This window comes from Carassius auratus, chromosome 35, assembly GCF_003368295.1.
Source record: "Carassius auratus strain Wakin chromosome 35, ASM336829v1, whole genome shotgun sequence".
Classification (NCBI taxonomy): domain Eukaryota; kingdom Metazoa; phylum Chordata; class Actinopteri; order Cypriniformes; family Cyprinidae; genus Carassius; species Carassius auratus.
Genome location: NC_039277.1, coordinates 11,311,161 through 11,431,507, shown reverse-complemented (window position 1 = coordinate 11,431,507; position 120,347 = coordinate 11,311,161). Strand labels below are relative to the sequence as shown.

At 38.5% G+C, this 120,347-nt stretch overlaps 1 protein-coding gene and 1 long non-coding RNA gene across 5 annotated transcripts; both read left to right on the top strand.

Moving 5' to 3' along the window:
- The first annotated feature begins 18,142 nt into the window (after positions 1-18,142).
- LOC113054386 (roundabout homolog 2-like) lies at positions 18,143-107,688 on the top strand. 2 transcript variants are annotated; one of them, XM_026219913.1, is made up of 7 exons: positions 18,143-18,695; positions 86,948-87,274; positions 102,726-102,883; positions 103,608-103,728; positions 103,819-103,957; positions 104,839-104,966; positions 106,235-107,688. In XM_026219913.1, exons 1-7 carry the CDS (start codon positions 18,539-18,541, stop codon positions 106,381-106,383), a joined length of 1,179 nt encoding a protein of 392 aa, XP_026075698.1. In that variant the 5' UTR covers positions 18,143-18,538; the 3' UTR covers positions 106,384-107,688. The 2 variants fall into 2 exon arrangements, with proteins under 2 accessions (XP_026075698.1, XP_026075699.1); XM_026219914.1 differs by lacking the exon at positions 18,143-18,695 and adding an exon at positions 74,255-74,829 and having other exon boundaries at positions 106,235-106,434.
- LOC113054387 (uncharacterized) lies at positions 26,265-29,799 on the top strand. 3 transcript variants are annotated; one of them, XR_003277373.1, is made up of 3 exons: positions 26,265-26,646; positions 28,857-28,935; positions 29,226-29,799. It is a non-coding gene; the product is annotated as an uncharacterized LOC113054387 (long non-coding RNA). The 3 variants fall into 3 exon arrangements; XR_003277372.1 differs by lacking the exon at positions 26,265-26,646 and adding an exon at positions 26,710-27,144; XR_003277374.1 differs by lacking the exon at positions 26,265-26,646 and adding an exon at positions 27,887-27,921.
- Positions 107,689-120,347: the final 12,659 nt, after the last annotated feature.

Sequence of the window (120,347 nt, the reverse complement as noted above, 5' to 3'; positions counted from 1 at the left end):
ACACGGCTATGTTGTTCTTATGTCTGTACTGGAATCACAAGTATAACATTAAAGTAGACAAATAAAAACTTTAATCTGCACTTTATACAGATTTTTAGGTGGCTTTGTTGTGTTAAAGTGTTGTGTGAGGGGTCAGAGATGGCCGCTGTTGCCCTCATTATCCCGTTATCCCCTCACCTCAGTGGACCTCTTCATTTGCAAATAAAATAAGATTGAGTGAAAACATTGGGGAGAAAATCACTTCATCTCCATTGATTTCTCTATGAACAGCACTTCAAAAGCTGGGGGATTTACAAGGCAGCTTTTCATGCACAAGTAGTCTCATAAAAGCAAATTAAGGACCCTGAAGCAAACAAAAACATTTGTTTTGGAGGTTTTGAAGCCCAAATGAGCACTTAGTGAAGCATATCCATTTTTTCAGATTAATTATTAATTTCATTACTCTCTCTTTGATGCACAATCAGTGCTAATAACTTTCAGTCAGAATGAATAACTGTGAAGGGAGACTCAATAAAGGCATCAAGATGGTGATGAGTTTGATAAATGAGTCGACTGAGTAGTCTACTCTAGTTTGTATCGATGTAGTTGGTGAGTGATGAACCGGACTGATGGTGGCGTGGGCTGGAGGAGGGCCAAGGATGGTCAGTTCTCTGGTCCTCTGTGGCCCAGGTGTGGAGCAGCTGCTTCCTTTGGATGGATCCGCGAGGTCCGGCCCCTGACCCCAGCACTGTCCGTCGTTCAATACACCATTACCCCCAGCAGCTGCACTGACCTCAGGTCTCTCACATGCCTCGGTCACTTCTCATTGCGGCAGGGGGTTTGCAGAACACATGGCAGATTTGACAACGCATGCAAGCAGATTGTGGTTTATTTGGCTATAACTTCATTTACTGGAAAGTAGCAATTGATTGGGCTGATTAATAATTTCATATTGGCCACTTTAAGATCATTGTGTAATGAATATTTGACAATAGCATGCACATTCTGACGTAAATATTATCATAAAAAAATATTATTCAAACCTTTTATTATAGTCTATTTGAAATAATGTTATATAATGTAATAATAAAGTACATAGAATTGTATGTATATTTCATCATTTATAATTGTGTACAATGTTTTTTATTAAAATGAATATTATTTTAAATTAATGTAATGTGTAAAATTATTAATATACAAATACAATGTTCAAAATACAATTATTTAATTAAATATTTTAAAATGTTATAAAAATGATATTTTTTTATTTTAGTTCATTTCAAATAAATAATTGTACACAATTACATTCATACATGTTATAGCTGTATCAAATTATTTATTTGTAATTCTTTTAAGTAATAATTATATAATGTGTATAATTGATGATTTTATACTGTATTTATTTAAAATACAATTAATTTTAAAATCTATACTTTTATGTGTTCTGGTAAGTTTGTATTGAATGTGTATGTTTGTATTTTAGCAACCATTTTGCCAGTGTACTCTCTAGATAACAGAACTAGTTGATGCACTAGTTATTGAAAGACTCAGTTTTTTTGCTTGTTCTTGTCTATGAGGTCAGAGTCTTTACAGGACTGATCCAGTTCACTTTCACAAACAGTAAGTCATGTGTGCGTGAAATCCAAATACACGAGCACAGGTATCATTGTTGTTTTCAATAAGAATTTCAACCTCTGAATTTTCCACCGAGGCCGTAGCATGTGATTGAGGCGAATGAAATCCATCACATCATGCCGTGTAAGACATTGGCCCTCTAAATCTCTGCACAGTGATTCATTCAGTCGACACCTTTCAGCTGCCTCATAATGAGAACGCTCTGCATGAGGAAATTGGCTCACTTGCTGTCCCGTGACTTTGTGCGCTCTTGATTGATTACCACAATAGAAGCTCAAGAGGATACATGGTGAATGTGTGTCTTATCTCTCCCTGCTGAAGGTGTTCAGTTTTTGTCTATTGCTGGACACAGTTGGATCAGTTAGGATTACTTTATTACTAGGCTTGATTCAAGTTTATGTTGTGAGGGTACAGACATTCAGTGTAGCGGCTTCATAAAATCAGTGATCCAGAACCAAAGTTAACCTAGATAATGTCATTGTTCATAGGTTGCTGTTTCAAAGCTCAGGAGACTTAAAGTTATTGCAAGAAACATAACTCAATTTAAAATTATAAAATTTTTATGAATGATAAATTTTTGGTCATTCAGTAAGAGCGTGGAGCTGTAAAATCAGTGTGGATGGTAGGGAATCTGGATGCACAATCATTTTGGTTATAGACACATGATCAAAAGTTGCCATTTAACAGGCAAAACTGAGCTCAGTTGAGTCTGAGTCAAGTTGAGATGCTTCAGTCTTAAGATATCAAAAGTTGCTCATTCTTTTCTTGAAAATCATAATTAATGAATCACATTGTATTGCAGGTGTCATTTTGAGGGGTCGTTGTCCTGGGGTGAAGACTCTGTGGCATGACATTTTCCAGCAGGGTTAAAGGTCTGCAGCCAAATGTCAGCACGCAGGGGACTGGGCAGATGGCCAGCAACACTTTCTATCCACCTCTTTGGTAATAGGCATCCCTTTATCCCAAAACAGACATTCTTTAAGATTCACTTAACTGGGGCATTTTGAGTCCAGTACAAACTATTTAAATCCTCGTAACACCTCTTAGATGACAAATAAGTTGAAATTCAGATGGTCTGTCACACTTTTTCTTATTTAATATTGGTTACGGACAGACCGTGGCAGGGAAACGATCTTTTGAGCACATGACTATGATTATGTCCTGGTCCACTGGGGCTCGCAGACACTAACTCATATACAGGGTGGAGAGGATGAGCGGATGATAGAGTGATGAGAGAGAGCGAGGCAGAGAGGCACGTGTGTGGATACGGTAGCCCTGCTGTGAGTTTAATTAAAAGGGTCTGGAAACAGAGGGGTTGCAGTGGGGCCCATCGGGGCTCTTCCTTTCCCCCTGCCTATGATTAATGGCACGCACTGATGACCCTTCAGAATATCAACATTTTCTGTAAACACTACATCCAACGTAACTTTTATTTGTTATGCCTTTATTTTAAGGAAAGACGGCCTTATGATTTTGGCAATTAAAAGGCTAAAAATGCACCGAAATAGGATCAGAATAATATAGAGACTTAAGCCAGTAAAATACTACCTAGCAACCATTTGGCAATGCCCTAGCAATAACAGCATCGTTGATGATAGGTAAGCGTCACAGATTTTAGATGCATGTTTCTTTTGGAGATTTAAAATGTACTTTTGTCACCATATTGATTTTAGAACCTTATACTTATGTTCTGTTGTTATTTTCACAACAATATTATCTGTAGTCGTGTTATCGGCTGCTGATGTGTAAAGTGGCATGTGGACCTGCTTTGGAGGGCTTGCTCGCATTTGCAAAGAAAGGTCAGGGAGCACTTGTGTGGCATTTTGGTCTCATTCACAGTCCGATCCCGCCCTGGTTCAAAGGGATATAATTGCATTCATCAGATATGATGGTGCTTTTGTTGATTAGAAAAGTCAAAGTTTGTTTGGGTTGAAATAATTTAGCAAGCAAGGCAGCCATATCTAGAAATAATATCAAGGGATTGCATTATTAAGCCTTTTGTTTAGCTATGAATTTTGAAATGAGAAACTGACTAGAGGCACCAGGTGGAATTGCAACAGTAATTTTTCCCTAAAGGTTTGTCCAGCACTTTCACCACACGTCACCATTAAGAGAAATGACTTTTCTGTTCACGTCTATGTGTTTTTCAAAGCAGGGTTTTTAAAATGTGAAAATCTTTTCACATTTTTAAAATGTCTTTACTCTCCCTTCTGATCAATTTAATGCATCCACGCTAAATAAAAGTATTAATTTCTTTCATAAAAAATAAAGAAATACTTACGGTGTATATCAGCCCTAAAAATAATTTTGTTTGTAAAAAATTTTGTATACTTTACTTTTTTTTACCTCTAGCATTGCTTTGTTGGTCTTTTGTTGTTCCCTGGACCCAAATTTGAAACTCTTGCTCCAGAGTTTACATTATTTGTCTGAATATGTGCTTATTGAGTGTGTGTGTGTGTGTGTGTGTAATGGGTGGAGTTCGAATGAGAATGAGAGTGAGAAAAACAAAAGAGTCTATGCGCCTTACAGCAACAAAACCTGAATGTCGTTTTGAATTCAAAATCAGCTAATTAATTTCCAAGAGACTCATCACACGCTGCCACTTACAACAGTAAGCTTCCATGGATACTGCATAACTTTCAGTCTTCACTCCCAACCTCTAGTGCATGGAACTTAAAGGTGAACTTTTTACCATCTTACCAAGTCAAAACCCTCGACCAAGTCATCATCCGAGCACTTAACCAACTAAATTATGTATTCATCTCGAGGAATTCTCCTGGAATGTCATCTTCCAGAAAGGGTCACAGAATTCCATTTCTTGCTTCTGGAACTCTTTTCCCCAGTGTTGGCACGTCCCTCATTAGCATGGCCCCTTCATTAGTCTGGGGGTCTGGGCTGCTCTTTGTTCTTTGGTCCCCACTCTGGATGATGCCAAGCAACCTCGTCCATCAGTCTGTCATTGGTTGATGCTCTTGGGGACCGGACCTTACCAGCCCATGCATATTCAGCTGATACCCCACAAGCCCCCTTAAAGCAGGACAAATTTGCCCTAGGTAAAGGAAACGGTGCCATATCAACCCCCCAGATATTAAAATGCACTAATAAAGACCACATGGATTCCCCTCAGTAATGTGTCCCATGAGAACAACCGGGTAATTAAAGACCTTCCGCCTTATACGAACACATATCATTCATCCCAGAGTGGACATGCTCATACATAGAAATTACATGTTACAGGACTGTTGTAAGTTTAACTAACTACACAACACTTTCCAGTGAGAGAACATTGTAGTTGCTGTTTTTGAAGCACTAATTCACCCTGCGCTCCAAGGACAATCTGAATTGGTTTTGTCCTTTTGGAGATCTGACTATATGGAGGGATATGTTTTTATTTGAATTGCAAGGAGTGCAAATGAAGGACAAGGCCTTAATAAAGCCTCTTATTAGAAAAAAGAATGGCAGTAATGAATTGGATAAGGTAGAGCCCTCTCTACATTTGGTATTCCAGCACTGCTTTTGTTATTGTTAGACAGGAGCAAATTGATACAAATAGAGGACAAAGGAAATGCACAGAGCATCGTGACTGAAATGCCATGTAGCTTTTTCCAAGTGTTTGGAAATGGCCAGCGGAAAAACTGAAAGATAACACTGGAGGAGGGAGCAAACACAATATGTGTTTCAAGGAAACTTTTAATTGTGTTTGGCAAATATAAGCTTGTTTGTGTATGCAGGAGCACATAGGTCGGCTCTGTACACTTCAGGCCTCTTTAGAAAGTTGACTGTGCGTCTAATTGTGACAAGGATGTGATGATTATGCGAATGAAAAGATATGAACCTAATTACAAGGCTCTCTTCCTTTTGTGAGAGTGGGTTTGGGAATAAGCTTTGTGTTTGGAGGACAACAAGGTCCTCTGGGATGCAGCACTCACCCTTGTTGTGTTCTTATTCTGTAATCGGTTTGACAGCCTTTGTGTGTGTGTGTATGTGTGTTGTGAAAAGAAGACATTAAACATAGTCTATTTATCAGATGAAAACTTACAAAAGAGAAGTGTAAAGTTCTCAGAACGATAACAGTAAGGGTAATTTTAGAAAAACTTAAAAAACTATATATATATATATATATATATATATATATATATATATATATATATATATGTGTGTGTGTGTGTGTGTGTGTGTGTGTGTGTGTGTGTGTGTGTGTGAATAGGCCTTAAAGCAATTTTTTGTCCTGCCTGTTAACTCATTAAACAAGAATATATTAAAATGCGATAACAACACAGGAATGATATCTTTTTCCAGCTGAGGAAAGGTAAAAAATTATGAAAGCCAGTCAAAATCCATGTGATTTTAAATAGCTTGTATATATATTTTCCTTTTGATAAATTTAATTTAAAATGAATAAAAAAGGCAGTTCTTCTATGATGAGAATTAAAATGTAATTTCGATATTCTTTGCAGGGGAAATTGTACAAGTCCAAGTTGTCTGGGTCATTTAACTGTCCGTTATACAGGAAATGATCATAGGATCATAGGATCCCTCATAACTGTGAGTTAAAGTCAGTAATATTCTCAAAATATCAGATAATTGGAGCTTTTATGACAAGGTAAGGAAGGTTCAGGTTACCTCAAATATATATATAAAATATTAAAATATCATAAATTATACTTATCACTCGTGATACTTAAGTACTTTTTCCCTTGAAATACAACTGAAAGTGTGTATACATTCTTAATGTCTTATTGTATAATATAAAAAAAGGTTTATACATTTTCATTTTATGCATATGAGATATACTGTAGGTAAAATTTGCAACAAAAAAAAAAACAAATTCTTGATGGTTACAGCAATTGAAATTTTGCTGAAAATAGTATAAAGTATTTTAAACCATATGAAACAGAATATAAAGTGTACTTGGCACAGAATTTTAAAGGAATGTTTCATTTTCTTCATAATAGACACTCTTATATGCCATTGACCTGTATATTGATTTTGAGATAATTTTTGTCTGCCTTTGATGCTTGTCCTCAGAACCAAATTTTATCCTGGAACCTAGATTTTTCCTGTTCTCTTGCAGTAAAGCAGTCTTCAACAAAACAGTTCCTCATATCTGTAAGAAATATCATTATAGCCCTGTCATTTCCTCTGAAAGTCGTTAGCCTCTTCCTTGGCGCTGTTTCCTAATAGCTTCAATGTGAGAGATCTGAGGGAAGAGCCTTGGCAGGTCTCAGTCTGTACCTGGAGGATGTCAGCGGGTGATGGAGCCCTACCACGCGGCCTCTTCATTTGTTTAACTAATAAAAGAGCCTCTTGCTTCCCCTATAATTGCCCCCAAACATCAGCAGGCTGGGGTCCAGAGGGGTCGGTGGGTTTGAGGAGGATAAGCCACATTTGAGAGGTTTGTTAAGCATCTTGTACCCTTAGGAGACTGAGAGTGGACAGAGAGAGAATGAGAGTGAGCTGAAACAAAAAAAAAAAGGGAAGCCTGGCTAGACAGCATGCACTAAATATGCTTTTATTTGGTCAATGTTTTCCATTTAAAGGTAATTTTTAATTTGATTTTTGTTTTTTATTAAGAAATTGAAAAATTATATTCACAAATTCACACATTTAATTTATATATTATAATGTTTGTTTTATTTTAGCTCTATTTTATTAGTTTAAGAGTTTATTAGATTTTAATGTTTTTGTCTTGACTATGTATTATGTTCCTTTTTTTTTTTTGCTTAAAAAACATAAAGGAAAAATAACTATTATTCTTTCTTTTTATTTTGTACACCAGGCACTAGTATTTATTTAATTGTTTATTTGATGTGTGAAACTAAATTAAACTCAGAGCAAAGAAATATGGGCTAAAAACCCGAAGAGCACAAACAGTTTACCGGAATCACTGGAAGGCTTTTCATTGTCTGCAGAGCAACTTTTAATTTTCCAGCATGTGATCACCGTGGACACAGTTAACCAAGCGAGCACTTTTGCATTTGCATCTGGGAAAGAGGGAATTGAAAAAATAAGCAAATTAAATTGAGTCAGAGAGACTGAAGACAGGCAAACCTCATTGTCCTGTCCGTTAATCATTCACTCACCCCTCTGGCTTTAATAAATGGTTATAAAAGAGTATAAAAGAACAATTTGGCCGGCCCAGCTGTGAATAGCCAGCCCATCAGATACACAATAGTTGAGTGACGGCCACTGTGATTTACCGTGTGATCTCGGAAACACCCCCTTCTACCTCAGCCTTTTGTTTAACTCGTCCGGTGATGAGACTTTCTTCACTTGGCCAGATGGGCAAATCCATAATGCAGAAGAAGGGTTTAGGAGAGCCCCCCTCCTCCTTTCCCCCATCTCTTCATCTTTTTCTCAGCATACCCCATTCGAGCTTCACAAACTGGCCCATTACGGACCCGTGGGGGCTCCCTCTCGTCTAATTAAGCGCAGCTTTGCTAGCGCTCTGCACAATGGGTTAGCAACCCCACTGAAGCTCCAGCACCTGGGGATGCTACCTGTTACTCTACCCCTCCCGCCAGCCCGGCGGAGGGGACACAGCTGTTGGGGACGGGCCCCTGGCCAGAGCTGACTGGTGATGCATGGTGTTCCGATTACATTGTGCATACACTGTTTTTCTAACTGACCCGATGGGTGGTTTGATGTCTCTGTGTAAAGTGAACAATAGACAGACGTGGTCATCAACAATGTAGCTATGGATCTAATGCTGTCATAGTTATACACTCTCGGCATTTGGAATTGGGATTTATATAAGTAGAGGAATTTCTATGATGGTTTGCATGTGAACTTGTAACATAATTGTTTTATGGTGTTTCTCCAACTTTGGGCACTTTAATGTTCAAGGAGTTATTTAGTTAGTTTATTTATTTGCCTTCATATCTTTTTTGAGTTTTATTTTTGCTAATTTTTGTTACCAAATGTCTTTACTTTTCACTATACAAATCTATTGTTCACATAACAATAAAAAAGTAAAATATTAATTATAGGATCAATATTCTACATTGCACTGATTACAACAAATACTTAAATAAATAAATAAAATAAAACCATCTACATTTTTTCGTCTTTTTTTAATTAAAGAGGGGGTGAAATGCTAGTTTTCACTCAATATCCTGTTAATCTTGAGTACCTATAGAGTAGTACTGCATCCTTCATAACTCCAAAAAGTCTTTATTTTTATTATATTTATAAGAGAAAGATAGTCTGTACCGATTTTTTCCGGAAAAACACGAGCGCCTAGAGGCGTGGCGTGTGGGCGGAGCTAAAGAATCACGAGCGCCAGTAGGCTTTTGAGTTGGGAGCGTCTGGAAGCTGTGACACAGATCCAGAGGCTGAAATTTAACAAGAGCAGCATCAGCAAAGGCGTCTCTATGTGGTATGTACTGAAACTGTATATATTTGCTTAGCGGTTTTGGAAAATGACTAAGTTCCACTTTATGTCTTCTTTTTTTTTTTTTTTTTTTTTTTAAGCTGTACATGTGGAAAGTGCAGTTTGATGACATCGCATGTTGTTTACTTGATGTGCTTATGCGCTGATAGCTAAGTTAACAACACAGAGATATTTGAAGCAGTTTTCACTGCATGCGGTTCCAACACACGATCGTGACCCTTTTTCGTTGGGACTGCATTATCCTTAAGAAATAAACGATGTGCAAACCCGGCGTCAAACTGGGCCTTGTTTGTCAAACAAGCATCTTCGAAATGCAGGGAACAAACAAAAACACTTGCACAACTCCGTTGATGCTCTGTAAAAATAAACTCCATCCACTGGTCCCTTAATGCTGTTTCTCTTTTGGTAATCTGTGCAGGGTTGTCTTGCCCTGGCAACCAAAAACGCACTTCTTTTGTGACTTTTCGCGACGCTCTCGCTCTGATCAGGCTGTGCTCAGCCTCTCAGTGCTCTGTTCTACGGGAGCGCGCGCTCTTCCGGCAGAAGTGCCTTTAGGACCCATATAAGGAAATTCCGCTCCATCTAACGTCACACAGAGCCATACTCGAAAAAAACTTTCCAAAACTTGTGACAAACCGGAAGAGGTTTTTTGGAACAAAAATACTCCTTCAAACGTACAACTTAATTTTTGAAACTCTGTCCATGTTTAGCATGGGAATCCAACTCTTTAACAGTGTAAAAAACTTAGTATGCATGAAATAGCATTTCACCCCCCCTTTAATAAAATATGACATATTGTGTCCCTTATATTAAAGCATCATTTCCACATTTGCGAACCACCAGTTTTTTCGTGGAATCAGTATTTTGTCACTTAATTAACTCAACAAAACACTCACAAAAAGGAGATGAAAGTCAATCAAGTGATGAAAGAAAAATCAAGGAAACTTTTATTTTTTTATGTGAATATTTTTTTATGTCTACTGTCATGAAGCTGTTTTTGATTATACAAAAAGTGAAAATCTTATTTAATTGTGTATATTTATCATAGACTGTATAAAAACATGGATGTAGTGTTCGTGACATCACTCGTAATTTTCTGAAGAGCGTTTTTATTGTAGCTGAAAGTGGGCTGAGCGGGCTATCGCCATCTTGGCAGCGATAACCGTGCATCACTCCCGGATCATCAAAAACGGCCAAAAGGCAGGGGCTGGTTGGTGAAGCCACGCCCACCTAGCTCGACGGCAGTGTCAGCAGCAACAATCCACCTGTCATTCAAGTAGCCACGCCCTTAATTATGCAGAATTTTAAGGCTTAATATAATTTAAATGGATGAATAATAAAAAAAAATTCACTCCCCACACAGTTGTCATGAGGGCCAAAATTAGCTATGTAGACCAAAAAAAAAAATTCTTGACCAGCCTGTATACGTTTTTTTTTTTTTTTTTTTTTGCTGTAAATGGCATTTTAACATGGGGAGTTTGCGGGATTGAATCTCTTTTGCAGCCAGCCTCCAGTGGCCATTTGTTGAATTACGTTTTAAGTCACTTCCGTGTTGGCTTCACGAGAGAGAGTGGAAGGTTGCAGCTTGTTATTTATGCTACATATACAGCTAGCTATTACTGTAGCTCATTAGCCTTAGTAAGAAACAATGGAGTTAGACATTTTATTCAAAAATAGTTTTTAAATGTCCTTTCCATCACAAGATTTGTGATGTCATGGAAATGTTCTAGACTTTCAGAAAAGTGACAGAATTCTACTGTGTCGAATGTGTTTTCACTGTTTGACATTGTATGTAGACAAATTAACCCAATGAAAGTTTCCATGGTGTGTTTTAAGAGTTTATTTTCAAAAAGTGCCTATGGTTGAACAAACACCCTTCTATTTCAGTGAGATTGATGGACATGCATTTAAACTCTCTTTTAAAACAGATCTCATTTTATGCTGACTTTCCAGTTCTCTGAATGAAATTGATCATCACCGCAGACTTACAAACACAACAAACGAGATGGAATCTCTCACATGTGTGGAAGTGCTTTGTCAGGAATTGCTCAATGGCAACAGCCGTTCCATCGGCAAATTGCCTCGCAAATAAGTCGAAATTCTTCACAGAGATACTTGATCAGACTAACATTGATTTTCCACAAGGTTAATTCACCGAGGTCTGTCCTTGCAGAAAGGCATTTTTCCCGAAGCAAAGCCAATCACTGGACTCCTTTTCCCTTTTACTTTAGAGTAAAAACAAATAGTTCATCTTTCCTCAACAGTCAATACAGAGCCCTCTTCTGTCACACCAGCCTTGAATGAGATGAACTCTCCTCGGTTCGAACCGAGATCCACTGATTGTAAGAGATCAAGGGGCTTTGCTTTGCTAAGTACCTGTAAGGCTTTCAAAATTGTGAATGCTTAAACAGAATAACCCGCTCAATCCAGAGCTAGTTATTTGCTGATTTAAACTCTAATCTTCTGACACAGACATGAGCCAGACATGGTCTGTAGGTTTTTTGAATTAGCACCTCATTTTAGATGGGGGTGCTGCTCTATGCATATTTAAATGGGTGTTTAGCATTTTCACAAATGAGCTTTTATAGAAAAAAGAAGGGAATTAAAATAAAATGAGGGATTGAGGCATGAAAAATGAATGATAATGCAAATGTCTGAAAGGCATGAATTATGGGGGCGTGTTTTCCAAGCTAATATCCATGGGGTTACGGCTAATTGTGCCATTGTTGTGCGATTATGTTGAGTTTGCCTTACGTTTATGGAGAGTTAACTCTGTTGACTGAGGGACAGGGTTTGTTTGAGCTCTCTGCACCTTTGCCCTCTGTGTCCCCCAGACCACCTAGTGGCGAATAGTCCCTTGGTACCCCAACATATTGCTTCTGTCACCCCAAACTGACTCCTTACTTAACGTCCACAAAAGAGGAAATCAGGCTATGTTACTCTAGTTAGAGAAACTCTACTGTGATAATGTTTGTGGAGAAATGCAATATATAAGCAAAAAATATATATATTTTTGACTGTTTATGTTGTTTTTGATAAAACAAGGTCTATGTTTTCATGTTACGTAAGTTTTATCTCAGCATTTAATTAATACCAGCAGTTTTGGCACTAGAGAAAAAAATAAAGAGCATGCTGGTAAAATAAATCGTAAATATGTTGTTAAGGTGAGGTCACATTTAACATTCTTCAATGAATTTTCATCAGAGAAATCTACTAATTTTAACAGGAATCCACGTGATTGAGAATTTTACAAGAGGGTCAAAGAATGCCCTACTTTGGTATTCTATTAATAGTAGACTATTTTTTTTAATTTTTTGCTAAATTTCTATAACTTGAAATAGGTTCACTTTAATATTAATGCATTATATTTTCTGTAACTGATGTCTTAATTATTTTTGTATGTTTAATAAATCCCTTATGTCTGAAATTATGTGAACTCTTTAGAGAGCATTTTCTCAAAAGTTTTTATGACTGCAATCATTTAAATAATTATATCTCATCTATAGTTTGGATTAGAAACATGACTATTATATCACTAGAAATATTTGTATTCAGTGCACAAACAGCTCAGAATTATGAAGCAGGATACATATGTGCTTGTCAACACAACTGCATAATTTTGAAGGGTATTTAGAAGCAGAGAAACTGGGGAAGAACCTTTCCATGGTGAAGCATTCCCTCTCGAGAGACAATGAACGTTCTGCCCAAGCTGGACTGAGGAGGAAAGGACCAATTATATCTCTTGGCATATGGGCAGAGCAGCCTAATGATGAGGAAGACCAAATGCTTAGCCATCAAAGGTCAGAACCTGTTTGTGCCAGAGCCAAACGACGCCCAATTACAAAAAAGGATTTTACCCTGCTGGAGCTTTTGCATCCAGCTGTGGACCTGGTGGCTGCATCTGAATTCTGGGCTCCCCGAGATCACCAATCTGTCAGATTGTCCCACTGCACACAAAACCAGGGACAGCACGTCATCCAAACCTCATGACAGATCTGTAACATAAGCATCCCAGCAGAGAGCTATACCAGACCCGGGCACAGCTGCTTCAGACAGTTCTGGCACAGCTTGACACACTGGCGGTGATCTTTATTATCTTAGCCGGAGGTTTTTTGAGAGAATATGTCCCCAACGTCCACACCCCAGACCGACCAGACACATCTCTATATCTTTCACTATGTCCAGGATGGCATGTGTCAGCTTGCTGTGTGTGTGCACAAGCTCACATGTCAACATACCCACTGATTATTCTGCTCTTAAATCATGTGTAGAAACTTCTGTTTTGCCACATGAATTATTTTGTATCTTCCCATTTAGAAGAGAGATATATGCTGAATGTAATCTGAATGTAATGCAGATGTTCGCCACCTTGGTGAGGTAGTTGATCCGACTATTTTTGCATTTCAAATGGATGTTTACGTTCTTATTTGGGATGTCAGTTAAGAATGAAAATGTATGACTGTTGTTTGAGAAATAAATAATTTAGCGGACAGCTACATACATATTCAAACATTTTATTATGTTAGCCTTATGTTACACCTTAAAGCTGCAGTAGGTAACTTTTGTAAAAATATATTTGTTAAACCTGTCATTATGTCCTGACAGTAGAATATGAGACAGATAATCTGTGAAAAAATCAAGCTCCTCTGGCTCCTCCCAGTGGTCCTATTGCCATTTGCAGAAATACATCGCTCCCGTTAAGAAACAACCAATCAGAGCTGCGGTCCGTAACTTTGTTTGTGTTCAAAATGTAGAAAAATGTATATAATAAGCGAGTACACCATGAATCCATTTTCCAAACCGTGTTTTTAGCTTGTCCTGAATCACTAGGGTGCACCTATAATAAGTGTTTATATTCAGACTATTTTAGATTGCTTCAGGGAAACCGCAGCGGAGTAACCCAGTACCTTTGTGATTCTTCATAGACATAAACAGAGAGAAGTAGTTCCAGCTACAATGTTCTTCCGCAAGACACAAGCAGTTCTGTTTATTAACCGCTAGAGCGTAAAAAGTTACCGACTGCAGCTTTAAATTAGAGAAAATTATAGTAATGTTAATAGTAATATACTAGTCCACGTACTTGTTCTCTCAAATAGCTTCACAGCTTATACTGACTGAACACCCCGATATATACTGTATATATAGTTTAATTTGATAGTTTAATCTGATATCTTGTAATTATTTTAATTTAAATTGTTAGTTCAATTGGCAGCCCTAGTTCTTAGACTTTCAATTAAAACTATGACAATGAACAGCAGCAGCAGTAGAGGTCAATGGGATCAATCGGGAACACAAAAACACAAATGAAAATCTCAGGCAGCTGACATCACAAAGAACAAGTTTAATAGTATTTTAAGAAAACAAAGCCTGCAATTCCTTTCTGCTCTTCCGGCAGTGTAAGATTTTTATCAATTAGGTGCTGTTCCATGTGTCTTTTAATTGAGTCAGACTGACTGCTCTGGAGTCTTTGGAGAGAGTGGAAGAATCTGTGGTAATGAGTCTTCGATTGTGACGGTGTTGAGCAGGTAAAGGGAAAATGGTATTGTTGCCATCTTGAGCGCATTATCGATTTCTCTCACAGAGCTCTCTAGTCATGATGTGACTGTTAGGGGCCATTTCTAAAGGGTTGTATAGGATTCCTGATAGAGAGAGAGCAGAGCCTGGTAAATGGCATTAAATAAGGTTCTATTGTCTGCAGTGATGTGTTGGCTGCAATGATGAGCGAACCCTGTGTTAGTCTGGATGTTGCGTTCATTAATACATATTCTGAGGATAACCCAGACAATATTTTTTTCAGATATTGATGTTTTGGACCTTGAATTCTCTAGTATGTACTTTGCATTCCTATTTCTAAAGATATACACTAAATAGCCAAAAGTATGTGTGTCCACCTATTTGAATTCAGGTTAACTGGAACATGGCAGCTACTTTTTGTTATAGACAAGACTTTGCACCTATTTAGTGATAAATAGAGTTATAATACTTATTCTGTGAGGTGTCGGAATAGTTTTCACTCTGTAGTTTGAGTCTTTATAGAGTTCAGAAACTTTTAAAGTCATTTGCCTGTTACGTCATTTTTTCGGGTAGATTGGAGCAACAATTCACTTTTTATTGGAGTTCCTCTAAAATGTGGCACTGAAACATATATTAGTACCCTTGATAGAGAAATAACTCGCCATACTGGGGTCCACAGAGCACAAGATCTGATCATAACACGATCATTATGCTCTCCCGAACCAAAGCACTTTATTTCTGATGATTTTTTATTATTCATGTTTTATGCTCCATATAAATTGTTCAGCACTGTTTGCTGTTGAAATTATTAAAAGTGTCTGTTTTGAATCGTAAACGTAAGATTTCATTCATTTGTCATAAGTCAGGTTTGGTTGTTTGTTGAATGGCTGTGCACATCAGCAGCATGTTAATAGGATGAAACGTTAAGTGATGATCATGCAAGCTGCACATATCTTTTGACTTCACACAAAGCTTTAAAGTTTGACATTGCAAAAGAATGACTAATGTATTGGTTTCATGCTTCTCGGAGAATTAGGTTATGGATAGCTAGTCATTTCCATAGCAACCACATTCAGTGCATATCACATCTATTGACAAGCCGATGAGCTATTTGTGGTGCATTCAGAGGAAACTGCTGTGTAAGTGAATGGCTGTTTTCAGGATCAAAGTTCATTGAAGAGTGACATTCTTCTCATAGCATCTTTACATTTATTCCTATAGGAAAGAACTACAAATGAGATCTAATTTTCTCCCAGACAGCAATGAAATAAAAAAAAAGGGAAAACAAATAGACACTTTGCATTCAGGTTTTTTTTTTCTTAGAAAAAGATCTGAACAAGTAATCTTAGAGAAGTGTCAATTATGCTTCACACTGTGCATAAATTTAGCAAAAAGGCGTAATCCATTATCAGTTCAATATAAACTCAGTCATTTCTCATCAATGTCATTGTAGGTCACTTTGAATTAATGCTTCAAATATATATTATATACTTGTATGAACCACAATTGAGAATTGAGAAGCTTGATTCCCAATCTACTGTAGTTGTCTAATAAATCTGGCATTGTATATTAAAAAAATATTGTCTGCTCTTTGACATTGCTTTTGTTCTTTTTTTTTTTGTAATTTGCTTTGGATAAAAGAGTCTGCTTAGTGCATAAATGTAAATATTTTTATCCAGAGTATATGATTGCGAAAGTCATTCAGCACCATGAACTATATCAAAGTACCATGGTATTACCATCTGATACCCTCACTGTGCAGTACTAGAAGTCTATGAAATCCCCCTACTCTGTTAAGATTGGCCTTTGGCACAACTACCCCATGAATACAAAACATCACTGACAGAAACGGGGGCTGGGCTGAAAACTTCCTCTCCGAATGTGCTTGATGGGGGTGGTCATGCTAACTTTGTCCCGCGGATGCATCCCTTTGTCTCGTGATGAACAGGGGAAGGGCCGCACTAATGGGCAGCACACTGATCCTGTCGAGCTGTATCCATAGCACATGAGTCCAGTGAGACCGCATTCACAGACATACATGCATGCACACGCAACAATCCCAGCGCCCTCCTGCTGAGTGTTGTGTGGACATGCACAAAAGCTTTTTCTCACAGGAATGACACTGTTCAGTCCTGTGCATATGGTGATGGGCACAAGAAAACAGATGGAGGAAATAGATGTTCTTTTTTTCTGTGTCCTTTTTTTAAGTATGTGGATGAAACACCATTTGATTCTCAATCTGATGGTTGCTTACAAAGGAGGCATCTGCCGTTTTTAAAGATCAAGAAGACGGAAAAATGCAAACTGTACATATTTTTAACTGTAAAAGTGGACCTTGTCTGTGCATAAGTCAACACATGTTATGGTGGCTGTGAGGGCCTTCTGTTGTGTGTGGTTACATTATATATATAATGTTTATGCAACTTTTTTATTAATTTTATTTATTTGTATTTTATGCAACGTTTAATGGTTTTCTATACAGTATTGGTTTTTATATTTGTATTTATTTTATTTTAGATTTTAAGTGTGTATTTAAAATATTTTTTTTACATTTTTTTTTTTTAGTACTATATTATTATTAATAGCATTGTTTTTCAGTTTGTATTTTTGGAACTTTATTATTATGTTTTATTTTTCTAATTGTATTTTTGTTATTATGCAGTTTTTTATAATTGTGTATACAATACTAATACAACTACTATTACTAGGCATAATCATTGTCAATAAAAAATACATTATACATAGTATGGTTTATTTTATTTCATTTTTATTGGCAAAAAGCAGATATAAAACAGTGATTAAAATTGTTCTGTATTCTACCTAACAGATGAAATAACCTCTATCGTTTATAAAACTGCACACATTTTTCAACCGTTTTATAATTTTTTTTATTCCAAGTGTGAATTGCACAACAAGCTGCACCACTTTGGGTATCATTCATGAAATGTATGCTTTAGAAACAAGTATAATACTTGCAGTTAGAGGTTTGTTCAAATATCTAACCCTAAGTATTGAGCAAGCACTCGTCACAACAATTCGACTGAAGAAATTGCCACAGATTGGATTCATAAAGCTGGCAACGGAATAAAATAAACCGTTACCCAGCATAACACTTCAGAAAAAAAAATCCCCTTTTAGGATTTCCAACACACAGCTGAGCCCTCTGAGATTTCTCTAAAGTGGAATTTGTGGAAAAAGTCTATTACTATAGGAGCACATCACAGTGTGAGATCACAGTGGGCTGCTTGTTGTGGAAAGACAATGTAGCAGTAATTGACACGTCAGTTTTCGCCAGATTGCCAGACGGCTGGAGTTTCTGCTGCATCATGTTTGTTTGTTTGCATCTGTCTCTGCAGGAACACACTCACATGTGTGCATACAGATCCACTGGCTGGACAGTGTATCATCCTGTTTATGTTTGCCTCCAGGGATGATTATTAATCCAATAATTAAACATTTATTGCCAACAGCACCTGCTCTCCTTTCTTTCGGTGACCCTTGGGGACTCAATCACACCATCACGGGAAGCCAGAGGATAGGAAGAGGGGAGGGAGGGCTGAGGGAGGAGGGAGAGCGAGAATGAGAAAGCGATAGTAGGAGGGGTGGGGAAAAAGAGCAGCGATTCGGGAGGGTCATCAGACAGCCAGATTCTTTCACACCAGCGAGGTGTTATTGTGCAGAAGGACAAACGTGTGTGAAGTTATGTGACTCCAGAACAAAGGACAGAAGAGCAGGACGAATTTAACACGTTCCACAAGAGAAGAACAACAGAAGGATGAAAGAGGGGCGCCCCCCTTCATCCAGACATCCCTCCTGGAGCTGACAACTAATGAGAAAAGTTCTTCTTCTGCCTGAATGGACTTTTATTGTAATTTCCCTACAACATCTGATTGTTTCCAATAGGACTGGATTGAGGAAATGAGACTTTGAGTGAGGAACTCTAACATCTTCTTAGAACGAGAGGACTGTCAAACCCGTTACAGGAGAGACAGAAGAGCACATAAAAAGAAAGCAGAGATGCTGCGCTACCTGATAAAGACGCTTCTACAGATGAATCTGTTCACCGATACCATCCGGGATGCCACCAACGGAACCGATCTGTTCTTCAACATCTCCTCTATCCCATCATTCAACTCGTCTCTGCTGGACTGGGCTAACTTCACTGGTCTCAATGGTAAGGGCTATCTTTCTTCTTTTCGTTGTTTTAATGTAGAGTTAAAAGAGTCTAGTTATGATAATGGCAACACTTTACAATAAGGAGAACTGTAGTGGTAACCTGCAGTTATTATGTACAGAGATACTTCTACCTGATTTAAAGTAGTTTTGGTGATATAAATTCGTTTTTAGGTTGATTTAGCAATATTCATATTTTTGATATAAATACATTTATATTTATATGTATTCATGTACGTATTTATATGTGTGCCAAATTGTATTAATATATATTCAAACATTAAGCAATGTTGAAATAAATCTATTAAATGTTAAAATGTTTTAACGGACACCTGCCAAAATTAAATAAATGGTAGGAAAGTTTTGTTTATTAGTAGTTTTATGTTAAATAGAGCCTTATTGTAAATTTAAAAATAAGTTTTTATAAATATAAAATATAAATATTAAATATAACTTTCAGTCCGAGATTGATGTATTATGTATCACTGTGCATCTGAGATCTTACGTTTCAGATCTTACGTGTATCAGATGAGTAGCTTTTTTAATTACTGTAGGTATAAGAAACAGTTATCAAATTATATCATGTTTTATTTTAGAATGAATGTGCTTGCTAGTTTCTGAGATACTAGAATTGATCTTCCACTTTTGGAGTGAATTTGATTTCAATAGACCTACAGCATATTACACAAGAAAGTTATCAGGTAAGAATTTGGGCTTGAAATGAATGATTTGATTCATTGAATTTGTCTGAAGGTTTCATGGTCTTTAGTTTCTCAACCACAATCAGTCAAACATATTCAGTGTGGCTCAATATTGATGGGATGATTAACTTGTTGTTCTAATCAATTGACCATGGGTCCAGCTGAAGATCTGCACAGAATATTTAATAAGAAGAATATTGAATCCCTCAAATTGTTCTGACCAGCTGTGCCTTGACGATCTGATTTGAAAAGTCCTGTTGAAATGTAGTTATCCCTTATAGAAGCTTTATATACATGAATGATGTGGTGAATCTGTATGGGTGCATTTCCTCCTTTGTCACAGAGTGTGAGAGTGTCTTTAAGCAGTGTGTGTAATGGGAATCTCCCACTGTGGAGTTCTGTTCAGTGAAGGTAATGACAGAGAGCTGTGTGAGTATGTGTTAAGGTAATTAGGAGGAGCTTTGATGCCCGTTTAATGAGCTTTCACGATGCATGTGGCAGTGTTGAGATCAATAGCACATACTTCCTAAACACACGTCTCCATTCATTCTTATCACGCTTAGGTTATTTTCTCAATCTCTCAAACTCTCTTTCTGTGCTGAAGCTCAGCTGACAGACTGACTCACTCACTTACTGTCTTCTCACATGCTGTCTGTTCCATCAGCTCTCATTCTCATGCCTGTCTTTTGTTAAGAAAACCTTTCCTTTCCTTTCCTTTCCTTTCCTTTCCTTTCCTTTCCTTTCCTTTCCTTTCCTTTCCTTTCCTTTCCTTTCCTTTCCTTTCCTTTCCTTTCCTTCCTTGATTCATAAGTAATTCTTCTTTCTTTCTTTCTTTCATCCATCCATCCATCCATCCATCCCCCCTTCCTTCCTTTCTTTTCATCCATTCATCCATCCATCCATCATTTCTTTCCATCCATCCATCAATCCATCCATCCTTTCTTTCATCCATCCATCCATCCATCCATCCATCCTCCCTTCCTTCCTTTCTTTTCATCCATCCATCCATCCTTTCTTTCTTTCTTTCTTTCTTTCTTTCTTTCTTTCTTTCTTTCTTTCTTTCTTTCTTTCTTTCTTTCTTTCTTTCTTTCGTTCCATCCATCCATCCATCCATCATCCATCCTTCCTTCCTTTCTTTTCATTACCTTCATCTATCCATTCTTTCTTTCTCTCTCTCTTTCTTTCCATCCATCCATCCATCCATCATTATCCTTCCTTTAGTCACTCTGTTCCTTTTTTCCCCCTTCATTCTTTTATTTACTTCTTTTCATCATTCTTTCCTTCCTTCGACCATGTTTTCTTCCTTCATCTTCCCAGCTTTAATTTTTTTTTTCATTTCCACCCCTCTCACTTCCATGTTGTCTGTGTGTCTCTTTCACTCCTCTTCACATGCTGATGGTTAACTTTATGTGCTCTAGACTGCTTGCTCTGTGTCAGGTTACAGTTTCATTCACAGTTGCTATGTGGATGAGAGAGTTAGAAAGAGAGAGGAGTGACATCATTCCCATGAGATGGAGGTAAATTTGCTTTTGAAATGTACCTTTGAAAAGAAGCTTATCACAGCTTGTGTTATCTGATTTAGTGAGCAATGATAATACTGCTCCCTCTTTGTGTGTGTGTGTGTGAGAGGGAGTTTGGATGCTACATGATCAAAACCAATACGTCCCCTGTCCTTTTCCCCAAACACTGCCAACACTGCACTGATTGAAAGCACAAAACACACTTGAACACACTGCCCAGCTCTGGGCAGCACCTTCCCATCTGCTGACAGATATGAATTTGAATTTTGCATCATGCTGTGTCTGTTTGGCCTCCTGTGTTTTATGAGCTTATTGAGATCTTTCTGAATATGCTGTCATTGTGTAAATACATTTTGCACTAAATTCCCTAGCATTTTCAGTATTGATTTTGACTAGAATTTTTATAATTTTCCTAAAACTAATATAGTTCTTGATCTAATAGCTTCAGGAAATGCTTTGGGCTAATGTGCGAGTATCTAGGTACTTGTGTGTATGTGTGTGTGTGTGTATGTGATTATGAGTAAATCAAAAGATTAGACCTGATACTGCACTTCTGTCTTTGTATGTTTCCTGTCTGTGTTGATCACCAGTGAGTTTGTCCACTGCGTTCACCAATACGATGAGCTGATTTCTATGAAATGAGTACTGAGCCGGCTGCCGGCCCTCTCACCTAATCGAAGACAGGGAAAATCAATAGTGCCTGATAACTAATCCAGGAAGTAATGGTGAATTCAGAGATCCAGTGTCTATAGGACTCTTGTGATAATGCATAGCTGACCAATGTGTCTGCATCTGGATTTTTTTGCACAGAATGGTATGTTTTATGAATAAGGTGTTAAAAAGTTGTTGTATTTCCCTCACCTTATGAACCTTTCACTCCCTTTGTGCATGTCCATTCATTTTCTAGACATGTCTGAAAAAAAAACTGTTGTTATGTATTGTATGCAATAAAAAATGCTAAATAAACAATTGTTTTTAATGCAATTTTTCAAATGCATAATGCATCGCTAAACAGTGTGACTTTCTTTTTAGTTGAAGATGAAACAACTTCATTTATGTTTTCTGTTGCACCATTTCAATTGTCATATTTGGTGCTTTTGAATGCAAAAGTGTCCTTTGTGTTTTAGTCCCAGCTCTATCTGGAATGATAGTCCAGACCCTTTGATTCGGTTTGTGTAAAGTTTTCGGTTTTTCAGAATGGTAATTGACCCTTTTTCGTTGACAATCCAGCCTCTCATGACATCTTATTTCAGTGACTAATCTGACAATGAGCATAAATTCATGAATCTACAATGAACAGTGACAGCAATTGAGTTTTGCCATATGAGGAAGCGCATTGCACCTGAGGCCGTGGTTGCAAGGTTTCCAATGGATTCCTGTGCTTTCACATCAATGCAGCTTCCTATTGTGCTTTGAATGGGTCTGATATACACATTTTAATGAGGCCACTCGATTTCAATGTGTGTCAAAGGCAGTGACAGTCTGTCCTCTCACTTTATATATCTCTATTAGTTTGTTCGCAAACGTACTGTATATCTAAGGGAGTATAATTTAGCAGGTTTGATTCAGTCAGAGCCGAGTCAGCACTTCCATAATGCGCTTTTCTTTAGTATATATACATCATTTTGTATTTACACTTTATAAAGTCATTTCATGTAGCTGTGTCTACACGATGATGCAGCACAGAAGAGCTGTATTTTTCTTCATTTTCCTTTTCTATTTTTGCCAATTATTAATCCATATCACAGTAGGGGGCTGATCCCATGTTCTCTAATTGGCTGTGTTATTGTTGAGGGTAACGGGGCCGTGTTTTAATCCCGCTGTGATAATGTATGTGTTTCTGTGCTCAGAGAGGTCAAGTGGGCTCAGCCCGCTCTCATTTCACGGGTCTTTTAGTCCCTCCGGGCTTAAATAAGGCATCTTTAGGGCTACAAACCTCCTACATTTATCATGCCTTAGTGCTAGTTCTTCTTCATTCATGTCCAGATTTGCCAACATTCTGATGTGTGAATGAATAACTGGGATAAAAGAAGAGTCAAAAAATGCTTTTAGACAAATCCTTCAGAAATATATCAGTCACCATACAGTATATTCCACCATAAAACCAAAGTTATTATATTGTACAGTAAAACTACTACTCATTTGTCATGGCATGGTGCATGTCCATTTTTATTCATTAAAAAAAAGCAAGGTATTTGTATACAAATACTATCACTGTAGCAGTAGTTTTTACCAAATTCCATAGTTAGTGCAGTAAAACTATGCCAGATTGATATTCTCACAAAAAAAAAATTGCCACTAGATGAAATAAGAAAATGAAAACAACAACAACAACAACAACATGGTGCATTTTTGTAAAGGAGGTTTATGTATAAATATGTTTTGAAGTTGTTAATCCAATTTTTCATTCACATTAGTAAATTGTTAACAAATCAACAGGAACCAATTTACCGTTGTAAATTATGAAAGGGAATGACCCAGTTACAGTACTTACTCACATGTGCTAGACCCTTGTGCGAATAACAGGAATGTTCTGGATTCATAACAGTTATAAATTCCTACAGTGTTTGTTCATTAAAAGATGTTGGTGTTGAGTTTTGCATAGAACTGCCAGAGTAAAAGCAAACAAGTGGTTCATATCTACACAATCACGTTTATCCAATGCAATTGTAGAAAGATGGTTTCTAGTACACATAGAGAACATGTTTTTGTTAGTTTTAGCACTTATTTCCAGAAAGTTTTTCGCTGCGACAGGTCCATTGAACTACAGTTTATCAGCGAAATAAATCTTAACACCTCCCTCCTCAACTGTAAAAAATGCAATATAAATGGAACAGCATGGACACACATCCAGCTATGTTTATTCATAATACAACCTGGAATGCAAATCAGCCCCACATCTGTGCCCATTCCAAAGGCTTCCACCATCATTAACACACTAATCATATGAGCTGAGACACACACACACACACACACACACACACACATTTTTAATGTGACAGAGGTTAATTCCTCAACCACCCGTGATTAAATCTGACATTTTCACTGCAGCCTGAGACAGTTCAGTTGGTCAAGCTTTAGATCAGCAAAGGAAGATAAGATATTATCAGATAAAGAGACCTATCTATCTATCTATCTATCTATCTATCTATCTATCTATCTATCTATCTATCTATCTATCTATCTATCTATCTATCTATCTATCTATCTATCTATCTATCTATCTATCTATCTATCTTCTGTGGACATAATTGTATTCATAACACACCACTTCTTTTCTCCTTCCACCTAATCTATATGTCTCTCCATCTGTCTCTCCCTTTCACATTATTTCAAGCGATTTCTCTCCCCTACATCAGTCCTTCAGAGCGTCAGGCTATGAATAATATTGTGAGGAGCAGTGTGTCATGTAGTAGCAAATGACTGTCGTTTCTGCTCCTGGGCGGACAGATGAGCTCCCTCAAGCTTACGTAATCAGACACAAACTTATTCACTCTATACCCTCCACAACTCCTCCCTGTCGTTGACAAGCTAATCCGGGGTTTTTATTGCCCCTGTGGCTCCGGATGATATGCAGAGTTATGTACATATCAAAACGTGCATGGAAATCAGTCACCGACTCCATCTGCATGTGTGAAGGTGACTAGCGCAGGGAAGGCGGGTTCTCCAAAGACCTGGCAACCCAGCACATGCATATGTAAATGACTTCAAAATGACCCTTCTCAACTTCAGCAGTATGATTATAAGAAGGGTATTGCAGATATGTACTTGAAGAAGGAAATAGATGTAGATAACCATATTTAATTAAGCACCCCCATGTTTAATATACGTGCCATATGATTTAAATTTAATTAATGCACTCCATAATTAATAACTAAAAGTAGTGGAATTGGATTTAATTTAATTAATACTTATAATGTGTGTTTGTGTGGTTCTTTATGTGTGTATAAATGCAAAATTACACACCTCAGGCATGATTGATGACAACCATCCTATACTGTCTTATAAATATTAACCTGTCAATCAACCTAGCAGTGTAGCAATGAATATTTCTGTCTATCTTTGATTATATTATACACTTTATGCTGATACCATTACATCACCTTAAATGAAAATCCCTCAAAATGTATTAGATATTTCAATTACAGCACTGTATATTGAATCAATTTATTTGTGGCAGAGTAGTTCAGCTGGGAGCCGAAATGAACGTGGTGTCATTCCTTTGGGGGAAAATCAAGTAGGCGTGAAGTCAATGAAAGTGTGGGGTTCACTGGATGACGGAGGGGTCAGGGAGAGGGGTCATGACCCCAAACCCTCCTTCTCATCGTTACATGGAACTGAGTTCATTTATTTCTCTCTGTCTGACACATGTCAATGACAGAAGTCTATTCTGCCTGCAGCTGAGCGGTCCAGTCCTTAACCCTACACATCTGCCCCTCTGTTTCTTATGCAGATGAGGATGATTCCTCTAGCCATTATGGAGAGCTTTGTGTGCATACACACAGATGTGCATAAGTTCACTCATGCAGGCACACTTACATTTGCATACATTCATGAACATTAAAATCACATGCATTTATGCGTGATAAAACTATTGTTTACAGAGCTAAATGGGTGGACATATAGAATGAGATGCATTTGCATGAACATTTCCAGTGGGCTAGTTTTTACATTTACATTACATTTCTGCATTTAGCAGACACTTTTATCCAAAGCGACTTACATTACATTCAGGCTATACGATTTTATTTTATTTTTACTAGTATGTGTGTTCTTTTTCCACTGTCTGTGCTACAGCAGACCGTACGGACAATAATCATCATGAATATTCATGCATGCACACTGATTTGCACAAGCGGTTTAACAAATTAGATGTTCTTTTTGGAAGATTAGTAGAAATAATTTGACTGTGATGAGTAAATGGCTTGTCAGATTAATGAAAGCATTGAATATTAATCTCATAACTTGTCTGAAGTTTTTTGATATATATATATTAACTTGTATCGCTAAGAGCCCACTGATTAGAGAGAGCAGACAGGATGGATGAATCTCTCTCAGTCTGTTGAGAGCCGATGCCTGCAGTGAACCTCGTCCAAGCCAATCAATGTGTATTTCACACTTAAACAATAATTAAGTTGTTAGAGGGCAGCAGTGTCAGTCCTGCTTGGGTGCTTGCACACACACACACACACACACACGCACACACACACACACACACACACACACACACACACACACACACACACACACACACACACACACACACGCGCGCACACACACACACACACACACACACACACACGCACACACACTGTATATTGTGTACACTGAAAAAAGTCTAACATTGCTGTTATTCGTTTAATGTGTATTTTGTCGTTGAAATAGCTTAAAATTATTGTGTTTTTCATTTAAACTAAACGTTTTAGTTTATATTTATGGTTGAATCCATTTTTTTTACATGGATACAATATGATTTGCAGCGGGACATTAAACTGAATTTATTCATTTGATCAAAGCAATTTTATTAAATTAAGCATGGTTTGCACATGCGCATTGCTGAGTTGGAGTTCCGCTCTCTGACCACCTGACCTGTTTATTTAAAGAATTAAAAAAAAAAACGTCCGTTACAGTTGAACTGTGTGTTAAGCGGCGGCCGCAGTAACTTACACTTCAACAGACCCCTCCAGGCTGGCTGAGAGACACAGAAGAACTACGAGCAACCCTGAAGAAGGTAAAATAATCAACTTTGTATACCCTTAATGTTTATTATTTTTTTCAATTAACGTTGGCCTTGACTCGTAATTTCAGCATTCACGCTCGATAGTATGTAATTATCACTAGGATATCACTATTATTTCTAAATGCATAATTATGCTAGACATTTTTTTTCCGCTCAATTTCTGACACTTGAAATGCAGTAGTAAATCCCCAGGTTCAAGCTTCAAACTTCATGGATGCAAACAGCGCGCTTTTCGACACCTCCCGCTTTTTTCGCGTCAGTCTGCATGACTTGTGTGAATCGTGCAGTTCTGAGAGGTTCTGATTATAATTTCACAAAGTCATCTGAAGTCATTCCATAGCTTAATCTGAGGGTCAGAATTATATTTAGATCATTAAATTACAGTTTACGGAAACTCGTCTTCCCTCTCCCTGCGGCTGTCAATCATTCTCCATTTTAAATTCAAACCGCGCGCCTCGTCCGTTACAGCAGGATCGAGCAGGATACACGGTAAAACTCTCTCCAATATGATATATTCACATTATGATGCTTGATCTGTAGATAAAGGGCCGTGGATTTGCATAAAATGATTATTTTGTTGGAGTTTTTTGCTGTTTTTAAACGACTCGCCACGGTGTGTCTGTTAGATCACACATTGCAAGAACTATGAATTGGCATCAAACCAACAATAAATGGAATTTAAAACCGTGAATAAACAAATGATCGATAAACTGTTGGACAGATATACACGAGGATTTGTGCGCTTGACATTTCTTAGCTTTTTGCCGTGAACGAATCGTTCGATTTAACCGGTTCTTCTTAGTGAACCGTTTGAACTAGTTCACCAAATCGAACTGAATCGTTTGAAACGATTCACGTCTCCAATAAGCATTAATCCACAAATGACTTAAGATGTTAACTTTTTTAATGTGGCTGACACTCCCTCTGAGTTCAAACAAACCAATATCCCGGAGTAATTCATGTACTCAAACAGTACACTGACTGAACTGCTGTGAAGAGAGAACTGAAGATGAACGCCGAGCCAGATTACAAACAAACACGCCCACTGCTGGAGCGGTTCTCTTTCTCGAGTCAAGAACCAGTTGCATCAGTTTTCCGATCAGCAGTACGTACACTGAACCGAGAATCGTTTCTGTCGGACACGTCCGATTTGATAACCGATGAGCTGATGATACTGCGCATGCATGATTCAGCGTGAAGCAGACTGACACACAGAGCGTCTGAACTGAACTGGTTCTTTTGTTATTGATTCTGACCTGGCGAAACGTAAGTTTATTTCATAACAAATACATTGCAATAAATTATGTATAGTAAGTGGATTACGATTTCTGCCCTTATGACATCTAATTTATTTACTTTATATCTTCAAGACTTAAATCCTCATGCACATTATTGCTGTTACTTTATTCCGTGTGTTGTTGCAAAACTTAATTGTAAACTTTCCATGATTATGAGGTTTTTAACTGACTAAAGTTATGATTAAGGACTTTTGATATTTGATAGACTTCTCTAATGACGTCAAAACGTTGAGCATAAAAGAACAGATGGACTGTTTTTTTTTTTTTTTTGACTTGGGTCTCTGCAGAGCAAAAGTGGGCGTTTATCACCTTGTGAGTGTTTTCAAACTGCTGGGTGTTTCTAAATCATGCAATTAAAATGATCACCCTTACCCAACCCCAGCCCTAAACCTAACATCACTATGACATTAGCCAATCAGGTATCATGGTGTAAAAACACCCTGATTTGGTAACTCCCATTACATTCCTGCACAGACCTATGCTGTTTTTTTTTTCAACCGGTTTATTGAATCAAACTGCCCAAAATACTTTTTGACTACATTTTACATGTGTTTGCATCCCTGAAACTCTGAAACTTGATTAATGGTAATGGTTACTTATGCTATCAATAGCTAAAGGTCCTATGTGATCTTTTATTTACACTCCTAATTATCTTGTGTTCAGTATTTATCAGCCATAATATTACAAGGCACAGCTATTTGTATCTGGTAATGTTAGTTTGCTACACTATTAACAGCATTTACATGTGGTAGAAATTCACCAAAATGTTAGCCAGCTTTCCTAAAATCATAAAATAAAGTATATATCTATTAATGTTAAATGTTGGGTATTCTTAATTTGTGTATGATGTTAGTAGTTAACACACTTTGATGGCTGAAACTTAAATCATGTTTTCTCTTTCAGCTTCAGGGAAGCAGCCACCAATCAGCTGTTCCTGCTGTGCAAATTATTTGGAATCTCCTGCCAGTGATCATTGCTTGTGGTAAGTTCTATTTCCAATGTCATGAGGACGTTCGTGATAATTAGGCATCGTAAAGTGTAAAATTTTCTCTCATCTGGGAAGTTGTCTACCAGATCTACTAAGTAAAACTAGATCATCACTTTTAATTTAGTCACATCCCTTGTAATGAACATTTGATTATTTTGATTTGCTAATCAAATGTTTTGTTTTGAAAGTTTAGATTGTATAAGAGCTTGGCACATTATAATCTAACATGAAATCGGGAGATTTTTCTGAAATTATAACATATTTTCTTTCTTTTTTTTGTGCAGGATAATGAGGTTGAAGAACTGGAGCGGACAACCATGGCGATCTTTATCACTGGGAAAGAGGATCCTCTCCATCCACCTAAAGACATTAAAATTGTTGTCGAAGGAAAAGAGGTCCTGAACGAGTTGCCATCGGTTGCTGGGCTCATATATACACTAAACCTAAAATATCCAAAAAGGCTACAGTTCACCTTTGAATTTGTGCAAAAGGTCCTGATGGAGCTTGATGGAATAAAGATGACCCCAAAAGTCACTAGACTGACCACCCAGCTGTACAGGGATTAATTGTATAATTGCATAATTGTTACATTTTATTGTGTTTTTACAGCCAAGACTTTAGATCCTTTTAATAAAAAGGTTGTACTAAAAAGGCTGCATTTTCACTGCAGCATTTACAAATGTGGCTGCCCAAGTTCGATGGCTACCAGGTACAAAGGTTGAATAAGGCCAAGTCTTATGAACAACTGAAGAGACTGATTGCAGTGTTTCAAGTATTTCTGCTGTCAGTCTTCATACATTTGAAGCAAATGTTCAATGTTGTGAGTTTATTGAACAATAAATGTGTTCTAAAGGAAAAGTGTTCTGAGTAGTCATTGATTAAAATTTATTGAAATCATTAATTAAATAAAATAATTAATTTAATCGGACCTATAAAAATTAGTTTGTTCCAAACTAAAATAATTAATTTAATTTAACATATACATATAAGTTTAGTTGGTTTGTTCTAATTTAAAAAAATTAGTTTGTTCCAACCTAAAATAATTAGATTGATCAACCTTTAAAAAGTGGTTTGCATGGATTTAAAATTTTCAAGTTAAACTAAATTAAATTATTTACATTGAGTCAATGTCAAATGTTTCGTGTGATTGATTACTTCAATTTTTTTAAGTTGATACAAGGTTTTTATTTTTTCAGTGTAATAATGTGTGAAAGGCTGTGCTGTGCCATTCATTGTAACATGTCTCTATTAAATCTGACTCATTATCACTCTAAGGACTACTGCAGATCTGAGATAACAGCAAGTGTAAACAACAACAGTAACCTAATCTTCACCTGCTGTGCTGCTGAAGAATTACACTTTGAGCTGTGTCACAGAGTGACAGATTAGAGTCCATGATTGAGAAATTAAATTTAGAGGATGCTGTTACGATAGTATACATTGATGGTGATGCATACTCTTAATTTTTAAAACCCTCAGCCATAAATCAAAGCAAATGACATTACAGACGTCTGCTTGTGTGTCTGAAACATCATTTAATATAATGCACAAGTTTTCAATTATAATAACAGAAATGTGTATTGAAATGTATGTTGTTTGCCACTAGTTTGCAGCTGATCTGTGGTTTCAAATTAATACATTCTGAAATAATAATAATACAGAGAAGCTTCCAAAAACTAGTGACAGGTTAACATGATATATTTGACTGTGGTGCACATTTTTTTTTCTTACTGTTTCGGTGGATTTGTTGTTGTGTTTGCTACAGGAACCCTCGCAATCACTATTGCTCATACTTAAACTTAACCCTTAACCCTAAGTATTAAACTTTGCTCTTACTTGCACTGTTTACACTGTTAACATCCCAGAACCCCATGGCAACCATCTAGCAATGCCCTAGTATCCACCTACTGTAGGAATGTCCTTACCACCACTGAAGTCTACCTTGCATTTTTTTTTGAAAATGAAAAAATGTATCTTTCCGTTATGAAATATGGAAGCTTGTTTCTGCCACTGAATTAAAAATAAAAATGTTAATTCTGAATTTTTTCTTGCAATAGCAAGTTTACATCTCGCGATTCTGAATGATTTTTTTCTCAGAATTGAGAGAAATAAACTCACTAAATTCTTAGGAATAAAATCAGAGCTATAAACTCACAATTGTGAGAAAAAAAGAAGAAAGTCAGCATTGAGAGATATAAACTCACAATTGCAAGAAAGTCTTAATTGTGTGATTTTAAAAGGTAACAATTACCTTTTTATTTTTGTATTCAGCGGCAGAAACAGGCTTATATAATGAAATGTATTTAATCTGTAATTTAAGGTGATATTTTGACTATAATGGACTGTAGTTGATTGTTTAAAGAAAGGCTGTGTTCACCTGAGGAAGATAACACTGCTGGCGGAACGCTTGATTAGTATTCAGTCTCTGTGATACTGCAGAGAACCTTTAAGATCCTCAGCGTGGAGGATTGTGGGAAAACCTTTAGCTTTACAGTATCCTCACATTGCTGTAAACCCTGACAGGGCTAGAGAGAGAGAGAGAGAGAGAGAGAGAGAGAGAGAGAATAGTACACTTCACTCAAAATGCTGGAGTGCAAATCAGGTACAGGGCAGAGGGAGCTTGAGTACCTGATTCAGAAAAGAATCTATTCATCTCAAAGCGACCAGATCCACAAACCAACAATTCAAGAGGAAAGTGCAAATAAAGTCTTCGAGTGGGTGAGAAAGAGAGGGCGGTGGCGTCAGAACGGGCAGAAGCCGGCAGAGATGCCCTCTGTGTCCCAGCATCTGATTGAAATTTAATAAGTGTATTACGATTGGCAGCTACACTCTCGGGCTGCCCTGGACATTAGCATAAAGCTATTTATTAGTCTGATTTCCCTGGCTGAGAGCGACCCCGCTCTGAATCGCACAGGGAGCACACGTTGCTATAGCAGCGGCAGAGCGGAGTGGCCAAGTGTTTGGAGAGGAACGTGCGAGAGAATCTCGACTAGTCATTTCGCCAGAAGACGCCGAAAGTAGGGTGGGAGGGATTGAAACAAGAAGGCAGGGAGGATTAAATGAAAGTTGGATTCGGGGAAAAGGTCGGATCAAACGTACTTCAGCTGCATCACCTCTGGGAGAGCTTCGATAGCTCACCTGTAAAGGCCTGGGATATTGTGTTCTAGAGCGGTTTTGAGACGCGTACAGCATACACATTTAGTTATCACTCTTAAAAAGATTCAAGAAGGTTTGATCCCATTTTTAATCTTTAAAAACCATCTACAGTGTGTCAGCTTCACTTTACCTCTCTTAAATTTACTCAACCTAATGTCACTGTTTTCCATAAAATGAAAGTAAATGGTAAGTGGAGCTGTCAAGATATAAAATAAAATAAAATAAAGATGAGATAATTGATATATATATATATATAGAGAGAGAGAGAGAGAGAGAGAGAGAGAGAGATTATGAGTGTTGTTCCATGATTATTTACCTTTAGCTGTTTCTTGGAGGTTTCAGTGGTTTCTGCAGATCAGGTAGAGGTCACAAGATTGTTCCACAACAAAATAACAAAAAAATGAGGTTCTGGGAAAGCCGCTTGTACTACGTTGGTGGCGCTCACTCACTGTTTGTAGAAGACAACACTTGATGGCACCAGAGCTCATTTATTGAAGGAGAGCATTAGCAGGACATTTGTATAATGAGGAAAACAGTCTTATAAATGTTCTTATAATTTATGTATGACCATTGAACAATATTCTTAAAACACTGTACAACTTGAAGTTTACCAGAACTTTCAGAAATATTTTCACTGTATTTAACTTAATAGGAATGTTAGGACTGTTTTGTAAAGATGTGTCTACAAAGAAATTAAAGAACATTCATAAAACGATGTTTATTTGTTCATGCTCGTACATGGAGCAGAAGTGGGTTTCTATGGTCCTGGATATCGCGACAGGTTAGGATTTTTTTATGAAGAATTATTTCAGGGGAATAATCTCTAATTCTTTCATTGTCCTGCACCTTTGAGAGTCCACATTAGCCTCCTGCTGTGGCCAATTACAGTGCTAATATCGGACATGAAGGATTCAACCCCAGCAGTCCACTGCATGGAAGACGGTTTTGCAGGTGTGTGTGTGTGTGTGTGAGATTGCAGAGAGGAGTGTGTCGCCACTGAGTACTGTGTGAACCAAAGTGCCTCTCCTCTCCTCTCCCCATGTGTAGATAGAGGGATAAGATCTGGTCTGATTCCCTCACACGTCTGTAATGAGATTTGATGGCTCAAAGCTCATCATTATTCCACTCTTAAAGTGTATTAGGTGAACTCATTCTCTCTCTGTCTGTTCATCCCTCTCTAGCTCTCTTTTTGTTCTTCAGGTCATTTTTAGTCACATTTAATTTAATGCGATTATCGTCCAGCGCAACACAGCAAAATGTGTATAATGAAATAAGTTGAGAAACTATCAGCGGAATTGAATACAATGCCATTTTTGCTGTTTAAAGCACTACTTCTTCACTTACAAGTACTTTACGAACGATCCAGAAAGTTCTAGTGTACAAAAATATGTGACTTAAATGCTAAAGGTGCGCTCACAGTTACAGTTGCTTGGCGAAATTTCCCATGCAGATCTCACTTGGTTTGAAAGCCACTTCTGTGAGCAGTGCTTCATGCATCACTACACTTTTCACAATGAATCTTTTTTTTAACCCTCAAAATGTTAACGTGACCGCATCTTAACTCCTGAATGCATTTGAAAAGAAATGTCGCGTTTTCTACAGTATATCATCTATCATATCATGTTTTTTGAGATATTTAGATTCACAGATTGAATCTAAAGGGATTCAGTGAGGTGCAAAATGAGATTTTCAGACATTGATGGATAGTGGGTAGTCAGGTATTTAGCATAACTAGCAAATATAATATTGAATACTGAATATTTACAAAGGCACTTAGCTACTTGATAACTGAATCTGGCCCATTAAATGGACTTCATTAATAAACAGCTTATGCATAGGCACTCCTTAAAAAATGTAAACTGTTTGGTTGTGTGATAAACAGTATAATTGGGTTCTGTAGCTTTAGTTTTAACCACTTGTCCAAATGGTATATTATTATTGACTTAAAACACAGATTAAAAGAGATTTGCGACCTGGCAAATTAAACTACAGGACCTTTCATTTGTAACAGGAGCAGGCCCTGAGGTGGACTCATTGCCCTTTGATTATGAGAAGGGGTTTGCGGCTTAGTTCAGTTTGGAAGCGGGGAGATCACAGTGGCCGTTGAAGTCGACTAGCTTCAGTGTGCCTAACTTAACTCATAAAACTGACTTCTACATCTAAGACACATCAACACTCAACCCAGTAGGACGTCTGCAGTGTTAAGCCCACCCTGACAGACGGTTTTTGAGCACAGGTTGCATTTGGATTCAGACTTGCTGTGGGGAGACACTGTCTTTATAAAAGGTCAGCATCTATTGATTTGAGTAAATAACTCATGATGGCGTGATCGCACCAAACATACAGCACATAACCTCAGCAAATGACAGTTCAGTAAATTCAGCCACTCAAAATAAAGGTGCTGTTGTCTTGATCTATTTGGGAACACAGTGGGAAACATATTAAGTGGTCACTACTGATAATAAAAATAGAAAGAAATGTGATCTCATTCAGGAAAAACATGGCCAAAATTACATCAAGAAAACCCATTTGATGTTTGTGAGCTATGGTGCACAGGTCAGTTCACTTAGTTTTGTTGTGGTCATGACATAATAACTCGTGGGAACGTGATAATATATCGTGGCCACAAGATATTAATTTGTGGGAACATCATAATATTTTTTGGGAACATGATATTATTATGTGGCCACGAGATCATTTTGTCGAGGTAACGATATGCTTAATTCCTCAACGAAACTCTATAGTATTTATAATTATTGTCTATTAATAAGCTGAAAAAAAAAAATGTGTTAAATTTAAACTGCATTCCAGCTAAAATTCCAGTCAGCATAATCAAAGCTTTATTGGCATGTCGGCTATTATTTACAAAAGTATTCAGAACCTTAAGTAAAGAGATCTAAAAGAAAGGGAAAAAAATATATGAATGAATTAATATTCATGAGCAAAGCCTTTGAACTGCCCCCTCCGCATTTTAAAACAAAGTTACGCCCATGTTTCTGACATTTAGAGGATGAAATTTAGTCGAGTTGCACAGTGTGCTGTATCACCGATTTTAAATATAAATATTTACTTGATGCTATGAGACTGACATGCACGCTATAGGATAAGGTAAACCGGGCAATTAACATTCCATCATTTTAAATGTATTCAGGGATTGCAGTGGATTTCATGCATATTCCTTTTGTGTATAAAGTATGAGACAATCTGCGGAGACAGCTTTGGAAAAGCTGAGGAGACGGCTTTTGTGAAAGCTCCAATTCTCGATGCGCATTTGGGGTTTAGAGTTAATATTAAACATTAAGTTACTGTTTAATTTAACATATGATTTAGTCATGAATTAGCGTCAGCATTACAGACTCCCAGTAATATGATATATCCCACCGTGTAACAGACAGGTAGACTGCAGACATGGATTCTCAGGGGTGCTTCAATAAATTCACTCTTATAATTACATGAGGGGGCTCACAGCGACTTCTGAATGTTATTCTTTAAAAAGATAAGGGGTCTCTGAATTCCTAACTACAGTCCTCCTCCCCTTCATGCTGAAGCATTTAACACAAATTACAGAGAAACAGGAGAGATAGAATGATGTACTCATCTCTCTCTTTGAGATTCAGCCACCACACCATCACTTTGCATTTAAAAGACCCAAAACTACAGCTCTGCGCATGAAAGAAAATGTCAGGGTCAGAGTTCGCCTCAGATAAAGCATCAAATCGGCCAGTGGCTGTATCATATTTCGGGGAACTTGTTGCCTAGTCCCGCTGTGGCACAGGAAGTATTATTGTAGCTTCATAAAATTATGGTTGAACTACTGATGTCACATGGACTCTTTACTGATGTCCTTTATATATTTCTGGATCTTGATCATGGTAGTGCCCTTGCTGTCTATAGGAGGGTCAAAGATCTCTCAGAATGCATCAAAAATATCTTAACTTGTGTTCCGAAGATGAACGGTCTTACTGGATTGGAACGACTTGAGGGTGAGTAATTAATGACAGAATTTTTATTTTTGGGTGAACTATCCCTTTAACTTTATTAGTGAGAGAGAGAGAGAGAGAGAGAGAGAGAGAGAGAGAGAGAGAGAGAGAGAGAGAGAGATAAAGCATTTGTGCTGAATTGACCATTGAGAAGATGTCGCCCTCTTGTGGCCAAGTTGCAAAAATATCTGATGTGAGTGAAGAGTTTGAGTCCTTGTTGTACCTGAAGATGTGCACATGAGGGCGCAGGGAGACAAATCTCTAACGTGAGCATTATAATGCATTTAAACGGACAGGGCAAGGCATTCTTTAAAATGTTGAATGGTTCATTTTAAAGTTAATATGCAAATATAATTAAATCGAATTGTAATTATTAAAAAGAAAAGGAAAAGTATAATTATGAAAATGCACCAAATAAATAGCTGATACACCAGTTAATAACAAAATTTTGCCTTTAAATGCTGTTCATTTTCACTGCTGCTCATAGAAGATATCCGTGCACAATATATTCCTCTTTATGCAGACAGATGCTCAGAGGAATTCCCTAGAGAATAATTAATTTCACATTCAGCCTTCATTAGGCTGCTTCCGACACAATGCCCTGAAGAACCATTAAAGAGGGAAAAAGCAATTTGCCCACATGGCCATCAGATGGCAACAGATTCACATCGCTAGCAGCATGTCTGGGACAATGTCATGCCAATTTCTTTATTCCATTTTTCTTTTACTTTGTGGAAGTTTAACCTATTCATACCCACTATCCATTTCGGTGAACCAGCTTTTTAATTCTTTTTTTATTTTTATTTGCTGCAACCAAATAAGCAAACGATTATATATATATCTTTATTAATCTAATATTTGATAGCTGCTAGAAAAAAATCACTTATAATAAACACCACAAAGGTTATGACCCAGTGACTTGAGGAAATACAAAAATCACTTAAAGTATGAATTACTATCAGTGATACAATTCACACATTATGAATTTTAGTTTTATTTGATAATTATTTATGGCTGCCTTTAGGGTAGAGTTAAATCTACTAAATATGCAGTGTATACATGTTAAACCCCCAAAACATTTTGTAGTAATGAATGGGAGGTTGTCTTCATCACTCAAGTGTGTTTAATACAGCTGACCAGTAGAGTGCAGCACATCTTTGTCTGTGTTTTTAATAATGAGTCATAATTAGGAACATCTTCCCAAATCTTTTCATCAATATACTATAAACATAAATAATGATTCTTGAAAGAGTTTTATTGTTTTCTATCTGTCAGTTACAAGGACACTAATGTATTTAATTTAAACAAACATGCATTAAACATGCCAATGCATTAATTAATAAGTTAATAATGTGTGTATCATTGATAGTAATTTGTAAATTATTTGATTAGGTATTTCCTTTGTATTTACTATACTAAGTGGCTAAATCATGAGTGATTGTTTTATTTGCCAGAATGTTTTAGGCAGTTACTCATCAAACTGAGATCAGTCATCATTTCCATGTTCATCCAGTTTACTTAAAGTCTACTTTTAGAGGTCCAATTTGGGCTTTGATGCTCGGCTTAGTTTGCCAATCAAAACAGAATTCTCAGTCAAAAAAGGGGTGCACAGAGAGGACAGTTAAATCAATCAATAAGATTTTTAATCTCTTCATAAGATCATACAGACCTCTTTAACCCCACAGAATAAAGTCCTACTGCAACCAATACATTTAAAGATCTGCCATGCACAGTATATCTGAAAGAGCTCCGGTCCTTTTTACTTAGACTGAATAGTACTTTTTAAGAGGAATAGAGCTTGGAGTTAGATTTTTGTCCTTGGGTTTAGCACAAAACCTGTCGAAATACAATTCTTATAATGGCCACTAACTTAAGCTCTATACAGAGTTTCAGACTGACCCTGAATGTCTCAAATGCCATTTTGTAGAATTATTGACTTTTTAAAATGAAAACGATGAACAGACGGTGAACACTGAAGCAAGAAGATGCCAGTCACTCTGCTATTATAAATTCTGATGGATGTGATTTTTGGGGCGTTGTTCCTCCGAGGAGGCGGATCTGTGTATGTGCGTGTTGATTGACAGGTGAGAGGGCGTGTTCCGGCGCGATCCCCAATGACAGCCCCGCCTCTTTTCTGGAGATCCACAATATATGGTTTACAACAAAAGCATTCTCTATAAAAGTGGATTTCAATATTTTTTTTTCTACTTCTAAAAAAGTGATAATTGTGAAATTTACTTACAATTTCTGAGTGAAAATTGTTTCTACACTGAACAAAATTATAAATGCAGCACTTTTGTTTTTGCCCCCATTTTTCATGAGCTGAACTCAAAGATCTAAGACCTTAAGTACACAAAAGGCCTATTTCTCTTAAATATTGTTCACAAATATGTCTAAATCTGTGTTGGTGAGCACGTCTCCTTTGCCGAGGTATTCCACCTCACAGGTGTGGCATATCATGTACTATCCTAAACTGAAAGAAATATGGTGTTGGATTTACTTGGAAACAAAAACATTTCTCACAGAAATCTCACATATGCATTGAAGTAGAACATTTTAAATGGAATTTTCTTGTAATATGTGCTCCAATAACCTTCTATGTATTTAAACTTTTATTTTATTTACAAGTTCTAAAAACATTATTTTACACTCTACACACATAGACACAAAAACACACATTCTTTCTCCATTTGCACGTTCAACCCTGCCTACCAAGGCATTCAAACGGTGATTGATCGGTGTGTGTGTGTGCATATTCAAATGTGTCGTTTTAAGCAAATGTATGTTTTTTGTCGCAGTTCGCTCATGCGTATGATTGCAGAATTCTGGTCTTGTTTTGTGTTCACACAGTCTGTAGATGCATGTCTGCATCTTATTCTCGTGTCAAGCCTCCCGTCTTTGACCGCTGACCTGTCTGTCTTGAGCTGTAATAGGAGAGTGTGTCTCAGATGTGAATTTCAGGCATATGTGAGAGGTGCTTGAGGAAATACAAACCATCATCGCCGTCCACACACACCCGCATTACACAGGAAAAGCAGTCTAGACTCCGTAAAGTGATACGGCAAATGGGAATAATATGCAGGGGATGAATTAATATATGATCTTCCTCGTATTCATGAAGCTAAATGTACTGCATAATGGAGACACAAGCGGTGGTGTCGAGCAAAAATCGTGATTATCTTTCTATATTCCTCTAGTCTTTGCAGAATAGATTTATACAGAATTCATTAGCATTTCATTGCTGGTTTGTTTCTATCACTGTTTATCTTTAATGTAGCCCTATTTGAGTCTCCAATTTTCTAAATGCAGCATTATTTTGTTGTTTCTTTTCCTTTTTCCTCATTGGATCTTATTGATTTTTTTTCTCCCACCACTACTGATCATGAGATCAGGTTTTCCCTGTGCAGCTGATTATGTGTGTGTTTGTGTGTGTGATGGAGAAAGAGTGCTAAGATTGTCTTAGCACTTCTGCTTTTACCTATGGTAATATTTTTAATGAGTATATTTGTATATTTGCATACTAATATGTATATTTAGTTAATAATTTATTAATGTTTTAAGTAATTATTTAAATTCTTAAAGGGACAGTCCACCTAAAAATTGTCATCATTTACTCACCCTCTCGCATTCAGACCCGGTATGACTTCCTTTATTCTTTACTATTATTTTTTTATTCTTCAGCAATTATTTTTAAGTGCTGGAATGCAGACAGGGTAAAAAGTAAATCGATTTTACAGTCTATGTTACATTTCAAATTTTAAATTAATTTGTCAAATATTTAGAATTTTAGAATTCACAGCTGAATGGCTGTCAATAAAGAAAAATACTTATTCTTGAATTGTAGTTACATAATCTACCAGCAGAGACTAACTGTACTATGTTAACTAGCTAAACCGTAACCCCTTGGCACTAACTGAGCTGTTTTTAGTTGCCAATACTGTAGACTGAGTGTTTACATTCAGCAATGATTCACTTATTTAACTGAATAAAGGATTAAATGCTAAAATTTCGAGTAGTATTCAGCTGGTCATATTATTTGACGTTTCGCAAAGCTGTTCTGGCACAGCTTTATATATGTATTGTATACATTTTTACATTTATGTATTCTCTCACCCATCTGAAATGATTTCAGTTACAAACATCATGCATTTATTAATATAAACACTTTATATATTAGAACAACTTCTGAGCATTACATCAAAACTAGCTTGTGATGTGTTGAAAGCCATTCAGTACTCAATTATTAATTAATACTATTAATAAAATAATGGAAAATATTAGTTAGTCATTTTTAATCATTTAATATCAAATTAAATATATTTCAATAAAACCGAATTATTTAAAGAGATCTATTATGCCCATTTTTACAATATGTAATGCAAGTCTCTGGTGTATCCAGAATGTGTCTGTGAAGTTTCAGCTCAAAATACCCCACAGATCTTTTATAATATCATGTCAAATTTGCCCCTTATTGGGTGTGTTAAATAACACGCTATTTTAGTGGGTGTGCCTTTCAATGCAAATGAGCTGCTGCTTCCGCCCCCTTTCCAGAAGAGGAAATTTGTTAGTAATTTTTACAACTCATGCCTCAGACTGTCCTCCAATAACAAAACTGACATGGGTGGGGCTTACCCCTACTGTGATGTCACAGGAGGGGGAAATCTGAAACATTGCATTTTCAGACACTGCTTCTGATTTATGGGAATTATAAACAACAAAATCAAAAGGAGTGGGTGAGTTTTTACCATTTATAGGCTGGTTGTTACGGATACACATCTGTGTTCAAACATCATGTAAAAGTAAATTTTGCACAACAGATCCCCTTTAAATTTGACAATTATTTTGTCCATAAATTAATAGTATTTGGCTGGTCATGTGACCTCAAAATAGCTGCCTATATAAGGGTACCTGCTCCATATTGAAAAGCAACAGCTTTTTTTAATCCACTGATTATGACTGGATTCACCATGTCAGGTGAGTGTGCATCGTTTTAAACATTATTACTCAGAAGTATTTACATGTAAACCTTTTTTCAATAAGAGAAAACATTTCTTGAGTGCACCTAATGGAAATGATTGCTAGCAATTTCACTGAAATTTCAAACCCATTTAGGCATACTCTCCTGTTCTGTCTAACACTTTTCCTGTTCCTGCCTTCTTCTTTTAGTACCCAGAGACTTGTTTTGTGAAATGTATTCAGTCATTTGTAGCACACCAAATTTCTTCACTGGTACATAACAGTGCATGCAATCAGTGCATGCTCTCTCTCTCTCTCTCTCTCTCTCTCTCTTCATGTAGCTCAGATGTGGTCATGCAGTCTTAAGGTATTAAATTATTTCAGCCTAGCAGCTGAATGGAAGTGCACAGGGAGATGACAGCATGATACACACATTTAAAAAGCTGAAATGTGTTTTTGCAAAATGGAGAGATGATGACACTGCCCTGAATGGCTACCAATGGTTGTTTATGTGTAAGATATTTCAAGATTTTTTTTACAGTTAGAATAAATCTAACTCAACTGCAAAGTCTGAACTTCTGCAAGGTTTGTTTAACACTGTGAATGGCTGGAGTTCCCTGACCAAACTGATGTTTTTCCTGTTCAGAGCTCATGGTCTTTTAACAGCTCTAGAGAGCTGGCAGAGGCTTAAATACTTTTTCCCATTGTAATGGACTACTGAGCACAGCCCAGAAAATCCATTCTGCAGTCTATTCATTTCAGCATCTGTTGCCATCACATGCACGTCCAAGATACGTTTAGTGCTTACAGAGTGCCACTCGCATGTACGTGTTCTTCCTTGAGCATGTGAAGTAAAGTACATTGTGTACAATCATTACGTAAAAAAAAAAAAAACTACTCTTAAATACACGCAGTCAGTTTTTGTGCTAATGTTTTTACATGGAAAAGGAAGTAAACAATGAAACCTAGTCTAGTCTTTTTATTGGTTTATGGTTAGTTTCCGTTCTTTCCTTCCCATGCTTCGCTGGTTACAGTGTAGACATAGTGTAAGATATGAGCTTCAGGTCACGTGTCGAGTCTCTGCTGAAATTACGTTACGTTCTTTGCAGGGTTTACATATGTATGAATGCATGTGCGTGTGTGCGACGGTGTATTCACTCACAGGCCACTGTAGAGCCCCTAATGCAATTTCACACTGAATCAGGCTTAATGTAATTAGCAGCTCTCAGTTTTTCCTAATGGATGTAATTGCCCAAATGGACAAACGGATTAAGCACTTTGCAGCAATGAGAACAAGATGCCGTTATGCCGTCTGCAAAGGAGTTTGTGTGAAAAGATTAGGACAGAATTCCTACAAATTATTGCATTCCTGAGCGAACAGACATGGACATTCCACAACCAAGATATGATACATAGCTTGTTATCCATGTGGGGGATTTGTGTCTGAGTAGATACCCGATGATGTTTCCTGGCTCTCGCTCAGGCTTAATGAGTTTGACAGGTGTTGTGCTGAACTGGGTGCAGGAAGCAGGAAGGACAGCCCTGTTCTGGGTGATTGCTGGCCTTCAGGCTTCATTTTCAGCATTTGCAGAGCAGATCTCAGATCAGTCTCTGGAGCATTAGTTTTTAACGGAATTCCCATCCTACAGGAAGCTTGATCCAACGGCCTGTGATGAATCCTGAATTCCAGGGAAATTAAAGTGTTTCTTGGTTTTTTCAAAAATGGAATGTGTTCATTGAGAGGTATTAAATTCTGTTATATATTGTCTCTCGCTATAAAGGGGTGTATGAGAATTCTGAAATAAATCAATACAGAAAACAGAAGCATGGGGGTCGCTGAAAATTAAACAAGTGCTTTAAAACATAGACTGAAGCCTGTTTGGATATGAATCCATTAGGGTTACTCTCGGCAGTTGCCTGCGAAATTGAATTCGGGTAGCGAATGGTTTGAGGACTTATTTGCGATGAAATTGAGAAGCGGTTTAATCAAGAACTGTACAGTATGTGGAATGTGAAGCATAAACAGGGCTGGAGGAAAAAGCACGGTGTGAGATTGAGGGATAAGCTTGGTGATGATTGCTAGCTCCCTTTCTCACACCCACGCATGCCATAAATTCCTGAAGAACCCCTCAGAATTGCCTTCCTGTCAACGAAATGGGGTTTGCGAAATGCAGTGTTCAAAATACCTTAATTTAGCGAGGCATTATGAGGGAATTGCCCCTGAGACTAGCGCAATGCTAATCTCGAAGCTAACCTCGGATCTCTTTTCCCAAGAGCCTAGCCCAGGCCATCATACATTTCCAACTCACACAGCATTCCTGGATCAGTTTGCTTCAGATTGAATTCTATTCATAGTCACATTAAGTCTCTGAGGACAGCCAGAAGGATTTACGCCATGCTGCTCTTGCGAATTACCTGTCCCCTTACTCAACATAATAGGGCTAGTTGAGTTTTCTAATCATTTAAGTTTAACAAAAGATAGAATAGATTTTTTGGTTACAGTGTTTGCTCAATAGCATATTCCAATGCGAGTTTAATGTGAGCTTCTGAATCGTAGCCTTTAGAAGTGAGAGGTAGAGTGCTAGTGAAGCAGAATGTCTGAGAGCAACAGAGAAACCTGCTGCTCAAGCAGTTTGAAAAGAGAATGAAATACAATAGAGGGGGAGAGTCACATCACACCACCGGAGATCCTCCATTTTCCAAAGTGTAGCAGACATCCATATCAAGCGGATCCACGTCACTTTCAGCAAACGCCTCAGGTAGAAATCGATCTCCTCTGAGGGTGAACTTTGCTCTGGAATGTTACTGTGGTTTGGATGCGGCAGACAAAGAGAGAGAGAGAGAGAGAGAGAGAGAGAGAGAGAGAGAGACGGGGAGGTGAAAAAGAAAGAAGAAACTGTCTCTAGCGCCGCTGGCAGGTTGAAGACCTCCAACTTTCTTGATTGCTAGAACTTCATGCATTGCTTTGCAGTCAGGCCTGTGGCTTGTTCTGGACCCCTGTTGTGGGTCTCTGTATCTTTTCGACTCTCTCTTTCTTTTCCCACTGGTTTAGTGTGTTCTAGTACTAGCTTTAGCCTCAGTCTAGGACCTTGATCTTCTCTGGAGATCAGTGTGTATCAGATTGCTGTGGGATATGCCAGTGTTGACATCTGACCATTTAAAGTCAATGTGAATTACCAAAATCCATTTTACTTCTATATTGTGACATATTTGTGACTGAAACTGAATACTGAGTCTGTACAAATGCAGTGTGAGACTTGATTTTATCCACTGGCAATAGATTGAATTAAATATGTGAGCATTTTTTTTTTAAATTGTTAGTAAATACAAGTTTATTCAAGCCAATTACCGGATTGCATTCAGGCTGTCCAAGTTTTTTTTTTTGTCCATAATGGTAAAAATAGATTTGTGTAACTCAGAATCAATGGAATTTCCTGGATTCCTGTTGATTTTAAAATCCATATAGAAACGATTACTATTTTCATGCCTTATATTCTCTTGATAAATTCTTTGACTGACTGTTGAATAATATCTTTGCGGGTTGTGTAATGAGCGAAAATGGTCAAAGCGGTTCATCTCAATTACAAACCCCTTCCTCTTTTACGGTAGAGCAAACCGATTCATCATCTTGTTTTATGTGGGCTAATTGCTCAAGCAGTGGTTGATAATAGAGAATGATTCTGGACATTTCCACATCACTACTTCATTTTCCTAGTGAAATCAGCTTTCTTTTCCTTTCCTTCACCAAATCAATCATCTTTCTCTCCTGCACACACGTTCACTGTTTCCCTCTCATGCTGGGACCCAGCAGGCCCGTTTGACTCCACTCAGATCTTCTGCATTAATTAAGAAGCAGAATGTCAGCAGGCACAGGAACTTGTTAGCCCAAGGAATCTGACAACAGCCAGTGCTCCAAAGAGATCTGATCTCACCATCACGAAGAAACAGAACAAACTGACACAGACTCAATCCAGAAGAACTGTGGCAATGTCTCAGAGACACTTCAAGAAACCTAACCGCAAAGCTCCCTGAAAAACAATGCGCAAGTGCACCTAGGACAAAAGCTTTTTCTAATGCGTAGTGTGGTCACACCAAATGTTGATTTCATTTAGTTTTAGTTAAGTTAAAAAGTTAATTAATAAAATCTATTTATGGCATTATTTTTGACGGCATCCTCACTTTACAGCATTTTTACACAAGTGCCTAAAACTTTGCACAGTGCTGTAGCTCTGCAGGTTTCGTGAAGCATTTTGAAGAAAATGCCACAGTTCTTCTGGACTGAGTCTGTCTCAGTCTGTTCTGTTTCTTCATGTTATTCCAGACAGACTTGATGATGGTGAGATCAGCTCTCCGTGTGGAGCACTGGCTGCTGTCAGACTCCTTGTGCAAACAAAAATCTCACTGGATTATTCTAATAGCAAAAATAATGTTTGGAAATGTAAACTGATATTTCCTACTGACTCACTACTGCAAAAGATACAAATAAGTGACTTAAAACCATTTTTTGTTGTTGAAAATACTAGTGGTCTAAGACTTTTGCACAGTACTGTGTGTGTATATATATTAGTGCTGTCATATGAATAATCACAATTAATTGCATCCCAAACAAAAGTTTTTGTTTTCATAAAATATGTGTGTGTTATGTGTATATTTATTGTGTACATATAAATACACACACACATAGTATATATTTTGAAAATATTTACATGTATTTACATGTCTATATTTATATTCATATAATTTATATTACAAACAAACCTATTTAATATATAAAAACAACATATATTTCTGAAATGTATACATGCACGTGTGTGTATTGTGAATGCAGATAGTGCTGTCCCCTATGCAGGAGAGAAATCATGCATGCCACTGTAAGTGTGTGTGTGTGTGTGTGTGTTTGTATGCAGCGAAGACCGCAGGGAACTGTGTGGTCAAGCTGCGAGAAACCTCTCTGCATGCTTATCATCTGTTGCTTATCTCTCTGCATGCTACTGAATGACTCTGACCTACAGGTGAGCCATACAGGCACTTCACGCTGGGCTCATAAATTACAGGGGCCTTGAGAGACTGCAACAAACAGAGAGTGAGAGAGAGAAAGATGGAGGTGGGGAGAAGAGGTGTGAGGGTTAAAGTCTTTGTACCTGCAGCTTCTGGGGCGCAGAGGGGGCGGTCATTTCTCTCCCTTCCTCTGTTGACAGCTAATCAACTTCCACAAATTAAGATGTATCCTCTCCGCTCCTGCGCGGCTGCTGTATTGTTATTAGCGAGGAGCGGCGGACAAAAGATAACAACCTCGGCAGTGCAGCACAACATGCTTAGCCCTGAGCTGTATCCTTGATTTAGGTGAAGGCAAAGTGTGGTGCTTTTGATTCCTGGAAACCACTGCAGATAAGAAAGAACCATAAAACATAGTTATGATGCTGCAATGACAGTGTGATTCTGTCACTACCCCCTACATAATATGAACAGAGCAATCTTTATGCTGGCTATTTCCTGTCTGAGTCTGCAAGAATTATACCAAAACAGTAAGATGCAGTATTGATTTTATCAATGCAATTACCATCATAAATGTGTTTATGCACTTGTACACATATGCATATGTGCGGATATATATATATATATATATATATATATATATATATATATATATATATATATATATATATATATATATTATTTTTTTGTTTTTTTTCATGCACTTTTTGGAAACTGTACTTATACTTTGGTGTTTCTGTCTTACATTTTTTTACCCGAAAATCTGATTAAAAATGGATGGAAACCTGTTTAAAGAAGCAGATGCACAGGTGAAATTAGTTAGCACTAGTCAGAATATTCCTACATCTAACTCAGTATTGAAAAACCTATGATTAAAGTTTGGTTTGTTACTATTGCTTTTTATTGAATATTAATGTGAATTAAAATGTCTTCTTTGGCTACATTTATTTACAAATTCTGTTACAGTGAAATTATTTAACATGAATTCATAAGATGAAATATTAACCTAATTTTAAGGAATTTTACACAAGCTATGACAAAGAAATTGGGCGGGGAACAATAATAACACCCATTTTATTTACTTCAAAAAAATTTATCATTATTTTTCTTTTAAGCTACAAACCTGTTGTTGTTGATGGTCTGTATGGCAGAAAAGCCCAGTGCTGAAAGTTTGAATTATACCTGAAATCATTCATGTAAATGATTGATTGCTTGCTTAACATATACAAAGAACAAACGCATCCTACCTCCTAGAACACCATGTCTTTGTCTCACCATAAAAACCGAATGGAGACTGTAAAAGGGTTGGTGCCGACAAAACAAGAAATATGCACCCAACAAGTGTGGTCCTCCAGGGGAAGATGTTGCAGTTAAAAACCGCCATTAGCCATTGAAGGAGCGTACGGCTACATTTTCTGAAATTACCTCTTTGTGCTTGTCGTCTCTGTTGGTGTGTGCATGTATTTCTGTATGAGCATTCTTTTGTGTGTCTATGAATTCATTGTACTACTTGGTATGTGTGTGTGTGTGTGTGTGTATATTATAACTCTGCCTTCAAGACTTCCTGGAAAATTTCCAAGGGAGCTTGGAAGTCGTAATTGTGATGTGTTCAGGTGATTTTGATTGGAAAATCGAATGGACATGTTTCATATTTCTTTCTTACCTTTATACCTCCAGACAAATGCACTTTAGTTATATATAACTTGTAAGGAATAATTGAGGATGGATTGTTTTTATTTAAAAAAAAATTATATATATATTTTAAATTACACACACACACACAGTTTAATAATCATAATTGTCATATACAGTATGTACTATTTTATTGTGTATCTTATTTTCTATATACAGTATTTAAATCAAAAGATAATAATTATATAATCCTAAACTATATATTTCCCCTAGAACCCTCTAGTTTGAAAGCTTCTGAGTTAGATAAAATAGCAGGCAAGTCCCGGGCTGTTTTTGAGGCCAAGTTCATCCCGTAGAAGCTGTAACAGACAGTGTCTACAGAAAGCACAGTAAGGTGAAACCATTACAGAAGTACCTGCAGGTGTCAGGAACACAACTGGACACAGATGCAGGTTACGGTGCAGGACCAATTTATTCAAAAACCTCAAAAGAAAAAACTTCCTCCAATGAACAAAAACAGGCCGGGAAATTAGGAAAAATGTCCAACAGAAAAAGAGACTTCAAATGTCCTTGCAAAAACACCCGGCAGGGGGCGCTCAACGGCGCGGCCGCGATGATAGCGGAGAGGGGAGGAAGCCACGAGCGAGCCAGCGACCGTGCAAAAACTCTTCTGGGAAATGCCGGTGCCCGGTCTAGGAAATGAGGGAGGGGGGAAAAAGAAAAACAAAAACAAACCAATAGCAGCAAACAGAGGCACGACAGAACACGGCTTGACAGGATCAGACAAAGTGGATACACGGGGATTGTTGCCGAACAACGATCTGGCACCGATAGGCGCGACAGACGGGAATAAATAGAGCAAGAGATGAACAGACATTGAATTCAGGTGAGCGAGGTCAAACCATTAGAAACGGAAACTGTGATAATGAGGGGGAGGGAGGAACGCCAAAGATAGGTGCAAGACGAGCGATCAAAACCAAAACAAAACACCATGTGTGCACGAAATGCAGACATATACAGAAACACACACACACACACACACACAAGAACGGGGTGATCAGACAGTGGACATGACAGTACCCCCCCTCCGACGGACGCCACCAGGCGCCGCAGGAAGGGGCTCACCTCGTCGCCGGTAGAAGTCCTCGACAAGTGTCCGATCCAAGATGTCCCGGGCCGGAACCCAGCTCCTCTCCTCTGGGCCATAGCCCTCCCAGTCCACAAGATATTGAAAGCCCCGACCCCTACGTCGGACATCTAGCAACCTCCGCACCGTATAGACCGGGGAGCCATCCACTAGACGGGGGGGAGGGGGGGTTGGGGCAGATGGAACAAGAGGGGAATAGAACACAGGTTTAACCCTGGAAACATTGAAAACAGGGTGCACCCGACCAAGCGTGGTAGGGAGCTTGAGCTGCACCGCCGCCGGACTCAGGACCTTCGTGATCCGGTATGGGCCAATGAACCTGGGTGCCAACTTGCGTGAGGCTACCCTGAGAGGCAGGTCCTTGGTTGAGAGCCATACCCTTTGACCACACACATAGCGGGGAGCAGGAGTTCGGTGACGGTCGGCCGCTGCTTTAGTCCGCCTATTAGCCTGGGCCAAGGCTGCCTTGGCCCTCTTCCAGGTGCGGCGACACCGTCGGACAAAGGCCAAAGCAGACGGGACCGCAGCCTCGGGTTCCTGTGTGGGAAACAAGGGAGGGAGGTTGATAAACGACAGAACACTGGAATGGGGACATACCTGTGGCAGAAACAGGAAGGGAGTTATGGGCGTATTCTACCCAGGACAGCTGTTGACACCAGGAGCCGGGATTGTGGGATGCCAGGCAGCGAAGAGAACGTTCCAAATCCTGGTTTGCCCGCTCGGACTGCCCGTTGGTCTGGGGATGGAATCCTGAAGACAGACTCGTAGAGGCCCCGATCTGCCGACAGAATTCCCTCCAAAACCGAGAGACAAACTGGGGACCCCTATCAGAGACCACGTTGACCGGAAGACCATGAATCCGGAATACATGATCAACCATCACCTGAGCAGTCTCTTTGGCTGAGGGGAGCTTGGGAAGGGGAATGAAATGGGCCGCCTTAGAGAAACGGTCCACCACCGTAAGAATGACGGTGTTACCCTTGGATTCCGGAAGGCCAGTGACAAAATCAAGGGCCAAATGTGACCAGGGGCGGGAAGGGATGGGCAATGGGTGGAGCAGACCAACGGGAGGCACGTTGGAAGTCTTGTTCTGAGCGCACACCGAGCAGGCAGCCACGAACTGCCTGACATCCTTGGCCATGGATGGCCACCAGAATCGCTGACGGATGGCAGCCAGCGACCTCCGGACTCCTGGATGACAGACTAGCCTGGATGAGTGACCCCACTGGATGACTTCAGAGCGCAACTTGGTGGGAACAAACAGATTACCCGCTGGGCACCCCTTCGGCACAGGCCCCTTAAGTAGGGCCTCCTCTACTCGTCTCTCGATGTCCCAAGAGAGGGATGCCACCACCACCCCTTTGGGCAAGATAGTGTCTGCTGACTCCCCTCCCCCAGGAGCCTCGAAGAGACGAGAAAGAGCATCGGGCTTAACATTCTTTGACCCGGGACTGTAAGACAGTGAGAAATTGAACCGGCCAAAGAAGAGGGCCCAGCGAGCCTGTCGAGAGGTCAGCCTCCTGGCCGAACGGACATACTCGAGGTTCTTGTGATCCGTCCAGACCAGGAAGGGCTGAGCCGCGCCCTCCAACCAGTGACGCCACTCCCCCAAAGCCAGCCTGACCGCCAACAACTCCCGATTACCTATGTCGTAATTCCGTTCTGGGGGACTCAGGCGGTGGGAGAAGAAGGCGCAGGGATGCACCTTTCCATCCTCGTGCGACCGCTGAGATAGGACCGCGCCCACTCCGACATCGGAGGCATCCACCTCAACAATGAATTGCCGTTCAGGGTCTGGAATAGACAAGACAGGAGCAGAGATAAAACGGGACTTTAATCTATCAAAGGCCTCCTGTGCCCCAGTATTCCACTTGAACGGTACCTTGGGAGAGGTGAGTGCCGTTAAAGGTGCAGCAATCTGACCAAAGTTCCGGATGAACCGCCGATAGAAGTTGGCAAACCCCAGGAACCGCTGCAGAGCTTTACGAGAGTCAGGAGCTGGCCACTCGGCAACGGCCCTTACCTTACAGGGGTCGGCTTTGATCTCCCCCGCAGAAACAACGAACCCCAGGAACGGAACCGACTGGGCATGGAAGACGCACTTCTCAGTCCTCCAGGGTGCACGAACTGCCAGGCGCTGACGACGGCGGTGAAGGCGACCCTCGATGCGCAACGCCATGTTAACCAGATCGTCAAAGTCACGTGGCAGGTCCTGAGTGGCCAACTCATCCTGGATGTCATCCTCTAGCCCAGCACGGAACATAGCTCGACAGGCCCCCTCATTCCAGTCGCAGGTCGCTGCAAGAGTCTTAAAATGAATGGCATAGTCCGTCACTGAGCGACCCGCCTGACGGAGCCGTGCTAGCTGGTCAGCCGCTTCCTGACCTCTTGCAGAGCGGTCGAACAGTCTCTCCATCTCCTGGCGGAAATCTTTAAAAGAAGCACAACAGGGAGCTTTGGTCTCCCAGACGGAGGTTCCCCAGTCTCTGGCCTTGCCGGTCAGAAGAGTCAAAACAAAAGCCACTTTGGACATCTCAAGTGCGTATGTGCGTGGCTGCAAGGCAAACACCACAGAACACTGGGACAAGAAGGCCCGGCAGGAATTGGGGTCCCCATCATAGGGTGGTGGGTTATTGCATCGGGGCTCAGGCTCATGGTGAGAAAGATGGTGAACTGCACCACCCTGAGGAGCCTCTCGTTGCAGCTCTTGGATCCGGTTGGTCAACTCAGCCACTTGGTTGGCTAAGAACTCCATCTCCCTTGTGGTATTCGTGAGTCTGGCTTCGTGTTGGCCCAAAAGAACACCCTGCTGGGTGACTGCGGTTCTGACAGAGTCTGTACCTGCTGTGTCCATCTTGGCCAGATCGTTCTGTCAGGAACACAACTGGACACAGATGCAGGTTACGGTGCAGGACCAATTTATTCAAAAACCTCAAAAGAAAAAACTTCCTCCAATGAACAAAAACAGGCCGGGAAATTAGGAAAAATGTCCAACAGAAAAAGAGACTTCAAATGTCCTTGCAAAAACACCCGGCAGGGGGCGCTCAACGGCGCGGCCGCGATGATAGCGGAGAGGGGAGGAAGCCACGAGCGAGCCAGCGACCGTGCAAAAACTCTTCTGGGAAATGCCGGTGCCCGGTCTAGGAAATGAGGGAGGGGGGAAAAAGAAAAACAAAACAAACCAATAGCAGCAAACAGAGGCACGACAGAACACGGCTTGACAGGATCAGACAAAGTGGATACACGGGGATTGTTGCCGAACAACGATCTGGCACCGATAGGCGCGACAGACGGGAATAAATAGAGCAAGAGATGAACAGACATTGAATTCAGGTGAGCGAGGTCAAACCATTAGAAACGGAAACTGTGATAATGAGGGGGAGGGAGGAACGCCAAAGATAGGTGCAAGACGAGCGATCAAAACCAAAACAAAACACCATGTGCGCACGAAATGCAGACATATACAGAAACACACACACACACACACACAAGAACGGGGTGATCAGACAGTGGACATGACAGCAGGGGCACAGGCATGTTGTATTATGTGTATGTGTGTGTATGTGTGTGAGCTGCTGACATGTTGATCTCTCCGGGCATGAAGCCCTTGAGTCTCTTAAACCCTTCCCCAGCAGTGAGACCCCTCTCCTCTGCTCTTTTCTTTCCTCGTCTCATTCTCCTCCCCTTTTGCAGGCCAGGCAGAGGTGAAATCAGTCAAGTCGAAAGACTGAACATTTCTCACAATTGCTAAATCTTCTTTGCTTCAGCAAATAGAGAAGAGCGCACGCGCGTATGTGTGTGTGTGTGTGTGTATTCACTACTCCTGCTAAGGCCTACCGCCACAGTCCACTCAGCAAACACACATCACTTGTAGACATTACCTTAGTAATGAGACACATTGCATGTTTGTGTGCATATAGGACAGTCAACATCTGGAATGCAGCAAGAGCATGTAGACAAAATATAACCTGCTGAGTTTTCAAGAGTGGAATGCACTGTAATGGTGTGTGGCCATTAGCTGGATGCTGTGTGTTATAGCTCTCAGTGCCTGCGGTACCACTCTGTATCTCCTGCTGGGTTAGACCCATCGCATTTTGGCCAAAAAAATTACATTTCAGAGTCCATCCATCTGTGTACATCCTGTCTGCACTCCTGAAAAAATAGCAGATGCATTTCCCGGCTTGTGCGGTGTTGAAAACGGCACACTTTTGTGTGTGAATATATGAGCGGATGGGGTAACACTCAGAGATTGCATGATAAATTCCTGATAACTAATGAGATGCATGACAGCCGCCGCGGAGTGAATTTAGCTTAGTTTGACAGGAGCGCTGCAATTTGAGAGGAACATGATGTCTATGGATCCCAGGCAGATGAGGCCAATTAACCCGATCTAATTAAATTGTTACATCACGCTCTGGAAATGCAGACTGTTGTTGCTGGGTGGGCCATCATCCTAAAGGTTGCTTTTGAAATACTGTCACTGTAGCATGTTTGCAGTCAGAGGGTTTATTGCTCTCTTGGGTGCTTATGGTAGTTCATTTTACTCATGTGCGGTTATAATTTGCGAGTGTTTCAAATGTGACTTCCAGCAGATACTGAGTTTTATCCAGGCGCTTGAATTGATATGCAGTAGCTAAAAATAAATCAAACCTTGAGCCAAGTACAACACGACGCGAATAGTGGAAAGATCTTAACGCAAATTGCTTAAAAGATCAGGCAAGAAGTGATGGTTATACAATATATGGCTGGTGGTGCTATGCATAAAGAATAATTGAGGGTGGATTGTTTTTTTTTATAAAAAATTGCTATATATATATACACAGCTGTTCAAAACATTGGGATCATGCAACTTTTAAACATCAGAACAGTAAAGGATCACAAACTTTATTCGTTCTTCCTCAACCAAATGTTTTCATGAGTTAATTTTTCACATACTCCTACGATCTAAATAAGTTTGTGATGGAGGTTTTTCTTCATGCACATTTCGTGCTGGCCACTCTCTCCAATTTCTCATCCTTCTCTCCTTTGAAATAGATTCTGTCCCGAGGAACGGCGAGAGGAGGAGAACCATAAAGAATGAAATATTAATTCTCTCGATGCCCATGACCTTGTGCGGTCACCAGTGCTGCATTTTATTGTAGGAAATGGGGAGATAGTGAAAGCAATAGATGTTGAATAGTTTTTCCACTTGTCCTGCGATAAATGAAATGTGTGACTCTTTGACACCTCAGTTCTGAGGCTTCAAGACACAATATTGAAGAAAGTGAAGGCTGACGATGTTTTATAAGGAATCAACATAAAGGCACTTCCTCCTTTTTATTTAATTGGATAGCTTTGGATGGAGTCCCATGTGGCGCATCTGTAAGTGTTTGTGTATGCGAGAGCATGTGTGTCACATCCGCCCTGTGAAGGACAGATGTGATCAATCGAGATTATATATTTTCATGAGTTTTGCCACATGTATACGTGATTGTGTAGTTAGTGGGTTCTTGGAGTGCTGAGCCATAGGTTCACAGACTTTTCTCCATTTGTTTCTCTCTTTCTCTCATTGTCTTTCTCTCCCCCTTCCCCCTCTATCTTCCTCTCTCATATTCCCCTGTCAGAATTGCACCTCTTTCCCCTCCTCCTCTTCTCTTCTATTTTACCTCTGGTTGTGTACAAAAAGATGAACTCCAGCCGTTTGGAGACATCATAAGGTCACCCGCAATTTAAGACACAAAATCCATACGAGCAAGTGATGGAAGCCGCGAGCTCCTCTATCTCTCAGAAGTACATCAGCTGTTTGTTCTCATTCTGTTTACACAGTGCTGCTACAAGGTAAACATTCGACTGGAATACATACACTGTCCATCGATTGCAGTGTGCAAAACTGCATTAATTTAAAGTCGGAGTTGTGTTTTGTTCTTGTGTGGTTTTCAGTCCAAGTTTGCTATCCTTGCGGTTGTGTTATTGCATTGTTATACAAGTAGATTGGGGCTAGTTGTTTACTCTTATAAAAGAAGTGAGTATAAAGTGTTTTACTCCATAAAGAATTGACTGATAAAGCATATTTCATTGCACACACACATACCATTTGGTATTGAGGCATGTTGTTACACTATATGGGTTGTCACAGAAAGAATCTTTTGTAGACCTTTCAGTTAAATGTTTACTATAAAAATAATTCATGAAACAGCAAACTATTAAACTGCAACACAGCTAGCCTGATGCTATTTCATCTTGTATTTAGGTGTATGTACAATATTTTCTATTTTCTTTTCTGTCTAGTCAAATGCTCGTTACAATGTGTCCCCCTCCCACTGTCACCCTCGCTAATAATGCTAATAATGGTTCCTGTTGTGTTTAAAGCTTATTTGCTAGTAAAATGGGATAGCTCTGCAATATGACAAAGCTACAAACTTCCTGTTCCAGTAGGAAATGTCTAACACTTGTTGAGCATTTCCTGCTGTTAAAGCCTTGCGAAACAGCTTGGCAGCTACAAACTTCCTGTTCCAGTAGGAAATGTCTAACACTTGTTGACCTTTTCCTGCTGTTAAAGCCTTGCGAAACAGCTTAGCATCTTCATGTAGAGCAGACAAATTCCATTTCATTCCACGGCCTTTTCTTTGTTTACTTCTAGCTGTTAGCAATGCTTCCCTCATTAGTGTAGCAGTTAGCCTTGTGGTAATTCAGCAGCACTGAGCAAATGATCTGTTGCAGTTTAATCTACTTTTTTGTTTATCAAGACTGTTTTTTCCAGACATTGTTCCTGTTTCTGTCTGATCTCAGCAGTAATTAGCAGATTTCTGGCTGGTTTCAGATGAGTACCAGTGCAGGCAGGCAGACGATGTGCCCGTGTGGGGTGGCAGTGTGCCTGGCGTGGCCTGCTTGGGGGAGAAAGCCACTCTCTGATGTTTATTTTTGCTTTTTTGAAGCTTGCATTAGGTTTGTTTAACGTTGCAGGATGGTTGAAAGGTGGGCAGCGTAGTTTGATGAGCCGCAGCACATCAAATTAGCATCAGAAGCAATCCGCGATCAGGAGAGACAGCGCTGATGTGTTGGTGTGTCTCGGAGTGAAACACAAACACACATACATACTCGTGCTCACATTAATGTGCTTGACAGGTCTTTTAGACTTTCACACTGTGCACAGCTCAATCTGAGGCAATCTGAGCAGGCCAAATCTCTGCACTTGCTGAGAACAAACAGATTTCATAATCTTTTCTCGTTTTGTTAGACATATTGCTTGTGTGAGCGATGTTTTGAAACCACTGAGAATATTCTCTCATATTTATAACTTATCAATACATGCTCTTGTTTACAATCTACTTCATCTACTATTTGACATAACTTAGTTTATTTTATTATCTATTTAATGTGTGCTTAGAGGCATTTACAATGGATGTTTGTCATAGTGGAAGCTATATTTAATTTGACTTGAATGAAAACGAGGCTGTGTGAAATAGACTTAAGGTCCCTGTTCACATCTAATATTCACATGTTTCTTCAGGCAGTTTCAGGCAGTTATATCACTGTTTTTTTAATTAAGACATTTTTGTTTTAGTTATGTGAAGGCTAAAAGTGTATCGTAAACTTTTTACTATGCCTTCATTATTTATTTTTTCATCTGTTTTGTATAGATTTATTGTTACCCTTGGGAGAGTCAGACTTTCAGTCATAAATTATAAAAATTCATAATAAAAATGAATTATTACGTTTTTAAAACATAATAATGATCTAATAAAAAAACTGAAGCACAATATTTGACATTTACATGATCTTTATTTATTTATTTACTCAAAAATATGGTTGTTTCACCATTTACCCAAAATGCACTTCTTTACCAAGGAGATAATGCCGATATCAAAGATACTAAAAATTAAGGTAAATATCACTTATAATCACAATATTTGTCTTTGCCTCATTCCCAGTCAGATTTTTAAATGTCATTTCCATCACAGAACGTTATTAAACACAATACAGAATGTGAGACATGGTGAAAATGGTTTGAATTTGCGTTGAATGTTGGTTGCGAGGGCATAAGCAGTCCTACCCTCAAGTCTCTTCGGTGTGGAGTTATGAAAAGTGAAAAAGTAATAATATTGTTTACAACGTTATTGGCTTTAGCAATTACTGTATTAAATGGGTCATACTACGCCTAACAGCCTCATTATCATGTGTAATTGTGGTGCTGGAGGATTTGATATTTACTTGTTTTTCTTGGACTCGACTTGACTTTAATATAGTGGTGTAACTAAGAACGGTTCGATTGTTTCTCTGGCGCAGTTGCTTTTGCATTCTAAACTGTCATTTGGGATGCACTGTAGCGATCGCGAGAGCAGTTTATCTAAGAAGTGGAAAGATTATGCAGGGGAAAATCTGTATTTCTCTCTCTCTCTCTCTTTCCTGAATCATCACATTCTGTGCCTGGAGGGGGCAGAGGAGCAGAGAAACAGTGAATGAGATAATTGTCACTCTTAATTGAACCCCAAGAGCATTTAAAACCCTGAAGACGATTGGAATCAAATAGTAAAGTTTCCTGTTGGTTTTGTCGGCAGCCCTTTAACGCTCCCTGGATGTTGCGTGTCATGGTTTCGCTGAGCAGGTGCTGTTTCCAACACTTCTCTCTCTCTCTCGTTTCTCTCTGTCAGAAGGATTCTCCCCTCTCTCCACCTCCATTCTTCTCTGAACAACAAGTGCACCTAGTCTTGGCGCATACAGCTTTTTTCTTCCTCCACTTTTATTCTTACTCTCTTTCTCTTTCTTTGTCTCCCCTCCCCCTTGTTCCTGCTTTTCTCTCCTTTGGTCTCAAGCTTAATTAGGGAGATGCCTGCCTGATCAATAGGACTCCCTCTCGGGAGAGTGTGCAGCTACGGCCGTGGTGTGTATATGGGGGATGTACTGTAGATTGGAAAGAGGGCAGGGACAATGCACCATAGGGACAGACAACAAGCCAGTGTGCAGTGGTTTCTCTTTGTAATCTACCCACTCAGAAGTAATACACACATGCACAAACACACTCGCTGTGCTATTTTCTCCAAGCATCCCGCCTGCAAATGATCGCCATAATTTGGAGCTCTCTGCTGAGGCCAGGTGCAGAATGCAAAGCGAACGGAAGATGCATCATGTGACAGCAGCAAGAGATTCACCGAGTTCATTTTACAGCACTCTGCAGGTATCTCACACTACAGCTGCCTTCACAAAGACCTGCTGGACAGGAGCTACAGAGTGTGTGTATGAGAGAAAATACATTCACATACAATGTCATTGAAGCCCAGCAGATGTATAGACTTTGATCGCAACCTGAGAAAATGACTGTGCTGCACAAAATCAGTATCTTTCCTTTTTGTCTTTGATGGTAAGAATATCTAAACACTCAGAGAATACAGGGCTGCCAACACCGGTACAACGTTTTTTATAGAGTTTTTTTAGTATTGATGCTCAATTTTTTTTATGCTCTTTATTTGGAAATGGAAAATCTTCCTTTTGCATGTCCAAACTTATTTTATTTTATTTTTTTATTAGAATGGATGCTTTGGCCAAAGCAGCTGAATTAAACGGAGATTAATTCATTAATGATTAATGAAATGTTTTTAAAATAGAAAACCCTTTAAAAGTTTGAAGTCAGTTAATTTTTTTTAAAACAAATTAATATTTTATTCAGGAAGGGCACATTAAAATGATCAAAAGTGAAAGTTAAGGCATTTATTATAAGAATTTTTATTTCAAGTAAATGCTGTTCTTTTGAACTTTATTTTCTAAGAAGAGTCAGAGTTTCCACAAGAATATTAACCAATGATTTTAGAATTGATAGTAATAAGTTTCTGGAGCACCGATCAGCATATTAGAATGATTTTTAAAGGATCACGTGACACTGAAGACTGAAGTAATGGCTGCTAAAAATTCATCTTTTCCATTGCAGTAATAAATTAAACTTTAAATTGTATCAAAATAGAATAGGGTTCTTTTAAATTGTAATAATGTTTCACAATATTACTATTTTAAGTGTATTTTAGATCAAATAAAACAGCTTGGTGAGCATAAGAAACTTTATCTTACCTTTCCCAAACTTTTGAAGAAAACTGTGTAAACCAAATCTTCTGGAGTCATGTAATAGCTTTTTGTGAGACCAAAATCATTGTTTGAGATTAGACAATTAGGGAAGTCTTTTAAGTCACTTATTAAATAACCACCTAACAACCACCCAAAACACCATAGCAACACCTTGACAGCCATCCAGAACTTTTTTGCACAGGCAAATATTCATATATATATATTTTTTAATGGTCTCCGGTAAAGAAAAACGTTCTTGTAAATTTAAATGACATGAAAAAGCAGAGAGGAGAAGTGAACAAATGCAGCTAATTTGTTCCATTGGCTAGAGAGTGAAATCTGTTTGCTAACAGTGCGGGGGTCCGCAGTCCGAGCTGGCAGGAACGTAAAGCTCGTTCTGGATGGATGCCGTTTCCTGCTCGCTTTCTCTCATTCGCTTGGACTTTCCAGCCCAACCATCCCTCCTCTCCATTCCTAAAATCTGGCTCTGAAAACACACACACACACACACACAAACAAGATCTGCTGTTTGCACTGGACTCTAATAAAAGTCAATGGACACTGATGCAAAAAATTGCCACTATTAGCGAGCGAGCAAGAGAGGCATTGTTTATCATTTGCAGCTTGTCTGATTAGTGCCAAGTATGCTAATAAATATTAACTGGGCATTTTAAGACTGTTTGCTGGAAGCCCAGCGGACATGAGCTTCTGCTCTCCTCATAGGCTCCAGAGATCCAATCAGTCCCAGCTGTCTTATTAAGCACCTAATATAACCGAAGCAGCTTAGTTTGTTAGGTGTGCCTCACCAGAGGAAGAAGGGTATTTTTGCAGTTATCTCTCTCTCTTGTCCCCCCCTCCACGTCCCTGTTCTCTGGCTGATAATTAAGGACTCATGGAGGAAAACAGGTTTTACTGGGTTATGGGTTGACTCAGGTGTTTTTGTTTTATTTTTAACTGATTCGTCTCCTGTGCATGTCTCTCTGTATATGTTCAATGCTGATATCTGTATATGTGTGTGTGCATAGCGAGTTCCTTTGTCTCCGCACGCAGTAAATCCTCTAAGGACTGATTACCTAATTTCCCCACAGCAGTACGACAGGAGATTGTGTGTGCACGTTTGTGTGGTGGTGGGATATTGTTTGTGGTATTCATGAGTTACGTATAACTGTGCCAGGAGTATGCATTGCCAGAATTCCTCGCTTTTAGCGACTGTTGCTGGAAACCTCTAGGGTTCGAAGGGGAAATGAGAATAACACAATAATTAAGGATTTTATCTTAATTTGTTCCTTAACCTTTTCACTTAAACGCAGCAGGGATGAATCAAGCTGTCCCTCACAAATCAGCTGAACTTCATAATGCTGTTTTTTTTTTTAGCAGAATCTGTATTCTCTCCTAAATCTGTCTGTTAGATAGATAAGATCTCAGCTAGCATGATTATATTTGTTGATTTTTGAGCATGATCATCTGGGAAGCAGACATACTATGCAATAATTGCTACCTTGCGGCGGTGTGAGAATCATTAGAATTTGTCGCTGTTTAAAATTTGGAGAAAAGCTGTTTGAAAGCAGTTTTGTGTTTTAAGCCAGACCTGTCAAATGGAGTGTGTCCTTGTTTTTATGAGTGACAATGAGGAATTAAGGTAATGACAGCTTTAATCCGCTCTTCAATATTTAACTTTGAAGATGATTACACACGCGGCTCTGTCATAATATTTAAATACATCTGTATTCACATTTTGTTGCAGCGCAGTTGTAGCAAAGCAACAGTTAGCGCACCTATTTCCATCCTTTGAGTCGAGATTGTCCTGAAGTATGCATTTGTTAGTAGATTGGCGAGTGTGTCCATCTCTTGTGTTTAGAATGCAAAAAATCTCTTTTATTGACAGCTGCATTTGGATCTGATTTGACTAATGATGCTTGCGGCTAAGATAAACCATTGGAACAACACTGTTTCATCTGATGAATACTAACTCACTAACTTCACACTAAACAAATCTGTAAAATAAAACAGCACAGGTTGAGTTGTTTTCTGAACTCTTAAATTCAGCATGCAATCAGATTGAATTTGCAAATTCCATCATTTATTTCGAAAATATCTATATAATGCTTTAAATGTAAATTGTCATTTTCTGAATTTGTATAGCTGTATAATTTTTGTATGTATGTATGTGTGTGTGTGTGTGTGTGTGTGTGTGTGTGTGTGTGTGTGTGTGTGTATATATATATATATATATATATATATATATATGCGGCATGGCATAGACTTACACTTGATGTGAATAACAGTACTAAAATGTTTGTTACCACAGTAAACATATGGTTAAATGTACACAGATACAAACTGGCTGTGTTAAAATAAAATTGGCTCTCATTTGCTGTAAAAACCCACTCTTCCTCTTCTGGAAAACAACAGTTGCCATTTATTAGCCCAGTTGCACATTTAAATGTGCTCTCTAATGTAGAATTACTTCCCTTTATGAATGTGTATGGTATTCAAACATAATAATGGCCTCAGTGCAAAGCCACATGACTTACTACTCAAAGAGAAGTGGCTCTAGGCATTCAGAAGCAAAGCCTAGCTGCATTATTTAAATGGCTGTATATAGGGAATAACGTTTATTCAGGAAGGCTGTAAGAGTGTTGCAGATTGATCTCAGAGTTGAACTGGCAACATAAAAGAGAGAATTGCATGAGGACATTGATTCAATCAAGAAAATCCATTAAGGCCATCAACATCTTTACCTTAGGGAAATCGAGTGTATGAATGCAATCAAAGCAAAGTTGTTGTTTTTTTTAGTTTCCTATAAAAATAAAAAAATTAAAATTCCAGAGAAATTCTCAGAGTGCCTTTTAAATTAGCTTTTTGTTGTTCAGAAAGGTCCAAGTGAAGGAAGTTCTTGTTTCTGTTAATATGAGGTGATTCAGTTCACCTTTTTTAAAAATGATTTCCATATAAAGAGGTGCCTGTGCAAGTCTGCTGTTCACAGAGCAGGGGTCGAAGGTCAGGAATGGCTAGCTGAGCAAAAGTGGAGGGGGTTAAACCGAGACAGCTGCAAGTGTGATATCTGTGTTTTGAGCGGAAGCTTGAGTGATTGACAGGAGCAGAGACAAAAGCAGTCTGTGTGAGGCACGTGTCATGTGACGGAAGGCTTCTGTACGTGTGTGCGTCCACGGTCCAAACTCGACTCCGCAGTGCAGAAGGATTCATGAGTATTCAGCAGCCATGGGAAAAATAATATGCAGTCTGCTCAATTTGGCTGGGATTTAGGGAACATGCAAATGAGCTCGTTAGGCGAGGGCTTTGTTTGTTGTTTATTCGTGTGGGTGGGACAGACGCATGTAATTTGTAACCCGGCGCATCACCAGCTACCCAGATGGACTAATAGGTTTGGTGACCGTCATACAAAAATAAAAAGAGCATGTTAGTGTGTGTGTGTGTGAGATAATACGTGTGTTTTAATATGAGAGACAGTGACTGGCAGTGTACAGCTGGCCTCAGGCCTTTATCTAAGAAGAAGACACAAGGGTGAAGAGATGGACAGACAGCTGGGTATCTCAGCTATCCAGTGCAAACATAGCACTTCCCATGTGTGGATAGGTCAGTCTAAACGCTGATCCATGCGACCTGACATTACACCACGCAGCTTTCTCTCGCCCTCCCTGTGTGTCCGTTGTCCCTCTATGTGGCTTTCATGGCTAGCAAATGTGTGTTTGAAAACAATTCCAAACATTACATTTTGAGGTGAATGTTAAAACGCCCAGTTCTCATAGCTGAATTTGAATATTATTTAACAATAATGAAATATTGCTAGGCTTTAGATATGGTTTTTAGCAATCGTTAGGGGTCTCAAAAAAGTCCAAATGTTATTTATTGGATGAAAACTACAGTAAAAGGTTATATTATTAAAATTATTATTATTATGTTATAATAAATTTTTTTCAGCATCATTATCCCAGTCTTCAGTGTCACATTATCAGAAATTATTCTAATATGCTGATTTCCTACTCAATTTCTTATTATCAATGCTGCTGCCTAATTGTTTTTTGGAAATCAATATACTTTTTCCCCAATATTCTTTGTTTTAAAGAATTTTTTTGTTTTGTTTTGTTTTTAGTGTTTTATCTATTTAATGTGTCATTTCTGAATAAAACCATTCATATAAAATATATGACCTAAAACTTGTAATAAAAGTTGTAATAAAAATTGTAAAGTACTGTACATCCTTCAAGACTCATTTTATGATGATTTATGTTGGTCAGAAATCTCACAACTGCTCAGAGAAATTGTTTGTGTTTTTTGAGAACATTTCCTTCCTCGAGCACATTGTTTATTTCTGCACTATAAAAGTCTTTGAGTTATATGACCATCCAGCGCTCGTCCTCCATTCGTCCTCTGCTGTGATCCAGACAGGCCAGAGCTTCAGATCACAGCAGATTCTTCCAGGTCAGACACATAATAACTCCAGCACTCTCATTTTCTGTCTGTGACTTTGCACCCTGGTCTGAAGCTGGTTGCTGATGTGTGTGTGAGTTTCCATTTCGCATTTGGTTTTTGATGAAGATGTATTTGGGGTGACTCGAACTAGGTCATTCTGTCTGATTAGGGAAACAAAACTTGTGTCAGTCTTATAATAAACTCTGCACCAGTGCTGAGGCTGTTACAGCAGAACGAACTCCCAGATACAGTTTATTATCTTTTTATTAGTCTCCCCTTAAGCTCCCTCTGGCATTTGTTACGTTCTTACTCTAATATGGCTCATTAGCACACTTAAAACTGTCTGCTGCCTGCTGGCCTGGGGAGAGAAGGTGGAGGAAAGACAGATACATAGACAGCAATGAAAGTAGAAGATCGGTTTAGAAATAGCACTTTTATATTCAAGTCTGGCAGAGCACTCGAAGGCCTTGAAGCACATTACTACACAGTTTGGCTAGATGTGCAATTTTTTTAAAGAAAGGGTACTTGCAAGATTAAAAAAAGAAATAAAGTTTTATTAATGTGGTTAAAAATATTGGGATGCATTATTCTATGCAAGATATTATATAGTATTCTAAACATATTACAAATATTGAAAATATAAAAAATACATTATATATTATGTTGATTTGTTTTCTTATTTAATTTAACACTTAAGTTATTATCCTACATTTTACTTATTGCTATATATGGTGTACTGTACCATTTTTTTCCCCCACTGATTTCATGAAAAGGTACCAGATTTTTGTGAATATCAATGCTTTATGAGCAGAGGACACATTGCACAAGAAGTCTTAATGTATTGAGAAACGTTGCTTGCTATTCAGTACATTTGTGTACAGAGACGTGATTTCCCGTTTTCTATTTGTAACATTTAAGTTCACTAGCTCGTAAATGTGTAGGTGTAAGCTTATTTGAGTAATTATGCATTTCTGAAGGCATACAGATTCGTCTATATTTACACAAGCAGATGTGTCATATTAATTGAAGCGAAGACTGTTTTAGCACATCAGTATTGCAAATAAAATAAGGGAAATGTTCTGCTACTTTGGCTGTGTGCATACATTGACCTCGTGATGAAAGATCTGTTAATGAAACATCTTCCCAGATTGTTTACATTCCTTCCCATCATCCCTTGTGTTTCAACTGTAAGCCTTAACCATGAGTTTAGTGTGACGATAAGGCGATACACAGGCTCTGAGGGTTCAGCTGGTGATGAAAGCCTCAGCTAAATGTGTCCCCACTGACAAACCGGACAGCTGCACGGTGCATACACCCTGTCAGCAGTGTTTTAGACCTGCTGAGCTCCGGTTGCTCACCAGCGTTGCGTTTTTTGGCCTAGTCTTTGGTTTAGCATCACCTTTGTGCTTTCACTCTCGGCACAGTGACCTCAGGGATGTTGAACTCTGAACCCTTAAATGTTAGGTACACCTGCTCCCACCGCAGCCCAAACAGGTGTGGACCAATCAGACGCAGAGTAGTGTATTTAAAACACAGCCTTTTACGACTTTAAAAGCCTGGTAGTGTTTGTGATGTAAAGGCTAATTATCCGTAACAGCATCCATTGTTCCTTCTGTGTTGACCCATATATTAAAAGAGACAGAAAATAGAAATTAATACGGCAGTAATGACATGAAATACCAATTCGATTACATTTTCTTTGTCTGTTTGCTTTTCTATGCCCTGTGAAATGAAATGTTTGTTCCTCTTTGTGTCATTACACTAACATTGTCCTTGCGTGAAAGCGTAAGACATGCCTTAAACTTGTTATAACTACCAAAGGGAGGGTTACAGGCAGTGCCGTTGTCTGTAACTGAGGTTGAGAGGCGGCCTATGTGTCCAGCCATTACCATATATTTCAGAGTAAGAACAATCCACAATGGCAGTGAGCTCTGGGTTGGACCTGAGGCCCGTTCTGCTGTGTTTAGCACATCTGACTCCCAGTCGGTGATAGGCATGGGCTATTGTCTCCCAAACAACAGCAGCCTTGGAGTTGGCCTCCGGTGGCCTGGGGGACGGTCCCTGGCACTCTGTCCCAATCTTTGGATGGTCCCTAAGGCATCACAGCCTCTCAGCAGGGCTCAATGTTCCATAAGAGAGAGACATCTTTGCAGCACACACACAGAGATGACACAAGAGTCCAGCATATTGAGGTGTTGTAAATCAAGAGAAAGCTGTGTGTGTGTGTGTTGGTGACACTACGGCTAGAGCAGGCCACCTCTGATGTCACTATTTTAAGAAAGTGTGGTGTACAAAGACAAAAAAAGGACACAAGAGAAGGTGACACAGATGGTCTAAAAAGGGAAATGAAAAAATTCCTTGAAATACAATTATGAAAGAAAATAAACTTTTTTTTTTTTTTGATCCATGGAAAATGCATGATGTCTGGAGGCCAAGGTGTTTTACTAAGGTATTCTGGATGACAAAAAAAGGAGACAAACTAAAAAGGGAAATAATAGAGAAAACTTTCTTAAAACACAAATAAATATGATGGGATATGTGCATTTGTGTTTGCCATGTAAGCGGACAGATTAAATATTCCCCTGTCAATGCAAGTCATATGTCAGTGAAAAGGGCTGGTGGTGAATAACATCATCTCAGATGGATGCTTTTCTGAGCATTGTTGCCAAGTCTGTGGTTTTCCTGTGGAACTTGGCTACTTTTACACTGTTGACACAGATCAAAGCCTAACCTGGAACATGATTTTGATGGAGGATGCCCATGAAAGAGGGGGAAACCAGATAATTTTTTTTACTAGGCTAGTTTTGGTCTGATTTGAATAGAATTTTGGCTGTTTTTGTTTCACGGGCCTGGCAACCCTGTTTCCAGGTCTGTATATCTTTCTTGGGTTGTTTGTAATATAGATATGGCTGGTTGTCCCAAAAATCGGATATAGTCAACAAATCAGAATTGGGCATCAAAAACCTGCACTGTAAATCCAACGCCTAAAAAACTAATAGAACTTCTCTACTCAAAAACCTGCATAGTTTATTTTTTTCTATTTATTTCTTCTATGGTTAGGGATTATTATTTTTATAAAAAATTTTGTTCTGTAGGCCTACTTGTGCTTCACTGCTTTTCTCTAATTCTCGTAAGCATACTTTGCATCTGAAGGACCCTCTTTCCCGAATCACAAGTGGAATCCCTGTCGACTCTTGAACAGTAGGAAACGGAATTCTTCACATGGGAGGAAATGTGTATTGGGACAATAGAAAGCATGCAGGGGTTTATTCTGCACAGCGGACCATGAGGGTTTGTATCTCTCAGTGGGATGGGGCTGGTCTTCATGCGCGGTTGCTTATTACATAAAGCGTGATCAGTGGTACACAACATGTGGGCCAAAAGGTGAAAGCTAGCACAGGCTTAAAGGGGTCATATGATGCTGCTAAAAATAACATTATTTGGTGTAATGAAATGTGTTTATGCGGTTTAAGGTTCAAAAACACATCATTTTCCACATACTGTACATTATTGTTTCTCGTCTATATACCCCTACTTCTAAAATGCATAGATTTTTACAAACATCATCGGGTTGAAAAGCGAGGTGTTCTCTGATTGGCCAGCTATCAAGTGCATTGTGAGCACGTCCTGATTTTGCTGAGTTAGATGTGTTCCTAGGTCAACATATTTTGTTGACCCTGGAACAACATTTTACTCCAAAAATATATTCTTAACCATATCCCTACATCTAAACCTAAGCTTAACCATGAGTAATCCCTAAAATCAGAGGAAATGATAGATGAATGACACTGATGTACAAGCACCAAACACTGATTTTAAGCGTAAACTTCACAAAATCTATAAACTGGTTCTTCAAATCTGATTGGTTAATCACAATGTTGTTCCAGGGTCAACAACGATGTTGTCCCAGGAACATGTCTCACTTGGTAAAATCAGGTTCTGCGCATTGTGATTGGCCGAATACCTCAAATGTGTGACATAAATGTTATGCCCCTCAACATATTGTGATGCCCTGTCCGGCTAGAGCAATGAGACATACATAAAACCCATTACAAACGTGATATTAATATGATTTCTAGTCGTGTCCTCGACTGTGTCTGTGCTCACCAAACTCATGTTGCTTACATTTACACCTTTCACTCTCATTTTTATTTCCCTGCTCACTCCCTGCATCACATTTCATTCCTTCTTTCTCTTTTCCCACTGGTGTTTATCCATTGTGTCAGAGTAAGTTTATTCTTTGGGTCCCGGCTAAGTCCCCCTGGCCAGTCTCTCCATGTTGTAAACAGGCTTTAGGAATGTTCCAGTCCTAGATTACTCCGAGCCCACCCTGCCTTCATCTTGAGTTTTACCCCTGAGCAGTTTTCATCCAGTGCTAACAACCTGAGAGAGATAAAACAGTAGTGTCACTCTTATACCAACCAGAGCGTTCCAGCTCTGACACACCACTGGACCAGATCACCGGAGAAAGAGCTGCAGAGAATTCACACTGAAATGCTGTGAGAGCAAAATGAAGAAAGCTGCCTTATATGTACACTTTTAAGGCAGTACAAATATTACTAATAGCTAATACCAACTTGGAGACAATATATTAAGCAATCATAATTGTAATTTAAGTAATTATTATTATTTTTTTATAGATAATTATCTAAAGCTGCTATCAGTGGTTGTGTAACATATACATAGCACATTAACTTTTAATTTACTGTAAAAATTAGAAAATTAGAAATTAGAAAAATTATGAATTGCATATTTTAAGTTTGAATCTCACTGACATTAAATCAGAATCAGCATGGTGTTGAATATTAATTCCCATCTCCAGATCAGCTACTAATCCCCACCTGCATAAGTGCAATAAGCTGCAAGTTGATAACATTGATTCCTCACTGTCTCTGTGTCACCTCCCACACCAAAACCGAGAGCAGAAGTCATGTTGTGATACACTTATTTGCATTTTAGTCAATATGCAATGCAATGCAGTCAAATGCCTTTGCATATTTAAATTGGTTTCGTGCTTGATGGAGATGGCATTTGTCTATTGTACATTGTTAACCCGATGCAAAAAGCATGCCATTGCCTGCAATGAGTATTCTCAAACATATAAACATGCATATTGTGAGTTGACTTAAACACATGAGGGTAGGCATTCAAACAGCTCATTTCAACTTAATGCATTTTGCAAAGACAGCCAAAAAAAGAGAAATGGCCACTCTGATGAGATGGTTAGTGTCAAACCAGGCTTCTCTGGACACAGCTATATCCAAAGACTGAGTGTCAGAGCATATTTCCCTAGTGCTGCAAGCTGTTGAGGACTGTAATTGCTGTCACCTCCCTCCTGGATCCAGCTACAGACTGTGGGAATTGGAAGAGTCATTTCATCTCCAGGGAAACAAAATGATGGGAGCTCCAATTTTCCAGCACAAAAAGAGGACGCGGAACTTATCATTAGCGAGCTGCTAGTACATCTTTAGACCAAAATTACTAGCCAACCTGCAAATGTCTTCCTCAGGAGTGTATAAAGAAACAGGCAACAATTACTAAAGGTGCGGTCACATTTATCGATGTTTGGTGGCTTTTTGCCGGTGCAATCCAGATATTTCATTTGCGATTGGGAATTTTGCTTGAGGGCAAAAGATTTCCCCTCACAGATTTCGAAATTGGTGAAAATGCAACTGAGCACAGCATAAACTCAATGTGTTTTATGAAATCATTTTAGAAAACTTTAGAAGAATGTAGTTCTTCGAGTGATCTAGAGAGTTCCTGTGTGCAAAATCATGCAATATTTTCCATCAATTGTGTGATTGAAATGCTAAAGGTGCAGGCACTTTTACTGATTCTCTGCAGATTTTCACCTGGCAAAATCCAATAGGAATCGTACGCAACTAGGAATTTGGCTCGAGGGGTAAAAGATTTACCCTCACAGATTTCACTACGGGTTCAAGTGCAACTTAGCACAGCTCAGTTGAAATTTCAACATAAAAATGAGCAATGGAATAAGTTTAGAAACCAGCAGAAAATTTTCCTTTTCACTTTCAGGTAGTTTACGAGCAAAGTTCCAAAAATACGCTCTATTCTCTGGTAGCTTTGTGATTGAAATGTGATTGCGGTAATATTTACTATTGCTAAGTGAAATTTTGACGGCAAAATTCAGTCAGTCCAGTAGGAATCTGGATGATTGAGAGTTTCTCAACTGTTTTAGGTTTGTCTCGCAGAATCACCACGATGACCAACAGAAAGCTTCTTGGTTTAAAAGTGACTTGTGTGTGAGTAGTGCTTCATCCATCACTACACTATTGACATGACAGTGGACCTGTCTTTCCTATGAAATTTCACAGAAAGTTTGCTAATTTGACTGCACTGTAATAAACATAAGCTCATCTGACTCAAAAAGCTAGAATATTCTCAAAGCTTTCCAATTAGCAGCCATCTTTGAGAGGCTGAATGTGAATGTGGCCATATTACATAATTAACTCTTGAAACCAGTCATTTCCTTTGAAAACCGTACCTTTTTAAAACATAAGGGGTTAATTTCAGACTTCCTACCAAGTTTGCAGTGTTATGCCAAGCATATGACGCTAACAGAAGGGGCTCGGCCGTCTGATACACACCAATTTCATCTCCTTTCAGGACGGTGGAGGAGAACAGAGGGACCTTCTCGCTTCATGGGGCTATAATTAAGGGGGCCTCAAACTAGAGAGAGTGAGATAGACAGGCAGGCAGAGTTGGGGAAAGTGGAATATTAATGCATTGAAGAGCAACAGGAAATTGGGCGTCTAAATGTCCCCCGGGATGATTAGTAGCAGCCAGTCTCATTCAGAAGCAGATCAATGAGGAGATATATTGTCATTTTCCAGCTGCACCTTCTTAATCAATTAATCTATAAGAAGATGGGTGCATCTTAAAAGGCCAGTGCTAGAATTAACAGGTTTCTGTTGAGGATCCCGATTTGTGTTGTTTCTGTTCATACATCTGAGATGGAATACATTTCATAAATTTCCCCCATTGAATGGTTTAAGATGGAACATAGTTCATTGTGCTTGACTTGACGCTCAGCCCACTGTGTTTAATCAAGCAAAATGTTCTCAATTAAAGGGCAGCAAATAAACACATCCTTGCCAGGTCTTTTATTTCTTTTTAAGCCTTTGTGCACTTTCTTTTCATTCCATCTGACTTTTGGCATCCTCCCATCAACTCTCATTTGCAACACTGCTTTGGGCATGTGGGGGAGTCCGATACTTTTCCGTTACATAAGGACTCTGTGTATTGCTTTTCACATTAAAGGTCATTTAGTCTCAGCGTTCTGTCAGTCTCCATGGCGACTGCAGTGTGATGGGCAGTCGATATCTTCCTGTGGGGATTTTATCAGGAACAGATGCCGGACATGTGTACAAATCATGTCTATATATGTGATTTAGGCCTTTGTGAATGTCACCAGGATGTGATGTAGCTTATTTTTTTGTTTTTGTGCCATTAAAAAATCTCTTTTAATTTTGACCTGGTCTGTCTGGTTTCTTTTAAAGGAATATTCTGGGTTCAATACCAAATATAAGAAGTTAAATTCAATCAATAGTATTTATTATTCATATTAACATTACCTGTTACTATTAACAAGAAATGTGAAATAAAGAAATGTAATAATAAAAATAGACTTGTCCCTCATTTAATTTAAAAAGCACTTACATTAGAAGTATTTTATAAGAACGATTTTGAGGATTTAAAATTTGAAACTTAAGACTTATAATTTTTTTTTACAACAAAAACAACATTTCATAATTCAAAACATATTTTGTATTATAAAATAATATATAATTATATTATAATTATATTTTAAAATAATTATTACATTTCTGCTCAAATTAAATTTTTTTATTATATATTATATATTATATATATATACAGGTATACACACTATATAACTGTGTCCAATGTGTATCTGAGAAAAACATCTATTTATATAAAAGATCAAAAGAATTAACAATGTAGATATATTTTCACAGGCTTCTTTGTTCATATTTATCAAGGGTGTAAATAATTCTGGTGTTATGTTGTAATGGCAATGAATTTATAAAATTTGATAAACAGTATCTTCCCACCAAACGGGGTTGTAAGCAGAAAACATGTTATTGCTCATATTTTATTCATTTATGTATTTATTTAATAATTTGTACATTTTGTGGCTATACTATTGAAACTGTCAGTATTATAATATTTGCAGAATGGCACCAATAATTTCCATTGTACAGTAAGTCACAGTTACAGATTTCCTTTTTATTTTTATTTTATTTTATTTTCCAATAACCAACATCTTCACAAAATCAATGTATTAATCCTAACTTCCACTAATCTCTGAATATTCCATTAAATACTTGAATATGTCACATTTGTGTGTTCATTTGTTCTTTGGGATAAGCTGAGCTTTAAATTCACAGTGTCAGATGGCTTGGCCCTTGTTCAGTGTGAGTTGTCAGGTGTTCATGGCTGATCAGTTTAATAAATCACGTTTTGCTGGCACAGACTCAAATGGCTGTATGGTGGATGGGCTAATTACTTATAGTGCTATAGCATTTTCAGAACGTTTTCTGCTGTCAATGCTGATCGCTCAGCACTGACATGATGTCTGATACTTTGCCACCAAGGATTAAAAAAAAAAATCTCTGTGTAGCTTGAGATATTTGATGCCAGTTTTGCTGCCACATTATTTGAAGTTAATTTCTATTGCTAAAGTCTCTATTGGCTGTACTTAATTGCAACTTTCAATTGGATGTGTAAATTAGTGGATGTCTCATGTAAGGGGATTGCTTCAGGCATGCTTTTCAAGGCCATTAATCTTCTTTGAAGAAATAAAAAGATAATTTTACAAACAAAGCAAAGAAACTGATTTAACAATTTTTAATGCATAAAACATTTTATACTTCTCAGACAAATAAAGCAGATGTTAAATGACACAACGGCAGACTGTTTGTGCTCCTCAATGTGAGAAAGATTAAGCTTTTATAAATTCAGTGATAATGTGTCATCTGCAGCGATGTGCCCCGAACTCCCACTCTTGGCGTACTCCTGCGACTCTTGCTTAATGGCATCATTAAGACGTGATGATGATGTGATGTCCCCATAACTCTCACACTAACGTGATTATTCAGCTAAATTTACAGACTGCACGCTCATCCTGACGCATCCAGCTGATGTTTTATGGTAGCTGGAGCAAGCTGCATCAGTCATAAGAGAGATGAAATGTATTTAGGGGAAAACGGAATCATGTTTTATTCAATTACACACTGAATCTCAATTAATCAGTTTTTGCAATTAAGTTAAACTTGCTCATGCATCATACATGAGGACACTATCAAGGGTAGTTGCTCCAGAAGCTCCCTGCATACTCCAGGCTCTGACTGTCCTTCAGTGTGAACATAATGAAAGAGAATATATTACGTTATGAGAATTAAGATAAATACAACCCATAACTTGCATGTTGAGCTTTCAGTCTTCAAATTAACATGCAATGCATATAACATGATATATGATTTGCTTAAAGCCCAGAATCTTCAGGGTTCTTCAGCTGATCGATGCTGTTTTTTTTGGAGCAGAACAGAATTTAAAGGTAATAGTAATATTAATTGCACAGTTTTCTTGCACCTTGGAACCATTATTTACAAGCTCTTCATTTTAATGAGGATTTTTAAATGTAGGCCTATATATATATTTACATTACATTTATTCATTTAGCAGACGCTTTTATCCAAAGCGACTTACAGATGAGGAGAGTGGAAGCAATCAAAAACAACAAAAAGAGCAGTGATATAGTACTATAACAAGTCTCAGTTAGCTTAACACAGTACACGTAACATGGGATTTTAAATAATATAATAAATAAAAAGAAAACAGAATAAAAAAAGAATAGCGCAAGCTAGGTTATAGGTTATAGTTATAGGTCTATATATATATATATATATATATATATATATATATATATATATATATATATATATATATATATATATATATATATATATATATATATATATATATATATATATATACATGTATATGTGTGTGTGTGTGTGTGTGTGTGTGTGTGTATGTGTGTTGTGTGTGTGTATATATATATATATATATATATATATATATATATATATATATATATATATATATATATATATATGTTAGCACTGCAGTTGATCCAGAAATGGAAATCATGTCATCATTTATGTCGACTTTCTTTGTTCTGTGGAATGCAAAAACAGTAATTGTATAAAATATTCTGGCAGCAATTTTCCATACAATGACGGGTTGCCAGTTTATAAAAATAACCCATACAGCAGAGAGGGAAGATTTTCAGTCAAAAAGTATTTATTTACAATTATTTATTTAATTATTAATTGTAATTATTATTATTACATTTTAGCTATATCTTAATAAATATATTTAAACTATCACGTGATTTTAGAAGACTTGCAGTATAATGCACAAGTGATCTGCTTTCATGATACTTTTATGGTGCTTTTATTTTTTCAGTTTTGGAGCAACCCTATCTCTATTAATTTCCGTTGTATGGAGCAGAATTAAACATACCACAAAATCTAATTTTGTGTTCCACAGAGAGAGAGAGAGAGAGAGAGAGAGAGAGAGATGTGGAAGGACATGAGTGATTTTTGAGTAAACTATTCATCTAAATGAGCTAAAATGCTGTATTAGACATTATTCTCAGAAAACATGTGATCAACTAAAATGTTGTGATAAAGAAGTTGTTGACCTAAAAATGAAACTCTCATCCTTCATAAGGTCTCAACACAAAAAGAGATGTTAGGCAGAATGACAGCCCCAGTCTCCATTCACTTTCATTGTATGGAGTGAACCATCTCTCACAACTACTCCAGAATTTCATTTATTCACTATATACAGCGGTATCTGCAGACTGTGCGAAATCAAGCGCCTGGCCCTTTAAGAGCGCTGTTACCCCAGTGTGGGTAACTGCTGAAGGTAGTCGGGGGTGGGCTTGAGCCACGAGACAGTCGCCCGGAGACGCGACAGTAGTAAATCCGTTCATTCACAGCGAAGGGAAGAGTGCAGGGCAGCGGCTGGGGTGGAAATCTGACTGAATGGGCTATTAAAGAACGGATACTTTTCAATGATCCAGGAAAGCGAGAAACGAAAGATGTTCTGCCTGTGAAATGAATCTTGGAGGAATTAAGAGCATCTTGGACGGACTTTGAGCATCTCATCTTATCTGTCCGTTACACTGACTCTTTAACCGTATACAGATCAGCGCCCGAGCGCAACGCACACGGGAATATGCACCATTTGTGATGATCAGATTAACCGACACAGTTTTTTTGTGTGTTTTGGGTCTAGTTTGTAAAGTTCTTCAATGTGACCGCCTCTTCAAACGCGTCTCCTCGCACTTGTACCGGATTGTAGCGCTTTTGAGGTGATTTTAGGGACTGTTTGTCCGGATAAAGGCGACTGAAGTGGACTGTAGGCTACATCTGAGGGTGATGGAGTTTCGCGGGACTTTAGATGCGCTGCTCGTTGTGTTTGCCATCATATGCGTGTCTCAAGGTAAGGTGGAGAAAATACTACACTACAGATGGCGATATAAGGATTATAACTGCTAAACATTGTGAAATAGTTGTCGACACCTTCTCTGGTGTATTTAAACGTAAATAATTTTCTTATGGATGGTGTTGTTTAGGTTGTTCGGTGATAATGGACATAACGTTACAGAACTCATACAAAGCAGCAGAACAGTTTTTTTTTTCTAACAATATTTGTTTTTAATATTCAAACAGTCGATATGTTTTGGCTGAGATGTTCTTTATCTCAAGTTATAGTAAAGTCAAACCCCTTAATGATTGAATTACACATCTCATGTGTCCTTAGAAGGCGTTAAGGCCTATATACACAATGCTTTTAATGTAAACAATAAACAGATGATTTATAGATTTATCCTCAATACATAGTGTTGTTTATACATGAACATATATGTTCGAAACAGACCAGCTTGACCCAGTTTACAGTAAATACCCTCACTTTTGGATAGATTAGCCCATTATTTAATTGTTTTAATCTATTGCAAGTACTTTTTCCTCTGTATTAGGGATTTTAAAATTCTTACAGTCTCAAAGACCCCTCATTCAGACTCCTAACCAGCTCAGGGAGGAAGGATAGATCATTAGTTAGAAATAATGTACAAATTAGCTAAGAGTTAGAAATGCCATAAAAAAAATGTTCTTTTGGAAACGTGTCTACCTTCAGGAGCCCTGGCCGCAAACACTTGCATAGCTTGAATTGAATCGTGCTTAGATCAGTGGTATTGCTGGCAGTGCTGGCCAACAGAAGTTCTGTTTTATGGGGCAGTAAACATTGCCTCTGAGATCTGTCCTCTAATATAACCGCTGACAAAATCTGCCACTGAATCAAGGGCAGCACAGCCGCCAGATGAGGGATGAAATTACATGCTAAGCTTTTATCTGACCAGATCCATGGTCCAGTCTAAATTGTGTCGCCAATACTTTGCTCTTCTTTTGTTTCATGAGCAGATCTGGTCAAACCAAAATCAATTCCATTTTTTATAACAAGCTCAAAGCCATCCTAAAAGTGAGGCTTGGTTAGTTAAGTGTAGCTGAATTTATCATTGCCCCGTTCTTCTCACACACCTGACTTTATCCAGCTCAGGGTTGTGGTGAGGGCCACTGCCTATCTCCTCTCGCCTTCTCCCACCTGATTAGGGTTATGAAAGAAAATGCATTGATTTACACTTCAACTTTTCATTTATAGGTGCCTGATCCTTTCTGGGTGTGTTTGTGTTGTGGTTGTTGTTTGTCTAAGTTACGTTTGTAGCTCAAGTAGGACGTGTGTTTGCTCGCCTCCTTTTGAAGTCATTTTAAACAGCCACAAACAGCTGTTGTTTCTTCCCGGATTGTCCCCAAACAAGCATTTAACGACTGCCGGCCTTTGACTCATTCAATGTTCACACCCTTTTAAACCAGATGAACCTTAGTGGAAAATGGAAAAAAATGACTTTTCAGTACAACATTTCTTTTGTATTTTTCAATGAACTGACAAGGATCTACAGCCATACGTCCTATACAGTAAAAAGTGCATGATTGGCAGCATTTCAAAAGCTCTACGACTTTTCGCATAAAGCGTGTCATTTATGGTTTTCCCTCCATGCACGACAGCTTGTTTTGATGTCTTACGTCTCCAGGACTGTCGTCGCTCCTTAGATCAGAAGCGGAGCATATGTGCGCGCGTGTGTATGAGGGGTGTGACTCAGAGAAGCCTGCGTCTCCCTCTCGCACGCTCGCTCGCACAGTTACTCCCCGTCTCCTCTGTGTAAACGGTGTGCTGTCGAGAGGCTGTCAATAAGGAGGGAGATAAATGCTGCATCTCCTACTGAGCACGTTCTGATGTCTCTGATGTCTGATTTCTGTCCCGGCACATTCAGGTTCTTTACCGGATCCTTGCCGGAAGACAAAACATCTTGTATCTTTCCGGCACTCTTTTGTTGTTGCTGAGATCTTACTTAAAGATTTATAGCTGCACCACAAATGTGCGTTTATAAAAGACACCTTTAATTAAAAGCATACATTTCACTATGCAAGAGCATAGCTCATCTCCAAAAATAGCACATTTTTATCACCTCTTCTTTGTGGCAGGTATTAATTGGTCAAGTAAGGAAGCCAGAAACACATACAGCTCTGTTTTATTATTCTAGCGTTGACAGGAAGTTTGAATTGAACCCTAAAGATGGCAGCTCCAGCTGTGTGGGGGTGAATGGGGACACAACACAATGCCTTGGCATCAATCTGTCCAACCTTGTGTCTCTGGCCGCAGATGAAGACGGTTTAATGGCCCTACGCATTAGTTCCAGTGGCTGTGGTGACCTTCAAGGCCGTGTTCCAAATGGGAAGCACTATACAAAGAATCAGAGAGGCCAGACTAAACTCTCTGAGTGTGTTTATATGACAAGTAGTATCGATTATAATTTGTTAGCTTTTCAGCTTTCTGAAATATGCAATCTGGGATTACTTCCTTTAAGAGGTAGCTTGCTTTACATTTGCAGAACTGTTGAACGTGTGGAAACTTTAATTTAAAAAAGTGACACACATACAAGGATTAATTGGTTTAAGGAAATAGGTTGTCTCTGCAAATACATCATTGATTTAGATGGCCTTCGATAGGAAAAGTACATAACCCACTTTTGACTCTCTTTGGCTGTTTTTTAAATGACTATAGATCGTATCTTTCATTAATGAATGCCTTTTTCTATCTAGCAATCCAACCCTGACTGAGTTCGATATTTATCTTTTCTGTCAAGAAATATAGCTGCCTCCCTGTTTAATCAGAAAATTTCTCATCACTTCGATATTGACATGCCCTACAGCAGTGGTTTAGTGATTCTCTTTCCCATCCAATAACTGGATAGTAGCCGGTGTGGTTTATATCAGCAATAATACAATAAAAGAAGTTCATGGTTGTTCCAAGGATCTTTTCAGTATGGGGCTTTTCGCACGTCAGGCTGTAACAGTAGCAGGTGTTTCTTTTCTCCCCATCATCCCTTTCTTTTCACCCTTCATCCATCCGTGTACCTAAAATGGCAAAAATATTCTTATTAAATTTGGGAAGCCCTGAAACTGAGTGTAATGTATTAATAGAGAGAGAGAGAGAGAGACAGACAGAGTGTCACAAGCAGCACACTTATTTAAAGTCCATAAGCCTTTGAAACACACAAATTAGCTGCATTTGCAATCCAACAGCAATGTATCACAGTAATCCTCTTTGAATAATTCGAATATATTTTTTAAATCCCAAAACTCTTTTATCTTTGTTTTTTTCCACAATAATACTGGTATACTTTTAAAAATTGCAGTGAAATACATACATTAAAGGTCTAACTTGTACTATTTAAAGGATAAATGCATAAACAGTTGTTAAACCATGCAAAAGTTTAACTTTAGTTTACTTGCCAAAGCAAGTTTTTCACACTTTTTGTGCTTGCTTTTTAACTTTAGATCCTGAATACTCATTCTTCCCATCATGTAAATATATCCATTAAGATAAACTTGTTGAAGACTCTGGATCATTTCAAGTGGGTTCTGCAGTTTATCTGTGTTCCAGTGTGTGGAAAGAAGCTGTGGGCATCTATGGGGCTCTGCAGGGGCCACCTGCATGCCAAGGCGACATACCACTTACATACCCAGACGAAAAATCCTTAGTATCTCCAGCCCCTACAGCTCCCATGGCATGAATTCTCAGCCACTTTAATTATCGGATTACCTTTGGGGCGAAAAATTTCGATATTTCTCCTGATCCATGCCTTCTGACAAACAACACAGTATGACTGCTCATTATCAGGACCTGCTGAGCCTAGATTACCACACTCTCACACTGAGTAACAACTCACTCCAACTCTAAAACAGCTGGCTTGTGCTTTGAGTGTTTACATGATGCAAATGTGTTGTCCTTGGAAAAAACCGAGACCTCTGGTTTGTTTTTTATTCGCTCTGTTTACTAGTTGATGCAAACAGACCTGGCTAATAGTGTATATAAGTGTGTGTTTGGGCACACTGTAAACAAAAGGGCCAGAGGCCGTGTGTGCTGTCTCATCAGGAGCTCCAATTTAATGACTCAGACTCTATCTTGCATGGGCACTGCTATTAGATTACCTTCATTAACACACACTTCTTTCTCATTCTCCTCCCTCCCGGCGCCTATGTGTACACACTTTTCATGCTGTTCAACTTCGTTCCTCTTCTCCTATTTGACTTTGAGACCCCATTATCCTCATCAGTCGTGATCTTTGTGTTGTTCCAGTAAATAACACTTGCCAGGTTCAGAGGGCAATTAGACATGGACATTACGTGCGCAGTAGTCGTTTAATGGGCGTGTAGATCAAAATCGCAGCTTGGCAGAGCTGGAATTGGTCCTTGAGTGCAATGCAAAGAATGTTGTGAATGTTTTTTCCATGGTGTCAGTATTCTGTGTCTTTGTCTCTGTCGGAGCGATTGAAACGTTAACAGCGATTGTTTGTGTCTCCACAGACGTGTGGCAAAACTTTGATATTATCAACTCTATTCTATGCAGAATAGTTTCTCTTACTGCAGGAATCTTTCCCTGCTGAAAATACCATGACTTATGCTTTTCGCTGGCTAGTGCTAGAGAGTTTTTTTCTGTATGATTTGTAGCAATAGCCAAAAATACTTGTATGGGTCAAAATAATACATTTCTCTTTTATGCCAAAAATCATTAGGATACTAAGCAATCATGATGTTCCATGAAAATATGTAGTACATTTCCTACCATAAATATATAAAAAATGTTGTATCATTAGTAATATGCATTGCTAAGGAGTGGACTACATTTGGACAAATGTAAACTTTGGACGATTTTCTCAATATCTGATTCCAGATTTTCAGAGAGTTGTATCACGGCCCAAATATTGTCATATCATAACAAACCATACATCAATGGAAAGCTGTATAAATTTATAGATGTATACATTTCAGGAAATAGACCTTTATGACTGGTTTTGTTGTCCAGGGTCACATATCTGGTCAGTTATTATGACAAAATATTTTAGTGGAAGGTTTCTCTTAATGATTTGTGCAGTAGACTAATGCAAATTAAATCTTAAATTTAGCATTTTCAGTCTCTAGCTCTCAGACCAGAGTCAGAAATGTGGTTTCCAATGCTTTGGGCCAAACTGCCACTAAAAGTGACAGAAATGCCCCAGTTACCCTAAATAGGGCAAAAGCACTTCCTGAGGGAATTCTCTTTTATCTCATATCAAACATTTGATATGTATATAATACACTACCAAAGCATGAAAGTCTGAAACGGTCAATTATAGCATCCAGTTGAACTCATCTGATATGTGTCATAATATTATATTCTGTTTTAAATATAAAAATGCGAAGTAGTCTTATTAATTGGGCTGCTAAAGTTAAGCATTCACTTTGTCAGCATATGAATGCACCGCATCATTATGCAGTCCATTAATTAGTCTTTTATCTCATATGCCTTTCTCAAGTAGAAAATTCTTCCCTCCCTACATGTCAGCCATGTATCCACTCGTGCCGGGGCTGCTCATGTTTATGACCGACCCCGTGAGTCATTCTTATGCAAAACACCCACCATCTAGACGAGCGCCACTCGACTTAAATGTTAAACCTGTTAAATGTGTGAATCACTAATTGAAAGCGATTCAGCTGTGTATTTCACCAGTCCAGTGCCATATGTTGCAGATCTTCCGAAACATTCACAGGTTAAGTCCAGCGCTAAGAGAAGCCTAGGGGTTTCCCTACCCCTTATTTTGGTCATTTCCTCCTGCAATCATCAGCCATCAAAGCAACAAGAACACATCCTGAATGTGATATGTTATCTTCTGGACCTCAGGGGGGAGATATGCAGATTTCCACTGTTCTGGGAGTAGACAAATGTTGAATATAGGCCTAATCATCGACTCATTCTATGCACGTTTTCCCCGAGCATGTATTTAACATGAAGCCTGTCCGTACAGTGCAGACTACGCCGTAGTCCTTTTCATCTCTCCCTGTTTGACTTTCAAAGATCCAGTTCATGAATAGTCGGGTTGGCTCCAGCCATTGAAGATTGAAAGAATTTTTAAAGCGGCTTTATAATTTTTGATGAGAAGAAAGTGACTTCAAAGCCCACTTACACTTTGTTTTACCTTTTAACTGGAATTTGACCTGAAGCTGAAATATGGCAGTCTTAAGGGATCAGGAGATGAGGCAGTCTTCTGAGGGAACTTCGCTTGTGCTTTAAAGCCACTGATGTGAATAGCAGAAATAAGATCAGGTTTGTCAAAACATCTAGATATGCTATACAGTCAGATTCCTCTGCCTGAAACTTCACTTCCTGCTAAATTTGTGGTTCTGTGTGGGCCTCATCTGGCAGTGTTGGGGTCAAGCGGAAAGTGCGTGGTGGGATTAATCAAGCGGAACATGGTGCACCGCTAGGAGGACCAGGAAGCTGATGCTATCTCAACCAGTCGTGGTATGCTGGTCTCCCCACCCGGGCCAATTCCATTAGCGGGGCACTGAAGAAATCCAGACAACACAGAGCAGCTGGGACGGAGCTCCACTGTCGCCACCATGCACAATTTATCTTTTATTCCCTACTTCTTCCTCTATGGGAGAACTTGACGCCCCCTTGAGATATGTGATATGCCATTGACATGAATTCCAGATGTGTTTTTCTTTGGTGAGGAGAGTTTGAATTACAGGAGGTCAGGGAAAACAGACTGTGGTATTATTGTCCTGCCCCCATAAAGGGTTTGCAGAATCTGAATGAACCTGGGCGAATGTGTCTCAGAGTACTGATACATATCTAAGAATATGGCAACACAAAAAGACAGCTATTCCCAGAGAAAAGCAAGTTATTCCTCGCAGCCTGTACTAAAAATGCCCTCACGCTAAAGGAATGAGCTAGTTTGGCAAGTCCAGGGTGACCAAGGTTATTTTTTACGCTTCATGGCTTGAACCCCTGAGGGAACTCAGAGCTTTATGTTGTTTGAGATCGTAGGGTTTAGGGTCAGCACTTAAAGAGATTCTCACTAACAGGTTGAACCACTGAAAGAATCATGCTTACTCCCCTTCTCTTTTCCACCACGACTTCTCTCGGGAATCCACAAAGGGATCAATACCTTCAGCTGGACGTTGCCAGTGTGTGCTGTTTATTTTGTGAAGTGTGAAGGTTCTTAAAGCAATGGAGTGGCCAGATGAGCCTTTGCGGGAAGATAAAATCTGATACATATCAGGAAGTCCCATTTGCACCACTCTAAAGATTAAGGATTTGGGATTGGGTTGAGTAATATATCACAAAGAGGTTTGTGCTGTTCTCCTCAAAGTAGGAATATCTGGCTATTTACTAACCAGCACCTTTTGCATTCATGTGAAATCTATTTTAACAAAGGGAGTATTTTGTCTCTTTGAAAAACATCAAAGCTCATGCAGTGGACACACAGCCCCTGAACCCACAATGGCACGTAGACTTTGTTTTGCTAAGGCTCCGTGACTCGATGCTGTCTCTTTTTGTTGGAATGAGAAATCCTCCTCATCCCCTGCAGTAAACACAACATCTTTTGCTGTTTCTTAAGCAGGAAGCACATAAGTAGCTCTTGCTACATCCCCTAAAGGTGTCAGGTTGCCTCTGTAGAAGCTGTCATGGAATTTCTGCGCTTGCCACTGCGCTTAATCCATCCTGGTTCCCAACTGGCAGCATTGACTCTGGCAGAAACACGCTCATCCCAGAGGAAAACAGCAGCCCTCCTGTGTAATTTCCTTTGTGCATGTGACCAGGTTCACTTTGTCCTCTCACTGTCAGGAGCCACAGGAGTAAAGAGCGTAGCTTTATGACCCTGGGTTTGTGTTCTTTCTCAAGAGCCCCTTTGTTGTTTGTAAATGTAAAAATTAAAGTTAATAAAATGGAATAAGAAAGAGTGGCGAAAGGAATGCCCCCGCTTCTTAATTTAACTTAGGGTAATGAATGCACATTTGCAAATCAATCCCCAGATTCCAGTGAAAAAGGAGGGGTGAGGTTGTTAAATAATCATCTATTTAAGTGGGGCGGGAAGCCTCTCAAAAGAATTGCAGATGAGGATTGGGAGAAAAAAAGTTGGCCATTTTTGTGCTTTGAGCATCAAAGCTTTGCGCTTTTATCTAATACCACATTTTGACATGCTGCAAAATTGTTTCAGATTTCAAAGTTCTTCTGGATCTTGTTATTCATCTAAGGAAAAATTACTTTTGTTCAAGATTTTCTACAAATTTTGTCCTGCGCTGATAATTCCTCCTGCATTTTAATCTGCGCTTCTTTAGAACTAGGCCTACTTCATTTATCTTTCTTCTTGTGACCTCCAGGTTTTCACACATACTTCAAGGGATGGAGACAATTATTAGATTGACATCTGACCTTTCCTTGTACGGTTGTCATGGAGATCCTTTGGCATTGACACCTTCTCTTGAAAGACTCGGAATAATTGCTGCTTATATTTGCCTTTATGTTGCTTATACCTGCTGTTTTGAATCAGCTTGTGAATAATTTGCAGAGTATGTCTTGTTACAGCCACATGGCTTGTATCATCTCTCTTTGTTTAGCCGGGCTGTGTTTAGAGATCTTATTTCTTCCCCCGAACACTGGAGATAAATATTCTTAGTGCTAAAAGCCCCTTGGGATTGATCAGAAGTTAGCCAGATGGATGTATTTCCTACCAGCGCTGGCTCACCCCCCACCCCCTTCCTTCACATAACAAGGTCAAATTCCTAATACAGTACAAGGGCTTGATACCTTTAAGAGCAGATGAGTTGTAGTTTGCAGCACCTCCCTTTTTATCCGAATCAATCTAACTGCTGGAACCATTACTAGCGTGTCACCCAGTGAGACTGCCACTTCTATGGGTTCTTCCAGATAGGACATGCTGTAATTTCAGCAGCATTTACTGGATGTAATCCTTAACAGCTGGACTGAAGTTTTGCTACTGATGTAGTGTAGAATTAGCCAAGATTTTTGTGCTATGATAGAATTGTGCAAAATTCAGGCATAATTTCATTATGACCAATTAATAAGAATATTTTTGGAAAGATATTCTCATCTGCTGAGAAAATCATAAGTCTGGTAACTAATAATTTGAATCCTTAACAAGCCACATGGTTTGAAGTACCATTCATGTCTGTAGTACAGTCATACTTGAAAAAGAGTGGCTTGCCGTGGCGAACAGCAGTAATAATTAATGCAGGCAAGATGGTCTCAGTTTTATTTCACTCTGTGACCAGAAATCAAAGCACTTTCAATTCGCACTGGAGCCAAGCAGCCATTTGCGACAAGGTTATTAAAATTATATCACCTTTGTTCTGCCTTATTCACTTCCATATTTGAGCAATTCTTTCCTGCCTTGTCAGTACTAGAGACATTTTAATGTTAGTTTCCAAGTATTGTATATAAAAGATGCTCTTGGACATGTGTCATCTGCCTCAGAAGACCCTTAAAGTGCATTGTTTCCCAGAGGGATTGATGTTCTCTGACATGTGAGACCACAAAGTTCCTTAGAGCTGTCAAAATCCCCCAAAGGCCCACTACGGGGTTTTTTTTTTTGTTGTTGTTTTTTTTTCTCAAGTAGCAGTTCTAGCTCCTCATAATGGCTGACTCGTTGATCTAGAACACTTGGAATGCTAAGGGCAAGAGATTAATCAGCTTTTCCAGATGTTGTTTTCCACTTCTTTATGCACATTCGGTCGCTCTCTTAGACTGTCCCAAGTCCCCCTGGTATTCTCGAGGTCAAATTTCGGTGAGATAGGCCTATCTTCTGTTAGAAGTTTAGCTCAGGCTTTATTTTCCATCTCTTTCCCTGCCTTACATCTCCTCTGTGGCAAGTCGGGAGTGTTTGGTTTGTTTTATTTAGAAGCCTGTTCTTGGATTCTTACCCCACTGTTTCTCCTCCACCCCCTGCCAACCGCAGTCTGTTCGGCAGTCTATGAGTGTCCGCTAAAAGCTATTAGCCAAACCCTGGCGGTCTCCGCTCCCTTAACCCAGCGGGGCCACGGGGCTATTTGTTTTCGAAAAGTAGAAGGGCAACAGTCCTGGGGATTCGGAGGTGAACACAAAGCTTGCGGTTTTGCCTTTGCCGTATCTTGCGGATGGGGCCCAATGTACTACTACTGTAAGGTCATGTTATTCATGGCCGGGGTAAAGTGGATGGGAAATGGGTTTGTTTTAAGTTGCATTAGTCTCTGGCCCAGAGGAGTTTATCCACTCCACTGAATATGAAGTAATAAAGCAAAGTAAACCTTGCAGATCTGAATGGTTAGAAATAATCCTTAAAAGCACTATTTTGATTGCAATTTTGTTGGTGTAAACTGTTAGATTAGAGTTTATCTCTGTGTGTGAATTGCATTACTGTTTTTCTTCATAATCCTGTGTAACTTTTTGTGTATTTGGAGGTGGTGATGGACGTTTCCCCTGGGGGATGTCTATAGCTTTTTGTTAGAGCTATCACGCATGATTAATTTCCAACTGAAGGATATTTTCACCATCTCTCACTCTGACTGCTGGAAATCACAGTCTCTATCCTGTCACAGATTTTAAACCCCAATATAATTGTTGCCGCTGGGATTGGTAATTATTTCCAAAATCACCATGCACAATGACTCACTTTCATCCCCAGATATCTCCCGATGGCTGAAATTCCCCTGTCTTGTTGTGAATCAGTTTGTGTTGCTGTTATTCATCTGTAATTGTCCCACCACCACACTGTCATCCAAATTGGGAGAGAGAAAAGCAATTTCAAAGCTTTCTGAAAGCCTACCTGAATTACCATACCAGCGGTTTCCCCCGGCCCCCCTCCCCTCAACAACTGTGTGAAACAAAAAACCCTTGGCAGTCAGCATGAATTCATATGTGCCTTAAAACAGAAGACAAATTATGTTTACATATCCCAGCATTCCAGCTACTGCGGGATTGAAATGAGTTTCTGTTTTCTTTGATAGCTGTTGAATTTAGAGCATATAATTTTCATACTGCCAGTTTATGACATGCATATGAGCAATACGTATGTATAACTTCTTAATTTAACTACAGTTGGAGAGACTCAATGCTAAGTAAATAAACAACAATGTTATTATTATCATATTCGTTTGCCACATTAGTAGGGCCTTATGATTTCCGCGATGCAGAAAACATGGATGGAATCGCGGAATTCATTTGAATACCAGAAAATACACGACACAGAATTGGTGAAAAAATATGATTAATTATTATTACTTATTCATTTTAGAAGAGCTGTGCTTCCTGCATAAACCTGCCTTTGTTGGGTTGGTAGTAACTAGCTTGCCCTACACAGTTACCTTGTTTAATTTCTTAAATTAAGAAATTAAGTGTTAAATACACTCCCTCCACTACATAGGCTTATGTTTGTCACATCATTATTAGTGTTTGATCACCACATTTGAGTTATCATTGAAAAAATGTGTTTATGTATATATATTATCCTAACATTACTATACAACTGTACTATAATATAGCATACAAAAAGAATATTGGCCGATATATCTATGTAACACTAAAAATGTTCATAATCATGGGAAGAAGGAGGCTGGAACCAGCGAACATTCAAATGAAACTTTAATATTAAAATAAACACAAAACACGCGACAGCCCCTCGCAGACAACTGCCGCACAAAAACGAAACCAAAAACAAAACGCAAAATAAAATCCAGGCCTGGTCCTTTCTCCTCACTGTTGTAACTCCTCCTTTTTATCCTTTTGGAGCTCTTCCATGGGACTTGAGACTGGTGAGTGGCGCAGGTGTCGCTCATTTTCAATTACTTCACTGGCCTCGACCTATTCCCACGGCTCTTGGCCCTGCCCTACTCGTCACAATCGATATCAGCATTTTTGAATCCCTAATATTGGTATCGGCATCAGCCCCAAAATAATCTCATATTGTTCAGGCTCTAGTGCATATGCAACTTTTAAACTGAAAGGCAGTGATTCATAAATCAAATCAGTTTGCTGTCAGAGATTCACAACTGTACTTGTACTGCGTGTTGAATTAAGGCATATCTGGTTAAGACACTGTGTTGGTGTTATTGCAGTTGCTGTTATACCAAATTCTCTCATGTAATGCAAGTAATAACCACTGATTTTCTCTCTCTTATAGGATCTCGACCGAGGCTGGAGGATGCCGCACCACGGATTGTTGAACACCCCTCAGACCTCATTGTTTCCAAAGGCGAGCCCGCCACTTTGAACTGTAAGGCCGAAGGTCGGCCGACCCCTGTGGTGGAGTGGTACAAAGATGGTGAGCGAGTCGAAACGGACCGTGAGGATCCACGCTCCCACCGCATGCTCCTACCCAGTGGTTCCCTTTTCTTTCTCCGGATCGTTCATGGAAGGCGAAGCAAGCCGGACGAAGGGGTGTACGTGTGTGTAGCAAGAAATTACTTGGGCGAGGCCGTCAGCCGTAATGCCTCTTTGGAGGTCGCAAGTAAGTCAGCTCATTTGTACTCTGATCCTTGCCTCGTGCCCTCTTCCTCAATCTCTCCGGCTGCAAATTTCCGCAGTGCTCATCTTTTTTCCGCTGCTTCTATTAAGCTTTCCCATTTTGTCCTGCTCTCCTCATCTTTTTCCCTTCTCCTCCATCTCCACTCGATCTTGTTTAGTCTTCCACTCACTGCAGAGGCCCATAACCATCGTCCCTGGATGGAGTAAAGCACTGAGGTCATTGTTAGTTTTAGAGGAGGTAATCTGATTTGTGGTATTAATGTAGATGGATGGAAGCTGGTGTTCAAGATAAATTCTACCCCAGAAATGGCCAAGAGAGGAGCGTAATGCTGGCTGCTTCCAGGTGACAGATGTTAGCTTAAAAACATCCACCAGCATTTCAGTGTTTCTCATGGAATGGCTCCAGGTTTTAACAGCAGGGCTTCCCAAATCCAATACACACTAATTAAATGCTGATGGCACTATTTGATTTTGGTCATTAGATTATCTGCAATTTCATTATGCTTCCACAACAAAATGTTTTTGTCATGCGACCTCAGAGCTCTGTGATTTCGTATACAGAATCATTTCTAGGTGGCCTGCAGACCTTAAATGGAAAGATCCTTCACCTGCTTGAGTATTTCTGAGATATCAGCGAGACATAAAAGTACGGTTCTGGCACTGCTTGGAAAGAATAGCACCGTTCTCACACAATTCAAAGCCAAAATGGAGATTTTGTCTCCAGCTACTCATAAATCCTGTCTATTAAATTCTTCTTCCATGCATTCTTATTGCAAAATGCTTCAAAACCAAAAGCATTTACAATTCATCCACACTCTGCTATCTAATTAGGATCTGAACCTCCCTGTTAAGGTGCAATATCTTTCTTTAAAAGGGAAAGCAAAGAAACTATTACTTTTGATGTCTTCAAGATTAATTGAAATTGTTGCAGCTCTCCAAAGCTGGAAATAATGGTTATTAGCTGGTTTTATATATATATATATATATATATATATATATATATATATATATATATATATAGTTTTTTTTTTTTAGATCGGATTTCTTTTCAGTTAGATTTATATTTCTTCTTTTTATCAGCATTGAAATTTTTTTTTTCATATCAAAAATATTTGAGATTTTAGATTGGATTTAAACAATGACTGACTGTGTGATGCTATCACCAAAACCATTAACCTACATTTCGGATTCATTTATTAGTGATATCCGGCTCCTAAAAGACACTGCGCAGTTTCAAAACTCCAAGTTCATTGTAAGGTTGCAGAACAGATGGTCTGTTGAATAAAACATTTTATACTGTTGCTGAGAAAATTAGTTTTCCAAAGTTGCATTACAAATGGCGGTTTTCATCCAGAATACGATAGAGACTATCAATTTTATGCTTGGAAATTTGTATGTCTCGGTAACTACTTTTACAGCAGTGTCTAAAAAATATGTTTTTACCTCAGTGAACCGAAAACAAGCTAAACGCATAATCAGACATCTGAAATTCCCAAGTTTACCCCTACAAATGAAAGGTTTTTGGATGAGTTCTTCTCACATTGAACAGAACCATTTGCAGTCTATGCTTTTCATATGAGACTATCATTATCATTAACTGTAGACTTAATGCGTGCAGTGGAAAGAATTCTGGTACACAATAGTTTTAGAACCCCGCAGGAGTTTCTAGATTCTAGGCTTACATTCCTGAACTGTGCAATTGTCCGTCCTGTCCTCCATCCATGCCCCCTATCATCCAGGAAGCCTGTATCATTAGTTATGATATGTTAGGCTCTCCTGTGAGATAACAATGTGACATTTCCTCTAGGGAAGTCTGGAAAAATGGTGGCCAAAAACAAGAAAAAAAACACATAGATATAATATACATTGATTGAATAGCTTGGTCAAAAATACGAGCTATATTCAGTATATATATATATATATATATATATATATATATATATATATATATATATATATATATACACCTCCTTTCACAATGTAAATGTTTATGCATTTAGGCAAGACTAAACTGATTGTGACATCATAATGGGTGCATTAACATATGACTGTGCACATTTACACACCAACTCATTCGTCAGCTTTGTTGTTGCAACCCTGTATGACTGACTTGTTTCAACTGTTTTTGTCTATTAATTATAAGTCAGTGGGTCCAAAACTACATTTTGACGGTTAAAGGGGAAAGATAAATAAATAAACCGGAATAGAAAAGAAAAAGTCACACTGGGTGGTAAGGAGTGGGTAAATGCTGACAGAATTTCCATTTTTGGTTGATATATCCCTTTAATATCCCTTTAATGGAATAAAAGTTCAGAATAGCTTTATTTTTGATGGAATAAGCTCTGTGGGCATTGTGGTGATGCGATTTGTGCGCATAATGCCAGCTCTCTGCATGGAGATCATCTTTCTCCATCGTGGCATGGATCCATCAGCCAGGCGGTGGGCGGGAGATCGGGATGAGGGGTCTGCTGCCAGCCACAGAGCTTGTCTGGTTCACAAGTTTTAGGGGTTTGGCAGAGAGGCATGTGCATATATATAGCGGGAAAGGGAGGTAGAAAGATAAATAGAAAGGAGAAGGAAGGAACACATATGCCAGGCGTGTTGATCTGCCATCAGCAGGCAACGTGTCGTACATTAGGAGGGCACAGATCTTCGGTCAAACGCGAGATGTTCTGGTGAGAATAAACAGGCTCTTGGCCCGGTATGCGTGGGAGGGACTGAATTCCCAGAGAGTGTTTAACAGCCTGTTTATATTCGTTACTTTTAAGGCGGTATAAATGGTCATGGTGATGTGTTATATATGCACGGTTATATTACTACATTACTAACTCTCACACATTAAACGACAGATGAAAGGGAATGCACCTGTGATGGTTCATTTGTGATTTGTGGTTTATTACTTTATAAATGATTCTCAGCATTTGGAGTCGTCCCTCTTCATACTTTTACATGGCTTATGGGTCAACATCAGCCATTTGGGGTTTCTAGTCAAAGTTGTTTTGGGGGGGTCAGAACTGGTTTCCTGGAGAACAGGTGAAGAGTGAAGAGCAGCTGTTCTGTGGAATGTTGTAAATGAACAGGTGAAAGGAAGAGATGATACTCTTGTTCTCTGTTTTGATTAGCTGTGAGAGACGAGAAACTTTCACACTTTTCCACTTATGGGGATGATCCCAAAGACCAGTTGTACTGCAAAAACACAGGTCAGCAACCAGTTTGGACTGAATTCTATCTAGGATTGCAATGATGTCTGGGTTTAAGCTGGAGACATCTTGACAGATAAGCCTATGGGGGTTGAGTGGGGGTTTAGTCTAAACTCCTTCTTGCACTTGCGTGGGTCAAGCCCCTCAGTCCAGGACAAATCTAAAGTAATAGTGGCTTATGTTCAGCAGGGCATGCTGTCCCCCTCTGGGCCGCCTGCCCTCTGTGCTATTAGCCTTATTGCCTTGGATCTAGATTCTGCGTAAGTGCTGAAGGGTGGCCCGGAGCAGTTAAGACTTTGAAACTCCTCAGTATAAATTGATTGTGAAACCGGCAAAAAAGAGCACTGTAAAAAAGCATTGTAAAGATTTCTAATTCAATCTGAGCAGTCCTTTACTGTAGCTCTAATGCACCGATACATCATGATGCAGCTATAAAAACTGCATGAATCAGATTTCTGGCTCAGAAGACCATTTTAGTAAAACTTTATTCAGACTTTGATGAGATGCATCCACAAAGCACATTTATTATTCCATAGCCTTCATTGAGTATATGTGAGCTATTAATCTTCCTGAATTTCCCAAAATATTAAAGAGGCCCCAAGTCCATTTTTCTAAATGGTAGAATTAACTCTCAAAGCCGACCCATTCTGTCCAGACGCGCATGTGGCTGTGTGTGTGTCCGTGCAGTAATAATGAGATCACTTAGCCCCGTCGAACTCCAGGGGTCAGGGTTACCGCTGACAGGGTGGGGACATTCGGACACGGGGTGACACAAGCCTTCTGGCCCCGGGCTATTTAACTCTCTCACTACCTAATGATTTAATTAAAGCCAGCCACGAGTAACACAGATCAGACATACAAACACAAGGCCACCTTGGAGGGAGAAGAGAGATATGCAGTACAGTCATAATAAACTGCCGGGGGACGGAAAGAAAAAAAGAAAGGGAGATGTAAAAGAAACAAGAGAGTGTTTAGCTGAATGAGCAACAGGTGGTGCAAGGAGGAGTTTGGACTAAACCCCCACTCAACTTGATGAGCAGGGGTGCATCTGTGTGCTTTTGTATAGTCAGGATTATGACCCGAGCAGACAGGACACAAGGGACAATGCAGCCCACCTCTGACACCATAGGGCCACCATCCACTTTCAATCATTGCCACCAACTCTGAGACATCAGCAACTCTCATTCATCTCTCTGTAGTTACACCACAGTTTACTTGGTTTGAACGTTAAATTAGTAGTTACATTTATTATTAGTTCATTTAATCATCATCATCATCATCTAAATATACAGTAATAATAAAATGGAAATCATGTTAATAATAATATCTAAATACATAATAATTATTATTTCAAATAAATACAATTCAATGATAATAATAAATAATATTTACTTCTGCCGAGTAATATAGTTCATAATACTTGCATATACATTACAGTGCATCTCACGCAGAATGTGGCTCATCCAATTAGATTTTAGAGTCTGAACTTTCTGGTTTATAACATTTTTCATTTGCAATTTAGCTTACTCGTATCCCTCATACCCCTCAGTCATTTCCCTCACTCTGTGGTTGTGGTTAAATGAATGTGTAATCATTGTTGTTGACTTTGGGAGAGCCTGACCACCATAGGGACTGTTTAATTGCATCTATTTATTTCCCTGTCATAGATCATAAAATTGGAATTGTCCATTTTATTGGCATACTAATTTGCAAGGTGATTTTAAGGGGCTTCCTATAGCACTTTTTAAATGCCCATGATCCAGATCGGAATTTAAGCCTTATTTTTTAAAACATCTCAGATCTGTAGTGTGGGGAAACAACAGTTAAGCTTAAAATGAAGTTAGTAAGCCTGTTTATCTGCTGTGATTGATGGGAACCGGTCGTTGGAATGCTAAATTATTTTCATTCCACTGCATATGTGACTGTGCAATCCATATACCCCGAGAGTTTGTGCAGGCACCAGCCCTGGGATGATTGATTGCCTCTCTCACATTGGCATTGCCAGCTGGCATCGGAGAGATGGGAGAGAGCAATGGGCCAGGATATTGGTCTGTCTTTAGAAGGTAGAAGAGCATAGAGACACACGCACGGCCAGCAAAAGCAATACTTGCTTTAATTCCTTTTACTGGTTTTGGTCTTTTACAGTAACACAAATCCGTCCCAGTTCTTTTCCTGTCAATGTTAACATTCAAGGTCACAAAAACTGAACGCACAAAGATTCCAGAACAAAAGATGACTTTTCAATTTTATTAAATAGCTTCAACCAATCAAATTCCCCAGTCAATGTAATCAAAAAAGGAGACGGTGCACGGCTCAGCCTGCACATGTTTGTGACGTCTGTTTGAGAAGCGTATAATTCTCTACCTAGCTCCTTTTAGCAGACGGGCTCACCTTGAAGGATCAGAGGATTTTGGATGAACAAGAATGCTTCCCCAAACCCCTGCGAGGACAGGCTTCAATGTCAAACCTTATCCCGAGACCTGTCCTACTGCTATGCTTTAACGCATCATGCAGAGCGCTGAGTTTGAGCCCTGTCTCCTCTTATGATTTCAGTACCACGTGTGGTGTGGTAAAAGAGCTCTGTAGTTGCCTCATAGGCTCATACGCCATTCAATTTCTGCAGTCTATTAAGAATCCATTAAACTAGGAACATTTGCTGGTAGCACATTGATTATTTTAGACATTGTTCTCGTCATTGTTAAATTCCATTTACAAGCGCTCTACTTGTTTTTGTACAAAAGCATAAAAGCTTTTGAAAGTATGTTTAATGCAGGTTTCATGCCATTTAACTCCTTCAAAGGAAGTGCCAAGTCCACATTTGTGTTTCTCTGTGTGTTACACAAGTTAAACTTTTTGCAAGTTAATTAACTAATCATAAGTAAAAACTAAAAATTCTCACACAATGGAATATGGAGTTTTGTTTATTATCGTTGCATGTCTAAATATTCGATTCCAGCAAGTCTGTAGGACTATTGTCATAATCTAATTGTAATCTTGTGGTTGAGGCCTCATTTGTAAGTTAAAAAGAAGTCCCAAATCACCTTAATTCACCCCGCTGGCTCATTTTAGGCAGTTGGACATTTCAATTTCCATGGCTGTGGATCACTATTGGGGGACGTTTCATTAGCGGAAAGGGGGGCGATGATGGACAAAGACAAAGTTTGTTTCCATCCTCTCATTAAGCTTGAGAAGTGCAGACCATCACTAGATTAAAGTAATCCTCTTTCTTTCCAAAGACCATGTCTCTATTAGTCTCCACCGTGGTTTGCCACACGCTCCGGATTAGACCACATCACTAATGGACTTATTGTTGTCGGTATCTGCATTCAAAAAGACCAGCTATGGGGGGTCCTGGGGCTCTCCTCCTGGATGTGCCATCAATACAGAGATCCTCCCATCCCTCATCCCCTTGTCTCCTCTGCTTTTGTTCTCCACTCAGGCGTTTTGTGGGCCAGCGTTGTGTCCAGCGGCGCAGGGGCTGGTAACGGTTTGCACACGCAACGCACACAAGCACTGAATAATGATGAGTTTACAGTAGGGTTTATGTGTTAGACAGTCAGCCACCCACAGAGCAGCTGTTTCCCTCCAAAACACTTGATTGAAGTGGTTTTGTAGCTTCAGTTGTTGCGAAACGCTTCGTAATAAAAATGAAATTGGGACGTAAGGGAGGTTATGCAAATGGTTTGGAGCTGACCTCTTATTAGGCTTCAAAGATGAGAAACTTTTAGGCTTGTCTGATTTAGTTTAGATAATTTATTCGAATAAAAAGGGTTTATTCAAGCAAAGGGAGACCCTGCACCCAAATTAACATTGGACATAAAATCTAAATATCGTTTGAGTTCCACGAAACACAGAAAACTGTAGAGGTTTGGATTGACATAAGGGTAAGTAAATGCCAAACTGATTATTTTTAGGTGAACAACCCCTTTAAAGACCCCTTCTACCATCAGACCAGAGAGCCTGCGGACATCTTGATGATAGAGCTGAATCTTGTTTATGTGAATACTTCCTATTGAGGGCTCTGAAGGGTTTAGACATTTTTAGACCGTTTTCAGAAGAAAGATCATGTGTGATGGGCATCAACTATTCGAATATTCTCAAAAAACCATTTACTGAATCTGAGTGCACATTTGAAATTACTACATTGTTTCCCTTCCTGATGACCGTCTCTTTATAAGTCTTCTCTGTATGGAACACCAACTCTCTTTTATTTAAATGAGGCTGGTGTACCCTGATGTAGCTTACAAGGGCTGCTCCAGACAGCTGCTGGTGGGACAGTGATTAACAGAGAATGGGGTGGAGGTTAGAGTCGATTCCTCTGGCTCTGTGCCTCTGGATCCCACCGTCGGTCTAATTCCCCCTCTTCCTCCTCCTCCTTTCCTGGATAATGACCCCCACCTCCAGTGATGCACATGCGGCCTTGTCCATAAAGAATAATCATTTATAACTTCAATTTGTCGCCTTGACATGGCGAGGGCTAAAAGGTTTCGGGGAAGACCAGACGGGTCTGTTTATGAGCAGTTAAGAGCCTTGAAATTATGTACCGTGGCACCATGTCTCATACATCTCTCCGTCTCTCATTCTTTCCGTCCCTCATGTAGAATGCATATAATTTCATCAGGCTGGTTAGGTGTGCTGGGAGCGCTTTTGGGTTGTAAAAAGATGAAATATCACTGTTATTTCTTGACAAGGTGTCTGCCGCCACAACTAAGGGTTTATGAGTATTGTAAAGCTGACTTGTGTCCCAGAACATGCAACCCAAAGATTGCAGTGGTACAAACATTTTTTTTTTCAATGGTATTTTAGTTATTTACTTGTTTTTGTATGGTTTGTAGATAAATCAGAATATGTTTATTTATTTATTTATATATATTATATATTATATTATATATATTATCTCAGATATTACAAGTGCTATTTATTTCTTCACTTATTTACTTTTTATTTTGATGTTTTATGCCTGCGATTACAGATGCTGTTTATTTATTTTTTGCTGCAAAAAATAAAAAACAAATATGTCCTTTAATCTTTTTTTATTTCTTTATTTGTTTAGTTTAGTATTTTATTTCTTTTTATTATTATTTTGATTAATTATATTTATTTGGTTGCTTGGTTGTTTGCTTGTACAGAAGACGCTATTTTATGTAGAAAAAAATGAAATTAATATTTTTACTGCTTATATTTGTGTTTAGCTTTACTTCAGTTTTTTTTTCTATTTAAACCAAAGTTGTCAGAAATTGTTAATCTTTTTGGGCTGATCTGTGAAACCGCACATAATTGGTAATTTAGCTTTAAGCCTTTCCACTTGGATTGTTTGTCCCATTTAATATACATTTAGCCCTTAAGCTGTGACGGTACGTGAATGTTAATGTCAGCCTGGTGGGTCAGAGCGTTTCTCACACATGGAGGAAAGTATTTTTTCGTGCATAGTCACCACATCAGTGCATCCAGATGCTTTTCAGTCATCTGTGGAAGAGAGAGATGGAGAGCGTGAGGCATCCCAGCTCTGTGGACTCAGGTGATGGCTAAGCAGCAGAGACAGCATCTAAATGAACCTCGAGATTAAGACAAACACGCACATGCTAATGCCACCGCAAACAAAAGCTGAAAGAGACCAAAAAAAGTGAGTATGGCATACAAGCAGCGTTGATTTCCCACTGTCCCCAAGGCAATATCAGTCTGGGCTTCTGCCCTGAGCTCGCATCAGGCTCATTATGTCTAGAGAGGCCTCTTTGATCCTATCGGGGTTTGGTATGATGAAACGTCGAAGACAGCAGAACGCTGTGTGTGTGAGCGCACACTGTAGTGTGTATTTGTGTGTGGTAGAGGGGATGTTATCTGGTGGGGGTAGGAGAAAAGGAAAGATGTCCAAGCTGAATGTGCCTCAGGCTTCAGATCCAACCCCCCAGCTCCCCTGTTACCTCTTCACCCCTCTTCGCTCCTGCACCCCCCCCCCCCCCACTCCTGACGTGTCGGGAGCTGGTCCAGCCCGTGGGTCCATCGATGGCAACAGATGTGTTCGGCACTGGGCCATACTGATGCTAACGTGACTGTAGAAGACCTCTGAAATCCAAAACTTCCAAGCTGCTGTGGCATCTGATAGCCAGAAGATAGGAAACCTGATCTAGATCCTCTTATCCTCTGAAGAGTCATTGATGGCAGAGAAGATTAGAGTTTAAATCCTCAAAATGTCACAAGTTCTTTGGGTTCTTTCACTTGCAGTTGTTGGCCGATGTATTGTTTCCTGCCATAACTGACTGCAGGGCAAAGGCTTAGCCACATCTATCCAGAGATTTGGAGGAAGATATTGAGATGTCCTTTCAAGTGTGCCAGAGACAGGTGTATTCAGGAGAAGCACTCTTTCTCAAAGCTGCTGTAATTGTGTTGACTCCACAAGGGAACTCTTAGTGGCAGCCACAAATCACTACAGAGAACAGAAGGAAATCACTCATACACTGAGACCGCTCAAGAGAAACCCATTAAATGTCTCGCTGTAATATTTTTAGCCAATACTTGGCTGCCCATGAGGACGCATCTTTTTCCCAGGACATATTTTTATGAATATGTTTGCATGTTTTTTCAATTTTCTTGTAAAAAGGATCTGTACACACTGTTAAAGCTCTACATTTTATGCACCCAATTCAGTGTTTCAAACTCTTAGTATATATCTGTGTAATCTATCTATATATATATATATATATATATATATATATATATATATATATATATATATATATATATATATATACACACTACAGATGAAAAGTTTGGGGTCAGTAAGATTATATAATAGACAAATTAATATTTTTATTTGGCAGAGATGCATTGCATTTATCAAACATGACATTCCATTAATTTATACTGTTATACAATATTTCTGTTTCAAATAAATGCTGTTCTTGTCTACTTATCAAAGAGTAAGCACTGTTTTTAACATTGATGATAACTCAGCATGTTAGAAAAATCTGTGAAGGCTCATTTAACATTGAAAACTGGAGGAATGGCTGAATAAAATTAGCTTTACCATCACAGGAATAATAATATTTCAAAATATTAACTGTTTTTACAGTATTTATGATCAAATAAATGCACCCTTGATGAGTTAAAAAGACTTCTTTCAAAAACCAAGAGTCCCCCAGGGCTTTTTTTAGTGGTGGTGGGTGTCTGTCTGAGTGGAAGGCTTTTTTTTTCCTGCCTCAGGTCTTGGTCTAGGGTGGTCAGGGGTGGTCTGTTGTGGATAAGTGGACATTCAGGGGGCTGGAGGACAAATGTGGCCATTTAAAGAAGATGAGAGGGTTGAGGGGCCAGCGGACAGGCCCAAAGCTCTCCATATGTCCACACACGCGGATAATGATTAGCATTATACCTCATCAGTCAGATAAATCAATAGCCTGCCAGTCAGCTACCACCTGTTCACCTGATTATACATGCTAAACACACATAGCTTGAATTTTAAGCGAATGGAGTGAGAGTAATTAAATGGCATGAAATCCTAAACATGTAAGATGCATCATTGGGCACCTGTCCATTCGTAAATCAAATCCACCTTGGAGGAAGTGGTGCAGATTTTTAATATCAAGGCACACGGATTAGAGCTTGTAAAAGTGATATTGACACAGTTCATGAATTCCTGACCCGAATTTAATAAGATTAATGCCTTGCAAGATTAATGATCATGCGCTGAGATTGCAGCCCGTGTCTGCTTCGATGAAGCCATCTTCAACAGGCGCTTGTCTATATGTGTATGTTTGAGCATGTGACGGTTCATGCGGAGAGGACAGATTGACAGATGACCGACTCAAATGCCAACAGCACCCCTGCAAACATAAACCTTTCATCACTGAGAGAGAGCCATTCGTCATTTCTCCTCGTACATTTGAATATTAGATTTCATCCACGAGGGCTCATAAAACACACAAGCTTTCAGGCAACAGAGTAACATGCTTTTGAGTGCCTGAACACGCTTGACGCTAAACCATTTCATTAGGTGTGAATGATTGCTGAGTGGATGCATTTGTGCATTTAGTCTAACCTTCTGCTTTGTTGAAGGCCTCGAAAAAACATCAAGACAACCTGTGGTCGTGTTTAGAGCTACTTTAAAATGCACATTTGAGCAATCCAGACTGGTTGTAATGCTGAAAAAGACCTCAAACAGACCAGTCTCCACTTCTGAACTGATTTCGTAAAGCGTTTCACCTGCCGCTTAGTGAGTGACTCAAACAAACAGACTCATGATTTTATAGACAGCTGCATTGGGTGCAAGTGAAAGCCCCCAGCAGAGTCGTATGCTGCTGGTTTTAAGGGATAACTTACAATGTCAGAGATTCGACTTTAAAATTAATGAAGGAGCGGGGATAAAGAATTGATTTTGGAGAGGGGAAAGGTTGCGAGTCGGGGGATTCATTAGCCATGCCCCACAGAATGCAGCTATAGTGGCAGCCGAGGGAGGTAATTGAAGTGGACTGCGGCGCTCACGGGTAGGATTACACTGACTTTGTTTTCAGAGAAGATAGAAGTGATGGAGATGAGGAGAGGGGGTTCCCCCTGGAGGCCGGAGTAAGGGTCGAAGGTCATAGTCCTAATCCTTCATCCCTAGGGTTTATGGGTAATTGGCATTCTAATCAGGGTTTATAGAAGCTCTCTTATTCAGAAATGGTCCAGAACTAGATTGAAATTATACCCTTTCCCACCTGTTAAAGAGTAATTTGTACCTTATCTTAAGGTCATGATTGTCAAGATAGGAACAAGATAAGATGATACATACTTTTTATTGGCTTAGAAAGCATCTTTTAATAATTATAGCAAGTTTGCTTGTTTACTAGAAGCCGCAAGAATGGGAAATCTCACAAGAACTTAATTTTCCCTCAGATCAGCGGGTGCCTTTCTCAGGAGAACTGGATCTGTTGTTGGCTTGACAGGGCAACATTACATTTCCATAAGATGTTTAGGACTTGCTTTGAAACATTACTAATGTTGTTTTGGCATCTAATAAAGCAATAAACCATGAGAGGACTCACAGAACAGTTATTTTACCATGATATATATTATATGTACTGTATATATGTATGTCGTTGTTGCCCATGTTGCAAATAAAGGGGGGTGGGGGGGACCTACTATAGTAGTATACTGAAGCCCGGTTCAGACTACACAATTTTTTGTTGGTCACTGTAAACAAAAAATCTTGTCGTGCTGTGAAGAAGAAACATGTCAGACTACACATTGCTACCGGAACATTCATCGCTTGCCGTTTTAAGCGGCATGCATGCTGTCATCGATATGGTAAGACTAAACAGATAGTAAACAAACAATGGCTAGCAAAGAGCGCGTTTTGCCCTGTCTTGTCGTCAAAAAAGCCCTAATAAGAAAGAAAACCTGACAGTCCCTCGAGGAAACATCATAAATGCGTTATGCATAAATGCTGGATTATTGCCATAGTGCCACAAACATTTCCAATTGAATCTTGCTTCCCAACAACCCATTATCACAAATCTCCACGACATCCTATGCCAAATCAGGCAAAATTCGTGTAATTTTGTATGAACCGGGCTTAAAATAAAATTCAGTGTTTTTTGTTAGCGGTGCACAATGATTACAAAAAAAGCATCATAGAAGAAAAAAGCAAACCTTCAAATGGCTTGATGAAATGTGATTGTCACAACTGGCTTTGGTTTTTTCCTTTTTCAAAATGCGACGTCAGTAGACATCCAATTATACTCATGTTTGTCAAGGAGGAATGTCACCATCATTCACCATGACATCCTCACCAAGTGTAATGTATATTCAAGCTTGACGCCACTCTATCGCATACATTTGAAGGGAAGGAAATGAAAACAGCGGCAGCTGACAGACATCCATTAGAGGTGCAAAGAGGGGCGCCCCAAATAGCTAACACTAATATCTGCCTGTTCTGTTGTCCTGCTTTAGATTCATCAACAATATATATTCACTAGCACATGCTCTGAGAGCTTCATTCATCAAACCAAACTCTCCAGCAGCGATGACATTGTAGCGACATTAGCACAGTAATTTAGATGTCATTTCTGTACATTATTCATCCTTAAGAGTACACAGTGATTCACTCACACCCACGTAAACACATCCTATTCACCAATTAATTCTCACCAGTAATTAATAGTCAACAACAAATTTGATTCTAACTGGTGTCTGGTTGTTTTTTGTCCATGATTGGATTTTCAGTAAGTTTTTTTGGCCATAATAAATCGATTCATAACACCTTTAAAGATTTGTGACTCTAATCTTGAGGATCTGCCGCAGAAACACTCCAGTTCCTCTGCTCATCAAGAAGTATTAGGGACCTTGAGATAGCATCAAACTCTCAGTAACTGCTCGCGGAGCTGAAGGACAGACGGTGTCCCCAAGCCGCAGACCTTGACTATGGTGCCGTCGATCTATTATGTGCATGACAATGATAGATTTCATCAGATAAGACTAATGACTCGCATTTATGAGAGTATTCATAACATTCATACACATTTATCTTAAAATGCTAATGTGTAATGGGATCATTTTAAGGACAGTGGGACTGTGAACGTTTGATTTGTTGTTATATGCAATATACATTGTTTGACCTGAATCATTTTCAAAAATAAAAACAAAAAGTTCAGTTCAGTTAATGGTTTGAAACTTTTTTGAGTTTTGAATGACAGAATTCGGAGAGGTTCAGGTCAGTCAAGAGAAAAACAAATAAAGAAAAGATGCCAAAGTATTTGAGTCTGTTCATTAAAAAAAAAAAAGTGTGTGTGTGTGTGTGTGTGTGCCCACACAGTATGTCTTTCTTATTTCAGAGTAGCAAAAAATAAATGTCTTGGATACATTTGCACAAAAATGTTACATATGAAAATGCTTTGTTGTGTTTATCTTAGCCTTGAGATAAATTTGCTAAGTTGAGAGGTTGTGTGGTAAATGTTTAAATGAAAATGGGTGTGACTTATGCTAAATACCAACAGCAGGCACACGCCCCCCTCATTTAGAATAATTCATCAACAAAGAAAGAGGATGAAAACTAATTTCTATGGAAGCTTGCTTCCACCATGGGATAAACAAACAAAAAAAAGGTAATTGCAACCTTTTCTCATAATTCAGACAGAATTTAAAGAAAATTTGCAAGAAAAAATACACAACTGTTAGATAAAAAATTGTGAAAATATTCCGAATTGAATGTTTCTATTCGGATGCAGAAACAGATTTCTATACATTTTGTGATGCTGACAGAAATTGGAATAAACTCTTTCTGTGTGAATAAGCAGAAAGCAATTATTAGTCAATGAAAAAAAAGCAAAGGTGCATTTGCGTTTTTATCAAGATATGAAAAAAACAATAGAATTTTGCTAGCAGAATTTCTTCAGGCACTATTTAGTGTCTGCTGCCTGTTTTAGTGTTCGAGTTCAGTCTGTTCTTTAAAAATGTTCTTCTCTCATGACTTGCCGACTAAAACAGTGTCTTATTTCAGTGGATGTATTTGCTGTCTGAGCTCTGGATATTGTGTTCTGAGTGAGAGAGCCGTAGTTTGGTTCATTTTTGGATCTGATCCAACACAATATCGAAAGCCTTCCACTTCAGCCGCTCCATCTGAATGCAGACCTTTCGCTCTGGGCCACAAACACCAATTGGAAACGTGCAGCTGCAGAACGATTTAGAGGGACTGATAAAGCACGGGTCAGATTAAAGTATTGCCAGTGCCGGCACTAAAGAATCTGATAAATGGCAATAAAATGGAAGTCCAGATTGAGAGGGGACCTGATATCATCAGCCACAAAGGTGCAGGAAGGTCGATTGAAGGATATTTGTGCTGATGGTTATTGCCTATGTTGCCATTTTTGTGTGTGCAAGTGCTCTGTGTGTTTTTTTGCCCATGCCGTCATTCTTGTGTTCTGTTTGTGACGTTTTTTGCCAGTATCAGTAACAAAAAAGGGTGATTTTGCCCGTGTCTAACTGATTTAATTATTCATAGTCATGTGTTTGAGGAAACAATGCATTATTTATCAGGCTGACATGGACAGTGAGCAAATTAAGACTAGGGGGAGAACAGGACAACATTGCAAACAAATGAAACCAGAAAAACGAACTAACAAAAGATTGCAAAGCGATAAACTAATATCCCAAAATGCTGATGCATAGCACTATAAAGTGTAGCTGTTTGTGGAGTTATTATATTCATAGTGATCGTCAATCCCAGTTGCTGATCGTTTGAGTCTTTTCTCCCGGTTTCTTCAGTTCTCCGGGATGATTTCCGACAGACCCCCAGTGACGTGGTGGTGGCAGCAGGGGAGCCGGCAGTGATGGAGTGCATCCCTCCACGAGGACACCCAGAACCCACTATCTCCTGGAAGAGGAACAACGTGAAAGTGAACGACAAGGACGAGAGGATAACGGTGAGTGTCATAATTCCATTCTTTCTTTCTATACATTTTGAAACAGGCCTACTTGTCAAATAAATACCATTCTTGTTCTATCCAACAAAGAATCCTAAAAAAAATATACATCATGGTTTCCACAAAAATATTAAGCAGCACTATGTTTTCAACAGTGGTGATAATAATGATAAGAAATGTTTCTTGATCACAAAGTCATCATATCTAAAGGATCATGTGACACTGAAGACCGAAGACTTACAATATTAAAGACTAAAGATAACATTTTTATTGAATCTAGAAAACAAAACATATATATGGTAACATTTTGAAAAACAAAAGAAGTTCAGAGAGGACATTACTATTAATAACTCAAACGAACATGCACAAACTATTAAATAGATATTTTTATATTTATATATCTCTTTCTGTTCTCTCAACATTACAACACCATTCCTTTGTTTGTGTCTCTCTCTTTTTATTTATCCATTCTATGACTCTCTTATCAGCCACTCGGCTAAATGGGCTATTAAAGCACTTTTATTAAATGTATCAGTTTGGCTGCCCTCTCTGTGTCAAGTGTTTCATAAACAACCAAACTGGCTTTTGCTTTAATATTTACATTTTTCCAGAGCCCAGAATCCATCATCACGACATGTTTGGCTTCCAAGGGGAACCAACTCCGTTTTTAGTGTCTTTTCTCTTAGAGGTTTTCTAAATGCGTACCCCTGACTTATCTTTACAGATCCGTGGTGGGAAGCTGATGATCTCAAACACAAGGAAGAGCGATGCAGGAATGTATGTGTGTGTCGGCACTAATATGGTTGGAGAGAAGGACAGTGACCCTGCTGAGCTTGTAGTTTTTGGTAGGTTTGTAATTCTTCTTCATGCTATATCTTTCTTCTCCTCTCTTTCGCTCTCACGTTGATGTCTCTGATGAATTCTTTCTCTGGTAGAGCGGCCCATGTTTGTACGCAGACCTGTGAATCAGGTGGTCCTTGCCGATGACACAGTGGATTTTCAGTGTGAGGTTCAAGGAGACCCCACTCCTACCATACGCTGGAGGAAAGAGGAAGGAGAACTGCCTCGGGGAAGGTGAGATCAGTCACAAGCAATAAAACGGTGGCTAGAAATAATACCACAAACAATAATTTTAATGTATTATCATTACTTAATATATGGAATTGATTTTAAATTGATTTATAATTTAAAAGAAGCAAACTTCCCGTCACTACTGGTGATCCAAAAACCGATGCATACGGTTCTTGATTCGAGAACGAGTCTGTTGTTCGTTATCTGGCTCGACTCGGTGTTCATCTTCAGTTCTCTCTTCACAGCAGTTCAGTCAGTGTACTGTTTGAGTACATGAATTACTCCGGGATATTGGTTGGTTTGAACTCAGATGGAGTGTCAGTCACGTTAAAAAGTTAACAGCTTAAGTCATTTGTGGATTAATGCTTATTGGAGATGCGAACCGTTTAAAACGATTCAGTTCGATTTGGTGAACACATGATGTCACATGGACTACTCTGAGGATGTTTTTCTCACCTTTCTGGACATGGACAGACAGTAGACCGTACACACAGCTTCAATGGAGGGACTGAGAGCTCTCGGACTAAATCTAAAATATCTTAAACTGTGTTCCGAAGATGAACGGAGATCTCACAGGTTTGGAACGAAATGAGGGTCATGAGAGTTATGAGAGTTATCAATGACATAATTTTCATTTTTGGGTGAACTAACCCTTTAATATATTTTTATTTAATATTTGTATTAATTATGTTGGCAAATAATGTAAATGAAAGTTAAATATATGTATATAAAAGTAAAAATCTCATTACACACTGTTAGCAGCAGCACTGAAGTTATAATCCAATATAGCAAAACTTTGCTGATACACCTGGCAAAGAATAGTGGGACTGTTTATAGACAAAAACTAGACCATAACATTGTTGTGTGTGTGTGTTTCCTGGCAGGTTTGAGATCCGTGCCGACAACAGTCTACGTCTTACTCAGGTAAAAGCTGAAGATGAGGGCTCGTACACCTGTTTATCGGAGAACAGCGTGGGCAAAGCCGAAGCATCCGGAACACTTCAGGTCCACGGTGAGCTACAACAACTGTGCAGATGCACAAATGCTGCTTAGCTCAGTAACTCTCTCTCAAACACACACATGCACATACACGTCCACACAGCAGCACATTTGACAGATTCAACAATAATTCTATTATATTCTTCTCTCTGACTTTAGCATTTTTCTCACACACACTGAACCGAGTCTGAATTGTATTAGCCCCGAACCCACACACACATGCTGGCCTTGCATTTTGCTGATTACAGGAGTGAAGTGCTATGGCAACAGTCATTTATTTAAAGCTGCCAGATGCAATTAACATAATTCCATCTGGTTAGAAGCACATTTTGCTTCATAAAACATGACTGTGGGCTTGGGAACATGCACGCATTAAGAACATTCCACACACTTAATAGATGTTTATAGCAGCACACTTGCTGTGAATGATTTCACCTGACAGCTGATGGAAGATGTTTCAACGTGGGAGTGAAACTGAAATATTAGTACAGCTTTGTAGAAACATTGTAGGCTTCAATGTCAGACAGAAGGAATCTATAACACGAGTTCATTCTTGTTCATATCATGTTGGAATTAGCGTAGTTTTGAGTTTTTCCAACTGCGAAACTGCACGTTTTTGTCAAAACTTTTGTCAAAATTACTAGTTGTTATTTTGCTTTAAAAAGACTCGACTTCTTCACTTTTTGTTTATTTTAATATCACGTAGAAACAACCAAAATGGCTGTATAATTGAGTTGAAAATACTTAAAAGAATCTATATTTTTGTTATAATCATTGTTGTTTAGAGTGTGCTTTGATCAAGATGTTGAACAAAATTTTTTAATAAAATAGCTAGTAAAATATTAAATAAATAAATATTATATTAACATATTAAAGTATTTATAGTAAGTATTGTCTCTATATCTGGAAGTGTTTTTAAACAAAGTCCATCAGCCACAAAGTGCACATGCATCTTTTTTTTAGTGTTGTCATAGAAACAAATATTTTTGTGAGTCCCAAGGATGTCAACAGCTCAGAGTCATCTGGTAATTATGGTAATTCCAACATGACATGGACAAAACATAATTTAGAGTTTCTCTCATCACTTCCTCCTCATCTCCTTTTCCTGTCGCTGCCTCCCGTTGTTGTTGTTTCATCCTACTTGTGTTTCATTAATCACTCAAGACTATTTTTTTTCTTTCATGTTCTAAATACAAATCAAAATCCAACTTTCCAGTTCACTCATCTCATTTTTATCCATTTTTTTGTCTCTCTCTCTCTCCACCCTCACCTCCATTATAGTGGGCCCATCTCGTAAGTACCATTCCATTTCATTTCTCTGCATGTGTGTGGTTGTGCGTCAGGTTTTGGAGGTTGTAATTGCTTGTGACAGGGTTAAGACCCTGTGCTGGCCATACATTTGTGCCAAAGTCTTCCGCATAAAAGGATGATTCAAAAATACGACAATTTTTATTTATTCACCCTCGTGTCATGTTGTGTCCTTCTTCTGCAAATCACAAAAGAAGGCATTTTGAAGAAACTGTTTCTGTCCATTCAATGAAAATCAGTGTGGTCCAAAACAACACTGAAACGTATTTACTTTCATTGTATGGAAAAAATTAAATCTGTTGTAGTTTGCAGAATTAAGAACTTTATACAGGTTTGGAATAATTACGGAATTCTGTTTTGGTTGAAATATCCCTCTACATACAAAAGTAATGAGTTTCTATTCTAGTGCAGCTCATTAACTTTGAGCAGTGATACTGGTTTTCTGTTAAAAATGGCATCGAAAATGCAGTCTTTTGACTGCTGTGGATGTTCTTTACTGAGGAGAGTTACAAAAGGTCATTATCTAGCGCAGTGCAGGAGTGACCTCAGTCCTTTCACTCCAGACAGTGAGAAAAGCATGATCAGATTACAGACACTGAATAAGAGGTCCTCTGCTCCGAAGCTTTGAACATTACCACTGTAGTACCCATAATGCATTAGTGGATGTAAGATCTAGAAGATCTGAGGGATCTGGAACTGATTTTTTCCACAATGGTTTTGTGCTGTGTGGGCCAGTCAGTTAGCTAGAACAACTCCATATTGTCAGAAGAAACCTCTTGTGTTTGGCTTTGAAGCCCTGCACTAAGCCCACAATCGTTTTACCCTTAAAAGTGTTCATAAATAGCATAAAATGAACACTCTCACTTTGGGCTTTTTTAGAAATTGAATTGTATGCCCCTTGCTTTGTTTTTCTTGCGAGAGCTGTATTTAACTCAAGGCACAATGAGGAGTACAGATATGTTATTTCTGTCAAGGAAAAACACTGCTTTTTCACAAGGGGGAACAACTGATGCTGACAGGGCACTTCAGTGTTAGCCAGACAGACAGACAGAATGAAAGAAAGGCAAGCAACGGGTAAAAGGAAACCGTTCCCTGCAGGGTGGAAGTTGTCATACAGCCCGGCTTGGGTCTTTGGTGCTTTTCTTTTTTCTTTTGTTAGTTGTGTCTTGTATGAATTACTAAATGGAAGTGTTTTTTTTTTTGTTGTTTTTTGTTTTTTAAGCCTGACATAAAATATACAAAACCTAGTGAGCTGCCCACCTATACACAACGTTTTTAAGCAAAGAAATCCATGTCAAAGCTGTTAAAAACAGTACCTTAAAACCCATCTCTTGCATCTTTATTTGGCCCTCTAACTTTAGCACTCACTATTCTTATTCTACGTTTAAGCTAACAGAGACTTGTTATAGCACTTATATATCACTGATCTTTTGTTGTTTTTGATTGCTTCTATTGTCCTCATTTGTCGCTTTGGATAAAAGCGTCTGCTAAATGACTAAATGTAAATGTAATGTAAATGTACCTAAAGGAATAATTTATTGCTCAGAGGTTTGTTATGAATAGCTCAAGGCAAGTCCTTAAAAAAAAAAAAAAAAAAAAAAAATTATATATATATATATATATATATATATATATGTGTAAATATTTCCAGTTTTTGGAATATCTGTAAAGAATTCAATGATTGGGAATCAGTTTAGTATAGGGGCCAATTCTCACTATTAACTAGTTGCTTATTCGCATGCATATTACTAGCATATTGGCTGTTTTATTAGTACATATAAAGAACATATTTTGCATGACCATATTCTACATCCCAAATCCTACCCAATACCTAAACTTAACAAATACAGTACTAACTGTTAGTAAGCAGTGATTAGGATTTTATTGAGACAAAAGTCATAGTTAATAGTAAGTTAATAGAGAACTGGATCCTAAAATAAAGTGTGACTGATGAATTCATAAAAAAATCCAAAATGCTGGAGATTTATGCAAGCATCTCAATTTGCTCTACGTTTAATTTCATTGATAAGAAGCAACTTTTTAAGCAATCTTGTTTTGTTCATACTTCATGTCTTTCATGCCTACCAAGGCTGCATTTATTTGAGCAAAAATACAGTAAGAATAGTAGTTTAGTGCTATTATTATAATTCTAATATTAAAATTAATAGAATTTAAGTTGGCGTTTCTGTTTCCTATTTTATTACAGTGTATATTAAAATGTAATTTATTCATTTGTTAGGAAATGCTGGATTTTCAGCAGCTATTACTCCATACTTCAGTGTCACATGATCCTTCAGAAATCATTCGAATATGCTGATCTGGTGCTCAAATAATACAATTCTTATTATTATCAATGTTGAAAATATTGAGAAATGCTGTTTAATAGTTGTTTTTTTTTGGATTCAGTAATAAATATAATAGAACAGCATTTTTTTTTGCATCAATGTAAAAGTCTTTCACTTTTGATCAATTGAACATGTCCTTGTTTTAAAAAAAGTATTAATTTCTTTTCTTTTTTTAAAGTATTAATTTCTTCTGAACGGTAGTGTACAAGGCAATCCCAGAAAGCATTGCAATTAGCATTTCAAAGTTTATTTTATCCAGTACTGGATAATATCAATATAATAATTGAATCTAATTGAAAATAAAATAGTTAATATTTGTTTCAATGTGATTTCTGTATGCCTATTAGAGCGTCAAGTTGTAAGCAACATGTTATTGTAAGTCTATTGAAATCAACTTGTGTTTTTCACACATTCTTAAAAGCAGATGCCGATGTAGACAGTGAAAAGCTAGATTTTGGGTTTTGCAACAGTTATAAAATGAACTTTTCTAGGCTTCTAAGCCAGATAAGTGTGTCAGAACATTCTGTATTCAGTGGAAAAGCCATGCGTTTAATACACACCGGGTTAGATTAGTCAGACTTTGTGTGAGGGAGAAACCAGAAGAGATTCTGTCTTCTTTCCACTAAAGATGATGGATTAGTTTCATCATTTGCACAGCGTCGTGAAATAATCCATGGCATGTTTCCTCAACTGCCCTCTTTATTTGCATGTCTAAGAGCTGAGACAATAAATATGAAATAAACCCATGTAGCAGCGATTTACGCCAGATTAATCCCGATGCACTGAAACGCTTCTTCAACTGTGCTCATTTTAAGCTGTCCAAAAAAAGTGGGTTCTATTCCAAACTCTGACAGGACTGATTTTAACCCATGCATGTTACTGGATCCTCAAGGGGGAGTATTTAAAACAGCACAAGCTCTCTGAGTAACCACATTTAAGCAGATGACGTTAGTGTTTTTAATTATGCAGTAAATATACAGTTTATGAATTTGGCAGGTATTGCCAGACAGAAACGGCTGCTCAGCTAGGCATTGTAAACATGTGCCCTGTATTGGTGTAGATAACCTGCAATGCTGTAAAGCGTTTAATCGGTTACACTCTAAAGATTGTATTAATTGCATGTAGGGGGTTTTAATTGCAGTGCTGAGCACTGAAGCATGGCCCTCCCACACTTTCTGTCTGCATGACTGTTCGACGCTGACAACTGCCTGTCATGGCGAGTCTCTCTGGGGATAGACGCAGTGTTTGAAGACACATTTTTTTGGCGATGAATCTGCATACGAGTTTGTGGCTGTGTATTCACTAACCACTAACTCTCCCAAAGGGAGTGTGAGGGGGTTGGATCCTTGCACGTGGTATGACTTGGGAGAAAATGAAGTTCCATGAATAATTTTCTAGCTTCAGCACTTTTGTTTAGCCTGTGTGAGTGGCTGACACTTCTGACCTGTCTCTACCCAGCCAGCCAGTGTGGCACCTTCACAGCTCTGTCTACTGCTATTCCGTCAAATACACCATCTGTGATACTTCCAGGAAGAGATGTCCAGAAAGACTTATAGATATCTTAACAGATGGTATTCTATCTATAATTTGGAATAGTTGTAGTTGATTTTATGGCTGAGCATGTGTTTTTTTCTCCATAGCTAACTTTAGAAGATAAATAAATGTTTATCTATGATAATGATTTAATAATAAATAAAAATGGAAAATATATTATTATAGTAGCAGTAGTAGTAGTAAAGATTTTTTTATGTTATTGTTTGTATCATCTGTGACATTTTGAGGAAGATACTTGGATTAGAGTTAAACTAGGAAGTTACAGGTGACAGAATTTTTATCCCTGGCAATAATATTAACAACCAAATTGATATTATTTTGTAAAGAGTGTTATAAGTATTATTTTTGTTAACATTGTTGTTAACATTTATTATTAATATTATTACACTTTTGATTAATTTATTGTGCCCTTAAAGTATGAATTTCATCGATATATATATATATATATATATATATATATATATATATATATATGTGTGTGTGTGTGTGTGTGTGTGTGTGTGTGTATTTATATATATGTATAAATATGCACAGTACACACACATGTATTATGTAAACACAAACTTTTATTTGGGTGTGTCTCACACACACACACACACACACATATATTCATTTGCAAACTTATTATTTTTATTATATGAATTTATTTGGCCCATATTTCAAAGGGCTGGAATTCTCATCCACTTGCTTTGTTTTTGAAAATCATGGCCTGTTTGGTGCTGGTAGAGGCATTATGTATTTTTTAAATCCTTTCCCTAAATCTTCTCCCTGTCATACCACATTAGCATGCATATGACACCTCCATTCTCTCCAAACGCCATGCTGTTTCTGTAACATTCTTTTAACTGGTAATTATTTATCACAGCCTAAGGCACATTATGTTATTTGCTTTCACTTTTTGTTGCTACATATTTTTAGAGTGAAATCTCTTGAGACAGCGTGTTTCAGTAACATCTCATTTTCTACATATATTCATTTTTTTTTTAAAATATATTTAGAGAGAGAGGAATCATAAGTTTCATAGTATTACATATCATTAAGTCAATATTTCAGGCCTTGCATCAGCCCAGGTTAGAAATACAGTCCGTAATGCAAAGGGAATGGGAAATTGGTATCATTACCTCTCCAGTTGCTTTGAGGTCTCTCTAGACTAGTGTTCTAAATTAAAGTGACAATGGATGTGTTTCAGATTTGACCTCCAATGTCAGTAATATGGATCCTGCTTGACCTCTTGACAGCAACCTCAATGACCCCTGTGGCCAAGCTCCCTATTGGGCCTTGTTCTGTTTCAACATGCATGTCGCCTCCAAGCTGTGGTGCAGCCTACGCTCAACGACTCTATGAGAAAAAGCCAGCAGGCAGGCAGGGAGCCAATCAGAAAATTGATCTGAGACAGCTGCATTGATGCAGATTGCATCTTTTGGATTGTATTAGACTTTTGTGATGAAAAAGACAAAAATAAATAGAAAAGGGAGAGACTAAGTCAGTGGTGGGGTGAAATAAAAGAGTGACTGAAGTAAAATGTGAGACAAGAAGTAGAATGTGAGACAAATAGAGTTCAGTTTGTTAGGCGCATTAGTAAGGAAGGTACAAATGCTATCAGCCCTTCGGCTTGATGAATTAGTGGGAAATTTAAGGTGAGCTAAAGGAGAAAGAACTTCCTGAGTATAAATGCATGTTGTCAGAGCTGACGCGTCACTCTAATCGTGTGTGAAACACCAGAAAACAAATTGCACAGGATTGGGAAGGAGGATGCGAAATCAATTAGCCGGTGAAGGTTAAAGGTGACAGCATTGCACATTCACAGGCACCTGATAAAGGGCAATAGCACGGAAATAATCAATACCCATCAGCCCAGCCGTGCTCCGACAACTGAAGGCCAATCATCACTTTAGTTTATATTCCACCATCGCTGCTACAAATTCCAAACCCCATCTATCATGCAGCTTCATTTACTAATAGGGGAACTAATATTACTAAAGTATCAGGCTTGGGCACAGTTAAAATTGGAAGAATTGGCTTCCTTTCAATTGTTGAGTGAGAATTTGAATTGAAATGGGCAAACCTCATAGAAAGCTGAATTGAAATGACAGAAAATGGAATACACTGAACATCCATCCATTCACCTACACCAAAACAAACCAAAAAAAAATGATAAGTGGGAAAATTCTTTGAGTACAACCAATTGACTAGTTAGTCGTAACTCTTTTGGGTTCATCTGACCTCATTCAGGGACATTTCTTGTGCATGAAAACAGTTATTAGGGCCCGAGCACCGAGGTGCGAGGACCCTCTTGTATCTGCTTTGTTTTTTATTAGGGCCCGAGCACCGATGGTGTGAGGACCCTCTTGGAATTGCTCCGTTTATTATTATTATTAGGGCCCGAGCACCGATGGTGTGAGGACCCTATTGGAATTGCTCCGTTTATTAGGGCCCGAGCACCGATGGTGTGAGGACCCTCTTGGAATTGCTCCGTTTATTATTATTCTTATTAGGGCCCGAGCACCGATGGTGTGAGGACCCTCTTGGAATTGCTCCGTTTATTATTATTATTATTATTATTATTATTATTATTAGGGCTCAAGCCTGGAGGGCGAGAGCCCTATTGTTTTCCTTAGGATTATTTTTTTTTTTTTTTTTCTTTATTCTTCTAATTTTTTTCTAAGGTTTCGGGGGCTTTTGGGGTCCTTAACATGCTCAAAAACTCTTGAAAATTGGCACACACCTTGGAACCTGCGGCCATTAGGGCCGGGCAGAGTCTGATACACGGGCGTGGCACAGGGGCTCTACAGCGCCCCCTGTAGTACCGAGGGCCATATATCATGCATACTTGCACGCATAGATATGAAACTTGGTACATATATATAACTCATCAAACCAAACAACTTTCACACTGCATGTCATAAGCTCCGCCCAACAGGAAGTTGGCTATTTAGGGTTTTATGAAAAACACATGCTCTGGAATTTGATATACTCCTCTGAGGAACTCCACCCGTTCACCACAAAACTCGGTGAACACGATCTCAAGACATTGGGGATGCTAAATTGCGAAGAGATTTTTGATATCTCGAATGGTTTGCCCGTGGCGAGGCGTTGAAATTATGGCGAGAAATGAGAAACAGGAAATGTATAATAACATCCACATACATTTCCTGATTTTGATCAAACTTAATTGGTTTGTTCATTGTATGATACCGATCGTATATATGTGACTATTAGGAGTCAAAGTTATAGCGCCACCAACTGGCAGCAGGAAGTGAATCATTTTCATAACGCTTTGAATTCAGCATCTTATTTTTACTTGATTTGCTTCAAACTTCATCAGAATAATGACAAAACACAGCCGAAGAAAATCTGTCGTGGGGATATTTATATCTAATATAGTGTTGCCATGGCAACGTGTCAAACTTGAATGTTCTGTTCTGGTGATTTTTAGGCAGATAACTAGCTCAGATTTACATGAAACTCGAAACAGATATCAGTATTAAAGATAGCTAGACCATGGCAAAAGCTTTTAAAAGGGCGTGGAAGAGGCACTCTATAGCGCCACCTTTTGTCAAAAGTGGGGGGGTTAGTTTTAGCTACAGACACCAAACTTGGTACATAAATTGTTCTTATCAAGACAGACAACTTTCTAATTCGCAGTCATAAGCTACGACCAACAGGAAGTTGGCTATTTTGACTTGAATATGGATTTTGGGGAATTTTCTTTTGTGAATTAATGCATACTCCTCCCAGGGGAAGTACACTATACACACCAAACTTTGTCTACATTAAGAAAAAACATTGAGGAACTTAAATTGCGAATGAATTTTGGATAGCTTGAACGGTTTTGTCGTGGTGATTTTTTGAAATAACAGTAAAAAGTGAAACATTAATCATCTTGTATTTTTAAATTGCAGTTTCCAAACCTTTAAAAAACATTTTTCATTTAGAAAACCAGTGATTCTGAGGAAATATGCATAGTTTCATGACTTTACAGCACTGTATGATTAAAAGAAAATTAAAAAACTGTCAGACATCTGATCTCACTCTGTCACTCTGTGTGATGAATGTGTGTGTGCTGACTGTGTGTGTGTGTGTGTGTGTGTGTGTGTGTGAGTGGGGGAGAGGTGTGAGGTGTAAGGTGAGTGGCAGACAAGACAGGGAGAGAGAGAGGGACTTAAACATCTCTTTAATCACAAGAAAAAAATATTATTTTAAATTGTAATTTTTTTGTTGTTGTTGCTAATTGTGCTGTTTTCATTACAGCTTAAGAAATATCTTAGGCCTTATCCTTTTCTGACAGTTTCAGGGATTAAAAAAAATCTAAAAATACTTATTTTAGCTGCAAATAATAATTTCAAACTCATTTGATACTGACCTCTGACACCCTGTGACATGACATTTATTTGAATTTACATAATCTCAACGATGTAACAGTAAAACTGTTCAGCTCACAGATGAAGACGAAGCTGTGATGCAAGCAGAACTATTTCACAAATGCTTAAAGGTTAATGAAATCATAACAAAACACTTTTAAATTATTTAAGGATTTGGTAACACTTTAAAATAATGTCTCAATTGTTAACATTAGTAAATGCATTGGTAACACTTCATAATAGTTGCACTCCTAGCTAAGCATTAGTAAATAGCCAGTTCATGCTTTATATATCCTTCTCCCAAAATTAATATTTTAGTAAGCATTTTATAAATACAGCTATAATTAAATTGTTCATAGTTTATATGCACATTTATTTTGAGGAGATTAAAGGCTGTTATCTTCCAAAATAAAAAATAAATAAAAAAATAAAAATAAACAAACACAGAACTAAAAAGGGAATCATTAATTAAATTTCCAAACATTTCAAAGCATTTTTTCATACAGATATCAAATCATTCTGAGGAAATATGCATAGTTTCACGACTTTACAACACTGTATGGACAACAGAAGATTTAAAAACTGTCAGACTTCTTAACTGACATGATCTCACTCTGGCCACTCTGTCTGTGTGAGGGAAGGGAGGGGGAGAGGGAGGGGGAGTGTGAGGGGGTTGGTGACTGACTGCATTTTTGGTGACTGACAGTGTGTGTGGATTGTAGGAAGGGGAGGTGCTATCTGGCAGAGAGAGAGACAGGGAGAGAGAGACCTAATCATCTCTTTAATCATCAGGGGGAAAAAAAATCAGTATTTTCAATGTTTATTGTTTTTGTTGTTGCTAATGGTGGTGTTTTTTCCTTTCATTACAGGTTAAGAAATCTCTTAGGCCTTATCCTTTTCTGACAGTTTTAGGGATTTAAAAACATCCTAAGAATCCTTATTTGTGTTGCAAATAATAATTTCAAACTCATTTGATACTGACCTATGACAACCTGTGACGTGACATGACATTTATTAATATCATGGATGTAACAGTAAAACTATTCAACTGACAGATAAAGCTGCAATGCAAGCAAAACTATTTCACAAATGCTTATAGGTCATTAAAATCATTACAAAACACTAATAAATTATTTAAGGATTTGGTAACACTGTAAAATAATGTCTAATTTGTTAACATTAGTAAATGCATTGGTAACACTTTATAATAACTGCACTCATTAGCTAAGCATTAGTAAATAGTTAATGATTATAAAGCCTTTTCCCTTAATAATAGTCATTATTAAGCAGTAATACATCTATAAATAAATTGTTCTTGGTTTAAAAGCACATATATTACAAAATAGATTAAAGTCTCGGTTGTCTTATAAAATAAATGAATAAACACAACCCAGTTTGATTCAGAATTCAGAAATATTTATTTCGAGATGCAATAAAAGGAAACTGTACACTTGAATAGCTTTTGAGCGATTATTGAAGGATTAGCATCACCTCCTCTTGTACGATGGTTTGAGGAATATATCTTCCAGATAGTACCGCCGCTCCCTATATGCATAGTATGCAGTTTTCGTAGGGCACCAACTCCCAGAGGGGGCACCATCCCAGTTGCTCAAAAAAAAAAAAAAAAAAAACATGCGCCATTCTCCCATCTGTGCTCGCGACCGCTCACACCTCATGTTTGCGGCTGAATGTTCGTAATTGATGGATGGACATCTATGCCTGGGTATAGGACATCAGCAATCAGGCACAGAGAAAAGAAAACTAAAGAAAAAAAAAACAGGCATAAAGTTGTCTTGACATTGGACATTCGAGAGTCTCAAATTTAGGGCCGGTCTCTAAAGTTACATGTGATATTGTTATACACTTTTCTAACGTCAGTAGCATTTGAAGAGAATGACTTACAGTCATAAAAACAACTGTAATTGTTCATCTAGGTGACAGCTATAATGCACAATTAATTTGAATGTTTGATATTTATTACAACAAACTGTAAGTCATATGTAAATTATGCTACTTTTTCACATGGGCTCAAATGCAAATTTGAAGCTCAATAGCATTTGTGTAAATGCATTGGTAACACTTTATAATAACTGCACTCATTAGCTAAGCATTAGTAAATAGTTCATGATTACAAAGCCTTTTCCCTTAATAATAGTCATTATTAAGCAGTAATACATCTATAAATAAATATAAAAATAAAGTGTTACTAAAGTTATATATATTGTTCTGTGTATGTGATTTCAAAGTCTAGATTGGTCGGATTAACCCTTTAACTGCCGCATCCCTTTAAACTTGATTGTCAGAGGGTTACTGTAAATGCTTATGCCCGGTGGGCACAGTTTTCCCGATGCCACCGGGGTGGCGTTGCACTGACGGCTTGAGCCCGACATCGCTGCTTGCAGCTATATTTAGGGCTCAAGCCCGAAGGGGCGAAGAGCCCTATTGTTCCCCTAAGGATTATTCTTTTTCTTATTATTATTAGGGCTCAAGCCCGAAGGGGCGAAGAGCCCTATTGTTCCCCTAAGGATTATTCTTTTTCTTATTATTATTATTATTTTTTTTATTTTTTATTAAACCTTCCGGGGGTTTTTGGGGGCCTTAACATGCTCAAAAACTCTTGAAAATTGGCACACACATTGGAATCTGCGGCCATCAGGACGCCACAGAGACTGGGACCCGGGCGTGGCACAGGGGCTCTACAGCGCCCCCTGGAACACAGTCAGAAATCTTGAACCATAGCTCACACACACTTGCATATATTTATATGAAACTCAGTACACTTGTAGATCTCATTGAGCTGAACAACTTTCGCGCTCTATGTCAAAGGCTCCGCCCAACAGGAAGTCAGCTATTCATGGCTGTTTAAAAAAAGCATGTTCTGGAATTTGATATACTTGTCATAGGTTTTTTACATGATTGCCACCAAACTCGGTGAACATGATCTCAAGACATTGGGGATGAAAAATTGCGAGGGGATTTTTTATATCTCGAACGGTTTGCCCGTGGCGAGGCGTTGAAATTAGGGCAAAAAGTGAGAAACAGGAAATGCCTAATAACATCCACATACATTGCCTGAGTTTGATCAAACTTCATCGGTTTGTTCGATGTATGATACCGATCGTATATATGTGATTATTAAGAGTCAACGTTATAGCGCCACCAACTGGCAGCAGGAAGTGAGTCATTTTCAAAATGCTTTGAATTCAGCATCTTATTTTTACTCGATTTGCTTCAAACTTCATCAGAATAATGACAAAACATGGCCGATGTAAATCTGTTGTGGGGATATTGATATCTTATATATTGTTGCCATGGCAACGTGTCAAACTTGAATATTCTGTTATGGTGATTTTGAGGCAGATAACAACCTCAGATTTACATGAAACTCAAAACACATATCAGTATTCTTGATAGCTAGACAATGGAAAAAGCTTTTAAAAGGGCGTGGAAGAGGCACTCTATAGCGCCACCTTTTGTCAAAAGTGGGGGGGTTAGTTTTAGCTACAGACACCAAACTCGGTACAAAAATTGTTCTTATCAACACGGACAACTTTCTAATTCACAGTCATCAGCTACGATCAACAGGAAGTCAGCTATTTTGATTTGAATGTGGATTTTTTTTTTACATTTAGCTGTGAATTAATGCATACTGCTCAGAGGAGAGTAACACTATACACACCAAACTTTGTCTACATGATGCCAAAACATTTTAAACAACTTAAATTGCCAATGGATTTTGGATAGCTTGAACGGTTTTGTCATGGTGATTTTTTTAAATGACAATAAAAATGGAATTATTAATTGTCCTGCATTTTTAAATTCCAAACACTTCAAAACCTTTTTTCATACAGAAAAAAAGTCATTCTGAGTAAATATGGATAGTTTCACGACTTTACAACACTGTATGGATAACAGAAAATTAAAAAACTGTCAGACATCTCATCTAACTCTGTCCCTCTGTTTGAGTATATGTGCTTCAGACTTCCATTGTCTGAGAGAAATAGCGCCCCTACAGGTGCAATTACCGGACTTTTACTTTCACTTTTAAATCGGTTAAAAATACAAATACATCAGGCACGTGCACAGGTAGGGCTCAACCTGTGCAGAGCACATGCCCTTTTTGCCCTTACACTCCGAAGTGCCCTTTTTTTGGTGGTGTTTTTTTTTTTTTTAATCAATGCTATTGGTCACCCTTTACGTCTGTCTGTCTGTTTTACCAAATGAAAGTTCTTAAAACGAGCTTGTGTAAATCTTATTCGATCATCAAGCGGTCAATAAGCTGATAACTCCGCCCCCTCTATATTCATGGAATCAACTGAAGTTCCACAGCAGCCTGCCAGCCGCACAGTAGACAACAGCGGAGCTGAACAAAGTTTTGCGAAGGGTAAATAAATATCTTGTTGTTTGAATAAGTACTACTAAACACTGTCTATAAAGGCTCATATTTTATTTATTTGATGTCTGACTGACTCACTGAGACATGTGGGACGTCGCCTGAGAGAGAGGGCTAGCATTTGCCATCTAGTCATAGCCAATATATAGCCAACACTTAAATAGCCTGTGCAGATAGTAGCATTTCATCTTTTATAAAATGCTAATTTGGCCAAATGCATTTTACCACAGGAAAAACTGAGCGCTCTGTCTATATAGCTAAAAAAACTAGTTTGTAACCTAGATGAAAATGTAATGTGATGCCCGCAGCGGCAGGCGCCATCGCCGTTTTAATGACGGACAGAAAAAAAAATCACATTTGCACACATTCGCTGGTCAAAAACGATATATTGATAAGTAATACAACAACATATAATTTGTTTTTACCATCGGAAAATCATAACAGGTGCGCCCCTGCGCTGTTTCATACTGGAACTTACACAGCGACGAGTGATCCTCGTCACCTAGATAACATATTTCTAAGAAATTTCTTCTTTGATTTATGATTGCTGATACACTTAATTTATTAACATTTAGGCTAATCATGTTATGGTATACTCTCTGTATACTCTCTTTATAAAATGTTGTAAAACATGGTTTTACTACAGTAATGTAGTAGTAACTAAAAAAAAAAAAATTCAGAAGATCACTGAAATCTTTATATTTTATCATACAGAATGTAATTCATGATTCATTCCAAGGGTTCATTTATTTGATCCAAAATACAGCAAAATCAGTAATATTGTGTAATATTTTTACAATTTTAAATAACTGTTTTCTATTTGAATATTTTAAAATGTAATTTATTTTTGTGATCAAAGCTGAATTTTCAGCATCATTACTCCAGTTCAGTACTCTTCAGTGTCACGTGATCCTTCAGAAATGCTTTTCACTGCAACTGTACTTTTCACACTATTTTTATTTATTTTTTCATTGCTGGCTTATTTTAGGGAAAGTGTAGTGAATAAGAGACCTTCGAGAGACCAACATCCCTGGTCCACCACAGTATCAAATTTTTGCCAGATACATGGCTCACAGAAGGTTGCTGTTGTATTAGGTTTAAAGAAGCCCTTAAAACCCTGTTTATCTATATTATCTAATATTATTATTATGGTTGTTATTAATCGTGAATAAATCTAGAGCTTTTGAGACTATTATTTTGTGTTATTGAATTTGTCATGAAGATGTGACCATTTCTTCCTTTTATGCAGGCTTACTAAATAATCTTGATATAAAAAAGGGGGGGGGGGTGCCCTTTTTCAGTTTCAGCACATGCCCCTCAAAAGGTCTGTGCACGGCCCTGAAATACATACTTAGATTTAATTCACACTGACAAGCTAAACCAACATATCTGATTATTACCGGTTCAGGGCTCATGGATAAATAATTTCTGGC

What these genes read in the sequence shown, in the direction of transcription:
- LOC113054386 (XM_026219913.1), top strand. Translation starts at nt 18,539, where the DNA reads ATGCTGCGCTACCTGATAAAGACGCTTCTACAGATGAATCTGTTCACC. An exon ending in GGAGAACTGCCTCGGGGAAG is followed by an intron (nt 103,958 to 104,838) that starts GTGAGATCAGTC and finishes GTTTCCTGGCAG; the next exon opens with GTTTGAGATCCGTGCCGACA. An exon ending in CGGAACACTTCAGGTCCACG is followed by an intron (nt 104,967 to 106,234) that starts GTGAGCTACAAC and finishes CCTCCATTATAG; the next exon opens with TGGGCCCATCTCGTAAGTAC.